The sequence below is a fragment of the Cricetulus griseus genome, chromosome 3, assembly GCF_003668045.3.
Source record: "Cricetulus griseus strain 17A/GY chromosome 3, alternate assembly CriGri-PICRH-1.0, whole genome shotgun sequence".
Taxonomy (NCBI): domain Eukaryota; kingdom Metazoa; phylum Chordata; class Mammalia; order Rodentia; family Cricetidae; genus Cricetulus; species Cricetulus griseus.
Genome location: NC_048596.1, coordinates 233,109,860 through 233,244,821, shown reverse-complemented (window position 1 = coordinate 233,244,821; position 134,962 = coordinate 233,109,860). Strand labels below are relative to the sequence as shown.

The following is a 134,962-nucleotide window of genomic DNA, read 5'->3' as shown; positions in this document are numbered from 1 at the left end:
GGGGAAAATGTACAGCATGCTACTTTATTGAGAGTGGTGCCCTTTTACTAAATAGAGGGCCCCTTCCTGGCCATATTTAGTGTATAAAGTAGATTCAATTCTAACTTATCAGTATCAGTTTGTTAAATATTAAAATATAAAATTCCACAACTTGATTCTGGTTGCAAAATGCTTGTAATTTAATGTCCTTGTACTTCAGTTGGAGTGGGACTGATGAGCTGGGGAGGAGGGTGGCTGCTCTGATAGGTTTGCCTACTATCATCCTTCTCAGTCTCCCAGACCCTAAGTTGGAATCCCTGAATTTCACCTGGGTGGCTCACCGGGAAACATGTACTTGGCATCTGCTCTCTGCTGGACCAAGAGCTGGTTTTTGTGTTGAAGAGGACCACACTGAAGCCTCGGTGTAACAGGCCTGCAAAGTGTGTGTATGAGTCAGGGCCACACTGAAGTCAACACGGAGTCTGCATAAGCATTCCCTTCTCTTGTTTTTCATTCTCGTCCAGCTCAGGATGGTGGCACAAAGAGTAGCTGGTGCTCCTTGCTAAGATAGAATCTACACCAGTTGCTTAGCATTCGTGATATTTAGTATTCATTTACCCATGTAATACTGCAATTTTCCTCCCCTTGGGAACATAAAAACCAGAGAGCCAAGAAGTAAATAAAGTAAGCCATACTAGCTAACACAATTCTAAGTCTTAGACTCTGTGTGATTCTGAACCTATGATCTTGAAACAGTTGTAGTTATCTTTGGCACCCTGTGCAGGAGTATGGATGACCCAGTGGCAAAGAGTGACTGCTTATGCCCTGGAAGTTGTGACACATGAGACACTGAGAGTGCTAACAATGAAGTGCCTAACTGACCACCTTTTCCTGGAGACTAGGTATCACTATATAGACCTGACAGGCCACTACTGGCTATGCAGAACAGGATGGCTGTAGGGGACACCGTAACCATGCCTGCTAGGGGCTGGCTACAGGTGTGCCTGACCACATAATGTGGGAAATTACCAATACGAAGTCAGGTAAAAATATAAGGGAATTTATTAGGGAAAGGCCTTACTTACAGAGCGACCTAGCCAGCCAGCAGGGAAGGAGTAAGTATAGCAAGCTGAAGATGAAACGGAAGAAGGGAAGCCCATGTGTGCGCCCCTCACTCTTAAACCTTCCCTACATCACCCTGACTACACCCTGGCAGGCGTGGTTACAGTGTCCTCTACAATTCCCCTTTTAGTCTAAAAGAGGATTAAAACTTAACAGTGTAAAGTATCCAAAATTAACAATCATAAAGGTCCCCTACAGTTGGCCTTGAAATCACTGAGATACCCTTACCCCAGCCTCTATACTGGAATTAAAGGTGTGTACAACCACACCCAGCTTGGCTGCAATTCCTGACTGCCAGCCTATTTGAAGGCAGCAATCACAGTCTGTATTACCCAACCCACTGAGCTAAGTGTTCTCAAGGCAGCAGTGGCGGCACACTTTGGACACTTGCCTCCGCACACTGTGTGGTTCAGAGAGCATCTGAGTGTCTGATGGCACCAGGCCTGGATGCTCATGGCGTCCTCTTTCCAACTCACCCTTCTCAATGTTTTCCATCAGGTAGCAGTTCTTGGTTTCAGCTCCAATGAGATGATCCTGATTGCCAATGACAACGCACATTGCCTCCAGACGTTTTATCTGGAGTTCATCAAGGTGAGTTTGGCTTGCTGGAACATATCTGTGAACACAAATGTACTCTGTCAGTAACAGAAGTTGCACAGAAATTGAAGTGTAGTGCCTTCTGAGATTCTGATGTGACTCCTCACACTGCAGAGGGTGTGGAGAACTCTCTGGAAAAGATGTTTAACACATCTCCCTCTAGTCCTGAGCTAAAGGATATCCCATCCCCCATAAAGGGTCAAATTAGAACCTGTCCAAATAAAGATATACCCCCTCCTCCCCACTTCAACCTGCTGCTGGATTGAGCTGGGATGTGGCAGATGGTGGAAGTCTCACCAAGTGAGTGTTTGCACAACACACCACTTTGAAAGTCTAAGTGGTCCACCTTCTTTCTCTGGAAAGTAGAAGGGTCTCTACTGTTCTAGAGCCAAACAAGCAAAATTGCAGTTAATATTATGAACTGAAGTTGTTGCAAAAAATAGCCACTTCTATTTTAAGAAAAGTTTAAAATGGACTGACCCACTTTTTTTTATTCTTTAATTACTACTCATATTTACATATCCATCCCCCCCATTCCCTCACCCTCCCATCCTCCCAAGTTCTCCACCAACCCCCCCAACCCATCCCCCAACTCATCCCTAGGGATAGTGAAGCCCTCCACCAGGGACCTTCAAAGTCTGTCATATCATTTGGGGGAGGGCCTATCCCCTCCTTGCTGTATCTGGGCTTCAATTGTATCCCTCCATAGGGAATGGGCTCTCAAAGTCCATTTGTGCTCTAGGGATAAACACTGGCTCCACCGTTAGAGGTCCCATAGACTGTCTTGGCCTCCTAGCTGGCATCCACATTCAGAGGGCTTCGTTCGGTCCAATGCTGTTTCCTCAGCTTTATGACTAGGGTCTCTATGCTCTCACAACTGACCCACTTTTTGTTGTTTCTATTTATTCTTGTCTATGTACAAATCTCAGCTCCTGGAAGTGTTCACCCTGCAACATAAAATAAGGGGCCAGCCACCTGTTGACTGATTCTAGAATTGTGAGTAGTAGCCAACTAAGACCCTTAAAACAAAACAGCCACCATCAACCACAAATTCGTTAAAATTGTTTGTGACTCTGCCTTAACAAGTTCTTTGACACTAATCTAATGACACCACTCCCACCATCCAAAAAAAACTCATCTCCTAATTTGGTGACACAGGGTCACAGTAATTCATTTCTCACAAATTTAACTCCACTTTCCCTTCAAAACATACACAGAACTCAAGTCCTACCCTGATCATTTCCTGTCCACCTTGGACAAAATCAGCAACCCAGAGCTGCCAGGCCCCCTGCAATCCTACCCACCTCGCCCATACCCTGTGCAATAGTCCATTCAGATGACCCAGGATTCCAACTTTTTCTACCTACCTCATGCTGCACTTTCTTAAGATAGTCATTCTTTGTCTTTCTAACTGTAGAGACAGCAATGGCCACTGAGGCATAAGTCAGGTTTTTCAGGTTAGAGTCCTTGGCTCCTGGCACATTGTGCCCTTCAGCTCCCAGGAGACTGATGCACTCCCTCGGGCAGTGAAGTGTTTGGGCCACTTGTGTTTCTGTGTATGTTCCCTTAGAAGTCCCGGAAGCTTGACAGGACAGTTGGTTTTAGGCATTAATCTTGTATTCCTTGCATAGCTTGCAAAAGTCATTGTATCCTGGCAACTACAATGGCATTAATCCTGGCAATAGCCCCTATATTCTGTTTCTGATAAGGGTATGACAAGTCTGATTGCTCTCAAGAAAATTGTCACCACCTCGGTTTTGCAATGGCCCCTCCAACCAGCCTGGCTCAATTCCTTAACTGGCCATATCAGGTAACCTTGGCCCAGTAAGCAAGCATGGGACAGGCCACAGTTCAGGTTGTTGTGGATTGTGAATCCTCACCTTCATTATTCATGATTCATGCTAGAAACTATTTTGTTTGGGCTGGGCATGTAGTTCAGTTGGTTAAGTGATGTCTAGCATGAATGAAGCCCTGAGTTTGGTGCTCAGGACTGTGTAAGACCAGGTATGGTGGTGAACTCTCACAGTCTTAGCACTTGAGAGGTAGGTACAGAGGGATTAGAAATTCAAGGTTATCCTCTGCTACATGGTGAGTTTGGTGCTAGCCTGGGCTATAAGAGACCTTCTGTATAACTAGCTAAATAAATAAAGGGGGAAAATTGATCCCTTGTACTTGTTTCATGTTTGGATAGCTGCAGAGTCCCCTAATGGGTGAGAGGTACTTGAATATGTATGTAACAGGGCCACCCAGACTTAAATTCATTTTTCTTTTCTTTTTTTTTTTTCTTGAGACAGGGTTTCTCTGTGTAGCTTTGGAGCCTATCCTGGCACTCGCTCTGGAGATCAGGCTGGCCTCAAACTCACAGAGATCCGCCTGCCTCTGCCTCCCAAGTGCTTGGATTAAAGGTGTGTGCCACCACTTCCCAGTGCACACAAGAGATTTTAAAAATCAATTATCAGATGCTACAAATAATTACCTCCAACAAGGAGGCTGCCTATCAAATGTTTTCTGACTTAGTTTTGCCCCTAACTCTCATGTACTGAAATTACAGGTGTATTCCAACTTGTCTGGTTTATGCAGGGATGAAGATAAAACCCAGGGATTCATGCATGTCAGGCAAGAACCCTAACAACTGAGCTATATCCCCACCCATCCTTTATCTTTTGGGATGTCTGTTTATTTTTAAGATATCTATATCTATATATAATGTTTATGGATGTTTTGTCTACATGCATGTACATTGTGCAGTACCCACAGAGGTCAAAAGACAGCGTTGGATCCTCTGGAATTGGAGTTATAGACAGTTAGATTCACCATGTGGGTGCTGGAAAGTGGACCCAGGCCATTTGGAAAAACTGCCAGGTTCTTAGCTTCTAAGCCATCTCTTCAGGCCCCTCTCTGTTTATTTAATTTCAATTTTTGAGATAGTGTCTCACTCTACAGCCCACACTGGCCTCATGTGCACTATGTAGCCTGGGCTAACCTTGGATTTGTTTTTCTGAGTGCTAGGATTGGAGGCATGTGTCACCATTCTTGGTTTAAATTATTCTTTATGTTTTCTGTAATTTTATTTTGCCCACTGTATTCTGATGCAGCCCCTCTGTGTGAATGTTCAATTTGAATAAATTTACCTCTACCCCATTATCCCACCAAACATCTATTGTTCCACTAAACATCTACGCTATAATTTTAACAATTACATTTTCAGACCTAGCAGCTAATATCTAACGGAGTGTGATGCCATAGTCATCAAGTAAATAAAGGATGCCCCTTACTAGGTTTTATTTTGTTTCACTTTATTTCTTGTGACAAGACTGACCTCAGACTCATTATGTAGCTGAGGATGACCTTGCTTTTCCTGTCTCCACTATCCTTGTGTGACACCATGCACACTGTTCCCATTAGCATGGCCTGAAGATGGGCAATAATTTTTTTGTTTACCTAGTCCAAATATTTCGTGGAACATATTATATGGCCATGACTTGACCAGTTCTAGAAAAGGAATGATTTTTACCATTGTTGGTTTGAATGGGTCAGACTTAAACTTTAAACTTGTAAGTGGGTCATTGTCCCATTGTCTGCTATCAAAATGCAAATACTGCATGAACATTTATATGCCAAGGTTTTAAAATACTTTTTAATTTTTAAAATTTTATGGGTATAGGTGTTTTGCCTGGATGTGTATGTGTTCACCATGTGTATGCAGTGCCCTTGGAAGCCAGAGGAGGCTCTGGGACTAGATTTATAGAGGCTGTGATAAGTCTGTGTGGGTGCTGATAACTGAACCAGGGTGTCTGGAAGAGCAGCCAGTGCTTTTAAATGCTAAGCTCTCTCCAGCCCCACTTTTAAATTTTTCAAATGTTTTTATTAGCATATATTAACTAGGCTTAATTATGAATTTCATTTTTATATTTTCTATATATGTACATAATATATTTTGATCATATTCACCACCCCCCTTACTCTGTTGTCCACCTTCCCTTCCTGCTGGTCTCTTCCTCTACCAATTCTACTTTCCTGACTTTTTATCTTGTGACCTAATGGGTTTAAATTAGAGTGGCTTACAGGGGCATGGGCACTTTTCCATAGGAAAAAAAAATATCTCTCTCCCAGCAATCATTAACAGTCTATCAATCCTCGGGGGCTGGTGGGACTTCATGGCAGCATTTTGTAACACTCTTCACCTTTTTCTCTGGTTTTACATCCTTTCTGCTCCCTCCTCTATGATGTTTCCTAGCCTTGGAGAGGATGATGTAGATGTCTTATGTAGAGCAAAAATCAACAGCCACTGATTCGCATCACTTTGATCAATTGAGTCTCCGAAGTTACCCACTGAAAAAGAAGCCTCTTTTTAGATTAGAGCAGACATCAACAATAATCTCCCAATATAAACATAATTATGTAGAAAGCAATCTGATGTGCACATCATATCCATTTAGAAAAGCAACAGTAACAGCTTTCCTACTGGAGCATATGGTTTTTGATAGGTTTGCAATGCCAGGCACAGGTTCCATTGGCCACATTATTGTGAGAACAAGAAAGGCATGGTTTGAGTGTCAGCCAGCAATACACCATCCAAGGTCAGTGACCTTCAGTACCTGAAGATCAGTGAATAGCTATGGACTCAGTGGCAGCAAAGCAGATGGCAAAGATGGACATAGTGAAACTTGGATGTATGTGTGACCACCCCAATTGGATGAGTAGTTCATGAATAGTATAAGATCATCTCCCCAGTAGTACCAGGGAAACATACAGGGTGTGGGGCTCTTCAATGGGCTCAGAGAACTATGCAATCTCAATAGAAATTACCTAAGTCTTTGCCCGGTTCCATTCATAATTCACCTCATAGCAAATACTGCTTCAAGGATCCTCCTACAGATTCTGCTTGTTTGTTTCTGCAATAAATATTTACACCTTGGAGAATTCTTTCAATTTTCTTTAATTTCTCTTTTATCTTAGTGACGTCCTCTTTGTTTTCTTTTTTCTGTGTCAGTCTATATGTTTAATCATTAACATGGACAATGAACTCAAGAGCCACTGTTGCTATTTTTAACTTTTGGTGGCCATTGATTGTCTGGAACCTGAGGCCTTAAGTCACACACATCTAGGCTGGAAAATGTCCCAGCATTCTCAAAGGTCTGCATCAGTAAGAAATGAACCTCCAGGAATTGTTGCTGGGAGTTGCTCATAGGATTTTTGCCATAAGTCCCAGTCTGTGGATCTATAAAGTGAGAAGTTGATCTTATTAGCATTCTAGTTCCTATTCTAAACTGCATGGGATCAGACAATCTTTTTGGTTAAAATTTAGCATAAACTAGGTATGGTGGCACATCCTTTTAATGCCATCACTCAGGAGGCAGAGGAAGGCATATAGCTCAGTAAGTATGAGGCTAGCCTGGTCTATATAGTAAGTTTCAGGACAGCCAGGGCTATATAGGGAGGCCATGTCTATAAATAAACAAGCAAATAAATAAACAAATTAATGGAATAAATAAAATTTAGCATACACTATTAATATCAAGGGATATGTATTACTTATATTTCTCATTGCTATGATAAAACACTAGCCAGTCAAAACAACAACTTAGGAAGGAAGGGTTTTTTTTTTCCAGCTAACAGTTCCAGTGGATACTGCCCATCAGGGTGGAAAAGGCATGGAAACAAGAAATAAGACAGCTTGTCATGCCACTCTGCAGTCAGGAATCAGATGAAGGACTGAGCTAAGAAAAGTCAAAGTGACCAGATCCTCTAGATAAGTCCCACTTTGAGTCTGTCTCATAACTGAGGCCGAGTGTTTAAACATGTGAGCCTATGGGGGCATTGCACATTCAAACCACAGCAGGATAAATTTACATGCCTTTTATTTTCCAGCACTAGAGAGGAAAACATTTTCCATCCAGACATATTGCTCATCTTTCTTTATTTAAAATTACACATCAGGTGAAACAGATACAAATCCTTTATATGAAACATGTTTAAATATACCAACACTATGATGAACCTTGGCCCTGTTTTTGTAGTAGACCAGGTAAGCAGTTATAAATACAGTAGCTGGGAAGCAATTGTCTTGGCAGGCACTAAATGAGTCTATCCTGTAGACCAGAATAGAAAACGTTTGTTGAGCATACTACAAGAGGATTGGCAGTAACTGGAGTAACACCCCAATGAAGGGTTATGAGCTGCAATACTCTCCAAGTGAGAGACGTGCTTTTACAGTTAGAGCCTATTTCTTTTTTGGTTTTTTGAGACAGGGTTTCTCTGTGTAGCTTCGGAGCCTATCATGGCAGTCGCTCTGGAAACCAGGCTGGCCTCGAACTCACAGAGATCTGCCTGCCTCTGGCTCCCGAGTGCTGGGATTAAAGGCGTGCACCACCAACGCCCGGCCGAGCCTATTTCTTTGTGTGTAGTTTTCTGCATGCAAAATGTACCATGTGAAGAAGTGTACAGTTCAGACTGGCCAGTGTACAGGTATGGGAGGTTAGCAATAGAGTAGGCCAAAAGCAAAAGCTTTCTTCTTTCATGTCTTTATGTATAAGCTTCCAGCAGAAGGTATGGTCCAGATTCTATCTGGATTAAAGGTTGTGTCTTCCCAGCTATTCTAAATTTATAATGTGGTTTTGGTTGTATGAGGGATAGTTATATCGTGTTTAGGCATTATTATCATCTGGTTATTGTTTTCCTTTAGAATTAATCACGACAAAAAGAGATATGATTATGTGTCATGTGGATTTGTGATGGCTGTTCTCGGTTGTCAACTTGACTACATCCAATCTAGATCTTTTCATCTGGGAAGACACACCTTTAATCCAGATAATTTGAGCTAGAAATGTACACCTTCAATACAGATCTTAGGGTGGGAAGACACACCTTTAATGCAGACATTTAATCCAGATATAATCTGGGCCACACCTTCTGCTGAAAGTCTATGTAAACACTTGGAAGAAGGAAGCTTTTGCTCTTCGCCTATTTGTTCTCTCTTTGTTAGCAAGTCCATTCCTTCACAAGGCTTATGTTAGAGAACAAGGGAACATCTCTGCATCCTGCATGCTCATACCAAGAACACTCTTTTAGTTATAGGCCTCTTGTTTTACAAGTTTCTCTTCATATCAACCACAGTGTCTGAGCTCTAGGGTTTTTTTAATGAGACAAATGACAAGGGTCTTAGGAGGAAGTTCTGATGAAGCTGCTTCCACTCGGGTCCCAAAACTTTGAGACACCTCTGGAAAGCATCTCAGTGTCAGTAAGCAACTACAGTCCTTTAAACCAGGAGAAGAAGCTTAAAGCCAAAGGGTTTGGTTATCCTCAGGGCTGAGATGGTAAGGACTGTAAAAACCAAATACAGTTACAGAATTTTAGGGCATAAGCCCCAAGGGTGGTGATGTAATTTCAGTTCAGTTTCTAGCTAGTAAATGCCTGTGTCCATAACGCAAAGAAGCAAAATTTCCTGGGTCTATACTATCATTGTTCTATTGCTCACTATTATTAAGTGGAAAATATCTTTAGTATGACTTGAATGTGACATGGCCTGCACTGAGAAGCCAGGGAACCTTTGGACGTGTGGCCTGGCTGAAGAAATGAAATCTTAGGAAACCTGGGAGATGTCAGTGCAGTAAAAGCAGTTGCCTCATGCCCTACTGCCAGTGCCACCAGCAATCCACCGACATACTGTGCCTGGTCCTCAGAAAGCCTGAGCCAAAATAACCTCTACCCTTCTTTTTTTTTTTTGAGATTTTAAAATATTTGATGTGCAATAGTGTTTCTGCCTTCATGTATGTCTGTGTGAGGGTGCCAGATCCTGTGGAACTAAGTTGTAAACTGCCATGTGAGTGCTGAGAATTGAATCCTGGTCCTATGGAAGAGCAGCCAGTGATCTTAACTGATGAGCCATCTCAATAGCCCCACCTATGACTCTCTTAAGTTGGCCCTTGGCATTGATTTGGGAGGAGCCATGAGCAAAGAACTCAAACACTATGATGGATTTTGGCTAGCTGTGACTGGTCCATGGCTCAGTGGCCTCATAAGGAGCCATTGTGAGGAATGAGTGTGGTTCACCCATATAAGGCACCAACTGGGCCTGGATCTTGTCCTTATGCTGCAGTGAAGCTGTTGTTTGACTACAGAGGATTTGATTCAAGACTTTCATTCTGAGAGCTTTATTTTTTATTCTGTCTTTGGAATTAAACATCTGTGATCACCACTGACCTGAACATAGTGAGTGTGCTTACCAGTGGGTTGGGTTTATGCTTAAATTTTCACTTACTGTTTGTTTTAGATTTAGTTTGTGCAAGAACTTCAGTTTATTTTATGATCAACAATTTTCTGTTATCTATCCATTTATCTTTGACATTTTATACAGTTAAGGTTTATTTCTTTACCTTAACTTTTATTAGTATATACTAGCTGTAAAAGATAAGGAATTTGGTCTTTGCTAGCCATCCGCCATGGCGGGTAGGTGAAAGACCCGAGCTAACATGGGGTTAGCTCCTTAAATTACAATAAAGCCTCATAAAAAAAAAAGATCAGGAATTTGATTTTGCTATGTGCTTGGAGTATACCCACCTGCTTTGTTACTTCCCTCAGCCTTTCCCTGTGGTTATAAATTCCCCTACCATATTAAGAGTCTTCCCCTGCCACCATGCCACTCATGAGACAAAACATGTTCCAGGGAATCTTGAGAGACAGCAATTTCCTCACAACATCACAAGGTCATAGACAGGCTATTATCCTTTGATGCCCATAAATATGAGTATAAGGAACAGGAATTGCATATCATAAGTGTGGAGATGAAGAGGTCTGCAGTAGTTAGAGTCATTAGAGAATTTGAGGGTCTAAGTGAAAAGGTCCTTGAAAAGGCCTGCCTGTATGTTCACTATCTAGTCTGTAATTATGTCTCTAACCGAGGCTATCCCAAAGCTGACTGAGCCCATTCTTGTTGTTACTGCTGCTGTTATTAAAATCCAAATGTCCTCCTCAGGGTTTCACATCATCTCAAGTCTCTGAATTTTTGGTCTCTAGCAGGGGGTGCTGTTCAGGAGGTTGTAAAACATTGGGAGAGATGTTGGACCCCAGCCCCCATGGGGTCTCTGTGAGTTGATAACCACAGATGCATCCTGTTTTCTAGTCCTGGATTACAGCTTAAAGGTGTGTACCACCATTGCCTAGCTCTATGGCTGCTAGGATTAAAGGTGTGTGTCACCACTGCCTGATCTCAGCATTCACATGGCAGTTTACAACTCAGTTCCACAGGATCTGGCACCCTCACACAGACATACATGAAGGCAGAAACACTATTGCACATCAAATTTTTTGTTTTTATTGCATTAGATCTGTAGATTAATTTTAGAAATATAGCCATTTTTACAGCATTAATTCTGCCGATTCAGGAGCATGGAGGGTCTTTCCATTGTCCAATATTTTTTATTTTCTTTTATAAGATAAAATATGAAGCTGGGTGTGGTGGTGCATGTAATCCCAGCACTTGGAAGGTGGATTCTGCGTTCGATACTAGACTGGTCTATAGAGCAAGTCTCAGGGCAGCTAGCTACACAAGAGAAACTCTGTCTAGGTAACAGTGTGTGTGTGTGTGTGTGTGTGCGCACGCGCGCGCGCGTGTGTATGACAGAGAGAGAGAGAGAGAGAGAGAGGGAGAGAGAGAGAGAGAGAGAGAGATTAGGCTGTTCTGATCAAGGTGTTATCTCCATGATCCGTGAATGAATTCTGGTTTTACAAGATAATCCAAACAGTTCCTCTTGCTTGACAGAGAAACTGATTTTTGGGAGATAATTGCTCCTGCCCAAAATGCAGCCTTTACTTCCACTAAGTGATTTCTGTCATGTAGGCTCTGCTGTTATAAGGAGTGCAGGCAGAAACTCCAAAGCCTGTCCTGCTTTGAATGCCTCATAAGCCCAAATGAAAAGGGACTGCTTTTTAATATAAGCAATTTCAAAATGAGAATTATAATGACTTAAATCTTTAATAGTTAAACTTGTTAAGAAAACATAAGACTATATGTTTTACTTGTTCTCTATTTAAGGTATAATATACATGTTTTCTTTGTTCCAGGTACATCTTCCTAGGCTTTTATTTAGAATGTATTTTGTTTTTTTTTTTTTAAAAAGTGGTGGTTCTTGGATAGGTAGGATCAACATAGTAAAAATGACAATCTTGCCAAAAGCAATCTACAGATTCAGTGCAATCTCCATCAAAATCCCAACACAATTCTTCACAGACCTTGAAAGAACAATTCTCAGCTTCATATGGAAAAACAAAAGACCCAGGATAGCCAAAACAACCCTGTGCAATATAAGAACTTCCAGAGGCATCACCATCCCTGATTTCAAGCTCTATTACAAAGCTATAGTCCTGAAAACAGCTTGGTATTGGCACAAAAATAGACAGGTAGACCAATGGGATAGACTTGAAAGCCATGATATTAACCCACACACCTACAAACACCTGATTTTTGACAAACAATCCAAATTTATACACTGGAACAAAGAGAACATCTTCAACAAATGGTGCTGGCATAACTGGATGCGGACATGTAGAAGACTACAGATAGACACAAGCCTATCACCATGCACAAAACATAACTCAAAATAGATCAAAGACCTCAACATAAACCCAGCCACACTAACCCTATTAGAAGAGAAAGTGGGAAATACCCTTGAATTAATTGATACAGGAGACTGCTTCCTGAACATTATACCAGTAGCATAGACACTGAGATCAACAATTGATAAATGGGACCTCCTGAAACTGAGAAGCTTCTGTAAGGCAAAGGACACAGTCAACGAGACAAAATGGCAGCCCACAGACTGGGAAAAGATATTCATCAACCCCACATCTGACAAAGGGTTGATCTCCAAAATATACAAAGAACTCAAGAAGCTAGTCTCCAAAACACCAAACAATCCAATTAAAAAGCGCGGTATAAAACTAAATAGACAATTCTCAATAGAGGAATCTAAAATGGCTGAAAGACACATAAGAAAGTGTTCAACATCCTTAGCCATCAGAGAAACGCAAATCAAAACAATTATGAGGCCAGGCATTGGTGGCGCACACCTTTAATCCCAGTACTCGGGAGGCAGAGGCAGGCGGATCTCTGTGAGTTTGAGGTCAGCCTGGTCTTCAGAGTGAGTGCCAGGATAAGCTCCAAAGCTACACAGAGAAACCCTGTCTCAAAAAATCAACCAACCAAACAAAAAAACCAACTCTGAGATACCATCTTACTCCTGTCAGAATGGCCAAAATCAAAAACACCAATGACAGTTTATGCTGTAGAGGATGTGGAGAAAGGGGAACACTTCCCCACTGCTGGTGGGAGTGCCAACTTGTACAGTCACTTTGGAAATCAGTTTGGCAACCCCTCAAGAAAATGGGAATCAGTCTACCACAAGATCCAGCAATTCCACTCTTAGGCATATATCCCAAAAGAAGCACATTCATACAAGGACATCTATTCAAAGATGTTCATAGTAGCACTATTTGTAATAGCCAGAAACTGGAAGCAGCCTAGATACCCCTTAACTGAAGAATGGATAGAGAAAATGTGGTACATTTACACAATGGATTACAACTCAGTGGAAAAAAAACAATGGAATCTTGAAATTTGCAGGAAAATGGATGGAACTAGAAGAAACCATTTTAAGCGAGGTAACCCAATCACAAAAAGACAAACATGGTATGTACTCACTCATATGTGGATTTTAGACATAGAATAAAGGATTACCAGCCTACAATCCACACTGCCAGAGAAGCTAGTAAGCAAGGAGGACCCTAAGAGAGACATACATGGCCCCCTGGAGAAAGCGAAAGGGTCAAGATCCCCTGAGCAAATTGAGAGCACGGGAAGAGGGGGGAGAGAGCTAGGAGAATGAGAAGGGGAGACGAGGAGGGATGCAGAGGACATGAGGGAGCAGAAAGGTTGAGTCAGGGGAAGAATAGAAGATAACAAGAAAGGAGATACCATAATAGAGGGAGACATTTTAGGTTTACAGAGAAATCAGGCACTAGGGAGATGTCTGGAGATCTACAAGTATGACACCAGCTAACAATCTAAGCAACAGAGGAGAGGCTACCTTAAATGCCCTCCCCTGATAATGAGATTGATGATTGACTTATATGCCACCCGATAGTCCTCATCCAGCAGCTGGTGGAAGTAGAAGCCGACACCCACAACTTATCAATGAACTGAACTAGAATCCAGATGCAGAGAAGGATAAGTGAAGAGCAAAGGGGACCAGACCAGGCTGGTGAAACCCACAGAAACAGATGACCTGAACATCAGGGAGCTCTTGCTCCCCAGACTGATAGCTGGGATACCAGCATGGGACTGATCCAGACCCCAGGAACATGATTTCATTGAGGAACCTCTGAAATCTTCAGGACCTCCTGTAGTAAGTAGTACAGTAGTTATCTCTAGCACAGGTATGGACTTTGGGAGCCCATTCCACATAGAGGAATACTCTCTGAGCCAAGACACACGGAGGTGGGCCTAGGCCCTATCGCAAAGGATATGATAAACTCTCCTAAGGAAGGCCTCACCATCCAGAGGGAGCAGAAAGAATATGTGATAGGTAGGGTTTTAGTTGGGGAGGGGGTGTGTTAGGGGAGGACAGGACGGAGAAGGGAACTGGGATTGTCATCTAAAACAATCTTATTTCTAATTCAAATTTAAAAAAAAAAGTGGTGCACACCTTTGATCCCAGTACCTGGGAGGCAGAGGCAGGTGGATCTCTTGTGAGTTCGAGGTCTACAAAGCAAATTCCAGGACAGCCATGGCTGTCACACAGAGAAACCCTGCCTTGAAAAACCAAAAAAGAAAAGTGTTTTACATGTTTGTAAACTAATAATAAGTATGATGATTATAAGGCACACTGGGACCATCAAATGAAAAAAAGAGATAAAGGTTATAGATATGAGATATACTTTTGGCAAAAAAGGTTAAAAAAAAACAAGAAAGTGCTTTGGATGATAAAGGATTTGGTGTGGTAAGTTAGAGATTGTTCCAAAATAGAAATGGGTGACAACAGCATGAGAAGATTAAAGTATGTTGTAGAAGGAATGTTGAGAATTGAACTCAAAGAAAGTGGACATGGTTATGACTAAGTTGACTGTGATATCAATGTTATTAGAAATGTAAAAGTCGACAGTTGGTGGTGCACTCCTTTAATCCCAGCACTCGGAGCCAAAGGGAGGCGGATCTCTGTGAGTTCGAGGCCAGCCTGGTCTCCAGAGTGAGTGCCAGGATAGGCTCCAAAGCTACACAGAGAAACCCTGTCTCGAAAAACCAAAAAAAAAAAAAAAAAAAAAGGAAAAAAGAAAAAGAATAAAAAAAGAAATGAAGAAATGTAAAGGTCAAAATTCAATACCCTGAGATAAAACTGGCCCCTGATTTCCAGTTGACAGCAATAGGTTTTTCTTAATCATTGATCCATTCTTAATAATCTGTCTTAAAAAAGGAATTTGTTTCATTGTTTTGCTAAATAAAACATTGAAAATCTGTGATCAGTTTTACTTTATATATTTTATACAGCTTCCCACTGAGCAAAACATTCACTTGCTGCATAACCACTGCCTTAACAATAGAAAAAAAATTTCTTCAAAAAGAATTGGACCGCTATCTGGAAGTGTCGGATCTGCCGGGCCTAGAGAGGAGTGGCAGGAGCAACCTGGTGATTACCCATATTTCTGTTCCTGTGTGCAGTAGAGTTTTGATTCACCATGGATAATCTGTCATCAGAAGAAATTCAGCTAAAGGCTCACCAGGTTACTGATGAGTCTTTGGAAAGTACAAGGAGAATCCTGGATTTAACCATTGAGTCTCAGGATTCGGGAATCAAGACCACTATGCTGGATGAACAAGGGGAACAAATAAATTGCATAGAAGAAGGCATGAACCAAATAAATAAAGACATGAGAGAGGCAGACAAGACTTTAACAGAGCTCAACAAGTGCTGTGGCCTTTGTGTCTGCCCTTGTAATAGGGCGAAGAACTTTGAGTCAGGAAAGAGCTATAAGGCAACATGGTGGAGACAACTCACCTAGCAATGTAGTATCTAAGCAACCAGGCTGGGTAACAAATGGACAGCCTCAGCAAACCACAGGAGCAGCCAGCGGTGGATACATCAAACATAACCAACGATGCCAGAGAAGATGAGATGGAGGAGAACCTGACTCAAGTGGGCAGTATCCTAGGCAATCTAAAGAACATGGCTCTGGACATGGGCAATGAAATCAATGCTCAGAACCAGCAAATACAGAGGATCACAGAAAAGGCTGACACCAACAAGGATCGGATTGACATTGCCAATACAAGAGCAAAGAAACTCATTGACAGCTAAAGCCACTGCTGTACAGTTGCTCAGTTCTCTAGCTCCTAAGTCATTGCCTGTTCAGAGTTTGAAAGTGTGTGAAAGAAGGGCCAGAGGAGGAATGCCTCCCTGCTTCTTATTTTCTATCCTTTGGGGTAGGTTCCTGCTCAGACTTCTTTACAGCCTCTCTCTCAGTTCACACTCTTACTTAGGCTGCTTTCCGTACATCACACATAGTTTGTCATCCTCTTCACTTAGCTTCTTTTGCGTTCAAGATTTGGAAGCATTGCCAAAGAGCCATGAAGAAGGTTCTAGTAGTTTTTGTTGTTGGTTGGTTTGGTTTGGTTTTGGTTTTGTGGTAAAGAGCAGAGGAAGGATCAAGAAGTGAAGTTGTTAACTCATTAAAGAAACTATAGGTCAACAAAACAAAACAAAACAGACTAATGCCTAAGATGGGATTATTTTTACTCATGCATTTTGTTTTACATCACTATTTTGCAGCTTCTGCTCCAAAGGAAAATACAGTGGGTTTTCTTAAAGTGAGCCTCACTTCTGAATTCATAGTGATTTGTGTATGTACATAGGTTCTGGGATCCCGTTTCATATTGCACATGCAGGAACACAGTATAAATGAGTGCCTTTTTTCCTCGTATTATGAGTCATATCATATCATGGTATCATTGTAGGCCTATTTACCTTGTGAAGTTGTCATTAGTTAAAATGTACATATATATGTGAAATATGAGACTTCCTCACTAAAGCAGGGATTCAAAATTTTGGGGAAAGTTTAACAGTGTGTCATGTGAATTCAGATTTACCTCAAATACTAAGAATTACCTTTAGATATGAAAAAGAAAACTTGTTTTGAACTCAGGTAGAAAAATAGATTGTTTTGAGTTTTGTAGTTTTAGACATTTAAAAAGTTATGATTTGTTACTAAAGTTGTTTGGAAAATTATGCCTTTGAATTAATTATTGATGACTGCACTGCCACTCTCTGCCATGCATGCAAGTCAAGTTTATGTAGACTCTGAAGTTCCAGGAAAGCTGGGTAGGTATTTGTCACCTTTGTGTAAAATTAGCATCTGTGCACTTCAGAGCTACCAAAGTAGATTGGTTTGACCAATAACTATTGCTTGATTCTTACAATTAAATTTTGTAACTAATGGTATTGTTCTTTCAAATAGGTAACATGTTTTCTGACTTATTTGTGGGGGCAATCATTTTATCAGCTTTTGGTAACAAATTGAATAAAGCAAATGTCCATAGTCAAGCACTCAAAAAAAAAAAAAAAAAAAAAGAATTGGACCTAGCTGAGAATGGTGATACATGCCTTTAATCCTAGAATTTAGAAGGCGGAGGCAGACAGATCTCTGAGTTCCAGGTTTACTTCCTGGTTTTCACAGTGAGACCTTGTCTCAACAAACAAACAAACAAACAAAGAATTATTCCTACTTGGAGCAACTACACAGTAATTTTACAATTCATTTTAATGAACAAATGTTTAATTCTATCTATAAAATTTAGCCTTTTATATAAATAACAATAATAATTTGTTAAAATTGTCTAAAGCTTTGGATTTCTTCTCAAGTCTATCATTTTTGGAAAGCATCCATTGTATCCTTAGAAATAAGTACTTGGTGTTCTATAAACTAATTAAGGCAAATTCACAGGAGTGTTCTTTATTAAAGAGAGACATATGCTATATTAGAGACTTCTAAATATGATAACTGAAAATTAAGAATTGGTTACAGGGTCTTTCCTCAGATAAGAAGAAACCATATGATATGATTTCATCAACTGAAAGAAAAAACACCACACCAAAGATTCCATTCTTAGGGCTGGAGAGATGGCTTGGCAGTCAGGAGTAATTGCTAGTGTCACAGAGAACCTCAGGTTCAGTCCTGGAACCCTTGTCAGGTAGCTCCCAACCCCCTGTAACTACAGTTCCTTTACTGGCCTCAGCGGGCTGCACACATGTGGTGTACAGACACGCATGCAGGCACAGACACACATACTATAAATAGTTTAAAAAGATTCAATTCTAACTGGAGGAAAAGACAATCTAGATAATTCCAGCCAGTCCCTGTATTGCAAAACTTCAGATGTATGTTTAGATTCACATTTCTCACATCAAACATCAGCTTTGAAAACAGAACACATCAATACAGACTTAAAAAATGTTCAATGACCTCTCCAACTACACTGACAATTGAGTATCCTGAGCAGCTGAACCTTTCTCTCATATATGTTTCTTAAGTCCTTTTGTAGTTTGATATTTTGATTATTTAGAATGCTTAGAATTTCACTTGGTACATCCCCTAGTGACAGTGCTAATCTCAGTTTTAACGATGTTACAAATGAGGATGACACTATGTCCCTTCAGTAATTATCTTTTTGTTACCACTGTTTGCTAACCTGGAACCCCTACCTTATTTGAACTCAGTTTTCCAGCTATAGAGGCAAAAGGCAGGACTAAATCCAGGTGAATGAGAGAGAAGTCAGATGGCAGGTCCAGGAGAACCAACTGGAGGATGGGCAGAGGACATGTAAGAAGGCAGTGTCAACAGCAGGGAACAAGCTAAGCTGAAGCCCTCAGGCCAGTTGGGAATTGTAGCTCAGTCTTTGATGTACACACTGGGTGGTCAGGTGTCAGGTCAGTAGGGCTATTTTATCACTCTTACAGTGCTAAGCGCCCCCTCTTTCTATGAGAGTTACACCCTTTCCTTGACCTGGTGTGTCCAATAACTTCTTGGATCTGGTTTCCCTGATATTATTTTAATATACCCATGTTCCTCTGCAGTCTCAACCCCCCCATATATTTATTAGGTACCTTTTCTATTTCTAGGAATAGGTCATTGCAGCATGTCTGTGCTGAGCAAGTGGCTCCATCACTTACCCACCCAAGTGAAGTCATCTCCCATCCTCAAAACAGAATCAAAGGTGCTGCTTATAAAATCTCTGTCTGGAGGCAGTGTCTGAAAAACCATTGTTTTGCACAATATGGAGTAGTTTTTAGAGTAAGAATAACCCGGTCTCAACAGTAAGGAACTCGGTGAAGAATAGAGTGTCATAATTGGACGACATGGGCCTGGGAGTAGAACATAGTTGGCAAAGTGCTTGACATGCTTGTGTGAAGCTCTGGGACTGATCTCCATCCAGCACGGCAAAACCAACCCACCACATCTGGTGATCACTTCTTACCTTTATAAAGTCAACCAATCAGTATCTGGATCTTTTGTTTTGTCTCATTACTCTGGTTACCCAGCCTGAGATGAATACTGCATGGATTTGATTAATGGAGACTTGAAGTACTCCATAAATGCCTGGCCAGCTAAGTCTCATTTCTTTTACTTTCCTCTAACCCATTAGCTGTACATCTGTGCTATCTTTTTCTAAGTAAGTATCAGGGTAATTCCTCCAAGCTACAAATACAAAAAGCACACTACACATTTGACTGCAGTTACTTTAGATTAACGAAAAATTTTTTTCCAGACAGGGTTTCTCTGTGTAGCTTTGTAGACCAGGCTGGCCTTGAACTCACAGAGATCCTCCTGCCTCTGCTTCCCAAGTGCTGTGATTAAAAGCGTGCACCTCCACTGCTTGGCTAAGGAAACATTTTATTGGAGAAAAATAATTTACTCTTTTGCACCTTTATGTCTAGGCATGTTTTATTTCTGTTTGTTCTGATCTGAAGATTGAAAGGAGTGTAAAGATTGGTGAGGGAGCCTGGAATTATGGATGACATAATACAGTGCTTAGTTAATGCTGTCAGCCACAGACTGTATTATTCTTAGGGCCATGCCATACCCAGTCCTGGAACTCATTCCTATTTCAGGTATCCTCCAGGTGCTGTGCCTACAGAATCTCTAATCACAGATATTTATGCCATGTGGATATTCAAGTGGAAATTTCATGGCACCTGCAGGTCCTAAGGTTGATGAAAAAGTAGAATCAGCAGTGAGCAGGATGGCTCTGTGTGTAAAGATAACCTGGGTTTGATTCCCAGTATCTGCAGGGTAGAAGAAGACAACCAACTCCTGCAGGTTCTCTGATCTCCAAATCCATATAATACATGTGCAACACACAGACACACACACACAGACACAGACACAGACACACACACACACACACACACACACACACACACACACACACACACGTATAAATAAATGTATATATTTTTTAAGGTAGAATGAAAATACCATAGCCGACTAACACCCAATTTCACCTTATAATAGAAAGAATGAATGGTTGTCTGTTTAGGAGAAAAAAATGTTGGATAGCAGAAAAGAAAATGTAAAGCTCCTCTGAAAAAGGTAATCTGTCCCCTGCTATGGATATGTATGTGTAGAATGGGAGATGGAAGAGAAGTCATTGGAGTTTGCACATGTGTGCTTGTGTTCAGAAATGTGTGGCTCACGCGGACTTTTCCAAAATGTGATATTTAATGAAGTGACGCCAAAATAACTGGCATTCTTGGTACTGGAGGGCTCTGGCAGCCCAACAAGTCTGGGAGCCAGTACATACACTACTTGAAGCCTACTCATGTGGCTCCAGTGTGGCATCTTCGAGACAAAGAAGTCCTACAGTAAATGTTTTATGTTAGAACTTGTGGCTTTCCAAGCTTCCCAGACTCAACCACAGGTTCCACTACTTCCTCAGCTGTCCATTTTTTGACCACTCCAATGCTGATAAATGAAGGCATGGCCTCAAAATTGACCTGAGCCTTACTCCCTGGCTCTGACCCAGTTTTCCCTACTTCATCCATGCCATTCCAACAAGCCACTCACTGCTTTGTGTTCTCACTGCTTTACCATGCACCATGATCGACTGTGACCCTCTGGAATCATGAACCAAAAAAGTTTTCCTCCCATAAGTGTTTCAGTGTTTGAGGACAATGATATAGAAGATACTTAGTGTATCTGCAGGGTGAACCAATGGTCTGTGCCTGCAGAGGGGCAGACTTAAAAATATATACCATGACAGCCAAGCATGGTAGGTTGAAAGATTAAGAGGTTGAGGAAGGAGGATTTTGAGTTCTGGGCCAACCTGGGCTACACGGTGAGACCCTATTTCAAACAAGCCAACAAATCAGCTAAACAAAACCAAACCAAAACCAAATTGCTAATTTAACAAGATTTGAAGTATCCATTTTTTTTTTAAAGAATGGTGCTCTCTCTTCACAAGTAAAACAAAACAAAAACAAAACCCCAAACCTAGCTAGCTAGAAATTGGAGTTTGAAGTGTTCTTTTGAGTAAATCAAAATACAGTTTGTGAAATAAACTACTTTAAGAATTTTATTTGTTTAAATGATTGCTCACTCATTTACCCAACTGAGTGTGACTCTCTGTATTCTGTACAACTACTGGGCATAACAGTGAAGACAGGGACAGGTTATCCAATTGCTGCAAGCCAGAGCAGGATAAGTAAGTATAATCCAAGTATTCTAGTCTTGCCAGTTTTGGTGCTTAACAGATTCTGCTGGATTTAGTGTCCTTGCGGTTTTCTCTACACAAAGCCTCAGGCCATTGAGAAGACTGGCACCCCATACAATGACTGCCTCCGGTGGTTTTACAGCTTTAGTTTCTACGGTGATGACATCAATTCCATATGTGTGTGGGACTGTCTCTCCTTTAGTCCCCTTATTTCTAAAATAAACTTTTAAAAAATAGAAATTATATTTGGGGGAAAACAATATGCTTCTTCCCTGCACCAAGGTACATAAAAAAATAAAGCAACTGGGAAAAAGAGAAGATGCAGGAAGGGGGTGTAGCTGTTTGGGAGTGTTTGCCTCGAACACATAGAGCCTTGGGTTCAGTCTCCAGCCAGCAGCACAGAGTGGTTGTTTAGCGGTGTAAGCCTATAATCCAAGGATCAATGGATGTGGAGGTAGGAGGATCATAAATTCAAAGCCATCCTTAGTGCACAATATATTTGAAGCCAGCCTGGGATATATGATTCTGTGTCAAAAAAAGAAAAAAAAAAGACTGAGAGTTAAAGATAACAATTACGGATTTCTGGAAGCCAAGAGTGCAGCGGAGTCATGGGTGTGCCTCTGAGCTCAGCTACTGACTGGGACATATTCACAGCCAAAGGCTTGATTTACTGCTTCTTAGACTCTGTGTATCTTATCAAGCTCTACAAACTGGTTCACTTCATCCAAGTGAGGCCACCACCCATTCAGGAACCTCTCCACAATGATTCTCAGCCAGGGGGTGACTTTTACTTCGCCCCGGGCCCCTTTTTCTAGGAGTTCTTCCAGTTCCTCCTGGTTCAGGTAGCTGAAGCTGCTGATTTCACTGGGATCTGTGCTGATAGTGACATCCTTCCTGATAAGCAGAAGGTAACAGACTTCATGCTCTCCCCAGACTTCATCTGATTTTGCCTTATAATGATATCTTGTCATAAACACGATGTCTTCTAGAGAAACCTGTGACAACAAAATTGGTGTAAAATGCAAAAAACGCGGAGAAATGATGCAAATATATGTGTTTCCCTTGAAGATGAACAACTTTGTTTAGTAATTGGTAATTAAATTGATCTGTTTGTTATTATTATCATAGATTTATTATATAAAATGATGGGTTTATTATGCTGTTCTCATGCATGTATATAATGGACTTTACTTACACACACCCTCTAACCTCTTTTGCCTCTCTTTCCACTTCTTCTTGTCATTCTTCTCTCCTAATCACTGTCCTGTTTTCATCAAAAACACACATGCTCATGTGAGCACACAAATCTAGTCTCTGCATATGAGAGAAAATGTGATAATAGTCTTTCTTTCGTTTGTTTTATTTTTGTATTTATTTTTTCCATTCCAATTCCAGTTCCCCCTCCCTTCTGTCCTTCCCCACCCGCACCTCCATCTGCTCCTCGGAGAGAGTAAGGCCTTCCCTAGGAAGTCTATGTCTGCCCCATTATCTCGTTGAGGCAGGACCAAACTCCAACTATGTGTTTTTCTTTTCTTTTTTTTTTAAAAGATTTTATTTATTATGTATACAACATTCTGCTTCCATGTCTATTTGCACACCAGAAGAGGGCTCCAGATCTCATAGTGGATAGTTGTGAGCCACCATGTGGTTGCTGGGAATTGAACTCAGAACCTCTGGAAGAGCAGTCAGTGCTCTTAACCTCTGAGCCATCTCTACAGTCCGTGTTTTTCTTTTTAAGAGTTGATTTACACAGTAAGTCGCATGCTTGCCATGTCATTTTTCTCTTGGCAAATATCATGGCATTGTGCATATAAGAACTATAGTAGGTCTGCTACCACCCATTGCTAATATCAAGAATCACTTTAACATATGAACTTGTATGTATTTTCAACATTGAATTTCTTTATTTTTAAATCCACCTAGAATCTTTTCTATATAGTATGAGAATTTGATTTTTCTTTTCTCCCCCGCCCCAGCTTTTTTTTGGGGGGGGGTTGGTTTGGTTTTTCAAGACAGGGTTTCTCTGTGTAGCTTTGGAGCCTGTCCCAGAACTCACTTTGTAAACCAGGTTGGCTTCAAATTCACAGAGATCTGCCTGCCTCTGCCTGCTAAGTGCTGGGATTAAAGGCACGAGCCACCACTTTCCAGTAAGAATTTGATTTTTCTAATAAATTTGAAGCTTCTTGTTTGTAATAGTCTACTGTTCCAGTCAGAAAGGGAGGCTTAAAGATTTCCTGATAAAAACTTAAGAGAAAAATTTCCTTAAACTGTTCAACATGAGCAAAGGACTTAACGACCCTGTGGGTTTCTTTCTGGTTTGGGTTTACTCTGCCACAAGCATTTTGGTTTCTTGAACTGTTCTCAAGGAGTTTGACCATTAATTTCTGCTACATATCTAATCCTGGCTCTGCTATTTCCATGAGACCAGCTTCTATCAACTTAACTCTTTTTACTGAATTGGGTACTTATGAAACCAAAACAGGAACTAGAACAATACACCTTGCAAGTTAATGGGAGACCAAAACGGGAAAAAACATACCTTGCAGAGTAAGAGTTCTGTCTGCAGTTAAGACAGTTAAGAATAAGTTCCTGCTTGTATGTTTGCTTGACCCATCTGCACCTCACATATGGGTGGGAGGTGCATAGGCCTGAAAAATGTCACCTGATTGGACCAGATGGGATACAGTGTCCATGAAGGTTTTACTTTTTTAAGCCTCTGCAAAAATGTATCTCATGGCCATTTCCTGGGAACCCGGGCCAGTATTTAATTAAAGCTTGCTCCAAATTTGGCTCAAAATTGTGGCAGTGGCCATCTTTTTAACCAGTGGGATTAACATGCGGAGTTATGTTATTCCAATTAGTCTCACCCTTGCTGCAGTCTTTCCAGTGCCTGTGATACATAAGTAATAGTTCTTCAGGTTTCAGAATGCTCTTGTGCATATGCCAAACAGATTTTCCAAAATGAAGCAAACAAAACAACAGAAACTTACTTTGTTTCTGTGTAAACTCTTTCTCCAAGTGGTTCAGGACATATCACATATAGAACATAACAGAATTGGTAGGTACACTTTGCTCTCCTGATATAGTGCAACAAAACAATGACTTTGACCAGTTGGGAGCTTATTCCATGTCTCATCAAAACCGACTACTTTTGGTTTCAAAGCTATTGTGCAAGTTTAATGTTGACACCTTACCATCTTTGTAGGTTCAAGGTCAAGGGATAAAGACCTTCACCTAGTCATAGTCTAGAGGTGTGAGTAGCTTGGAAAACAAGAGTGAGTATTTCCAAAAGAAATCTTAATTTTAGCTTTTTGAGGAACCTTTATGCCAATTTCCATGGTAGTTACACTAGTTTACACTCCCACTAGCAGAATATGAGGTTGGTTTCTTCACCAAATCTTTGACATCATTTGTTGTGGTTTGATTTCTTTTCATGAGTCATTTTGACTGGGATAAGATCTAATCTCATTGTAGTCTTGAGTTGTATTTCCCCAATAGCAAAGTTTGTTAAATATTTTTTACATACTTATTGGGCATTTGTACTTGTGTTAAGTTTATTCAATGCATTTATTCTATTTTTGCCATTTTAATTTAGATGACTAAATTTTTTGTGTACTTAAATTTGAAGTTGGTTCCTTTGACCCCTTATGTTTTTGTTGTTGTTGTTTGGTTTTTTGAGACAGGGTTTCTCTGTGGCTTTGGAGGTTGTCCTGGAACTAGCTCTTGTAGACCAGGCTGGTCTCAAGCTCACAGAGATCCACCTGCCTCTGCCTCCCAAGTGCTGGGATTAAAGGCGTGTGCCACCACCATCTGTGTCCTGTTTTAAGGAAGTAACTCCTCCACTCCCTATATCAGGGAACCTCATGGAAACTTAATAGCTTTCTGTGGAAAATATCTATCTACTCTCAAGCCCCTACTCTAATGGATAAACAAAGGGATGTGCACAGCTGATCCTAGACATTCTTTTTAGTGCCTATTTGCAAGTTCCTCCTCAGAGTTTTCAAAAAAGCCGATTCTCAATAGACTTTGTTACCCAGAACAACTGAATTCACAAAGGCCCCATTCTCTCTTTGTCATAGCACCTGGGTGAGGTCAAGGGCACAGATTCATCACCCTCAGGTAGTGTCCAGCCTTTGCCCCTTGCTCCCTTGGATTTCTGCTGACACAGTTACTGGGCAGACATTGGTACCTGGTCCTGGGGGATGCCCAGCTCAGCCTGCAGACGTCTCAGGGCTGCCCTCCTCACTCCCAAGGCATCTTTCTCTTCCAGTTCCTCAGGATTACTTAGTGGATGACTGGAACAGGAGTCAGTAAAGTGCCCTGGAGAGAACACACATGAGAAACAATTCTCTTATTTATTCCTGGAGATAGATGAAACAGAACTTCAGTCTTCACTGGGATAGATCAATAAGGCATCACAGATGAAAAAAGCAGACAGAGCCTGAGTCTCCCAGGGCTGTGAGGTACACTCCTAAGAATCAGCAGCTCTGACTGTTCCCCTGCCCCTCCTGTGAACGCTTGCTCACACACTTGTTGCACTATCTGAATGAGTCTCAGGGCAGGAAACAGTTCTCATGCAGGTTTGTGCAATGGCCTAGGAATGCCACCAGGAAGAGCTAAGTGCTATGTACAGCCTGGATTGGTTTAGAGTGGTGCTGAGGAAGCAGAGGGTTCACTTGAGAGTGTTGAGCTATTAGCTGGAGAGAGCTCAGTGGTGAAGAGCACTTACCGCTCTTACAGAGGACCTGAGTTCAGTTCCCAGCACCTACATCAGGCAGTTCACAAATGTCTGTAACTCCAGCTCCAGGGGAACTGTATGATGGCTAACTCATGGATTATGTGGAAGTTAGAAATGGTAGGTCTGTGAAAAGATGTCCCTCATGCCTTTAATCTCAGCCCTCAGGAGGCAGAGGCAGGCACATCTCTATGAGTTCAAGGCCAGCCTGGTCTACAAAGCAAGTTCCAGACATCCAGGCCTGTTACACAGAGAAACATTATCTGGAAAAAAACAAAAACAAAACAAAACAAACAATAAAGGCCCCAGCTCAGTTTATGCTATAACCTCCTGGCCTCAGGAGCTCTAAGCCATTAGATATCCTAAATTATGTTTTAAGTTTAAATTACTGTGCTTAAGAGAACTATAAAACAAAAATGCCTCTAACCTATAAGCCCCATGTGCCCAAGTACAGATTAACTTCCTGGAATGCTGGGGCTGTTGTTCATGTGAGATAACAAGTCACAGGTTGCTCCAACTGCACAGGGTGTACACTTGATCACACATAGGTGGGAGCTATGTAGGCAGGAAGTTCATCAGGATATGTGCCTGATTGGATGAAAGTGAAAAGTACATAGCCTTGTGGGTTTTGCCTTATAAGCTCCTGACTAAAAGTCCATTCAGTACCATACTCTGGGGATTCTGGCTATGGACCTGGCCAGTGTCCATGATCCTGGCCATTATTTAATAAAGCTTGCTTCAAATTTGGCTCAAAAATTGTGGCAGTGGTCTAATTTTTGCCTGGTGGGATTAAATCTGACACCCTCTTCTGGCTTCCAAGAAGCATCTCTATATCACACACACACACACACACACACACACACACACACACACACACACACCTAAATAAAAATACATGAATTTATTTTTTCTAAAATGAGAGTGTTGAGCTAAAGACACAAAATACCAAAATTATAATGTAGGAAATCCCACCCTGATGCTAAATTTATTCTCAAAACAGAGAGGATCTGAGCAGCAGCAAGTTTGGGAGGGCTTCTCCGAACTTCACTTGTCTGACTATAGATAGATCATCCAAAATGAAAACAATGGCCAAGGGCCCTCCTGTGATAACGTCACAGAAGAGGCTGGGGGGACCTCTGCACCCAGAGAGCTTTTGTCACCTGTACTCTTCTGATAGCTCCTCCTTGAGACCTTGCATACTTGAAAATCTTTTTTATCTGCATTACATGACAAGCTCTGTTCACCACCACAGCTTCCTCCTTCGTGTTCTTACGGCAACTCACTCCCAGAAGTCCTAACCCCATTCCTTTTTGTAACACAAGATTCTCTGTGGACTTCAATCACCTGGCTCTCTTCCAGACTTATATCTTGTGGGATTCCCACTTCTGCATGCAATGAAGAAAATTTTCCCACTTTTCACTGTCAGTCTTTTTCATTCACTCAAATCATCATAGAGTGGAGGGAAGTCTTTTGGTGTTTTGATGCAGGGTCTCATGTATCCCAGCCTGGTTTTGAATTTGCCATGCAGTTGGGAATGACCTTGAGCTCCTGATCTTTTGCCTCCACCTCCCAAGTACACCTGGGGAATACAGATGTTTGCCACCATCCATTGCTTTTGCTATAGAATAGATCGTTTTCTTTTCACTGTGTGTGTGTGTGTGTGTGTGTGTGTGTGTGTGTGTGTGTGTGTGTGTGTGTGTGTGAATGCGCACTTCTGTTTACATATTCATGTATGTATACAGGTGCACATAGCGGCCAGAAGATAGATAATCAGATAACAGCTTCAGGAATACCATCTACTTCCAAGGACTTTCCTAGGCCTAGGGCTCACCAATTAGTCTAGACTGGTCAACAAGCACATGCCACCATGCCCAGCATTTTTCATGGGTATCAAACTCAGGTCCTCATTCTTGGAAGACTCATGCTTTATCATCCAAGCAGTCCCTCCAGCCCCCACTCCACCAAGTTTTCATAATGGGTGGTGCTAATTCCTTTACTCAGGTAATTGCAACTTTTTGGTGAGGGCTCTTACTAAATATCTCCTATTCCTTCCTTGCTTTTCAGACACTGAGTTTTTATTGGGGTTACTTGGCTGAAATCTTACTAAAGCAAAAATACCCTTGTAAATACAGAAGCTAAAACACTCGCTCTGTTACCTGAAGAAACTGCAGAAGTCATGGCCCTCAATATGAGATCTGTTCTATTCACACACTGTGGACATCAATACATAGTTATATTTCTAACCTAGAAGTTCCTGAATCTGAAGTTTTAGTTCAACATCATAAAGGAGTCAAAGAACTTAACTTACCTAGCAAATGCAGAAATGGATTAGAAAATGATCAGGATGTAGTCACTGAAAGAAGAGCTAACGAAGGAAAGGATCGTGCATGGCTGCTGTACTCTACATTGAGGTGTTTTGGTTTTGTTTTTTTATCAGTAGGACAAGGCATGGTTTCTAAAATCTGAGGACAGCTCATGCTAATACACATTAAATGACCATAGTTTATATGTATGCTATTTTCTCTTGAAAAGGATTGTCCTTACCTTCGACATTTCTAAGACAACATTCAGTGTTAAGACTTGGATTTCCAGGTATTGAGTTTTATCTTTATCTCCTAATCTTTATGCTAAATATCATTTATCACAGCCCTTCAGATTCTTAGGTCAGTGAACTCTTCTGCATTTAAACAGCTCTGCTGCTGGACCTGGTGTGTGTGGGGGGGAGAGCATTCATTTATTCAGGAAGTTGAGATGGAAGGATTACAAATCCAAGGGCAATTACCTGCCTCAAAATAAAAGTAAAAGCAAAGGGCCCAGAGTATAGCCAAATGGTAGAGTGCTTGCCACCCCCTACCCCGCTCCTCTGTTTAACCCCTAGTGCTAAATAAGTAAATAGGTTTTCATTTGATACAAAACAACAGATAAATGGGGAGTGGGATGGAACAAAATAGAATTTCTTATGGATCCCTAATTTAAAAAGCAGAGCAAACAAAACATTCTACCCTGACACCTTGGAGCAACACTAGGCTGATAAGCACGTGACAATTTCCTTCAGAAAGCTGTCATCTACAGCTAAGTAATTCCTGCTGCAGATTTCTCCAGGTCATGTTGCATGGACCTGTTCTCTTAGAGTCATGATGAACTCACCAGGGAAAGTAAGCTTCGTGTCTGCTCGGCGCTGAATCAGAACCTTCTTCTCTGAGTTGAACAAAACAACACTGAAGGCTCGGTGGAGCAGCCCTGCAAATGCAAAGGTCTGAGTGTGAGCACACAGGACTGACAACCACAGGACGGTTGCCCACACTCTGTTTTCAATCTCTGTGTCTCAAAAGAAAAATAGATGGTTATAGCAGTTGAATGCTTCATAGGACCATGGCTACCAAAACTGATATTTTATAGCCTGTAGCTAATTAAAACATATTTGACAAATTAAAACTCGAAACAAATATTTTAAACTTGTGAGGGAAAATCAGATCTAGATGGCAGCAAGACAAAATCAGGACAAAAAGATTTTATTCAGGGCTATTGTAATAGGGAGAAAAGAGACCTCAGTATGGATTTGAGGTCAACTCTGAGTATAAAATAGACAAGTGGGCATTTATAGCCTAGTGACACAATAGGGAGGGGTAGGTGGGTGGAGATGGTTAGTGGGAGAGTTGGATGAGATTGTCAGGTTGAGTTGGCCTTGGTGAGGTGATGCATGCCATTGATTAGAGCACTCTGGAGGCAGAGGTAGGGCAGATCTTTGAGTTTGAGGTCAGCCTGTTTTTTTCTAGAAAGTTTCAGACCAGCCAGGATCACACAATGAAACTGACTCAACAGACAGACAGACAGACAGACAGACAGACAGACAGAGCAAAACATCTGGATAATCCAACACCTCCCAAGGGATGATAGGGCTTTAGGGATCTGATTGGACATCAGGATGGGGACTCCTTTTGAACCTAGCAGGATTCTTGTTCCATGGGATTTCAGAAGGAAGTGTACAGCTGCCTATAAGGTTCAGGACTCTGATGGTGGTTGGTTAAACAGATAATCCTTTATCCAAGTGAGTTTCTCAGAGTCTGCTTCTGAAGTTGACAACCAAGAGGACTGTGTAGTCTTCCTATGGGAAAATCCACATTTTCCTCTCCTGCTTCTTCGTCAAATAAGAGGGAAGGAAGGAGAGAGAGGGAGAGAGAGAGAGAGAGAGAGAGAGAGAGAGAGAGAGAGAGAGAGAGAGAGAGAGAATACTGCATAGTAGACAAAGCAAAATTATGGCGCTACCTTTCTCAATGTTTTCATTGCGATGACAATTCCTCTTGGTGTCTGCACCAATGACCTTGTCATTTTCATCAACAAGAATCAGCATTTGATCTAAACGCTGGAGCTGGTGTTCATCAACCCAGTCAACAGTGATGTCAGACATGTCTGTTAGCTGTGATCTGACCTGAAAAGGATATATACAGTTTCATCTTTGTGTGAAGAATATTATCATCTACTTTTTTGCTATTTGTTGCCGAACACCTCTAAGGTCATCACATGCCTTCATCTTTCAGTGACAAAAATACTATATATTAATGTAGCACCTTTGCTACAAAAGGGGCATGATATGTTTCCAATTGTATCTTTTTGGACAGGAGATCTTGATGACTTTCCAAGTGAGAACATATTCCTCCTGCTCTCTAGAGTCTTTTCAAAGAAGATTTAAAAGTAAACCCCCACAAAAGGAATCAGTGCTGAGGAAAAGTGCAGGCAATGCTGTTTGTGGTGTATTTTTAAACAAATGCAGGAAGGTTGGAACAGACATAGAAACATTCTGTAGCCTTTCTAGAAAGTCGTGTTCACCCATAGAAAGGCTGCTGTATCCTCCTTAGTGTCAAATGGATTATCTAACATTTGTTTTCACCAAATCTTTCCTCTTGTTTGTAAATGTGCAAAACAATTTTGCTATTTAGCCCAGGTTGAGCTCAGTTAAACTCACTATCCTTCAGCAAAAGCATTGTAAGTACTGGTATGACTGGCATGAGTCTCTATGCCTGGCCTTCACCCTCTTTAGAGAAATGTGGAGAGGGAGGTAAATAGGTCAATTCCTATGTATGAAAATGTCACAGTGAGACCCATTATCATACACAGCATTGTTATTTATATATTATTTATATACTATATATATTTATATGCATATATAATATATACAACATTAATATATGTTAATAAGAAAGTGAACAGTGAAATATAGGACATTTTATTCACTGCTGCCTCTTATCTTCATTTACTTGTTATTTCAGTGCGTTGCTTGTTGTCTCACTCCTTACTGTCTCGGCAAAGAAGCTGCTTAACTGGATTTCTGAATATGGGATAGGGCAAAAATCCAGGGGAAAAATTTAGCAAATAGGGATATGACTTGATCAGTGAAAGAGTTCCTGGAGAGGAAGAACACACACTAATCACTCCTGGATATTGGAAAACGTGTAGCTGATGCCCAGGCTGAACTATGAACCATACACACCTTTAAGTGTTCAAGAACAACACTTAGTATATTTGCAGTTCCTAGTGTTTTTAATAAGAAACCACACTGCAAACTGTCTCTGTCTTTTCATCATGCCCTGCTTGTTCAAGCTATCTATTTTCTTTTCAAGCTTATTAACTCCTAAAAGAATGTTCTAGGTATTACTCATTTTCACACCTAGGCAGATTACACCATGCTGCCATGGTACATGACAAACCATTTTCTAGTACTAGATGACTTGCTTTGTAAATTAGCTGATAACAGATATTATTTTAACACAAATATCTTTTTAACACAAATTCACACCTTTAAAAGGGGTTGACACTTTAGGCTTAATATTTTTCGTGTAGGATTAGGTAGCATCTCAAATAGATAGGGAAAGATTAATTGAGACTTGATGAGGTAACAGACACACTTTTTGAAAGTAATAAAGTTATATTCTTGACTCCAATGTTCTATTAATATATCCTTATGAATTTAAAGTTAAATTATAAAAATGAATGCATAAAAGAACTAGAAAGTACATGCATGAGCAGGGTATCCAATAATCTGTTGGGAAAAGACATTTTAGATACAACAATAATAGCAGAAGTTTCAAGACACAACTAAATGGTTAACATATAAGTTTAAACCATCTTTCTGCAAGTCAGGAAAACCATGAACAAAGAAAAAGAGAAAACCAAGCCGGTGTTGGTGGTGCATGCCTTTAATCCCAGCACTTGGGAGGCAGAGGCAGGTGGATCTCTTTGAGTTTGAGACCAGCCTGGTCTACAGAGCAAGTGCCAGGATAGGCTCCAAAGCTACACAGAGAAACCCTGTCTCTAAAAGCCATATATATATATATATATATATATATATATATATATATATATATTTCAGTTATCTAATATCAAGTTATCAAAAATTCTTATTTTAGAATAAAAATGTATAAATACAGTAGAAAATCATAGAAGAGCATAAATATATAATTTAAATGCAAAGGAACCTGCTGTATGAAGATCTCTGCAATTGGAGGGCCGGAGACCAAAGTCTCAGTATAGTGAAGACACAGTTTCTTCCTTCTGCCCTTTTATTCTACTCAAGCTTTCTAAAGATTAGGTGATGTCCAGCCCATTGGCATGGCATCCTCTGCTATTTAATCTATAAATTCAGTGCTAATCTCTTCTGGAAACTCCCTCACAAACTGCAGTAATTACTTTTCCTGTTTCTTTAAGAAAATACCTGGCAAAAGCAAATTAAGGAAAGAATGTTTATTTTAGCTCACAGTTTGAGAAGGCAGTCTATGATAGCAAGAAAGACTTTAACTGTGTGCATGGTAGAGTAAGGCAGCTTCTCACATCACTGCCAGATAACAGAGATACAAAGACCAATGCTAATATTCAGCTCTTGTTCTCCCCACACCCCTCTGGCACTCCAGCCCAGGAGCTGTCCACAGGTGTGTCTCATAGATAATTATGAATTTATTCAAGTTGACAAGAAGATTAACCATTATCCAGACACACAAAGAAATAATATTTGATTTGCATCTGAACATAGTGCTATATGTTCCCACATAAAGTTTACCCTCACTTAAAAGTAACTTACTCAGCTGGGCAGTGGTTGTGTATAAGCAGCACTTGGAGGGCAGAAGCAGTGACCTCTGAGAGTTCAAGTCCAGCCTGGTCTACAGAGAGAGTTCTAAGAACAGCTGGGGCTACACAAAGAAATCCTGTCTTGAAAAACAACAAGAGTAACATGCTCGTAATTCCTCTAGCTGATGAATGGGCTTTATCATTCCAACAATTTCTAGAAGATTGTCTACCTTAAAGTAAAAAATAGAGCAAAAACGAGGAAAGCTGAACGGAAGTTAGAAATGTTCCTAGATAAAACTCAACATCCTACAAAAAGAAGTCTTTCAAAAAGGTCATGAAGTATCTGTGTTTGGGGTCATGTAATAGACTCAAACAGTGACAAAAATTGAAACTATAGATATTTCCATATTATCTGTAAACATTAAACATTAATAACATGTGTCTGTACTTCAAAACAGTAAGAAAACTATACCATGAGATAAATTAGTAAGTGATGACAGAAAGATTCATGATATAGCATGTGTAATTCATTCAGCAGCATTCTCATCACCGAAAAGCCTGGTTTTCTGTGACTCCAATACTCTAGAAGATGAAGCAGGAAGATCTGAAGTTCAAGACCAACCTAGCCTACATAGTGAGGCCTGACAAAAACAAGACAAAACAGGGTGCTGTAGAGATAGATGCATTTGTTGCTTTTGCAGAGGACCCAGGTTCAGTTCCTAGCACCCCCGTGGCTTCTCACAACTATCTGTAAGTCCAGTTCAGGATATCTGATGCTCTCTATTGGCCTCCGTGGGCATTGTATGCATATGGTGCACATTCATACATGTAGGCACTCACATAGAACAAAAACAAACTAATCTTTTTTAAAAGGAAAAACAAAGAATCTAATATCCATAAATGGTACATTGTTAAATTTATTGGCAGTATATATTGCCCTACATTTATTATTATTATTATTATTATTATTATTATTATTATTATTATTTATGGTTTTTCAAGACAGGGTTTCTCTGTGGCTTTGGAGGCTGTCCTGGAACTAGCTCTTGTAGACCAAGCTGGTCTCGAACTCACAGAGATCTGCCTGCTTCTGCTCCCCCCTCCCCGAGTGCTGGTACTAAAGGTGTGCCCCACCAATGCCCTGCCCTTTCCCTACATTTTAAAAATGAAAAGATAAGAAACATTTGAAATGTTGCATAGCGGCTGGAGAGATTGCTCAGCAGTTAAGATAGCTTATTGCTTTTGCAGAAGACCCAGGTTCAGGTCCCAGTACCACATGGTGGCTCACAACCTGTAGTACCATCTCTGCCAAATTAAGCACAGAAAGCATTAGAAGCAAATGCAATCAGTATTGTATATCCTTTTATGATGTGTTCTTGGGTAGAGTAGGGGGAAAGTGGTCATTGGATTTCTTGAGGAATCAGGATCTGATACATAGAACACAAAAACATATTATGAAAGAGAAAGAATAAAAGGAAAGAAGAAAGAAGATACAGAAAGATATAGAAGGAAGAAGAAAAAGAGAGAGATTGAGACTGAATAACTCAAAGAACTTTCTTAAAAGAGATTGCACAACTAACATTTTTGCTGACAGGGAACCCAGGTCCTTGATAGGGCTCTACTACTGGGTGAGATCCCCAGTGACACAGCTTTCAGCGTGGCAGTCAATAACCATGGCGTACCCACTGAGGCTGCAGGTAGGGTGTTAGGGAATATGAAAAGATTACTGGGAAAAGATGATTATATGGAGACAAATGAGAAGAAGCAGAAAGGGCATGAGCTATCAATGGGATTTAGAGAAAGATATGGATACAAAATCTGAAAATCAAGTAATTAGAGATAGAATGATAGTTCAGCAGTTAGAGCACTGGCTGCTCTTTTGAAGACCTGGGTTTGATTCCAAGCCCCCATACTGTGGCTACAACTATTTGTAACTCTATTTCCAGGGAGTATGATGCCCTTTTCTGGCCTCCACAGGCATGTGGTACATAGATATACATGTAGCGAAAACATATAAAATGACAGATATAAAATGACAGTAAAACTTGAAAGCAAGTAATAAGAAATGTAAATGGACCAGATAAAGAAATGTATATATGAAGGACACACACACACACACACACACACACACACACACACACACACACACACACCAAAAACAAACATTCGAACTTGTTGTCTTAGGGTTTCTATTGCTGTAATGAAACACCGTGATCAAAAAGCAAGTTGGAGAGAAAAGGGTTTATTTGACTTATACTTCTATATTGCTTTTCATCATCAAAAGAAGTCAGTACAGGAACTCAAACAGGGCAGAAACCAGGAGGCAGGAGCTGATGCAGAGGCAATGGAGGGGCATTGCCTGGCTTGCTCCCTATGGCTTTCTCAGCCTGCTTTTTTATAGAACCCAGGACCACCAGCCCAGAGGCATCACCACACACAATGGGCCGGGCCCTCCCCCATCAATCACTAATTAAGAAAATACCTTATAGTCAGATCTTATGGAGGCATTTTTTTTTCAATTACATTCCCCTCCTTTCAGATAACTCTAGTTAGTGTGTCAAGTTGACATAAGACTAGCCAGCACAGTACCTTTGAAAAACAGTAGCCCAGGCTGGACTTGCTAGGTGTGGTGGTACACACTTTTAATCCTAGCACCCAAGAGGCAGAGGCAGATAGAGCTCTGTGAATTCAAGGTCAGCCTGGTCTACATAGTGAGTTCCAGGACTGCCAGGGCTACATTGAAAGACCCTGTCTCAAAAGAAAAAAAATCATTGAATTCAGATGGACAAGGAGCTGGGCAGGTGGTTCAGTGGGGGGAAGACCCACTTTCTTCCAGAGCAGTGCTTCTCAACCTTCCTAATGTGACCCTTTAATACAGTTCCCCATTTTGTGGTGACCCCCAAACATAAAATTATTTTCATCGCTACTTCATAACTGTAATTTTGCTACTGTTATGAATCAAATCCTGCATAACTGATATATAGGACATCTGTTATGTGACTTCTGTGAAAGAGTAATTCAAACCCAAAGGGGTCTCGATCCACAGGTTGAGAACCACTGCTCTAGTGTGTGAGGATCTGAGTTTGAATCCTTAGAGATATGTGAAAGCTGAACCTAGAAGCTATGTCTATAATCCCAGTGTTGCAATGGTGATATGGGAGGTCGAGACCAGAGAATCATTGGAAACTCAAGGTCAGGGAGCCTGGTGTGTATACACGGCAGCAAAGAGATTTGGCAAAGTGGAAATCGAGGATCAACAGTTGAAGATATCTTCTGAACATGATACATACATGCATACACACACATACACCCCCCCCCACACACACAGAGACAGAGACAGAGACACACACACACACACACACACACACACACACAGAGAGAGAGAGAGAGAGAGAGAGAGAGAGAGAGAGAGCTAAAATATTAGAACAATGCTTTTAGAAGAATGACTTCCCTTGGAAAGGGTCTCAATCTGTTGTTCAGGTATCAGTATGAGTTCTGCATCAGTGGGCAAAGAACAAACAGTGCTGGGTGTTGAGGTTTTTTGTATCTGTTTTTTAAGTTTAGATTTTTCCTTTCAAAATCATGAATTGGTGTTTGATTTTGTCAAGGGCTTTCCTACATGTATACATGAAATAGCCTTTTCCTCTTTATTCTACTAGTGTCCTATATTATATTAATCTTTCAGATGTTCAATGATTCTTGCTTCTTCAAATCAATCATACTTAGTTATGGTGCTTATCTTTGTTATGTGTTCCTGAATTCTGTTTTTTTTAAGACTTTAGCATCTATATCCACTACAAACACAACTTTCTTGTGATAATTTTAACTAGTTTTAATTTCATAGTAATATTGTGCTCATATATGAATTTAAAAGTATTCTATTGCGTGAGAATCAGGATTCACTAGACTCAGTACAGGTTAAGTCAAGTTTATTCAGGGAGAATGCACTTACACAAGAGGCAGGTGATGGCCACAGGTTCTAGCTCCAAGGATCCACCCAGGCCGTTCTGTGACCTGACCAGAAGCAAGGGTTGGGGACCCCAGATCTAGTTCTCCTCGTTCGAGTCCTCACTTGTGACTACGCCCAAACAGGCATGGACAGTGCGAAAGGTGTGGGCAGGGTGGATATGTCATTACAATCCCCCCTTAGTCTAAAGAAAAAGATTTAGACTTGACACAAATCTATAGACAAAGATAGCAAATATCAAGTATGCTCTAGGAGAAGGAAAAGGAAGAATAACACCCTTAAGACCTATCGCCAGTGAAGCAACTAGAGCAAATGGCAAGAACAACATATTCAGCCCTAGGGCAAAGGCATAGCAGGATTACTGTAGAGTTATCCTAAGCTGGAAAGTTTAAGTTTTGTATCTAATATTTCTATCTAGAAAGAGAGAACAATAATTGTGACAGTCTAATCTTCAACCCCATCAAGACCTGAGAAGGAAGATAGCAATACGAGGGTAGGCAGGAAGTGCAGGCGAGCAACTTCCAAAGGTGCAATGAAACAGCAGGCTACCTGGACAGTCACCCAAAGTCTCAAAGCAGTGTAGGGGCAACCAGCTTTGGCTAAGGCCTAGAGTATCTGACTGACCAACACAGAAGCAGGGAGGTAGAAAGGTTGTCTTACTCTGACTTGGCAAGGTTCAGCAGTCTTCTACAGGTGTGGGCAGGGTGGATATCTCACTACAGTATTCTTTCTTTCTCTACTTCTTGGAAGACCCTATGAAGGGTTAGTATTATTTTCTATTACTTATCTATGCCATGATGCTGTGCTGGAGATGAAACCCAGGGCTTTACACTTGCTGAGCAGTGCTCCATCTGTGACCTACACATCTACCTTTTTTTCTTTTCAAGTGTCTGGCAGAACTCACTAGTAAGGCCATCCCGGTTGTATCCTTTGTTGTAGGAAGATTTCAAAAGCTCACCCCTTAAAGAGTTAAACAGAGATGGGATCACACAATCCCTTATAGATACAGGGTTGGAGTCACATCACTCCAGAGTTTAATAATTTATGTTCTCTATCTCTATTTGTATCACTCAATTCATGATTTATTAATTTCATTGTTATTTTTAAGGATATTATTTTATCAATGTGAGGGCAATACAGATTTTTTTCTTATGTCTTCCATTTGGCATTTTTAAAGCTAATATGTTACTTTAGAGCAGTTTCATTTATAGAAAAATGAGAAGAAAGCACATTTGCATGTATTCTTCATACCGCTCCCTTCCCCTGTTATCAAAGCCTTGCTCTAGTAAGGCACATTTATTACCATCAGTGTACCTGCAGAGGCCTCTTACTGACCTATAAGATCAACAGTTTGCAACAAGGTTAATTCTTGGTATACACTCAGCAATTAGACAGATTTATAATGACACATAATGCCCATTGTCATAGGAGTTTCACTGCTGTCAGAGATGAACCTGATTAATGAATCAGAGTTTCACTGAGTAGCCAGAGGATTACAGCATCAAAGTCATCCTCTATGCTCTGACACCTTCCCTTATTTCTACTTCTGTCACGTCTGATCTTTTAACCGTTTTCGTTTAAAAAATTAGATTTACCCGAAGTCACACAGAGAAACGGTCTCAAGAAAAAAAAATGGAACAGACTTAGTAGACTTCCTAGGAGAGGCCTTACCCTCTCTGAGGAGCAATGGGAGGTGGGGAGGGGAGTGGGGGAAGCAGGAGAAGAAGAGGGGGAACTGGTATTGGAATGTAAAAAATAAATTAATAAAAATTAAAATACTTTTGAATAAAAAAAACCAAAAAATCGGTTTACTTTATTTTGTGTGTATGGGTGTCTTTCCTGAATTTTGTATGTATAGCACATGCATGCTTAGTGCCCCAAAGGCCAGGAGAAGATGCCAGATCCCTGAAACTATAGATGGCTGTGAGCTGCCACATGAGCGCTGGGAACCAGGTCTTCTGGAAGAGCAGCAAAGTGCTCTTAACTGCTGAGCCTTCTCTCCAGCTCCTTAGCATTCTGTTTAATATTTTAAATTTATTATTTGAGTATCTCATACATGCATACAATGTATTTCTATCATGCTCACCCCATTCCCCCCAGTTCCTTGTGGATTCCTCCCTGCAAGTTCCCCTCCAAACTTCATGTCCTTTCTTGTTTAGTATAGTTCCCTGAGCCACCCCTCCTTTCCAAGAATGTCATGTAGCTGGGATCATATGCTTTGCATCTCTTCTGGATTGACTTCTTTTCACTTGAAGCTAAATCTTGTGGTTTGATGATTTCTTTCTTGTGGACATTGACTAGTATTCCATTGACTGCATATAACACAATGGGTTTATTCATTAACCTCCTGGAGGACTCACTCATTGCTTCCAGGTTTTGGCAATTATGAATGGAACTGCTTGTAAATATCCATGTACAGGCTTTGTGTGGATGTTTTCAACTCATCAGCATAGACACCTAAGCTCACAGTGGCTGGAAGGTTTGGTGAGAATATGATTAGTTTTGGAGCTGCACAAACAATAAGACTAGAGTCCAGATTCTTCTGACTGTTGAAGGCTAGTGTTTTTCTAAGAATTCTTTTGGATAGTAGCAAAGAAGTTGGCAATTAATGACACTCAAAGGAACTGAAAATAGCCCAGAGTACTTCAGCTCTAGTCTATTAATTTTAACTCTTTACAATCATGAGGTTCAGTCATTTGGCCTCTAGAATCCTTAACAAATATGAGGTTTCTTTCTGTGTGTTTGTGGGGTAGTGTCCCAAAGGCAAAGGAATCCATTCAGGTCATTTGAAGGCAAATGTGTCAATATTTGGTTAGATCAGCTCCTCCTAGCTCCATGGAGATGGGAAGATGCTCAAAAGGCCCATGGCAACACCACAGGATGAGGAGACAAGCCTGGTCATGGAGAGCATCTGTGGATGATAGCAATCTAAGCAAAGCAGTGCTTTCCCACCCTTCCTCTGTATTCAATATTGTTTCTTTGAGGAAGCAAGTGATAGAATCTGTTCACACTGTATTGGACCTTGCAAACATTTTATTATTCCTTTCTTTGCTGATCCCTGGTACTAGTTTCAGATGGACAGTAGTGAGTCTTCAGAGATCCTGTCCTTCCTTTGTCTTTTATTGCATGGGTAATCCTGCAGCCTCTATGTGTCTTATAGGTTTTGAAAAACATTGGGGGGGGCCTAGAATTTTAAAATGGAATCCTGCCTACATGAAAAAGGGCATACATATCCGCATACCAAAAGGGTATTAAATACAAATCTCAGTGCAAAGGATGGGATGCGTCCCTGTGAATTATTGGCTGGGAAGATCCAGAGGCCCCTAAAATGACAAAGAGGATCACTAACACATTTGATTGCCTGCCAAAACTGGATGATTCAAGTCTTTTGCTTAAGACACTGAATGCTGTCTGTGGTTGTGATGCATGAGGACATCAACCTGGGACTGAGTTGGAAGCCCCCTTCCTGAAGGCTGCTTTTCATAATACTGGAAGGTGCTATGCAAGATGCTGAGGCTGTCTTACTGACAACTGTTCTGTGGAGGTGTGAACCTTATCAGCATGTCAGATAAGATGTGTCTGCTGGTGCAAAGGTGGCATGGGTATATGGTTATGGGTACAACCAACAGACTCATGGCTGGATTTAAGAACTACTCCACAAAAGGAATTCGTATCTGGAATTATAATCCAGGAAAAACCTGTCTTTTAAATTTTATTTATTTATTTATTTTTATTGAACTAAACATTTTTCCTACTCCTCTTCCCTCCTCCCTCCTTTCCTTCCACTCTCACCCCTGCCCTCCCACGCTCCCCATTTACTCAGGAGATCTTGTCTTTTTCCCTTTCCTAGGCGGATACATGTATGTCTCTCTTAGGGTCTTCTTCGTTACCAAGGTTCTCGGGGTTGTGGCCTGTAGACTGGTGTCCTTTGCTTTATGCCTAATATCCACTTATGAGTGAGTAAATATTATATTTGTCTTTCTGGGTCTGGGTTACCTCGCTCAGGATAGCTTTTTCTAGTTCTGTCCATTTGCTTGCAAATTTCATGATGTCTTTTTTTTTTTTAACCTCTGAGTAGTACTCCATTGTGTAAATGTACCACATTTTCCTTATCCATTCTTCAGTTGAGGGGCATCTAGGTTGTTTTCAGGTTCTGGCTATTATGAATAATACTGCTGTGAACATAGCTGAACAAATTCAGGACAAAACTTGTGATCAGGGAAGTCATAGGTCCCAGTGTGGAAGCAACTGCTACGGATTGGTTGTGTAGATATCATGTAGCTGTCAAATTGCCCTCTCAATAAACATTTGTGTTTATGCCTATAGAGTACTACTGCTGTCTGCATTAGCTGTGGAAGAAGACTTTGGCTGGTGGTTGCTGATAGATTCATCAGTGGGTAAAATTTCAAGAACAAGTTACTGTTGTGGTGACATCACTGTCCTATATTCAAAGAGGGATCATGAATACACTACCTCTTCCAAGATTCAAGGAACACTGCTGAAGAAAGGATAGAAAGGATATAAGAGGTGAAGAACAGTAGCCATGGCAACTAATCACTAATGGAGCAGAACAATAAATGGCCAGATCCATGGTGATGGTAATGGGGTTAATGATACTACTTAGTAGATGGGGGAGGATCTTCACCTGGGATTCAAGTCGTTACTCCTTTCTGTCTTTGCAACTTCCACCAGCTTCAAATAATCTTGGAAGATGCTAGAGCATTTGGAAGTGGAGGGTTAATTGAAGAACTCAATGATGCAGCTTCCATGAGGTTGCCGTCCATGATGGATGGGACTATGTATTGACTCAGCTGTTTTGAAGGCACCCAAATTCCTGTAAGGTACCCCTGCCCGTACTCTTAATCACCAATTTAGATTCTGGTGGAATCATACTTTGGTCTGTCATTGGTGTCCTAGCTGAGGTAAATAGGCATTTTGTTTATATCTTGCCTGAAAAAATTCAATAGTTATATTTTATAATAAATTAGGATGAAAAAGTGAGAAACAAACTGTGTATAATAATCAATTTGTTGCCCCCTAAACAGCTACTTTCTTGTCCCAGGACACAGTCAGCTGTCTAGAGTGAATATTCCAATTTAGTCTTCCATCTTTTTTTTCTTTTCCTTCTCTCCACTCCCTTTTTGAGAGAGAGTCTCTCTATGTAGCTTTAGCTGGCTTAGAACTCAATATATAAACCAGGCTGGCCTTGAGCTCATAAAGATCTGCCTGCCTTTGCCGTCTGATTGCTGGGACCAATGGTCTGTACCATCATGTCCAGTTTTAGCCTTCCAGTCTTGGTATTCCACATCTGCAGTTAGAAGATACTCATATTCTGCTAAGATTCAAACCGGATATCCTGCCTCGAAGCTATCCCCCCTTCTCTTTGTACATGTTCCTGTGGATGTGTGCACATGTGCATGTGTGTGGAGGCTAGATGTTGACATTGTTGTCTTCAACTGTTCACTTCTCTGCCTTATGTATTGGGACCAAATCTGTCACTGATCCTGAAGCTCATTGACTTGGATAGGCAGGCCAGCCAGTGAGTTCCAGGATGCCCTCTGGTACCCTACTCACCTCCCAGCACTATCACTAGGGTTACAGATGCTTGTTGCTGCACTTGGCTTTTTAGCTGGGTACTGTGGCCCCATGTCCTCATGCTTGCAGCACAGACAGTTTGCTGACTGAGCCATCTCCTCAGCCCCTAAACTGTCACTTTCCTAAATCCACATTCTCAGCTCCCCAGCTCAGGAGAAAGTCAATCTAGTGTGAATTGTTGAGAATGTCCCTGTGGATTCAAGATAGTTCTTTGTTCCTATGACTGTCTATAAAAATTCCAGGTCAAGTTTTTCTTGAAACTACTTTTTCTTTAAATTTATCCCCCTGAGATACAACTTACCCTAATCTTTCCTTCCAGGCGATTCTACTCTCATCAGTGACTGAAGGGTAACTTTCTACTAAGTAGCTATAATTGGAACACTTTATCCCTATAAAAATCAAGATAAAGATTATTATTGAGTATGTAAAGTTGCACAAATGTGGGAAGAGGAACTAAAAGAACTAGTACTGATGTAATCACACTCAACAATGCACACAGGATTTACTTGCAGTGGCATTAGCATTTCAGTAAATTAAACAAAGGAAAAAAGAAATGTAGTCATTAGGGAGCTCAGCGACTTTCAGATGGGATTAAGGAAGGCTTTGCTATATAGTACATTAAGTACTTGTTGAATGATGGAATGGTGACTTCACAAGGTAGGCTAGTTCTCTTGGGGTGCTGAAGGAGCTGTTTTTAACCTGTGTCACTTAATAACTTAATCATGTTTTACGTCAATTTGACACTAGCTAGAGTCATCAGAGTGAGGGAACCTCAATTGAGATAATACCTCCATAAGATCTGACTGTAGGTAAGCCTGTAGGGCACTTTCTTAGTTAGTGATTGATGGGACAAGGCCCAGCCCATTATGGGTGGTGCCATCCCTGGGCTGGTTGTGAGTTCTATAGGAAAGCAGGCTTGAGCAAGCCATGAGAAGAAAGCCAGTGAGCTGCACTCCTCCATGGCTTCTATATCAGCTCCTGCCTTTTGGTCCTGGCCCTGCTTGAGTTCATGACCTGACTTCCTTTGATGATGAACTATGATGTGGAAGAAAGAGCCAAATAAACCCTTTCCTCCTCAAGTTTCTTTGGTCATGGTGTTTCATTACAGCAAAATAACCCTAACCATGTCTAACACTTATAATGTGTTTGTCACATGGGTTATTGGATATAAAATTTCTAAGAGGGTTTCAGTTGTACTCAATGGTGATACGGTTCCCATTAGTACGATACCAGCCTTTGGGTCAATGGGAAATGTTCCCTCCACACTCAATGTTTCTCATCCTTCTGCTGGGCAAATAGTAGCAGCATTCATCCTTCAACTTTGCAGCTGAGCTTTATATTTCCTAAGATGTGAATTCCACACTGGGTTCCATTTTGCCTTGGATACTCCAGTATCTGAATTTTCGAAGTTGAAGTCTAATGTACATCCTGAGCCTGTCACCAGGGCCACAGCAGTGTTGATGGGGTCAGTCTCAGACTTTCTTCAGTTTGTTTCCTTTCAACACTTCTCTGTTTGTGTCATTCCAGTCCTCTGTTCTGGAAGCTGTCTGGTATGTAACCGTCCTCAGACTCAGGCACAACCCAAAAGTTGAAGCTCTAAGCAGGCATGTCCCTCTTGTGGCCCCTGGGCCACATGCATCCCAGGATTGCTATGAATGCAGCCAACAAAAAATCCTAAACTTAGTTAAAACTTGGAGATCTTTTTGCAGATTTATTCCTGCTTTTATGTAGTTTGACTATCAGTTTCCAGCGTGAACTTTGTAGATATCAAAATGTTGTAAAGGCTGAAAGGCTGCCAAAGAGTGGCAAAAAGTAAATAAAAGCCTGATGGTGGAGGCACACCCCTTTAATCCCAGCACTCGGGAGGCAGAGGCAGGAGGATCTCTGTGAGTTCGAGACCAGCCTGGTCTACAGAGTGAGAAACCCTGTCTCAAAAAACTGTAAAAAAATAAAATAAAATAAAAATAAAGAAAAGAAAAAGGAAGCAAATAAGAGACAAAGTTTACCTGGGTGTGGTGGTCCACATTTGTCATCTTAGCATGGGGGAGGTAGGCAAGAAGATCACAACAAATTCAAGAGACTAGTGAAAATGGAACAGTCTTTTAAATCTACAATTCTACAGGAAGGGAGGCAGCAGAGAGAAAAGACCAAATAAGTGGTGTGATGATGGGTACAAGACAGTGGTTTATAAAGTTCCCTATCTCAAGAAAGTCTTGTCATTTTCCCCCATAGGCCAGAAATTGCTTCTTTCCCAGATTTCACATTTTATTAGTTTAGACACAAAGGCTTACCTAATAAATAATTTGAACCTTGGGATTGTCCCCTTTTCTGATTTTCAGCTAAATCACACAGCAGACACCTTGGAAACTTCCAAGTCTCAGAGTTTTGAGAGAAGCAGGCACCATTCTCAGCTGGAGGACAGAGGGGCCTAGGGCCTCCTGCTTAGCCATAACTCTGATGAACTCTAAGCACACCTCATACTGAAAATGAATCACCACAGCCTGTTTCTTACAATTCCCAGATATCCTGGGATCAGCCTGGGATACTTGAGACTCTGTCTAAAACCAAGCAACACACACACACACACACACACACACACACACGTAAAACTCAACATGTCCTATTCATCTTAGGAGGCTGAATAAACATATAAACAATTCAATTGATTTTAGTGCATGTATGTATTCATCTCTATATATTTATAGAGTTGTTCCTATTTTGTTTTACCTTAATTATCAATAGCTAGATTAGTAAATAGCTGGATATCAGTATAACTGGCCAAACTCCCATGTCAAAATAGTTTCTCAGAATCAGAGAAGCAAACTTGGTGAGATTCTTTTTCTGTAAAAGCACTTGCCACCAAGCCTGATGACCTGAGTTGGTCCTTAGAACATGAATGACAGTAGAAAGCACAGCCCCAAAAGTTGTCCTCTACTTCCACATGAGTGGTATAACAAGCACATACATATATACACAAACTAAATAAATGTAAAAGAATGGATCCACAGCTCACAGTTGGTCAAGGCCAAAGGTTAGGATTTGAAGTAGATTCCAGAGACTTGCTGGCTTACACTTAACTGCCCCAAACCCTAGGTATTCTAAATTTCATTGGAGTTCCTCCATAGAATATTTCCAAAGACATGTGCATTCCTTAGGATGTTCTTATGCCAAGATCATGTTGTAAATTCCATAAACTCTGAGGATACCAGTTGTTGGCCAAGAGCATAAAAAAAATCCCAAGATTTAAAATAAAATTAGCTTTCAGGCTTGATGAGATAGGCCTGTAAATTATCCTTGTCTCAATTCTGAAGGTAACTATCAGCTTTGCACAATATTGTCAGGAACAACAAAGTGTTTGGTCAGAGCGGCTTTATCACAACCACAGAAACCAAATTAGAACTCTTGGCATATCATTACCTGAAGTGAAGCAAACAGTCTGTATGCTTATAGATGCTGTATACAAGAGGTGTGGCCTCAAGACACCTTTAAGTATTCACTAAAATTTTCATTCATTTATTTATTCATTTGATCAACAGTCACACTGAGTTCTATTTTATGGTGACAGAGCCACTCACATGGCTTTGATAATTTCAATTTGTCAGTCCAGATGGATTGCTCATGATGACATTGAGGTTAAGAATTAAGTCAAATTCAACCAGGTGAAGACTAAGAGAATGAATATTCCGCATGTGTGAAGATGAATATTCTAGATGCAAATGCTTAACCCTGGAAACCAAGAAGTAGAGTCCCTCCAGTCAGTGCTATACCTGTTACCTTAAGTGGACACCTCTCTCTGCTACAGACTGTGTGTACTCCTTTGTTTTTCATAAACAGAATACACCAGGGGCTATGTGTATACATCATACATTACCTGGACAAATGAACGGTATCTTGTGAGGGTGGGATGTAGTGTTTTACATGAGAGAGAGATGTGTGCAGGCTTGCACCCTGATCAGTTGTTAGGCAAGACTCATTGGCTGTAGAGACTGATACCTACAGTTGCTGTCTCTTTTCCAATTTAGTGAAGTGTTGCTCTACCAACTGACCAAATCTCATTCATACTACTCAGAAATCTACTGCTGGAGATTGGCTACCATTGCCCAACTTGGCACTGATTCTACGGTCTTCCTTTTATTGAGTCATCACATACATCTTAAACTTCAAATTATTCTGACATATACAGTCACCTATTCTGGCCTCCATCTTCAGTTGGCTGTGCCTGTTATTGAACTTCATGTCATTGGAATCAGGTAACAATATACACTTTTGTGTCTGGCTTCTACTCTAGCGTGGTCTGTCACATTGTTGTGTGTACCACATTTGTTCTTTTCATTGCTTGACAGAATACATCAAATGGAACATCAATAAGGACTCATTGTAGCAGTTCAGCTGGGATGTTCTAGGCTGGTAGGAGGCTCCATGAAAGAAGGGGGATGGGACCTGGGAGATGGTTCAGTTGGTAAAGTGTCTGTTATGTAAGCACGAGGGCCTGACTTTGGATACTCAGCACCCAGGTAAAATCCAGGAATGGTGGTGCATGTCTGTAACCCTAGCACTAGGGGTGTGGGTGTGGAGACAAGCAGAGCTCACTGGCCATCCAGTCTAGCCAATTGGTAAGCTCTGGATTCAGTGAGAAACTTTGTTTCAAAAGTGGCTTGTGATAGATTAAAGAGATCCAATAACCACCTCTGACTTCTGCATACAGGTAGGTGTGCACACACACAAACACACACACACACACAGAGAGAGAGAGAGAGAGAGAGAGAGAGAGAGAGAGAGAGAGAGAGAGAGAGAGAGAGAGAGGGAGGAGGGGGGAGGGGACTCACAATATACCTACTTAAAGGTAGTGTGTTTGTTGGTTATGATGGCACACACCTTTAATCCCAGACTTTGGGAGGCAGAGGAAGAGGACCTGCCAGCCTGGTCTACACAGCAAGTTCTAGAACAACCAGGACTACATTGAAAAAGGACTGTAGTGATAATCAGGCCCTGAGCTGCTGCTGCTGAGGGCGATGTCTTGCCACTGTTGAAAACCATGCAGATATCTAGGGGTCTGGGCTGCTGCCAGTGGCCATGTTGGTGTCTGAGTCATTCAGCTGCTGGGCCATGCAGATCTGGGTAGCGTGTGCTACCATATGGGTCCATGGCCTTACTGCAGCCAGGGTCTGGGTTGATGTTACTACCAGGGACCATGTGAACTACTCATGTTGAAATCTAAGGGCCTTGCTGAGCCAGCCCCACCTTTTGCCGATTCTGGGAGAGCTGACCCCAGTGATATGGGCACAGGAGGTGGCTTTACTTCTCATTTTGAAGGGGGCAGTCTCAGGGGAGGCCCAAACTGACAACTCAGTAACCTCCCAGGCCCATATCCAGGGCTTTGAGTTGGCATACCCTAACATCTACCCCATTTATGACTTGCTGGAGTGTGTGAAGGGACCATAGCCACATGATCTCCCTGACTTGGAACAACAGCAAGATATCTGAGTTTTGGTGAGGGGCCAGTAACTGATGGTGTGCTAGAAGCCAGGGACCTTGAACCAGACCAACAACTCATTACAGTGAACATTTGCAAATAAAAGATGTTTGGACAAAAGGGTATACTGTGTGACATCCCATAGCTCCCAGTGCCATTAAAACAAATCAAGAGGTGATAAAGCAGGAAAAACAAAGGAACATAGTGTTTTTTTGTTTGCTTTCTTTTATTAATGTATTTATTATTTTATTTTATTTTGGGGGGGAGTGTTGGGGGCCATACAAGGAGAACAGTAAGCAGCTTTGGAACTCATGGAACATGGCTGGGTGGACATCAAAATCACACCTGACTACATGTCCTGAGGATTTAATGCTGTTACTGAGCATAGCTCTGCTTATTGCTCTCACAGTCACCATGTCCCTCATAATCTATCGGTTGCATGAAAACTCTAAGGGGTTTCTAGCCCTCCCCTGGGCAGTTACTGGTACTTAATAATAATAATAACAATGACTGAATTTTTCCAAGCATTGCTGCTGGAGCAGATTAATGATTCAACCACCACCCTTAGAAATAATTTAGACATGTTAGTAAAGTTAGGTTAAGATGATTTTGCTAATGGTTGAGATAGAAAATCTTGGGGAGCAATTTAAAGCTTAGAAAGACACATTTTTAATAGTTGAGTGAGGAACCTTTTGAGGTCAGGGAGCAAAAACAATGATAGCCTGGCTATTGTACTTTTCTTGCTAGAATAGGTTGATGATCAAAGGCAATGATTAATTTCTTGTACCCATTTTTGCCCTGAGCTTCCTGATAGGATTTAATAAAAACAAAACAAAACAAAACTGTTGAGTGGGAATGCACTGAGGACTTAAAGTAGAAATGACCCATTGTTTTTCATATATAAAAGTTTAGATTTGTGATTAGGATTTTTTAATAAGATTACCTTTTGAGATTAAATAATAAAATAATTGATCCTTTGTAACCGAAAAATACAGCCTGACAGTAAAAGAACTGGCTGAGAAAAGTATCTTGCTTACTTACACTTTAATGTTAATCTGTAACAAACTGCTTGAACATGAATGAATGTGGATTCTTGAGGATAATTTTTCACTTGTAATACATAAAATGTTTAATCATGTAAGGGAAATGAGAAACATACTGTTTTTTACTTCTATTTGTTGTAATCATTCACTTGAAAAACAGAGTGTAACCACCTTGTAATTTTTATATTGCTTGAAAGATTTTGCTGGGATATAAGCTGTACGTGGGGGGGGCGACAAAAACACACAGAAGGGATACATAAAGAGATAAGAGAAGAAATAAAGAAGATACAAAGGCCCTGACATGTTAAAGACGTGTGTGTATGTATTTTTCCCTTTTCCACCAGCCCCAAAGAATTTTTATACCCTCAGATAAAAAAGTCAATTGAGTTATTAGTCTGCTGTCTCCCATTCAGTGCCTGAGCTTCCCAGGAATGGTCCCTTCAACAGCAGTGGGGACAATGCAAGGGTAAAAGGCGGATATGAAGGGATGGGAATTAGGGTGCATGATGTGAAATTCACAAAGAATCAATTTTAAAAAATCATGGTTAAAAAAAAAGAAAAAAGGGCTAATGTAAGAACCTAGGAGAGATCTAGTTTCTCAGCAAGGATGACTATGTCACTGATTTCATGGCTCAAGAACACTGGCAGTGGGTTTACATAATAAAGGCCAGTCTGAATCACAGCCAAAATTAAGAAATGGAAATTAAGACAATTTTCTGGGTTTGTCTCTTATCAGGCAGGACTTGAGTACAAATGTTTCCCATGATGCAACACATACTAGTCAGGGTGGTATTACTTTATATCCTGTCATTACGTGGTAAGGTTGACCTTTTAAATTTGGATTTTGTTTTGCTTTGTTTTTGAGACAGGGTCTCACTTTGTAGCCTTGGCTGGCCTGGAATTCATGGAGTCTGCCTCTGCCACCTGGGTGTTGGGATTAATGGTATTAATCACCATGCCTGTTTCTCTGCTTTATTTTTTGAGGCAGGATTTCTCACTGAACCTGGAGCTCACTGACTTTTGTTAGGATGGCTGGCCAATCAGCTCCAGAAATTCAACTTTGCTTGCCCTCAGTCAACATTGGGTTAAAGATATATGCTCCAGTACTCAGAAATTACATGGGTGCCTGGGATCCAAACTTAAGACCTCATGATTATCAGCAAGCATTTGACTGAATGAATAATTTCTTCAGCCCCTCCACAGTCCATTTCTTTATAACACTGGGTAATATATTTATCTGAATGTTCCAGTTTGTCCATTCATCCAATTTTATGAACATAACAGAATTTTGTTCTAATATTCACATTTGGGAATCTAGAATAAGTAGACAATAAATCTAACATAAATAATGTGACGTTAAGCCAGGTGGTGGCACATACCTTTTATCCCAGCACTCTAGAGGCAGAGGCAGGTGAAATCTCTGAGTTTGAGCTTAGCCTGGTTTACAGAGCAAGGTCTAGAACAGGCTCCAAAGCTACAGAGAAACCCTGACTTGAATGTCTGCCCCCCCACCCCAAAAGGATGCGAAGATGAGGAAGATGGCTCAGTGGGCATAAACTCTTGGTGTGAAAGCAAGAGGACCATGGTTCAAACCTTTTGCACCCATGTAAAAGTTAGGCATGACTCACTTGTCCCTAATCCCCAGCATTCAGGGACAAGAATAGGCGGATTACATTGGGAGATGGTGGCGCTTGCTTTTAATTCCAGCACTTGGGAAGCAGGGGCAGGTGGATCGCTCTGTGAGTTCAAGGCCGGGCTGGTCTACAGAGTGAGTTCCAGGACAGTGAAACCCTGTCTTGGGAAAAAAAAAGACAAAAAACAAAAAAAGAAAAAGGTATCCATGGCTTTTTCAAACATCCTAAAATATTGCCAGGTTATGGTAGCATTCAACTTTAATCCCAGCATTAGGGAGGCAGAGGCAGGCAGATCTCTGTGAGATCAAGGCCAATCTGGTCTACTGAATAAGTTCCAGAACAGCTTCTAAACCTACAGAGAAACCCTGTCTCAAAAAACAAAACATCAAAAAAGAATAGGTGGATGGAGGGAGCTCATAGCTAGCCAGTCTACCTTCAGGTTCAGTGAGATAACCTGCCTTAAAAAAGGGAGGTGAAGACAAATTGAGAAATCCCCCCAACACATGTGCATACATACCACACACGTGACTATGAAAACTGTAAGGCAGAAAGCTGCTTGTCAGCATATACAAGTATAATATGCTCAAATTCACTCTGTAAAACATACATCCTTAAGGTTAAAACAAAACAAAAATCTTAAAAAATACAAATAGCTTATCTTTGTAAGGAATTCAGGATACTCCATCCCATAAGGGCTCTATTCCTTGCCCCTGGTAAGGGTCCAACAGATGGGACTGATCCAACTGAGTGAATCCCATAGTACCAGTATCTCCAAAGGAATAAAGACGAACTTTCACTAAGACTCATTCTAGGCATGTCCTGATGTGTCTCTTCCATTCAGAAAGCCACTGTTCCCTTTCCCATCCAGTAGGGTCACAATAAACAACTAAAAACCTTAACTATCCTTAAAAACTAACACAGCTAAGTTATAGTCCTAATGATCAGAGGTTGCTATATTTTGGGAGAGGGATATAATTCCTTACTTTGAAAGATGTTGGTGCCAAGGAGTTTATTGGGTCCATTCTAGCAATACAGTAATATTTAACACATGCTTGCCCTTATAGAGTCCCAGGTTGTAGTCTAAGACCACCGTTCAGAGTGATAGCCACTAGCTATATAAAGCTACTGAGAAACTAATTATATGTAGTCAGGCCCTAATTTATAGGAAATAACACTAGAACTATTTTAGTACATTTAAGGCATACAACATTTATCATGCTTAAGATAAAATACACAGACTAACCTATTATATCCAGATATTAACAAACCAGACAGTATTAAAATAGTTTATTTTTAATTTTCAATAAATACTTGCTACATAGTTGTATCTTCGAAGATAAATAAATAAACTTTTGAGTTATCAAGAAATTAACAAAATTTACAAAATTTTTATAAGAAAAAATTATTCATTACACAGCATTTAAGTCTAAAGCTGTCTTAAGATCTCAAATTTGACACACCTGTAGCAAGTTTTAAAAAGTTCATCAATCAAGACACAATCTCAATATATGCCTAATCTATAACATCAAAATCTCCTTATAATATATGCCTATTCATCACACTCATCCTAAACTTTCTCACTGCTATTCCCTTGTGTTTCCACCTCTAAAGTAAGCCCTGACTACAGAACAGTGAGTGGTTCTCAACTAGAGGTATCTCTGCCCCTATTGGACACTTGGTATCATGCATTAAAATTCTGGTTGTTGCTGGGTATGGTAGTCCGTTCCTTTAATCCTAGCACTTGGAAGACAGAAGCAGGTAGATCCTGAGTTCCAGGGCTAGACTAGTCTACAGAGTGAGTTCAAGAAGAGCCAGGGCTACACAGAGAAACCCTGCCTCAAAACCCAACCCACCCCCCATTTTTTGGTGGTGGTTGTCTTAGCAAAGGGGCGCTAAATGATACTGAGTGTACAGGGTGCAGAGATTCTACTTAAACATCCAACCCAGGTCAGACCCTACAAGATTATCCAGGCCCAGGACTGGTAGTGCTAAAAGTTTTCCCAACTCTTGTAACTTCCCAACTCACTCTCACCTTATGACTAACATCTCTTCCACTATAATTATGAACAGATTTTGCTAAGTGGTAAATAACTATTTAAAAGAGTTAACCAGTTACCATTACCACTAAAAGTAACAGTTAAGTAGTAAAACAATCTTAGAATGGTTAAAGCACAAAATCAACGAAAAATGACAAAAATTAGCATATAGAACTGCCCTTTCAAATCTGTGGGCCAAGCACCCAAAGGTTCAAACCAACTGCATATTAATATTTGATCTGTACTGAATATGAACTTTTACTTACCACAAAGCACAGTATAATAATCATTTATGTTAGCATTTACACTGTGTTCAGTGCTACAAGCAATCCAGCATGAAAGATGTGCATAGGTCAAATACAATCTTGTACAAGACTTGAGCATCCAGAGTTCTGGTTATGAAGTGGGTCCTGAAGCATAAGGGATGATTAGATACCACGTACTCTCCCTTGGACCTACCTGTTAACTGTTATTGCTATAATTATTTTAAGGACTAGGGAATCAACAACCCATGACCTCATGCCTACAAGGCAATCATGGTACCACTGAGCGTATCCCCAGCCTTGACCATTTAATCTATTACTGCTGTTTTGAAGCAGCTAAGCAGTCTCTTTTACTCATTTTTCTGGCGTATATAAAATTTAATGGTATAAAGAACACTTGGCAAATAGCAAAGTATTCTGAAGATGTTTGTCAAAATGTAAAAAAATGAAGAGCCCTACTCACTTCTTCAATCTTGTCACAGTCATGTATTTGGACAGGTTAAATTAAGTTTTATTTGTGGTATAATTTTGCAATAACCTCTTCATAAATGTCTTTTACAAATATCAGTGCATATATACTATAAAACTTTTAAGTTTTTCTCAAACGAATTCTGGTTGTAAAATACCTATGTATCATACAAGGGAGCACAGTTCAAAAGAAAACAACAAAACATTCTAACTAGGTAGAAAAATCTTCAATTCATACACACATTCACATCACATTCTGTGTATTTTCTCGTGGTCAACAAACTGACTCAAATGGTTTAAGTTATCCCACCATTTAAAGAGAAAAGTGTCTACAATAATTTTAAACCACGGAGTTAATTTAACTTCACCACTGGCTGCTTTCTTCACAAGTTCTTTGAGTTCTTCCTTTGATACATAGCAATAGCTTTTAATCTCATTGGGATCCGGATTCAAGGTTACGTTCTTCTTCAGAAACAAAATATAATCAATTTCATGTTCACCCCAGATACCATCAGATTGGGCCTTGTAGTAAATTCGTGTTAGATAATGCATTTCATTTGGATCAACCTACAACATAGAAAGAAAGCTCAATTAATAATACTACCAAAGAGGTCAGGCATAGTGGTGCATGCCTTTAGTCCCAGTACTCAGGAGGCAGAGGTAGGTGGTTCTCTGAGGTCAGTCTGATCTACACAGCAAGTGTCAAGCTAGCCAGGGATATACAGTGAGACACTGTTTCAAAAAAATGAAAGAAAAGAAAAACTGACTAATGACAAAAGATAATCTTAAATCAACCCATTTCAAGAGTATCTTGTTTTCTTTTTCTTAAATAATTTATTTAATTTTATGTGCATTGGTGTGAGGGTGTCAGTTTTCCTGGAACTGAGTTACAGACAGATGTAAGCTGCTATGTGTGCTGGGAATTGAAACTGGGTCCTCTGGAAGAGCTGCCATTCAAGATATTGTTAGAGGGCTAGAAAGATGGTTCAGCCGTTAAAAGCACTGACTGCTCTTCCAGAGGACCCATGTTTAATGCTCAACACCAACATGGCAGTTTATAACCCTCTGTAACTCCAGTTCCAGGAGATCAGCTGCCCCTTCTGATCTCCCAGTGCACCAAAGCGGTGTACAGACATACACCCGGGCAAAAAACACTCATACACAAAAAATTAATTTAAAAAACAAGATATGTGGGGCTGGCCAGGCGTTGGTGCACGCCTTTAATCCCAGCACTCAGGAGGCAGAGGCAGGTGGATCTTTTCCAGTTCGAGGCCAGCCTGGTCTCCAGAGCGAGTGCCAGGATAGGCTCCAAAGCTACACAGAGAAACCCTGTCTCAAAAAACCAACAAAACAAAACAAAACAAAAAACAAAAAAAACAAAAACAAACAAACAAACAAACAAACAAACAAACAAACAACAACAACTACAAAAAAAAACATGTGGGGCTGGAGAGATGGCATAGTGGTTAAGAGCACTGACTGTTCTTCCAGAGGTCCTGAGTTCAATTCTCAGCAACCACACAACCACCTTGAATGAGATCTGGTGTCCTCTGCTGGCATGCAGGCAGAAGACTGTATAGACTGTATACATAATAAATAAAATCTAAAAAAAATCTCAGTCCTAGTTTTGGTCAATATTGATATAGCAGTCTATATGATGGCTATTATAATTGATCAAATCAGAGATGGATGCTACCTTGTGGGCATCCTTAGGAATATGAACCACAAATCTGAGTGAATTGAAATAACCTTTCCCTTCCTTGGAATTGTTCCCTTAAAAAAATATGTATTTATTTATCTTTGAGGCAAGGTCTCCCCAAGTAGCACTGGCTAGCTTGGAGCTCACTATGTGGATAAGTGTGGCCTGAAACTCAGAGAATCAGCTACCTCAGCCTGCTCAGTGAGGGCTTGCCAAGCATGGGTGAAGAGCTTCGTTCCATCCTCAGCACCACAAAAACTAGGCATGATGGTGCATACTTGTTTTCTCAGCATCAGGAAACTAAAGGCAGACGGATCATCAAGGTCATCTTCAGCTACACGAGATCCATTACATCTCAGAAAGAGGGAGGCTGGAGACATAGCTCAGCGGTAAGAGTACTGTTACATTCTTCCACAGGACTCAAGTTTGAGTCCTAGCACCAACATGGCAGCTAACAACCAGAACCAGCCTTAACTCTAGTTCCAAGGGACTCAACTCCCTCTTTTGGCCTCCTCCTGCACTGACACACATAGCACACAATCATACATGTAGGGAAAACACAGTCATAAAATAAAAATAGGTATTAATTTTTTTTAAAGGCTGGAGAGATGGTTCAGCAGTTAAGAGTACCACCTACTTTGCAGAAGACCCAGGGTCACTTCTAGTACACATATGGTGGCTCACAGCCATTTGCTACTCCAGTTCCTGGGGATCTAACAACCTCTTTCTGGTCTCTTTGGGAACCAGGCATAAATGTGGTGCACATAAATGTAGGCAAATCATAAAATAAAAAGTTTTTTTTTTTTTTAGGAGAAGAAACAAAAATTTGGCTGGGTTTGGAATGCATGGCAATAATCCCAGCATTTAGGAGGCAAAACAAGCATATTGTTTATTGGAAACCAGTATAAGCTATATATCAAGACAACGTCTCAAAAAAACCAAAACAAGGGGCTGGAGAGATGGCTCAGTGGTTAAGAGCCCTGGCTGCTTTTCCAGAGGTCCTGAGTTCAATTCCCAGCACTCACATGGTTGCTCACAACCATCTATAATGAGATCTGATGCCCTCTTCTGGCCTGTAGGCATAGAACTGTATACATAATAAATAAATAAATCTTAAAAAAAAAAATGTAGGTAATACCGGCCCCTGTGGTAACACTGGCAATGGACATCAACATAGATGTCAGTTGTGGCAGGACCATAGACCCAGACATGGCCAACAGCAGCAGCTTGAGCCCAGATGTTACAACATGGCCCTAGACCTCTCAGATCAGCATGGGGTCAGCAGCAGTAGGGTCCTGGACTCCAACATGGCTCCAGGTAGCAGCTCAGACCGGAGCAGTCACAAAACATTCGATGGTAACAAGAGCCATGGACCTCAATACATAACCTGACTGCAGTAGGGCCAGGGACCCACAAATTGCTCCCCCCACCCCCCAAAAAAAGTAGGTAGTATTCCTTATTGAAGGGCTAACTCTGTAAATCATGAAGTTATAAAGCACAGACCATGTACTATTGTAATCACAGCAATTGGGAGACCGAGGCAGGAGAATCAAGATTTTAAGGTCAGCTTGGGCTATATAGTGAAACTCTGTCTCAAAACAAAATTCTTGGGATGTACAAAACTCTGGGTTCCACTCAAAGCACTGCTTAAAATTTCCTTCTGGTTATTAGTCAATACCTTAGCATCTTGATTGAGATTTAGGTCGTAGGCTATCTAATAAGACTGATTACCTCTTCTAAGGGTATTCCCAATTCAGCTTTTAAGCGCCTCTGTGCAGCTCGTTTTACACCAATGGCATCATTTTCTTCAAGCTCTCCTGGATTACTTAATGGATGACTACAGCAACTATTGGTGAAACAACCTGGAAAATATTAATATGAACAAAAATGAACTTTTCTTCAAATCAGGTCTGAAAGATCTAAGAAAAGTTTTATAAGGAATCAGATAAACAGAGTTTTAAGTCAGTTATAATGGACTCTCAGTATTTTTTTCTAAAAGACAGTTACAGATGGTCTACAAAGAGAGTTCCAGGACAGCCAGGGCTGTTACAAAGAGAAATAGAACAAAACCAAACCAAGAAGATCAAAACAGAGATAACTCAGATATTAAGGTTATACTCATTGGATAAGCTTATTTAATGTAAAATATAAATGAAGCAATTTACCCAGCTATTCCTTTTGGACCTTGGCTCCAAGAAGTTCAATCAGATTTAATATAGTTCCCAGTAGAATCTATGTTGTGCATTAAGCATACTAACCTGGAAAGGTAATTTTAGCATCTGATCTCTGCTGTAACAGGAGCTTATTTTCAGTATTAAACAAGAAGACACTAAAAGCTCGATGTAATAATCCTAAAAGCAAAATAAGTATGATTGGTCAGAAAATGCCAGTTATTTGTCCAGATTTTCCCCTTGCAATTAAGAATATGACTAGCAACTTGCTGACAGTTCTGCTATTTTCTGGTCTTCTAACAGGAATTTCTGTATGGCTATTATGGAAAATAATTCCAGCAAAACCAACAAGACTCAGTCACCAAGGAAAAGAAATGGCAGTGTCGACAGCTTTGAGGCAGGCCAAATGTTCTTTTAGGAATAGTTAACCCAGGTCATTTAGTCTCCTGTTTTGGTGTGTGTGTGTGTGTGTGTGTGTGTGTGTGTGTGTGTGTGTGTGTGTGTGTGTGTGTGTGTGTGTGTGTGTGTGTGTGTGCAGGTTCATGTTTCCCTTCAATAACTACTTCTATCTATAATTTCCTGTTTTGTGTGTGTGTGTGTGTGTGTGTGTATGTATGTATGTGTGTGTGTGTGTGTGTGTGTGTGTGTGTGTGTATGTATGTATGTATGTATGTATGTATGTATGTATGTATGTGTGCAGGTTCATGTTTCCCTTCAATAACTATTTCTATCTATAGTTTTCAGAAAGACAGGCTTGAGTACTATGTTAATAGTCTGTTCCTTCTTTATGAGCCCAGAATAATTCTGAAGCAGCTTAGTAAAATACACAAAGTAGAAAGAAATATTACAGGAGCTCTTTTTGCCATTTCTCTGGGAAGGCAGGTCACTTCTCTCTCTCCATCTCTCTCCCTCTCCTCCCTTCCCCCAATAAACTATGCATATAATGAAAAAAAAAAAGAAATATTACAGAAGAGTAGCAAGGTAGATTTTACTACTACACTGTTTAACTGGAATGAAACGTAAAATACCATTAAGAAATGGATCTCTCAGCACTTAGGAGGCAGACTTCTGCAGAGTAGCCAGCCTGAGCTACAAAGTGAGACTCTCCCAATCCCCAAAAGTCATTCCTTTTATCCCATTATTTTTCACAGCTAAGTGGAAATGGCTAGACAAATCTCCTTTTATCAAAGAATATTTTAAAACAGTACCTTTGTCAATGTTTTCATTCAGGTGACAATTTTTCTTGGTGTCAGCCCCGATTTTATTGTCATTTTCATCAATAAGAATACACATCTCTGCCAGAAGTTGAACCTGTTGTTCATCGAGATGGCTGGTATTTATTTCAGGCATCGTGACAGGATGTCTGGTCTGACCTAGAACACTAACACTGAGAAAGGCCATCATATTAGAGTTTTCGAAATGGCATACAAATGTAGTAGAGAAGCACATCTAGACTTGAACTGAGGAACTAGTTCAGTGATTAAGCTTATAATTATGCCTACTGTTCCCATCTGCAGCCTCACCACTTCACTCCCTTTGGGCTTCTTCAAGGATGCCGCTGGCCACTCAACCCTAAACTTGACCATCATTTCTCCTGTACACAATCACAACTAGCATTTTATAACAGTTACTCTAAAAGGGCCACTCAATGTTCTATTCAAATTATTTTGCTGATACCTCTTGTAGCATTGGGAAGTCAACTCTTCTCCCTTTGTGTATTTTTCTTTATGCATCCTATTTCTCATTAACAGTCTCTGGATTCTTTATTATGTGTTGTCATGGTCATCCTCAGTATTTTTGCCATTCACTTCCTTAGCACAGTTGCTAAAGAATCCCACACACCAATGTTCATTGAAATCCATATGGTGGTGCATGCCTTTAATTACAGCATATAAAAAATGTTCCAGCAAGATTTTATCCAATCAACCTGGGCTCCTAGATAGAAAAGTTTCATGCAACTATTTTGTCAGTTCTTTTAATGAAGATGCAAAAACTTTATTCACTATATTCAAGTGGATGCCTTAGAGCAGTTGCTGGCATTTTTTTAAAGCAACGATTTAGTATAGTGCCAATTCTGCCTTTTAAATGCAAGAATTAGGCAATGCCTAAATTAAACAATGTGAAACTAGGTGCAGCTGTATTCCAATCAGTCTTTAATTTATGGACACTAAAATCTAAACTTCTCTTAATCACCATATCACAAAATGTTTTAGTTTTTCTCCAGAAAAAAAATATTTACAATCCCAACCTTAGTGGACACTTAATTTTCTGAACTCCAATCCCTTAAGTGTAAATTTAGACCACTTTCTGTAATGCTTACACCTTACACATCTTCCCAGCTTTTTTTTAAAAATAATTTTTCCACACAATTTATTTTGAAGATTCTATGTGCTCTGTTGTCAAATATACAGAATCCTGCAGTTGAAACATATCACTGAACGTCTACCTAATATAACTTTCTAAAACTGAGAACAGAATAAACTAATTAGGGGGAAGGGGAATATCGCTAATGACAACGAGGCTAAAATAGTGAATACCAAATAAACAGAAACAAGCTTAATGATTACATGAAAGGATAAGCACTACAAGTAAAAGTGGAGTATATTTCACAGGATATATTTACAACGTACATAGACTAATTTAAAATCCTAAGGTAGATTTCATTCTTGTGGAATTACTAAAGTTTTTAAAATAACATCTTTAACTCATAATGCCACGATATTAAGAATCAAGTTTATGATTACAGGATAAAATGGCATTTTTTTCCCCACCCATTTAAAGGTAAGGTGTGGAAAATACACATCATCTAACTCAAGAAAAAGATATAGAAACTTACAAGAGAGGCATCTCCCTTTCTTTATAAAACCCACGTGAAGCCGGGCGGTAGTGGTGGTGGAGCATGCCTTTAATCCCAGCACTTGGGAGGCAGAGGCAGGCGGATGTCTGTGAGTTCGAGGCCAGCCTGGTCTACAAGAGCGAATTCAAGGACTGGTACCAAAGTTACACAGGGAAACCCTGTCTCAAAAAAAAAAAAAAAAAAAGGAAAAAAAGAAAAAAAAGAAAAACACATGGACATTTCCCAGCTACAACACCGGCAAGTCCTCTCTTAAAGCAGCTTAGGAATCGACCTGTTTATTCTTTATTGATGGATGAAGACAAGTGAGGTGCTCCATACTGGAGCAAACACTACTCAAATCAGTTCTCTTTTTATAACTTAGCTCCCCAAGAGCTATGAACCGCAGCATTTCTCGGACTACTGGACCACTGCTCTGGGCGTTTCCACGGAAAACCCGGTGGATCCCATGCTCTGCCACTGGAATGAAGCCGACCACCCAACCCTTCCCTGGACCACTCCACTCGGCCCAAGGGAATCGATGCCTAGACTGAGGCAACAGTGCAAGGCGGCCCGAACCTCAAAGACCCTCCATGACGAGCCGAGCTACGAAGCCGCGTCACCTCATCCCCATCCTGCCACCCCGCGCGCCATCCCTCACCAAAACCGGTCTTACCAGAGATTCCAACAAGAACTCCTATGAAGTGCTGAGATGCGCCGTATTTCAACGCTCTTCGCACGAAGCCCCGCCTCCAGACCACGCCCCCTAAAGGCATGTCCAATCACTCGCGCCAGCGCTCCTCCGCGCCACATGCTCTCAGCCAATTGCCACTAGCGTAAGCCTGACGTCCTCGGCCGCGCCAGGCTGGCGCGCGGTGGTGCCACCTCCGTAGCACTTTGCTACGGAAAACGGTCTGGAGGCTTCGATAAGTGGCTGCGGATCTAGGCCGCGATCGAGGGTGTTGGCGACTCCCAGTGCACAGTTGGGACCTTCGGCACGCCTCGCTGCCTCGCGAAAGGAAAGCTTTGCTACCGGGAAGGTGTCTTGAGGATGGTGCCACCCAACCGATCGCCAGCCAATGGCACCTTCGACCATGTTCGGGCTCGCCAATCAGGGGCGGCAGGGCCAGGGCGGGGCCCACGACGCTGCTTGTATGTGTGTGTGTGCGTGATGATGTCAGACGCCTTGAGACGGGAGCCCTGGCGAGTGAAGTTTTTTTTTCACAGGAACGCCTTGGGGCACTGCCTGGTGTTCTGCCCTTTAAAATCAGTCCAAGAGGGCGGAATGAAACTCTAATTGGACTTGATAAAAATTAAGCAAAAACAAGGAATCATTGCTAATATGTTAGTTTGGAAGATATACCCTTGCTTTCCCGACATATTACTCCAGAAAGAAAATTCTGTACCTTTGTAAAGTAGCGATAATTTCCAAGGTGATTTGCAGCGCGGACTAAATTGTTCAGCAAAGTTAAATGAAAGTAGGGCAGGTTGGGGAAACCAGCGTTTGGGCTGCATTGATTTGATAATCATTAAACCATCGTGTGAAGCCATTCTTAATAATTTAAGTGAAGCAAGGTTATATGTTAGCAATGTTTCACTACAGGTGATATAAGGTTTGTGTAAATGTTTAAAAATTATGAGATGTGTTGTAATTGGGGAAAAGTTCATGTATTACACCAAATCATTTATTATTTTTTGTAGTGTATTCATTATGTGCTTGCATTTGCTCAGGTACATGATGTCTTCCTCTCTTGTTTTTCTTTTTTCTTTTTAGTTAACATATTAAATATTACAGGCTTATTTATTTTGTGTGTGAGCATACCACAATGCTCTGGACCTCTAAGAGTCATGAGTAACAAGCTCATGACTTCATGCTTGTGGCTGGTGCCTTTACCCACTGACCCATTTCAATAGCCCATCTTATTTTTTGAGAGAGGGTATCTCATTGAATTTGGAGCTTATTGATTTAGCTGAGATTGGCTAGCCAGCAAATCCTCATGCCTCTGTTCCCCAGTTTGGGATTATGGGTTCACGCTGACATGCCTGGCTTTATACATGGGTTCTGGGATTTGAACTCAGTTCTTTATGCTTTCACACTTTACCCAGCCCTCTTCACAGCTGGATGCTGTGGAATTCAATATTCTGAATCTGTTAGCTAAGCAGTGCAGTGTACTTGTTCTCAAACTTGTTGGTCTCTAGATACTCTGGACACAGAGCTGTATGTGACACATTAGTAGGCGAACAGAAGTATTTTTTAGTAGCTTTCCCAGGTGATCACAGTCATTTGTGCAATATATATGTGTACACACATATATATGCAGGTGTGAGTGTGTGTGGAGGTCAGAGATTAATGACAGGTTTTCCTCAAAAAAAAAAAAATGAGGCTCTGTGCTTATGACTTCATGCTTGTGGTTGGTGCCTTTACCCACTGAGCCATTTCAAGACACATTTTGAGATAGTGTCTTTCACTGAACCTGCAGCTGGATTACTGGTTAGATGTTATTGTTTTTGTTTAAAAAGAAGAAAAGGAGAAATGCTGAGATATGAGACATATTGACTATAAGTTTATTATAAGGCCCGGTAGAATGGGGAGACTAAGAAGAGGAACAGGGTAAATGGCTGACCGCCACGGCCGGTCGCCATAGAGAGACAGAGCGGGGAAACAGAGAGAGGGGAACAGAGAGAGGGACAGAGAAACAGAGAGTGTAAAGGGGCAGGGACTTATCTTTTAAAGGGGTCCTCTGCACCTGCGTGCAGACTTAGTTCCCATGGAACCTTGGGCTGACCAGGGCACTGCCTGTTCCACCAGGTGACAGGGGCAGGCCAGCATAATGCCTGAACCTTTCATTGGCTAGCTAGCAAGTTCCAGGGTTCTGCCAATCTTAGCCTCCCCAGTACTGGGGTTACAGGTACACTTCCAGGCCCAGTTTTTATGTGGGTTCTGGGGATCCAAACTGAGATCCTTATCCTTGCATGGCAAGCACTTGACCAACTAAGCCATATCCCCAGCCCTGGCTATTTTTTGATGAAACAAGCACAAGTGCTGGTTTTTTCTTTTTTGTAGTAGTTATTTCCAATTTTGAAATTTGGAGCTTTTTTTTTTTTTCTTTTTTCTTTTTTGAGGCAGGATCTCACTGCAGCTCTGGCTGTCCTGGAACTCTGTAGATCAGGCTGGTCTCAAATTCACAGAGTTCATCTTCCTAGTGCTGGGATTAAAGGCATGTACACTATACCTGGCTCAGGAATTTGAAATTTAAGAGAACACTTCATATTTTAGAATTCACTGATTTTAGTTTTAAACCTAAATACATATTTACTATGCATGATTTTGTAATATGCATTGGTCGTTTGAAGAATGATTTACTGAATTAAGCAAGTCTTCCTAATGTTGACACTTTTCATTGTTTACTATCAAACAATCACATTAACGTCAGCAATATTCTTGAGACACATTAGGCACCTTTCCCTGTGGGTCTAGGACAGGAGTGAAACCTTGTTAAAAGACTGCTAAATACTGTTAAGTCATTGATAATGGTGATAATAAGCATTTATTGTAACTATTCCTTTTTGTGTTATTTTCCTATTAGCTGAAATGGGAGGTGAGGGTTGATTGCCTAATTAACAGATACCCCCTCTCTGGTGCAGTCAGCCAAGCAGCCAGCCACTTTGAATACTACATAGACATCATGAGGAAGCTACATAACAATGCCAGCTGTGTACTGCTGAATTATTACTCCCGTAGCCTGACTCCTGTAGGTATTATTCCAGATACAACTGTTTGAAATGGTTTACAGCAGGCCTTTTTTTTCCCCCATCAGAAGCCTCTGTGAACTAGATGACCATGAAGCTTTCCCATGAAGACAGGTTTGGAGGCACACTAGACAAATGGGTTAGCCATGAAATGGCTCTTGCAGAGGACCTGGATTCAGTTCCCAGCACCCGCATGGCAGATTTGTAACTCCAGTTCTGGAGATTGGATACCTTCTGGCCTCTACTAACACCACGCACACATGTGATGCATATATATATATAAATGCAGACACTCATTTACATAAAAACTTAAAAAATAAAGAAAAAGTAGGAACATTGTCTCAAGTGACCTAACAGAAGAGCTGAGACTGGAGTTTTTGAAGACAAGGTCTTGCTATGTACCACAGGTTAAACTGAAAAGATACAAGTAATCCAGATTAGCCTTGTATTAATGGATTTTCCTCTTGGCAAAGACTGTTTGAGATATCATGTAGCCTCAGGCTGGCTTTGACTCGAGTATTTCTTCATTGCAGAGGAAAGTGTCTGAGATGTGATGTAGCCCTAGGCTGATCTTGAATTTCCAACCATTGTACCTGGGCTTCCTAAGTGCTATGATTTCAGGCATGCACCACCATTCCTGGCTTGAAATGTTTTAATGTACCATGTTTGTTTTTATTTGATCAAAATTACACTAGGAAAAAGGACAAGGGTTGTAAAGATAGAAGGGAAGTAAAACGTAGTAGCCCACAAACAGGTACGTTAGCTCTGTGTTACCTTTGAAGGTTGGAAGGAGATAGTTCTAGACTAATTTCAGGGGAACTCAGCAACAGTCTGTAATAAGTAATATTACTGGATTACTAGCCTTTGAGTTTCTCAGTGCTTCATGGTTACAGTCTCCTTCCTATGAATTCCTTGGCTTTTCAGATCCTTTCAACCTTATTTCTAATTGGTAGATGTCCTCTGTTTTAACTGAACTTTTTAGAGGACTAATTTGGAAAGCTCTGCACTCTTTTTGAATTGACCTTTGTTATGAATTGTTTGATTTAGATTTATATATCTGCTTTTGTATCAGAATCCCATTCTGGTTCAACCAGCAGTACCAAGAATGTGAGTACAAAGTTTAAAAGATAAGTAGCGATGAACACTATAGGAATTTAGAAATTAAACAATTGCTTTTGTTTCTAATTACATATGCTTGCATTGTACATATTGAACCTTTGGCACAATTTCAGAGGTTTTCATCAACTGTTCCACTATTTCATTATAAATAGTTTTTTTTTTGCTTTAGCTGTACCCATTTTGTTTTTTTAAGATTTATTTTACCTTTATGAGTGCTATATCTGCATATACACCTTTATGCCAGAAGAGGACATCAGATCCCCCTATAGATGGTTGTGAGCCACCATGTGGTTGCTGGGATTGGAACTCAGGTCCTCTGGAAGAGCAGCCAGTGCTCTTAACCACTGAGCCATCTCTCCAGCCCCTTATAAGCAGTTTTGTATATTTTATGTATTATGGGTGATGAGGCAAGAAACAAAGTGGTAGAATAATCCAACCAATGGATGGAGTTTTTAAAATATTAAGAAAGAAATATATGGAAATTCCTTTTCCTTATTGGTCATGGTTTGGATAGGAAATGACCCTCAAAGGTCATGTGTTGAGGGCCTGGTCCCCAATACAGCAATATAACAGGAATCAGAAGTTGAGCCTGGGGTCATATCATAAGCATTATGATCTTATTAGTGGATTAATCCCTTAGTGCACTGACAACTGAAGGAATTGTTAGGAGATAATGGAAATGTTTAGATCAGAGCCTAGTTGAAGGAACTAGGTCACTGGGAACAAATTCTTGAAGATTATTCATGGCTATATAGTGAAGCCACCCTGGTGCAAATGAGATCCTGCCCCCATCTTGTTCCTCTCTCCTCTCTCTCTCTCTCTCTCTCTCTCTCTCTCTCTCTCTCTCTCCCTCCCTCCCTCCTTCCCTCCCTCCCATCCTCCCCCTACCCCCCCCTCTCTCTGTTTTTCCATATAGGATTTCTCTGTGTAGTCCTAGCTCTCCTGGAACTTGCTCTGTAGACTGGGTTGGCCTTGAACTCTGAGATTCACCTCCCTCTGCCTCCCAAGTGCTTGGATTAAAGGTGTGTGTCACCACTGCCTGGTGAGACCATCTCAAACAAAAACAAAACCACGAACAAAATGAAAAGAGATATTGCAATTTGCACTGGGATAGTGAAAGATGTCTTCAGGGGATTTTAGGAATTGGTCAACTCTATCTATCATGGACTCATTTTGACTGTACCCTGAGATCACAGGTATAGGGCCACAAGGTATAGGGCCACCTGAAGAAATACTTTTCTGAGGTCCAGCTATCCAGAAACTGAGGGTAATGCTGCTGTGACCCAAAAGGGTCTGGATCTGGGCAAGTGAGCTTGGCATTTTTTTGTATGTTAGCTTTGCAGGCTCACAGGATGTAAGAGCAATGTGGCCATGGAGGATTCCACCCAAGATTTCAAAGGAAGGCCTCAGAGCACAGAGAGGAGATACAGGAAGCTGTGAATGTGAACCTCAAGCTGCAATGGGGACACTAGAGTGCTGGAGATGCTAGAAATGTGGAATATTTGCTAAAGAAAGTTACACTGACTGGAACAAGCCCAAGAAAGAGGCATGTAGACTACAAAAGGCTGCCCTAACCCTGCTGTGGACCCCAAATGGATATAACGCTACAAGCTTTAATGCTTTCTAAGATGAATTTTGGTCTTGCTTTGGTCCAATCCAAATGCATGATTCTCAATGTACAACAGAAAGTCTTCTCTGTATGTATAGGTCTCTGTATACAATTGAGAGTCATGCAGCTACATCTACATGGTTAGTATACAAAGAGATGAGACTTGGAAATTATACCCTGGAATCCTTCCCCTATTTGTCCCTGTGTAACAGGAATATTTATTGTGCCTTTGAATGTTGGAAGATGTAACTTGTTTTTATATGGGCTCATAGCTAAGCTTGTTTTGGGTTTCAGAAGAAACTTGAAGTTAAGTCTTTGAGGTGGCTAGGCTGTTAACAGCGAGAACTGCTCTTGAGGACCTAAGTTCGATTCCTAGAATCCATGTACAGACGCTTATAATGGCCTAGAACTCCAGGAGATCCACACGATCTTTGGGATTCCGTAGACACCTGCATTCACATGTCCAGACTCACACACACGCACGTGGACATAATTTAAAAAAATTAATAAATCTTGAACTTAAAGCATAGTTTGGAATTGTTACAGAGTTTGGGGACTCTTGGGAGTAGACTAAACACTTAGAATTATGAGGTGACCATGAGTCTTTGGGGGCCAAGGACAGAATGTATGGTTTGAATTCAAAATGCTCTCTACATGTTCACATTTTGAGTGCTTGTTCTCTAGACGGGGATGCTACTTTGGAAGAGTAATGAAAGTCTATAGGAGGGGCCTAAGGCTGGGGATAAGCCATTACAAATATATTATTCCTGGCCTCTTCTTGCCTTGTTTTCTGCTTCTTCTCTGACATTCAATGAAGAATTTCTTCTGCCAAATGTTCCTGCCACCACCATATCCTGCACAAGTGACTATAGAACAATTCCCCTGAAACCATGTGCTAGAAGAAATCATCCCTTTCTTTTTTATTGGGCATGTCCATCATAGCAACAGAAAACTAACACCACCACAATATTTGCATTTCAACACTGTACTTTGTGAAGATTCGGTTACTCAGGTGTTGCCATGAGATTGGGTGTGTGTGTGACATCTTTGTGTACAATGATATCTTTGTGTACAATCTTGAGATTCTGAATGCATAATAATGCAGTATACATGCATAGGCTTCTTTATGCACCTCAGATTCACACAGCTGTTTCTAAATGGCTAATATGCATGGAGAAGAGTTTCACTTCTGCCTCTTACTCTGTAACTTTAGGCTATTTTTTTTCTTTAAACTTTTAAAATTTTTATGTGTATGAATGTTTGGCCTGCATGTATGTATGTTTGTATGTATGTATGTATGTATGTATGTATGTATGCATGTGCATGCTTCATGCTGGAGGAGGTCAGAAGAAGGCATTGGATCCCCTGGAACTTGAATTATAGCCATAAGTGGGTGCTGGGAATTGAATCTGGGTCCTCTGCATTAGCACCCCACCCAGCCCCTATTTCTGTTTTGTTTTTTTTTTAGAACCCTAAATATATCAAAGATAAAATGTACCTTCATTAACTATCTAAAGTGCTATCCAAATGTGGCTGCTTTGTTGCAAAAAAGCCACGTCGTGGAATGTTCCTTGGGTATGGAATTGTAGTTACAGTGCTTTCTGCTGGCTACCATGAACAGAAGAATCTGATCCATTTATTGTTATTAAATAAAATTTTATTTAAACATCACAGCCTCCGAGTTTGACAATAATTTCCCTGAGAAGTCAAATCTCTTTCTCAGTTCACTTCCTAGAATGGTTTCTAGTGATAAGCTTTGATTATCATACTTAATTACACAAGCCCTCCCCTATTTTCTTGTACAGAATGCTTTGATTATTTGAGTCTTCAAATATGATAAATTTGTTTCTTCTCCAACAAACATATTGTATTACTGCTTTTTGAATCTTAACTTATAGTTTTATTTTACAGGAGGAGGAATAATGTTGACCCATATAGAAGGAAAATGCTTTTATGCTTTTACTTTAGGTGAGTTTTAAGCACCCTGTTAAAGTTGCTAGTAAAGACAAGGAGGCTGTTTATGTAATGGTTCCATTCTGTTATGTAGGTCTTCCCAACCTAGATTAAAAAAAAAAAAAAAAAAAGAAAAAAAGCAGAGCAGCTCAAGTCCCACCTTTTGCAGTGAACAGCTGATTCTGTTTTCTCTTCTTAGCCAATGGTGATCAGATATTTCAGAAGGAAACTGGGTGAGTCATCTTCTGCAGATAAGCTGAAATATTAATAGTTCTATCTCCACCAGGCTCTCCTGCAGCCAGAGAGCAGGACTCCCACAGAGTCCTGCAGGGAGAAGTGGTTCCCAGCAAGTCAGCCTGCAAAGCGGGTTGGATTTGAGAGATTCTGAAACCAATTTTAAGTTTAGAGTATACTTGACTTTGCATTTTAATAGATTATCTTCCTTTCCAGTTCTTGGGTTTGCTTTAGGACAGATGGACTTAAAACCTGCCTGACCGTGGACCCCTCACCGGAACACCTGCAGTGGTGAGTACCCACAGCCCCGGAGGCTGCGTGTGCTTTCCCCATGTTACCGACGCTCCGGGGTCACGGGGAGCCATTCCTGTAAGGATCGTGTGTATTGTGTTTGCAGGGTGCAGGATTTGGGGTCTAGCAGTGCCAGTGACTGGCATCTTGGGGAAGCTCCTGACAGGGGAAGTGCTGGGCCTGCTTACGCCACCAGGGGGCGGCATACTCGTTCTCCTGCAGTCACTCGCTGGGTCTCGGCTCCGCGCCCAGCTAGGCCATAGTGGAGGCCGCCAGGAACCCACGCCAAAGCCGCAAGCCGACACCGGAGACTGGCCGCGCGCAACGAGCCCTTGGGACCGTGCGAAGGAAACCAGGAAAGAACTTCCGCAGCCGTTAGCCGTGGGGCGGGGCTTCCGGTCTCTGGGTTGCGGCGTGCACCTGGGGGAGGGACTTCCGCAGTTACCGGAAGTGCGGGCGCGCCAGTTCGGGTCGCCGGGTCGTGTCAGTGCGGGAATCGGTCGAGTTTTCTACCCTGCTCTGGGTCGGTCCTGGGAGCTGCTTGAGGACCCACGAGTGAGTGCAGCCCGGGCTGGCTCCAGGAGGAAGTGAGTGTTGCTACTGTGACAGGTGACGCCATCTTCCCAGCTGTCTGCTTGGCGTCCTTCCCGGGTGCCCGGAGGAGGTGAGGTGCCGGGGTGGCGGTGGGGACGAGCCGGTCAAGGCTTAGAGGTGGACAAGGGATACGGTCCTAACCCTGCGCGCTCCCTCTGGCTTCCTCTGTCTCCAAGTGGTGTCTGCCTGGCTGCTTGTGCCCTGGGGGAAGCCCTTGGAACATTTTTCGAAGATGGTGACCTTCGATCCCTCAGAGACCGGGGTATGGCCTCTGGGAAGGAGGAAGGGTTGGGGGCGGAGAGTGACGGGTGAGCAGATGCTGAAGTGGTAAACCCCCGCCAGGCCTTTGTTTCCCTTTCTGAAGACTTCTCCTTTTCTTTACCCTGTACACTTCCACCTCCGAAGATAGACATCAGGCTCGTCTTACCAAAAAGTTGCATAGATATGCGATCTTAATTTATGAGTCGACATAACCGAACCGTTAATCAGGTTCTTAGAGCTTTTATCATCCAACTTGAACTCAACGACGTTCCTTGTGTAGGCAGACTAGGTCCGTTAGCTCTATCCTACTGAATGCAGATTGCTGGGCAGTTTCTTTGAAGTTCAGATGGGTTTCCTTTAAGTAGATTATTTTGGCCTAGAATTTTGCCTTAAAAGCATTGCTGAAACTGTTTACCTCAAAGTAATACAGCTTAAGATAATATGCTTCCAGGATACTTTTCCGGTTTCTAAGAAATGCTACCTTCCTTGATGTTTTGGTTACTTTGCTGATCAAATTGGAGTGCTTGTGAATTCCTTTTGACATCTTCTCTCCACACTTGAGTATGGTATACAAATATAGTCTGACCTAAGTGGGATAGAGCCCTTCCATTAGTGTTGCCCATAGGAGACAGTAGCACAGTGGTCACTGGCCACATATTGTAACAGTGTGACCTTAGTGTTTATGTCAGCCGCTTTTTTTTTTTTTTTTTTTCTGTTGGAAGGTTGTCTGTATCAAACTTTCTTTGCAAAAAAGTTCTGGACACAGGACCTTACTAAGTTTGTTTCCTTCCTGTTCTCTTACCCTGTTTTGATTTTTTATATAGGTATTAACTTACTTTGCTTTTGACTTTAGCTAAAATCCTTGGGATTGGGTATTTTTCCCATCAGCCCCCCCCCCAGATAATCTATATGTTTTTTTTTGAGACAGGGTTTCCCTGTGTAGCTTTGTAGACCAGGCTAGCCTCCAACTCAGAGAGATCTGCCTGCCTCTGCTTCCCAAGTGCTGGGATTCAAGGCGTGCACCACCACCACCCGGCAGAATTTTTTTTTTTTTATTTGTACTAAATTTCATTCTTGGTTTGAGTTTCTCTTTTTCAGTTATTAAGATAAAAAAAATCTTGGTGGTAGCTTATTTAACTAATGATTCCTGTCAGCTCAGTGACAGCCTTAGAATTGATTAAGTATGCATCCTGTGCCTTCATCTCATCAGTGACAGAACATTTTAAGCAACTTAATGCTGGAGACAGATTTCCAAGGTTATTTGTAGAGACCATTCTCTCCTGATACTGGTTAGACATTACATTGGTGTTTCCTCCCTCTAGGAATTAATCTAAAAGTATCATTACAATGAAATATTAATAGTATTAATTCATTGAACTTATGGATATTCAGTGACATTTTATACTGCCACCTGCAAATTGTATAACCATTCTTTTACATATAATTAACATTTTTTAAATTAAACCAACTATTTATTTTGAAAGACATATCTTTTTTCCTGAAAGAAAAATGAAATCCTTGCAAGGTATAAAATGGAGAGTAATGTTTTATATTATTTAAAGTAAAAGCATGAATGAAGAGTTTGTTATACTGCCTTTAAAAACCATTTCAGCAAGCTCTTGTTTTGGTTCTGTGTACTTAATAAAAATCTGATAATGTAGGTAGTAACAATTTAATACTGAACATACAAACTAAAAAGAACCTTTCGAAAAGATAGAAAGCGAAGTGTTCATTGATGTTGTTTAATGTTATACCATTTGCCAAGGCGGTGAATTCATTACATTAACACTGTGTACAGAGGTTTTATTCATTTGTCAAATGTGTTGCACTAAAGTTGGACATGTATAGTTCTGCCTTGCTTACAGATAGCAGAGAAGAGAATACACCTGTGACACCATGTAATAAGGACAAATGTGTGTCAGACCATAATCAGTTAAGAGCGAAGGAGGAAACTATTGTAGCTTTCCATTTAATGTGCTGATCTATTCTGTTGTATTGGGTAGATATGAGTGTTTTGAAAGAAAGTAATTATGTTTGGGGGCTTCAGATTTCTTTCTTTAAAAGAATGTATACATTGTAATTGTAGTACGTAGTAAAAGTAACTTTTTAAGATAATTTTTTTTGTGTGTGTGGTGCTGGTGATGAAACTAATGCTATTAACCATGCTTAGCAATCTCCTTCCCCTGAACTACATCCTGTCCCAGACCTTTTTCTATTGAGACAGAGTCCCTCTCTATGTAGCTCTAGCTGTCCTGGGGCTCTCTATGTAGACCAGAATGGCCTTGAACTCAGAGATGCACCCGCTTTTACCCAACTCCTTCTTCCCCGTAGTGCTGGCATTAAAGGCATTTGCCACACACCCAGGTAGACCTGCCTTATTTTCAGAGTTAAACAGTTTTCTTTCTCTTTTCAGTTATGTGATTACTGTTTTGGTTTGTAAAGTACTGTCAGAGTGCTTGTTGAATTTGAAAATTCTACCTCAAAGTCATTTTGTGTGAGAATCAGTGCCTCTGCATTTATTGATCCATTTAAGTCTCATCAGCAACCTTTGTAGCAGTTTTTCAACCTCAGACCTGTTACCATTCACTTGCCATTCTTTCTGTTTTCACTTGTCTAGTTTGGGTTCTGTGTGTGTATCATTTTAACATTTCTTTTACAAGTGTTTTCAACCTCATTGTCACTCTTGCCAGGATACCAGTCCCCCAAACCTGAATTTTTGTAGTAAATCAAACATTGAATTAATTGTATCTGCAAGAATGCATGGCATTTGAGTGCAGTGGCCACAGAAGCCAGAAGAGGGCGTCAGACCCTCTAAATTCAAGGAGTCTACAGTCTAGAGCTGGAGTTGTAGGGGGTGGTGAGTAGCCGGACTGTTCCTGCAGTGAACTTGGGTCCTCTGGAAGAGCAGCCCATGCTGCTTAACTTCTGAACCATTTTTTCTTTCTTTCTTTCTTTTTTTTTTTTCTGAGACAGGGTTTCACGTAACCCAGGGTGCCCTTGAACTCTAATTATTCAGCTAAGGCTGACTTTGAACTTTGGTCCCCCTGCCTCTACCTCTCTCATTACTTTTTTGTTAATACCAGTACATAGTTTGGAATGAAGATAGTGCCTGCAGCCTTTAGATGTGGTTTGAAGGGAAGGAAATGTTAAATAGGACCTATATTAGTTTCTTATCACTGAGGCCAAATTTTGAAGACAGAGCAACTGAAGCAGGGAAGGGCTTATTTTGGTTCACAGTTTAGAGGAATGCAGCCCATGAAGGCATGTTGTCAGGAGTGCTTCGGTCAAGGGCGCCAGTCAGGAAGCACAGAAAGAGCTGGTACTTTGCTAGCTTTGTCTTTCCCTTGTATTCAGTCCAGGCCCCTAGCCCATGAGGTGACGATGTACAGAGCTAAGATGTGTGTCCTCCTCCCTACTCTATAATACACTCAGATGTGTGCTCTGTAATGTCCCAAGTGTTTCTTAACTCAGGTAAACAGACACAGGACTGTAGAGTTCTGGGGGAAAAGATAGAGGATGTAATACACAGGCAAAAATAAAGATGAAAACAGTGTCACAAGACTTACAACAGACTACAGCTTCTGAGTGGGGCTGGTAGTACTCCTGGTGTAGGAGCTACAGTTCCAGAGACCAAGTTTAAAGTTGTGGGTGTGTAGACATGTCTGGTGGGTCCAGTTGTGGTTCTGGCATCCACAGTACCATTTTGTTTAACCTGAGGGCTAGCTTACATCAGTGTCTGTTAGAGGAAGGATGCTAGAAAATGTCATCTGAAAAAAAAGCACCTGACAAATTGCTGGATTCCAGCAGTGACTCATTTGACCAAGACAACTAAAACCATTGCCTGTGATGCCTAGAATGACAGCCAACAATGTATCCCAGTTACAGAAAATATGAGGCAGTAATTGGAAATAAACTGTGTAATACTGTGTCAAAAGGCTGCACACAGGCTAGGCGGTGGTGACACACCCCTTTAATTCCTGCACTGGGGAGGCAGGTGGATCTCAGTGAGTTCAAAGCCAGTCTGGTCTACAAGGCGAGTTCCAGGACAGTCAGGACTGTTAACACAGAGAAACCCTGTCTCCAAAAACCAAAAAAGAAAAAAAAAATGCTGCACACAGAATGCTAAAATGATATGATTTTGTTGTCTCCTTTAATTGGATAGATGAAGAATAAGGTTCTTGTAAGTACAAGTGAGTGTGAGCTTGCTAATTCTGACTGTGGACTTAGAGTTACTGCAGCAGCGGTTAAACTGAGTCAACCAGTTTTCTTGAAAAATAAGTGAAGAATTTTAGATGGATATTTGACTGCATGGTGGAAACTGCAATTTCATTTCTGTCTACTATTTTGTTAGCTAATTCTAAATCTTCACAAATAGGAGTTGTAGGTAAAAATCCTAAATCCAGGATTCTTGTAGAAGCAAAGGTTGGTTGACACATTGTTGTTCTAGTAGAGACACTAAATAATGTCATTAGTTTACCAAATCCAGGATGTCACATGCCTGCGTATTTGCTAATAATATACCAACATTATAGAGGCCCCTGGAATGATAAAGGAATCTTTCTCCTACCTTCCCACCACTCATGAGGTTGGAAGTCCAGAAATAAAAACACTGCTTTTGGGGAAAGAAGAGGAGAGGAGAGACTAATATATTATGAAAAATAATTTCCCACAGGGGAAAAAATGAAGGAATGCTGGACATTATACATAAAATGAAGTAAGACTGAAAGATGACGGAAGGTAAAGAAACTGGTTAGGTCCATTGAGATCTGAAAAGTGACATAGCATTTAGTTTTCTATTTCCATTGTATATTCCTAACTTGATGCCTTAGAAGTCTGCAACCAAGGAACAGCAAAGGACTCAGGCAAAACAAACAAACAAACAACAAACAAAACAAAACAACAACAGAGAAAAAAACAGAGAAAGAGAGAAAGAAACTAGACCTCTGTCTATAACAACTGGAAACAAAGCTTGGAATTGGAGAAGGCTGGGTGAAGATCTGGGTTTGTTTTTATGCTTATTCTTTTTTCCTACTTAGGTGACATCAGAAAAGACTTAGCACAGATTCAAGAAGAGGCAGACTGGAAAGATGGCTCAGCAGTTAAAAGTTCATGTAGCTCTTCCAGAGGACCGTGGTTTGAATTCTAGCAGCCGCATAGTGGCTCACAGCCATCTGAACTCCAGTTCCAGGGCATCTGATGCCCTTTTTTGGCATCTGATGCCCTTTTTTGGCCTCTGTGGGCACCAGACATGCATGTGACATACAGACATACATGCAGGCAAAACACCCATAAGCATGAAATCAAAAGTGGCTACCCCTTTGTAGTGGCAAACAAACCGTGGGGAACAATAATGAACACCCCTGATTCTTCAGCCATGATATTCTGAGTGGTGCCAGAGAGGAGGCTGAACTATTGTGCTAACCCTCAGTAGTAACTAAGAATCTTCCTCATGTGATGGCACATGAATCGGGAGCCTTAACTGAATCTCTCTGCCTTCCTTATTCACTTGGCAGTAGCTAAGCAATACTCCTGTTTGCCAAAGCAGTTTTAGGAAAGTCATGCTGTAACATATCCCAAGACTGATAGATCCAAATGGTCAAAGTTTCAATTAAAAATCAGTTGACATATGAAGAACTATGAAAATCTCAGTTCAAATGGTAGAGAGAAATTAAAAATAATCAGTGCTAGCACAGATATGACACTGATACTTCAATTAGTTGACAAAGATTTTAAATTCACCATCATAAAACTGTTTTAAGATTTAGAAATAAAATGCAACTACAGGCATCTGATTTTTGACAGGTGTCAAAAACATTTGTGCTGGGGAAACTGTGTATCCACATGTAGAAGATTGAAATTACAACCATTTACTCTGTTCATAATCAACTCAAAATGGGTCATAGATCTTCATGGAAAATGGGAAATTTGAAACTGCTAATGGGAAACACTTCAAGATACAGTCATAGTCAAGAGCTTTCTGATCAGGACTTGAATAACTTAGGAAACAATATCAAGAATTGATAGATGGGGTTGTAGCAATTAAAAAGCTGTTTCTAGTCAAAGAAACACTAGAGTGAAGAGACACTCTAGAACAGGATGATTTTTTTTTTTTTTTGCTACCTAATCATCTAACAAAGGATTAATATTTAGGATATAGAGAAATTAAAAAAAATACCAAAACAAATAATTCAGTCAATAAGCAGGAAAATGAATTGAACTTTTCAAATGAAGAAATACAAATGGCTAACGTTCAGCATCTTTATTTATTATCGAACCGCAAATCCAAATTGAGTTGAGTTTTTGTCTTACACAATCAGAATGCCCATGGTCTTAGCTAGCTTTCTGTTGCTGTGATAAACATCACAACCAAAAGCAAACCAGGGAAAAAAAGGGTGTATTTAATTTCTACAGCTTCTAGTCCAAAACCAGGGATTCAAGGTAAGAACCTAGAGGCAGGAGCTGAAGCAGAGATCACGGAGGAGTGCAGTTTACTGGCTTACTCCCCATGGGTTGCTTAGCCTGCTTTCTTTTCTTTTCTTTTCTTTTCTTTTTTTTTTTTTTTTTGGTTTTTCGAGACAGGTTTTCTCTGTGTAGCTTTGGAGCCTATCCTGGCAGGTGCTCTGGAGACCAGGCTGGCCTCGAACTACAGAGATCCGCCTGCCTCTGCCTCCCGAGTGCTAGGATTAAAGGCATGCGCCACCAACGCCCAGCTTAGCCTGCTTTCTTATATAAGCTAGGGTGGTATGTCTCATACTGGGTTAGGACCTCCTACATCAATCATTAGTCAATACAGTACTCCATAGACTTGCCTACAGGCCAATCAGTGCAGGCATTTTCTCAGTTTAGAGTTCTTCTTCACAGATATGTCTAGATTTGTGTCAAGTTGTGTCAGCCAGTACATTTATCATCAGGAGAAAACAAAACAAAACAAGATAAAGCTCAGATGTTGAGGATATAGGGAAAGGGGAATTCTGCATCCTTTTTTTTTTTTTTTTTTTTTTTTTTTAAGTGGGTTCAAGGGATCAAGTTGTCAGGCTTACACAGTGCTGTTCCCTGCTAACTCATTTCCCTGCCCTCAATGTAAAATTCTAAACGTGCTAGGTAATCTATAAGAAAGCAGAGAAAATAAGTGGATAGAGGGAGAATGAATGTCCATGGATGTCAGTATTGATCTGTACTTGAAAATAATCAGTATAATTAAACCCTGTTGAGTCAGCAAAGAAAATCTATGCCCCCGTATTAATTGATGCCAAAAAAGCATGACAGTTCAGGACAAGCTGGTAGAAAATACTTGAGAAAGAAGTGTTGTCAACTTGGTATTTAACTATAGAAAATCTGTAGCTGACTTTATTCTTGGTGGTGAAGGTATGGCTATGCTTGCCGTTGAAATTGGAAAAAAAGCAAGGATGTACTAAAATTTCTAGCCAAGTTAGTAAAGTATACGGCAATAAGTTTTTACCTTGAAATTGGAAAAAAAAGCAAGGATGTACTACAATTTCTTGCCAAAACAGTAAAAAGGAAGAAATTATCTTTGCTTTTTTCATGTGTAACAGTAGTTTACATTAAACAACAGCAACAAATCATAGCAAAATAATCTACATTTTTCCCTAAAATTTATAAAGAATGTGAGATACAAGCTCAATATACAGTAATTGTATTTTGTATATTATCAGTTAACATGAGAAACAAGGGGCTGGAGAGATGGCTCATAGGTTAAGACCACTGACTGCTCTTCCAGAGGTCCTGAGTTCAATTCCCAGCAACCACATGGTGGCTCACAACCATCTGTTATGAGATCTGGTGCCCTCTTCTGGTGTGCAGATATACATGGAAGCAGAATGTTGTATACATAATAAATAAATAAATAAAATCTTAAAAAAAATATGAGAAACAAAGAAAATAGTGTTTAAATGCTAAAAATATAAAAAGATATTTTAGTGAAATCAAGACATGCACATCTACTAGTAACTGGAAACTCATGAAAGAACAAATGTTTTCATAGGTTTGATGTCCCAAATTGGTAAACAGCTTTGACAAAGTTCTTTTTAAAGTCATAGCAAGAATTAAAAAGTTTTACGTGTATGGGTGGTTTGCTTTCTGGTATGTCTGTCTATGCATCATATGTGCCAGATGCCAAGTGGAGGCCAGAAACAGGTATCAGATCTCCTGAACTGGAGTTAAAGAAGGTTGTGAGCCACCATGTGGGTGTGGAGAATTGAACGCAGGTCCTCTGGAAGAGCAGCCAGTGCTCTTAACCATTAAATGAACTCTCAAGAATTTTCAAGATTAAAAAAAAAATTTTTTTTTTGAAAATTAGGTTAGATCAAGAAATTAGAATAGCTAAAGCAGTTTTGAGAAAGATTTAAACAACAGGAATCACTGTAACTGACTTCAGCACTTGAGTTTTAAACTGTATAGTGAGTACTAATCTTAGAGCTTGAATTGAGAGAAATCCTTGTTAGCTGGTTGTTTCAGTTTGCTGTATTAGAAACGAAGTACTTGTTTTCCCTGTTGTTATTTAGCTTATTGCAGGAGTGACCAGGACACTACCTTCTAGAAGTAATGCCCACAGAAAGCGGAAGTTGTTCGACTGCTCGCCAAGCAAAACAAAAGCGCAAATCTCATAGCCTTTCTATACGAAGAACTAACAGCTCAGAACAGGAGAGGACTGGACTACCGAGAGAAATGTTAGAAGGACAAGTAAGTCAACGTTGGTCATTGCGCATTTTAAAGGTGGTTGTCATGCTTGTAGTATAATTGAAATAGCTAATCCATGTGGGTTTCTAAAGCAGAAGAAAGGCTTCTACTACCAAACCTTTAAAGCACACAGTAAATTCAGCAGCATACACAGAGATAGAATTAGATTTCTTGGTTTATTATGATTATTACTTTGTTTTTTTGAGACAAGGTCTCTCTATGCAGTCCTGGCCATCCTGGAACTCATTATGTGGATCAGGCTGGTCTTGAATTCATGGAGATCCACCTGCCTCTGCCTCCCTAGTGCTGGAATTAAAGGCATGTGCCGCCACACCTGGCTAATGTTAATATATTTATAATAATAACAAAAAGACACAGGTTTGGCAATATGGACTAATTTTATTCTTTGTATAAGTTGTCTTTGTACAAGAAGTTTAGCCCTAGACTTCTAAGACAGCTTTTCTGTTTGTAATGGTCTCAAGCATAGGGGAGAATTAAAATTTGATGCTTTTTTGTTCTCTGATGTGACTTAAGTTACCTTTGTCTTTGTCTCTGCTATAATGAGTATACAGTTTTGATGAATGTACTAATACAGGACTGATAACTAAGTTTTGCTTGTATTTTTCTAGTGCCTTTGTAAATGTCAAATGTTAGGATTTTGAAGAGTATTATTGTGAAGTATAGATAAAGTATGTTTTATTAAAATAATTATATGCAGTATATGCCTATTACGTATGCAGTTATACTTTTTGATGTAGGATCTTTGATCACACTGTGAATCCCGAGATTGTCTTATGTATTGGAAAAACCTGTTTCTAGTTGTGATGTGGCTCAGCCCTAACACATACTTTTAACCCAAGAGTGTTCACCTAGAAACCCACAGAGTAGATAGTTGATACAGTGTAGATTCTGGGAAAACAATTGTTACAGTCTGTTTAGGAAATGATGATGAAAAGGTGGCCACTCTGTTCAGTGCAGGTTGGTTTTTACAGGCTTCTTTTTTTTTAATTTTAATTTTTTTCTTTCTTTTATTTGTTTTTTCTTTGCCACAGCATGTATTTTTCCTTTCTGTTGTTTTGAGAGAGGATCTTGCTATATATAGGCCACTCTGACCTTGGATTTGGGATCCTTCTGTCACAGCTCCTCAAGAACTGGGATTACACATGCTGCACCTTATCTAGCTTTTGCATAAATGCTTCTGATCTACAGTTGGTTGACTCTACAGGTGTAAAACTTGTGAATATAGAGGATCAACTCTGCCCTTGTCTACTTTCTATAGAAAATTACGTTTTAATCTAGTGATAGATATAAAAATAGCGTTGACAGTATTTACTTTGCTAGGTGGTTGTAACAAAGTGCCATAAACTATGTTACTTAGACAACATAAATTAATTTTTTCATAATTCTGGAGGATGAAAGCCAAGATCAAGGCATGGAAGGACCTCCTAAGTCCTTGTAGCTTGTAGGTGTAGCTTGCATCTTCATGGTCTTTCCTCTTTGTGTGTTTTCCTTAACTCTTGTGAGGTTACTACTCATAATTAGTTAGGATCACCATTATGACTGCATTTGACTGGTCATTTCAGTAAAGATTTTGACTCTTATAGTCACATTAGGGATATTCAGGTTTGAGACACAATTCATCCATTTAAGAGAGTAAAATTATAGCTGTGTGTCAGGATTTCTTTGATGATGGAAGTCTTATTGCCTTTGATAAAGATGCCACAAGTGTAATATGTAAGCAGTTAAACATGATTGGTATGATTTAGTACTTAAAATGTAGATTAAATAACATAATTACATTGACATTTAAATAGCCATCTGTAGCTGGTGGCTACTAATTGGACAGTGTAGGTAAACAATCTAAAATGGTACCTAAAGTTTTTTGATTTACATCCATTTCTAGCAGTGAAAATTCTACTTTGTTTGCTGGCATATTCTAAATTTGTTCTTAGTGTTGTCTTCCATTGTGATGTAGTATAAGATGGTAATTGTGTCTCACAGTAGGCATTTCAAAGGTCATTCATAGGTCCTTCACTTGAGCAACCTAGACCTGTACACCATCTACTGGCTCTCTGAGTTTCCCATCTTAGCTAGACAGTTTGTTTACTGAAGTTATTTGGAGTGGAATCGACCAGCATGATCTGTGATTGGCCTCTGCGAATAAAACAATAAGTGTTTGATACTGCAGCCAGCATGGTAGGTATAAAGTGAACTCCTGTGGGAAAACAGAGATGTGCTTACTGTCAGTAGTCTTGATTATAGGAGTAATCACTTTAGACACAGTGTTTAGCAGTGCTCTTTTGGTTATTAGGGAATAGTTTCAAAATGAAGGTGAAGGTTGATTGCCATGATATTATATTAGGTTAATGTTCTGTCTTAATTTGTAAGTGTAAAATTTTTTAGAGAGATGTTAAGATTACCAGTTCTGCCAGATTCAGTGTTTAAGGTAACGTGTATATTTAAAATAGTTTACAAAATTTAAGTGAGAACACGTGATTATTGAAAAACTCAAATTGTGGAAATGTTCACTGTTTTCTAAAATTTATAGTCCTAAGAAGTTAACCTGAGGTGGAATTTACTAAATATTGTGTATATGGATATTTTTTCTTTTTTTTAAATTTAAATTAGAAACAAGCTTCTTTTACATGTCAGTCTCAGTTCCCTCTCCCTCCCCTCCTCCCTTACCCCTCACCAACCCCCTATCCCATCCCCTTTCTGCTCCCCAGGGAGGGTGAGACTTTCCATGGGGTAATCTTCAGAGTCTGTCATATCATTTGGAGCAGGGCCTAGACCCTCCCCAGTGTGTCTAGGCTGAGAGAGTATCCCTCTACATAGAGAGGGCTCCCAAAGCCCATTTGTGTACTAGGAGTAAATACTGATCCACTACCAGTGATCCCATAGATTGTCCAGACCTCCAAACTGACCTCCTTGTTCAGGGGGTCTGGAACAGTCCTATGCTGATTTCCCAGCTATCAGTCTGGGGTCCATGAGCTCCCCCTTGTTCAGGTCAGCTGTTTCTGTGGGTTTCTCCAGCCTGGTCTTGATACCTTTGCTCATCACTCCTTCTCTGGGATTGAATTCCAGAGTTCAGCTCTGTGGGTGTCTGCTTCTGCTTTGTATGGATATTTTTAAATTTGCAACTTACCAGGTCTCAACAGTTGGTATTGTATATAAGCATGAAAAGTAACTTGAAGATTATACTGATATTTCTCAAATATTGGAACATTAATATAGACATGCTTGAGAATTTTATTTTTGAAAATACTTTTTGTGCTGGGGAATAGTGGGGCACAGATACTAATTATGTAGATAGTGTCTTAGTGGAGGTTAGAATAGGAAATAGACATATCAAATAGCCTTCTATTTATTAGTAGTGTTGAGGAAACTTAAATTTGTGAACTTTCTTTGGTGTCTTGGAAGCAATCATATGTTTAACTTGGGAATATGTTGCAGATGTTGCTTCCTGTTGTCTTCACTTTACCTTTTAGATAGAGACTGGAAGTAGGAGGAAAAATGTGTAAAGGTGTGAAGGATGTGCCCTACTTTATATGTTAACTAAACTGCTAGACATTTTGTTTTTGTAGGCAAGATTTCTTTTCCCCCTCTTCATAATAGTTTTAGTTACAGAGTTATAGGAAGTCTCTAGTTTGTTTTGGTTGAAGCACAATGGAGCTAATTAGGTGATGAGGCAGATCTTTCTTTTAGTGTATAGCCCATTAAAATAGTGCCTTTAAATTTTATTTATTTATTTATTTATTTATTTATTTATTTATTGGGATTTTTTTGAGGCAGGGTTTCTCTTGTGGCTTTCGAGGCTGTCCTGGAACTAGTTCTTTGTAGACCAGGCCTGTAGATCCGCCTGCCTCTGCCTCTTGAGTGCTGGAATTACCTGTGTGTGCCACCACCGCCCGGCTTATTTATTTATTTATTTATTTAATAGCATGTGGTAGAGCCTAAAGACTATTTGTAACATAGTTACACTTTTGGGAATGGTTTTGCTTCTCTATGAATTTGGAAATTTTTGAATAAAGTAAGCTTATGTTCCTCCTGTGTCAATGCAAAGCAGAGCTTTTCCTCCAAAAAGAAAATTTTACTCTAAGTCAAATATGTGTGACCAAGGCCCAGGAACATAGATGGTGTTCACCTGAATAATCCGTTCTAGTGTGGAAGAGGGTACAAGACCTCTTGAGTCATATAACAGAAGAATGACATACATCAGTGCACTGGCCAGATGTATTTTGGGGACATCTGTCTGGTAGGCAGACTACAGTGGGTGGGTTTCAGATGTTCTGACATTCTTAGCTGTAAGGTTGGTGGATGCTTGAGGTGTTCCAGTGCCTTCCAAAAGGTTTACCTAGCTATTAGGATGTTAGATCAGCTACAGAGGTTGATCATAAATGGCTGTTAAAGAGAACTGAAGGTAGTTTCAAATCATGTGGGTTCTCAGTCTAAAACGTTACATATCTACAATCATGATGTTCTGGTTTGTCAGTCAGTCTTTTACGATCTTTAGCACATATATGACTTCTTCAGAGAATTGTGTTCACACATGTAAAAGGAAAAGTTATTTTACAAAATGTTTGCTCTTAAATCTTGTATTCCTCTAGGAATACATTTTGATTATTATTTCCTTTGTAGAAACTTGAATCTTAAAAAAAAAAATTGTGTATTGGGCATTGAATCCAAGGTGCATGCTAAGTACATGCTCTCACTGAGCTACATACCTAGCTAAATTTTAAATTCTTTAAACCCTCATTTTCATAAGCAATAAAATATATGATGTTATAAAGAGTTTAAGGTAAATGATAATTCACTTAGAAAAAAATACATTGTTGCCTGGTATTAAAGTGATTATTTCATCCATTTTAAACAAAAATATTTGTCTTGTACAGGATTCCAAACTGCCTTCCTCAGTCCGAAGTACATTGCTGGAACTGTTTGGTCAGATAGAAAGAGAATTTGAAAATCTTTACATCGAAAACTTAGAATGTGAGTATCTCCTATCAGTGTATTTAAAACATGGTTACCTCTACATAGAATCTTTGAGAATAATGTTTGTGGGTTGAGATTCATCACTATTATTTTCTATTTTGTTGTTAAACATGCCGACTTAAACATATTAGTGGGGCTGGGGAGGTGGTTCAGCAGTTAAGACCCCTCGCTGCTCTTCCAGAAGTTCTGGGTTCAGTTCTGAGCACCTGCATGACTGTTCATAATAGTTCATAATTTCAGTGGCAGGAGATCTGATGCCCTCTTCTGTGGTATATGGACATACACATAAAAATGATTAACTTCAGTTCTTTGGGCCTAGCATGATTCTTGCCAGGATGGTGTCCTGGCAGAGTTATCTTCCTTTCTGGAGCCTGTAGGGACAAACATCTCCTGCTCGTTTGTATGGTGACAGAGTGCAGTCAATTGTGCTTTTAGGAAAGGCCCCTTCATCACTGTCTTTGGCTAATGTGCCTATCTCCTTTGGTGATGTGATAGTCTCTCTTGTTTCCTCTTTGACTTGCCTTTCTATTTGTTCCAGTGCTACGGATGTGTGACTTGATACTCCAGGGTGACCTCCTTACTTGCAGAACCCCTGAACTTGTAGAGTGACATGGTTAATAGGTTATAGGGCTGGGCCCTGAGAATCTTTGAGGAAGTCATCAGATTGACCAATCAAAATTATGGTTTTACATAAAATGAATGCATTTCATTTTTCTAATTTTTTTTTTTTTTTGGTTTTTCAAGACAGGATTTCTCTGTGTTACATCTCTGACTTTCCTGGAGCTCACTCTGTAGACCAGGCTGGCCTTGAACTCACAGAGATCCACCTGTCTCTGCCTACTGTGTGCTGGGATTAAAGATATGTGCCACCACCACCAGGTGCATTTCATTTTTCATATACTAAGTATACCATAAATTATATAAACTTTAGTATATCATCTGAAAATTTCCCAAACCACGCTATGTGTGTGTGTGTGTGTGTGTGTGTGTGTGTGTGTGTTTGTGTGTGTATGTGTGTGTGTATGAGCCAAAGGGAGATTATATATTACATATATATAAATATATATTACACACACACACACACACACACACACACACACACACACACCTACACAGAAAGATCCTGTCTCAAAAAAAACCAAAATAAATAAAAATTAGGTACTATGTATAGCATCTGATTTTAAGATTTTTTTTTTTTTTTTTTTTTAAGTATCAGAGTTTTAGCAACTGAAATATTTTGGATGTTTTCACTGTGATTTAAGACATTCACATCACAAAGTACCTCCTCCCCCAGTTAAAATAATAAAAATAAATCTTTAACAAAATTACTAATGTTGGAAGGTACTTTAACTCTGTGTTGCCTAGCACTCGGGTTTTGGTGGTTCCTTGTTACCCATATGATAAAGACCAAGTTTCTTTTCCTTTTTTTTTTTTTTTTTTTTTTTTTTTTGGTTTTTTGAGACAGGGTTTCTCTGTGTAGCTTTGGAGCCTATCTTGACACTGGCTGTGTAGACCAGGCTGGCCTCAAACTCACAGAGATCCGCCTGCCTCTGCCTCAGGAGTGCTGGGATTAAAGGCGTGTGCTACCAACACCAGCTCTTTTTTTTTAATTTTTTTTAAAGATTTATTTATTATTATGTATACAGTGTTTTGACATATGGGCATGCGAGAAGAGGGCATCAAATGTCATTATAAATGGTTGTGAGCCACCATGTGGTTGCTGGGGATTGAACCCAGGACCTCTGGAAGAGCAGTTAGTGTTCAACCTCTGAGCCATCTCTCCAGCTCCAATGAATGTTCCCTCCCTCCCTCCCTCCCTCCCTCCCTCCCCCTCCCCTCCTCCCTCCCCTCCCTCTCTTCTCTTTTTCTCTTTCTTCCTTCCTTCCTTCCTTCCTTCCTTCCTTCCTTCCTTCCTTCCTTTCTTTCTTTCTTTCTTTCTTTCTTTCTTTCTTTCTTTCTTTTTCTTTTTGAGACAGGGTTTCTTTAGCTTTGGTGCTTGTCCTGGAACTTGCTCTGTAGACCATGCTGGTCTCGTACTCACAAAGATCTGCCTGCCTCAGCCTCCCAAGCGCTGGGATTAAAATTGTGCCACCACCACCACCTGGCAAAGTCCCAGTTTCTTAGCCTGGGTGCTGTATGGAGACTTTTGTCCTCAGCCGGTTCATGCCCTAGAGTCCCAGGGAGCTTCTTGGTATTCTGGCAAGCATGTCTATCCTAGAGTTGGGTGGACCTGTGTTTACCCAGCTATGCCAGCTTAGTACTTAGTGCTTTTAGACCAGTTAACTTCCCTGGACAAGTCTCTTCTCAGTTTCCCAGTGTGGATGCCTGAGGCTGCTTGTTTCTCATAGCAAGGAGAATCATAGTTTTCTGTATCTTCAATTATTATGTTCGTTGTAATGGTCCATCTTTATGTTTCTCTTCCCATATTTATGTTTTTATGACACTCCCTGTCCTGCATTTCCTATTAATTTTTCATTCTGGAATTTTAAGATCTTTGTTATACATAATCCTCATGTGGAGATTCCCTAGTGTCATATACCAGTAGATACATATTGTTACTATACTATTTCCTCATTTGCAGTACCCTCAAGTAAACTATAATTATTTCACTGAATTTCAGACAGTATTAGAATGTTTTGAAGTGCATGAAACCAGCAAAAAAGAAGCTATGTTGAATAAGAATTTGGATATGCAGGTGTTCTGCTTGCGACCCTGAGAGTAACATCTTCACAGGGTCACAAGAGTGAGCTTTCATTTATTTATTTTTAAAGATTGGCTCTCATGCAGTCCAGACTGGCCTTGAACTTGAAATGTAGCTGAGAATGACCCTTCTGATTATCTTGTCTCTACCTTCTAAGTGCTGAGATTGGAGGCATCCACACACAGTATATATGGTGCATAGATGAAAACCCAGGCCCTCATGCATGCTGGGAGAGCACTCCACCCACTGAGCTTTATCCCCAGCACTGATGTTTTGTTCTTGGAATGATACCTGGAATGATGGCTTGAGTGTTTGGAAACTATCAATTACCACCTTGCTTTTTAGAATACTTTTCACATCTTTTTTTGACAGTCCTAACTCACAACATTCTTTTTTTTTTTTTTTTTTGCAGATTTTTTTTATTTGAATTAGAAACAAGATTGTTTTACATGACAGTCCCAGTTCCCTTCTCCCTCCCATCCTCCTCTACCACCTCCCCAAACGCACAACATTCTTAGGTAAATTTTAGAAGCAATGAGTATGTTTGAATGTAAGACCAATTTTTACAATTTTTTAAAAAAATGTTTTTAATTTCCAGTGCGCAGAGAAATTGATACTCTTAATGAACGCTTAGCTGGTGAAGGACAAGCGATCGATGGGGCAGAATTGAGTAAGGGCCAGCTCAAAACAAAAGGTAAAATAAATACTTGTAAAGTATTACACATAGATTACTTGTCAAGGGAACTGGGATTTAATGAAGGACATTGACTCATTTGCTTTCCACTATCAGCTAAACTTGGAATACATAATTCAGATATAGGTCAGATGAGAAAGAGCTTGGGTCCCTCTTCCAGTTCTGCTGTTGTTCCTGTGACATGGTGGGTACACAGATCTGAGTTTCCCTTTCTGCAACATAGCTCTACTTTGCAATGCTGTGGTTCTTGAGTTTGAGGGTATTTGACTGTCAATTCTCTGTCTCCACAGCCAGTCACAGTACCAGTCAGCTTTCTCAGAAGCTAAAGACCACCTATAAGGCTTCCACCAGCAAGGTATGCAAGGCACTGGCTCTGGAGCCAGTCATGTGGTGTTTACGGTGTGCAGATGTATACTTTAACTTGCATATTTTCCAGTTAGAAATGTGTAATAGAAAAATGTCTGGTTTCTAAAACAACCGTTGCTAAATGACTACAGTATGTAGATGCTTAAATACTAACTTCAGTGGGATCAATGTAGTGTGCATTAGTAATTTTTTGTCTTTAGAAGAACAATACATTTTGTATTGTTAATTGACTTGTTAAAAAGTATATGGATTCAGATAGATAATAGATAACTATATGGAGTGAAATTCTATATGGGCTAAAGTTACATTTTCACTATTATTTTTCAGTTTTCTAAGTATGAGAAGGAAGTGAGGGTATGCTTCTGAGGCATGTGAGGACAGTCAAGGATTTTTCAAAGAAAGTGCCTAGTACTGACTTGAAGTGGCAAGGATTTAATTGTTTTTAAAGTTATTATATAATAGTATTTTGAGCTAATATTATACATCTCTAATTTGTAATATTTTGATTATGTAAAAGATTAATTACATAACTTTGAATGTATACTCTTTGTGTTGAATGTGAGGGGAAAAATTGAAATTTGTACTATGATTACATAAGTATTACCAGCTTTTTATTTATCATTGTCTTGGGCTGGCAGTCATTTATTTGGCAGAAGTGATGAGGTTAACTGTAGTTAAGAGGGGAACTCTAGCCTTTCTGCCTTCTCTCCTTATTTAAAAATTCTTGGTAATAATTATTTAGAAGAGAGCATGAGTATTGTTGACATTTTCTAACTGTATTTTGATAACATCTGGAATGTAAATTGCTGTTTAATTGGAGTTTTGTTTGTTGTAATGTCTAGTTCACCCTAGTTTTGAAATTTGTAATTAACTTCAGTTTTTCTTCAAAATGAAGTATAATATTATGTTCTTCACTTCTTGTTACATTATCTTGAATTAAATAGGTTATTCTGATGCTTGCAATTTTGTGTATACAATGTGTGGTCTTAGGATCCAAAACTTTGTGGTTATTTCTGAAATAGAGGAAGATATGCTTATATAGCAGTCTTTTACCATGAGCAATAAGAACAAGGTTTGGACAAAGGTAAGGGCATGCACAGTAGTATTTTGCTTTAAAAATATATTAGAACTATTTAACAGCAGTTATTTTAGGATTAGAATATGCCAGAAGCATATTCCTAATGGACTTTACTGCAGTTTGTACGCTCTATGTACTCATCTTAAAAAATAATGAAACACAACACACCTGAAAATTGAAGAAATAATTTGGTAACGATATATTCTGATTTGTATCACAGCATGGATTCTTGGTATTAAAGCTAAGCACGAATGCAACAAGAACATGCTACAGTCTAGATTCATTACTTGCCCTCCTTGTGACTCAGAGCCATGAAAGGCAAGTAGCATGTTTGGTGAGACAGTGGGAGCACAGAAGTGTATGAAGTAAACCTGGAGAGGTTTTTCCCTTCCCTGGGCTGCTCATGACTGATTGCTAATGCTTATGGGCTGGGGTCGGGGGAAAACAGTCTACTCTGAAAACTACTTTAAAGAAACCAGTGGAGATGTTTGCAAATATTCTTTAGAAAGTATTTTTGTAGTGGGAAAGGGCCTTTCTGATTCATTGAAGTACTGATTCATTCAATTAGGATGATGGGAAAACATCACTCTATTGCTTTTTTCTGCTGTTGTTCTGTCCAAATGTTCCTTCTAAGTAATTCAGTTGTTTCATTGGGTCTCTTTGTAATCTTGACCAAGTCAGTTTTTTTTTTTTTTTATTTTAAATTGAGACAGGGTCTCTCTATGTTGTCCTGGCTGCCCTGGAACTCCTTGTGTGGATGAGGCTGGCCTAGAACTATCAGAGATTCTCCTGCCTCTGCCTTCTGAGTGTTGGGATTAAAGGCATGCTCTACCATGCCTGGCTTAAGTCAGTGTCTGTTTTGTTTTTTAAACGTAATGAGCATTATGGAAGTGGTATATGAGGTGGTATGCCACAGTATTCTTGAAAAGCATATTATCCTGTTTCTGAAGTATACAGTTGAATTTCCCATGGTAGTGCCTCTTCCATTCTACCCTGTGTATGGGGTAGGTAAGAAATATGGCAGTAATTTCTTATAACAGCTTTATTTATACTAGAAATGTTGAGAGATTTGGAAAATGAAATTTATCACAGCTTAGGAAGCTGGCGAGTTTTATGTGGTATGTAACTTCTCTGTCTCTAAAATGTACTATTTGGCATCTTAGTGGTATTTTCTGTAAGCACAAGTTTACATACAGTGTAGAGGGATACTTTTGTTGATTTTAGGAAGGAGACTAGCTTTTAGAAAGATAAGATGACAATAATGAGTTTGAGGTTTGAACAAGTCATTTTCTATTTTCTGTAAAATTTAAACCAAGTTAAATAGAATTGACTTATATTATTTGTAAAATTTCAGTCTCTTAACTAAGCATTTTGTTTTTGTCCTTACTATTGGGGAAAGCACATACCCAATTAATGTAACAGATTGTGTCTGCATGTGTTTATGTAAGAGTAAATTTATATACATGTCCTAGGCTTTGCAGAATCATTGTTAAAAGCAAGCTGTATGAATCCATTAATTTTTGTTTTTGTTTTTTTGCTTGATTTATAGATTAATTATTTTTTACATTTTTTTCTGATTTACTTAAAAGTTGATATGTTTTCATTTATATGAAGCAGCTTCATGACCAAAGTTTAAAGAAATCTTTGGATTTAGTTTCTTCCTCACTTTAAAGTCTTTATTATGAGGGAAATGACAATTGTTATATGTGTCATTATATGGATCAGTACCTTACTGAGTGTTCCTCATTGTCTGTATCATCTCATGTCTGTTTCCCATTAGAATATGAGCTTCTAAAAGGCCCTTGTATCTCTCAGTGCTGTCTCCATCCAGCATGGCACGTGGCTTCAAGCAAGTGCTCAATAAACAATTTTTAATAAACCTTCTCATCTGCTACATGTGTGGTCATTTGATTCCTCTTACAGCATGGGCTTTTTTTGTTTTGATATGTGGTTGGTATAAAAAGATCAAATTCATGAAAAAATGAAGTTATTCTGTGAACACAAGCTTTAGTGTTAGTAGTTCGGGGTATTTTTTTTTTTTTATTTTTCAGTTTTTTTTTTTGTTTTTTCAAGACAGGGTTTCTCTGTGTAGCTTTGGAGCCTATCCTGGCACTCGCTCTGGAGACCAGGCTGGCCTCGAACTCATAGAGATCCGCCTGCCTCTGGCTCCCTAGCGCTGGGATTAAAGGCGTGCTCTACCAACGCCCAGCTTCAGGGTATTTTTTTTCTCAAATTTTTCATGTCTGTTTCTCTAGTCTCTGTCTCTGTCTCTGTCTCTGTTTCTCTCTCTCTCTCTCTCTCTGTCTCTCTCTCTCTGTCTTTCTCTCGTCTCTCTCTGTGTGTATATGTGTGTTTTAAAGATGGAAAATTTTGTTTGGTGATTGAGATTTGGGGAAGAGTGACTTGCAAGGCCCACCTGTGCCTTTCTTCTGCAGTGAGATGTTACCTGTCTGACTCCTGTGCACTAATGGAGTGGGGAGAATTTTCTGAAGCCTCTGATAATGAGCTGAGTGAGAGCAGCTTTATTGCTTGAGGCATCTCAGTTCTGTTCATACTTGTATTATATTCCGTTAGTGTTTCCAGTATCCTGTTAAATTACTTACACATTTTCAAGACATCATTTTGCTGTTTTGCCTTTTTTAACTTAGAGAAATTTAATTCAGTGTTTAAAAGTGCTTTTTTTCTTCTCAATTTAGATTGTTTCCAGCTTTAAGACAACCACATCAAGGGCCATCTGCCAGCTTGTGAAGGAGTATATTGGCCACAGGGATGGCATCTGGGATGTCAGTGTTGCAAGGACACAGCCTGTGGTTCTTGGGACAGCGTCTGCTGGTGAGCCAGACACTGTTGAAGCTGGCTTATTGAGATGTGGCTTTGATTGATAACTTATAAAAGTGACTTATGGTTAGCAGTGGCAGAGCAGGTCCTGGAAACAAAAGTGTTCGAAGAGTTATTGAAACCAAAGCTTTTGGATCCAGGTGTGGTAGTATGTGCCAAAATCCCAGCACTTGAGGCGGAGGCAGGAGGATCAAGTTCCAGGCCAGCATAGGCTGTGATATAAAGCCCTGTCACACAGTCTCTCAAATAAAAATGAAGTGAAGAGAAAAGGAAAAGAAAAGGAAAAACATTTGCCTTGGCGTGGGAGCACCCATTTCTCCTGAGACGTGTAGTCTTCCTTTGTAGTAGTCCTTTGGGTGATGTCACAGTCAAGGCTGAACTTCTGTTTTTGAGGTAATAGATACTTGGCTTCAATTAAGTTATGTGAGAGTGATTGATTTGAATGTAGAAACAGTATAGGTGGGATAGTTTTATATATATATAAATGTTATATATAATATAAATGTTTTATATATATATATATATATATATATATATATATATATTATATAATTTTTTTTTCTTTTTTGATTGACTTTGTTCCTGTTCAGGCCAGATGTGCTTCTGATTTGAGGACAGGCTTGTCATTTTTCTTCCAGCAATGGAGGGAAAGGGTTATGCTAACAACTAAAAAATGCGTATTCTCTAGACTGTTGAGTTGTCCAGGATGCTGTTCTGAAGTGGTGAATAACTGATATGAAATCCTTAAGGTTAGGATAACTTTTAATAGATAAATGCCAGCCAACAGCAAGCCAGAGCACGTCAAAGCAGCAAGGCAAGAGAGCTCTCATATGCCTTGTGTGTTCCTTTAAAACCTCTCCCTCATCACCCTGACATCACCTTGATCACACCCTGATGGGTGTTGTCGTCAAACAGACCTGTAGCCACGCCATAGGAGGCGTTATGGTGTCTCCCTACTTGGTGATAATAGGCTTAAGGCCTTGGCAATGGGTTTCAGAAATAGGAACCTGGGGTCTGGAAGGGAAGGAAGAAGGGTCCTTAAGGCGAACTAGGATTGGTTGGTGGTGAGTAGCAACCACTGGAGTGGAAATATCACATACTTGGGGATCCACTGGATAAGGGAGGGTAGGGACAGGACAGTCTGAGATAGTGTCTCGAGCCTTTACCAGGTTTTGACCTGGGAGGAATGACAAACTCAGCGAACTGGTCTCCCTACACTGCTCTTTGGGGTCACAGGGTAGGTCTCACCACTAACATGATAATTTATGAAAGCTCAGATTAGTCTAACATCCTACCTCTTCAGATACAACTGAGTGGCTGTTGAAATGACTTTCTTAGCTGTGAGAAGTTACTTTCTCACCAGATTCTGAGTTTTTAAAAAAATTTTTTTTTTGGTATTTTGAGAAAGGGTTTTACTGTGTAGCCCTGGCTGTCCTGGAACTTGCTTTGTAGGCCAGGCTGGCCTTGAACTCACAAGAGATCTGCCCGCTTCTGCTGCCCAAATGCTGGGATTAAAGGAATGCACCATCACCACCTGGCCTGGATTCTGATTTTTAAAAGTAAAGAGACATGAGAAACCTAAATAGAGTGTTAAGAGTTTTTCTTTCCTGTTTGTAGTTGTGCTCGTTCTTAAACATCTTGGATGGTTTGAAAGTATTAGTTAAAAAGAAGAGGGGGTAACTTCTAATATTTCTGAAATTTCCTTTGGATAATTGACTACTATTCCTTCTTAGAAATGTCTTTAATTCTCCCTTAATGCTTGTGAGAGGAAAAGGTTCAAAGGAATAACCATTATTTCATATAATTTAACTGAATTTGGAGGCTAATTGAATTTGAGAATTACAAAATATTCTGGAAAGTTCTAATACTAGGATAAAATAATGGAACTCTGATATAAATGACTTCTGCATGCCAGTTTCACACATGATGGCCTTGGTATAATGGTCCACTAAGATGTCAGGTCCAGTTGTCCTTTTTCCTATTCTGTGGCTTCAGATAAGTCACAACATTTTTCTTAGGATAATTGAATTGTACAAAGCAGTAGAATCAAAGTTGCAAGAACTGTTTGGGGGACTGGAGCAATGACTCCATTAAAAACATTGGCTGTTCCTCCAGAGACCCAAAATTGAGTTTTGATTTTTCAACACCCACATGGTGGCTCACAACTGTCTTTTAACTCTAGTCCCAATGGATCTAGTACCCTCTTCTGTCCTACAAGGGTACTGCATACATAGACTTACATGTAGGCAAAAATGCCCATATACATAAAAGAAAACTAAATTAAAAATACCTATTAGGTTGATGTGGCTTACCAATTTTAGAATATTATTGTATTTTTAAAGAGATTATAAAATTAGTGATGGCTAAGTTATGACTTCTTCATCTTGTAGATCACACGGCTTTGTTGTGGAGCATAGAGACTGGCAAATGCCTTGTCAAATACGCTGGCCATGTGGGCTCAGGTAAGCATTTTTCTAAAAGAGCACAATAATCAGTAGCTGTGTTTTTCTGGTTCCTTTAAAAAATTTCTCATACTACCAACTATATTAGTAGAAAGTTTTATACTTGACATAAAATTTTAATAGTTTGGTGGTTAGGGGACAATGTAATGTAGTCAGACTAGATAAACTGTTCTTAACCTTGTATGAATAATAAAGGGAAAAATTTTAACGTCTAAGCAGTGCTACTAGTCCTCAGTGTATAACTTTATAATTATTATAAACCATGTGTTAGAGATTAATGTGTAATACTTCAGTCAGGCAAACTAAACGATGCTCCCATGACTGTGTGTTTGGGTTTGTATTTTATATATTTTATAGTCGCTTTTTTCTGCCTCTGCAGTTATACGTGGGTACTAACAATGTTTTGATTAAATTTTATTCTTGTACTTTTCTCCCAAACATTTGTAAACAACTTCCATTTAGAATGTCTTCATCCAGTCTCTATGAAAGGCTGCCCACCTTTTCATTCCCCTCCTCTTCTAGTTACCACTGTTCCCATAGCTCCCAAGGTAGTCTTGTTATTGGCACTTAAGTCCATGAGTGCATGCACCTCTGTGTGTGTGTGTGTGTGTGTGTGTGTGTGTGTGTGTGTGTGTGTGTGTGTGTATGTATGTATGTATGTATGTTTGTATGTATGTGTATGTGATTTTCTTCTCCACTGTGCCTGTGGCTGTCTTAAAAATTCATAGAAATCAGCAGGACAAAGGCTAGAACAGAATGTGAATTTAATGATGAGACAGTATCCTTGGGAAAGGGACTTGGGTTGCTTCCATTCTCTTACAGGAACTTTTTTTTTTTTTTTTAACTAAGTCCATCTGAAGAAAATGGGGTTTAAAGAGCCTCACTTTTGAAAGAGTCGTCGTTATCATCATCTTTCTTTTTTTCTTTTCCTTTTTTTTTTTTTTTTTTTTTTTGTATATAAGATCCCTACTCATTCCTGTCCTGAGTTTTTTTTTAGCCCCAGATTCATTCCTTTGGTATTTATATAGAGTGGAAGCCTCTTTTGTTTTGAGGGGTCAGCTTCAGATGGACTCTTGCGTTTCTGTTAAAACACAGTAATTCTCCCAGTGGAGAAAAGGTGACAGTTTAGTAGCCAAAGAGAGGGATACAGTGTGTCTATTGAGAATGTCTCCATTCACATTGGAGTTAGCTTAGGCTCACATTTATAGACTCAACATCTCCACAGGGGCTTTTTTCCCTAAAAAACAAACAGACAAAAACAAAACAAAAAAGCAAGGCAGGGACATGAAGGCTGGTTCTTCATAGGGTGACTTGAATTCAGCTCCCTGGTCAGACTGATGGTGGTTTTAATCCATTCTAAAACATGGGATTTCTTTAGGAAAGTCCTAGGTAGACGGACCTATAATCTTTTTAGTACCCAACTAGTTCCATTAAACTGGGCTCATGCTTGTTATCTTGCTGGCTATAGATAGTTCATCTGAATATAAGCAAGGAATTTCTTTATTAAGAAAATGAAAGCTTCCTAAGAAAACATTTGCTAGCCAGGCAGTGGTGGCACATGCCTTTAATCCCAGTACTTGGGAGGCAGAGGCAGGAGGATCTCTGTGACTTCGAGTCCAGTCTGAACTACAAAGCTACACAGAGAAACCCTGTCTCAACTTATTATTTTTTTTAAAGAAGAAAACATTTGTCAAAGGTTACCTTTGAGTATCCTAAATGTGGATAAGAAAATGGGAGAACAGTGACCTAATCTCCATTTTTGAGTCTGGTTGGAATTCATTTCTGGGATCTCATTTGTTATGGAATACATCAGGGTTTCTGTAAGCTGGGCAGGGGCAGGGCAAGGCCAGTGGGTGGTGTCTACATACTGCAGTTTGTTTTTGCTTCATGTCATAACCTCATTTTCTTTGTTTCTCTTGATTTATTTTAACTCTAAATTACTTGCCTGTTTATAAAAGTAGATTGTTAATATTCTTATATATTCTGTCATTTAGCATGTTGGTTCATACTTTAGTTTTTTAAAATTATACCTCAGTTCTAACTTACATATTAATTCATGGTTTAATTGAATCAAAGGATCTAATAAACTATCATAGTTTTTTAAAATTTATAGTTCACTTTGTAATACAATAACTAATAAATATTGATAACATGGTTTTGTTATCTTAAACCTGTTCTTGTAATATTTTTATTTTGCAGTAAATTCTATAAAATTTCATCCCTCAGAGCAGTTGGCTCTTACTGGTATGTTGATTTTTTTTCTTTCTTGAATGAAATAATTAATAATCTTAAAACAGCTATAAATTTTATATTTTCTTAGCACTATCAAGATTTATCCATAGCACTTATGAAAGTTAGACAATCTTTCATAGATATTTTATGAATTATTTTTCATTCCTTCCTAGGTAATTTACCTAAGCAGCAGTAACTTTTGTATATCACATCTTAAACTGGCTTTTAAAACCTAGTTTCATTTGCTGCTTTTGGAAGGTAGCCTTTTGTACTGAGGATTATTTCTACAAAATTGTCAGACAGTTGTGGAGTCATATGTTTTAGGGTACAGCTGATAATCTTGGGGAGTATGTGTTGGCTTTGATGGGCCAGAGGTTGCCATGCTTCTGAAAAAGACCAGTTAGTGGGTATATTTGTCTTGACAGACCATATGATATTTCTCCCTGCTCTGTCCTGCTTTTGTAGCATGAAAGTTTGTCTCTGTAGAAGGTGAAGAGACATGACTGTTCATTTACAAAAATGGGGAAATGACTGCCCTTTTCCCATGGACCAGATTCTGCTGAGCCCAGGGTAGAGTATATACGTTGAGATGACAAGGGTGCTCTGTGCAGGTGGAAGATTTAAGAAGGAGCCCAACATGAATACTTTTAGTGTGTGGTGTGCAGAGATTACTCTTATGATCACAGACTTTTCACAAGTGAGAGGGATATGGTGAGATGGCTACTTAAATCATTTCCCAGTCCTAGATGATTATAGCCAATATTTACCTTAATACATATCTGAGGAGTTAAAGCAGTGAAGACACTGAAGGTTTATTGTATGATTGGTAGAGAGGAAAGATATAGACTACTAGCAGTTGGATATGTCTAGATACAAACCAAAGGCTTAGAGAGGTGAAACCTAGTGATATCTAATAAAAAGGAGCTAATACCAGCTTTGAGAGAGATAAAGGAGAAAAGAAAATTAGACTGCAAATATGAAGTGTTGATTTGAAGAGAAACTGGCAGGTTAGGACAGTCAGTTGATTTTGGTCATAACAAATTCACTGTCAGCTCCTGGTAACTTCTTTAGGTAAGTTTTGCAGCAGTGAAGAGAAGATGGAAGGCAGAACACTTTGGCAAGTGCTGAGAATACCACTCTGGGGTGCCTGTGTGGCTGTTCTTTGTTTTCCATTCCTAATCAGTGCACTTGCTTACAGACTTCTGCTAGAAAGAAAAGGACTAGGAAAGCAACACAAATAAGTAATGTTAATAGTAGCATAATAAGTAATAATCAGGCATATTATGAAGTTCTATTAATAGTGAATAGATGGAAATATTCCCTTTCTTGAAACATCTCAGACTGTTATAGTCACAAGTGTAATGCAATAGAATATTTATTACATAGATTAAAAATAAAATCTCTTAACAATTTTTTTCTTAACCTTCAAAGGTTTTCTAAGATGAAAAGTAAAATACATTCTTTAGTAATTGTAATCCTAATTTTGTACCTGTGTTGTATTCTTAATAGCCTTGTACAGTCTGAAATCACTATGTAAATAAAACATATTCACTTTACTAAATGATCACTTAAGTTAGAAAAGCATGATTGATGTTTGGTCACAGTGTAAGAAAGATCACATTTTATGCATGTTTTGCCCAGTGGATAATCTTCCCCCATTTGTCTCTTCAGCTTCTGGAGATCAGACTGCTCATATTTGGAGATACGTGGTACAGCTTCCAACACCTCAGCCTGTTGCCGACACTAGTGTAAGCATGTTTAGTTACACTGACAGTTCACTGTTGGTCTGCTTCTGTAGTAGGACTGTGGATACTTGCAAATTTTCGAATAAGCTAATAGTATCTGGTATGGTTGGATATGGCTTAACTGACTTACATCTTAAATGCGTAGGTAGATGTGAACTGTGGATTTAATTAGCCACCTCAGCAGATGCCAGCAACAGAGGCAAGTGTTACACTGCTGTGGGTATAGGAACAGAACAAGGATGAGATGGAGGAAGACTATCAGGGCACTGGAGTTTGTTCTCTTAAGCACCAGAAAATGGAACTGCCTGACTATGAATATGTGTCTTCCTCTGGACAGGAGAACAAGGATCTGAAAGTGATTTGGAAATTGGTAAGGCTATTGCTCCTACCACAGGCCTGAGGTTGATTTTTCCTTGTTTTCAAATGGTGGGCTTCTTGGTTTTCATTCTCCCTGCCTCTGCTTCAGTTTCTTCTTTCCATCTCTTTTCTTTTTAATAGACGTGATTTCATTGTAACCCAACCCAAGCTGGCCTTGAATTTGCATTCTTCCTCAGCCTCCCTAGGGCTGAGATTATAAGGATGTACCAGTATGTATGGCCTCTCTTTGGTTTTGGCCAAGGGGATTGGGGGGCAGGGTGCCACAGCCCAGTGCCATAGCAGGGGTGGGGCTGTCCAGCTAATTGCCATGGTGAGGAAGTTACCTAGTGGTTCTAAAAGGTAAAGAATGGAGCCTAAGAGAATTATTGTTGCGACTTAAGATCTAGTAGAATTTGCTTTGCTAGAGTAGGGGTTTGTTTGAAACCTGTTTTTCTTCCCTCCTTTTCTTTTGCTTCCTTTTGGAATAGAATTGTTTGTGCTGTACTTCTGCAGTATTGTATTTTGGATAAATATAACTTGTTTGTTTTCTGTGGTCTATAGCTAGTTAAGAATTTTGTCTGGAAATAAATTGTACCTTGATTCTCATGCAGACCTCCCAACTTAGATGGTATTTTGTTAAGACTGTATTTTAGTGTTAATGTTGGAATGAGTTGATGTTTTGGGATAGAATAAATGTATTTTCCAGTGTAAGAAGGCTCTGTAATTTGGAGGCTCAGGGTTAGGATGTTATGGGTTGGATATTTATGTCACTCACAAATTTGTGTGCTAATGTGGCTTTAATTGGAGGTAATATCTTTAAGAAAGTAGTTCATGTTAAATGAGACCATAGGGTAGGGCCTATGGTTAATGTCCTTAAGACACCAGAGGGACCGCTTTCTCTTCTCACCGTTACGTGAAAGGCAGTGTTTGTCAGGCAGGAAAAGCCTTTCCACCAGAAAGTGGATGGGTTGGTACCTTTATCATGGACTTCTGCTCTCCAGAATTAACTTATGGCATTTCCCCTTCTAAAACATGGTTTCTGAGCCTTTTTTGAGCCTTTTTTGTGTGGTCTCTCCAGTGGAACACGTGTTTAAGAGTACACATGGCCCAAACTTTATATGTGGTCTTGTCATTCAGACCCTTTCCTCTGTGTTGCTTATCTGAAGAGGTGGCTCCATCCTACACGTAGGTGTTTATTTCTTATTGTGTTTTTTTTTTTTTTTTTTTGTTTTGTTTTGTTTTGTTCTTCATTGTGCTCACTGTTGTAGGTCAGGAGTCAAACCTACAACCTGTCATGAAGTTTGGAATTCTCTTTGACACACTGTTATGTCTCCCTGCTCTGTTCCTAGCTACTCCATGAAATCTTAAGGATTCAGTTGTTCAATCTTTTCTGTGTCCCTGGGAAACTGTTAAGTAGCATACAAGAGGGATATCCACCCAGTTTCCCCATGGTCCACCATTGGACATAATTACCTATGAAGTTCAAGACAGACCAGACAGTGTGTCAGTTTTCACAATTCATATTCTTTGCTGGAGCCATGTTCATCACCTAGTCCTTGTCCGTAGAGCCATTTAGAAATGTTCAACAGCACAGGTACAGGAGTGCTAGACTCCGTGGGAGCTGAGAAGCCTCATGACAAGGAGCCAGGGCCTTTTGAACAGTTTTATGAGTAACAGCAGAGACAGAGGCATCAGATACTGAGCTCAGAGCTACAGCAGTGCTGCGTATTCCCATCAGACATTTCCTGTGATTGTAGCAGCCCTTCCTGCCTTGGTATGTTTATCTGTCAGGAGTCATTTTTCTCTTGAATAGCATAGCCTGGGAATGAAGCTCTCATCTCATGCAGAAGTGAAAGGTTTTTGCTGACCTTTTACCTTTCCACAGAATTCCAGGCTCTCAATTTCTTTAACAAGTTGAATCTAATCCAGTGACTGCCCCCTATAGCTCCTTTTCCATAGTTCATCAAGAGTCATCTTTCCAGAATAATGGACATGCTGATAGCTCAGATAACTCCCCCTTTGCCTTTGAGAGGCAAAGTCCTTTCTTTGCAGGGCTTCACTTACCCTTCTCCTGATGTTTGCTTTTGAAACGGCCTCGCTGTTTAACTCTGGCTGGCCTTGAACTTATGGTAGCCCTGTTTCAGCCTCCACATGTAGGGATTATAGGCATGTGCTATTACATTCCTGGACTACAAACCTGTCTAGGCTTAGTTTTTATACTCCTGCACTCCAGTCCATAATGAAAATAACTATGCTTAGAGCTTTAAAGTAACTACATTCTTAACTTTCCCAGGCTGCACCTGTCTTCCTCAAGCTCACCTTCCTTCACTCACATATGGCTTCTTTGAAGAGTTATACTACCCCGTGTACTCTCATGCATTCTGAAGTCTTAGCAGATTTTCGCATAGTTTGATAATTCCTTGTTGTCATCATTAGAGTTCTGCTTCCTCTCTTCCTGGTGATGTTTCTGTAGTGCTTCTTTCTGTCCTTAGAATGGTTCTTACCATCCGCACACATTTGTCTCAGAGCCCATCCAGAACTACTACCTCACTGACTTTCCTTCCCACACCAACGTCTTCAGAAGTGTTGTGTGAATTCATTTTTTCCCTCTTGAGTCATACTCTGTGTCTAGCTTAGTCGCCCCAGAACTCTGCTGTTCCTCAGTTATTGCCTTTGTGGTTGCTCATCCAGCAGACTCTGAGGCTACTTTTTGTGATTCTAACAGATAGCCTTTCGTCCTGTTTTTTTCTTTCCTTAAATCTTGTTGGATGGCTCTCTAATACTCTACCTACTTGTTTAAGTTTGAGTCTGCGGTTCATCTGTTTTCTCCTATACTAACTAGTCCTAGTTGGTCTCACTCAACATCTATGGCTTCAGGGACCAGCTGTTACTGATTCTCAAAATTTGCATACTGACTTTCTTCTTAACTCCATCCAGACTTTGGTTTTCATCTATTTACTTGGTATCTCCATTGGGTGTCCTGTATTTGCCACCGAGTTCTGGACATTCCTTCTAACCTACTACTTATACCCAGTTGTTCATCTCAGTTTGTACTGTTGTTATTAAGTTAATAGTTTGAAACATATACCTTTAAATTGTCTTCAGATTGTGTGTGTGTGTGTGTGTGTGTGTGTGTGTGTGTGTGTGTGTGTGTGTGTGTGTGTGTGTGTTTGTAATCCATGTAGATGTCTGTTGACAAATTCTGAAACTTTCCTGAGAGGATCTATTAATCAGCCTTTCTTCTCACCTTCATTACTACTACTCGGCATCTAGATTTCTCTTTCTTGTAGTTATTTTTGCCCTGGTGCTTCCTGGGCTGGTGGCTTCAGCATCAAATTTGTGTTATCACAGTCTGTAGACTAGAAGGTTAAAAGCAAGGTAGCAGAAGGATTAGTTTATTCTAAGGCCTCTGCCCTTGACTAGCATAAAGTCACCTTTTCACTGTGCCCTCACATGATCTTTCCCTTGTATGTGTCCTTGTTGTAATTTTGTATGCAGTATGAAATCATGAGAGGCTAGGTCCTACACCCAGCCTGATGGTAATGTAATGGTCTTTAAAGGGCCTTTTCCCAACTAGGTTCACATTTGGAGGTCTTGGGGTTAGGGCTTCAGCATATGAGTTTGTGGGTGATACAGTCAGGTGCATTTCATCCTCCTTTCATTTTCCTGTGTTTAGCAGTTAATCTAGGTCATATCATGTCTCTGCTTTTAAGTGATGATTTTCCATTACATGCAGAATAGAACAGAGTCCTTTCCGTGGCCTACCAGGTTTTCCATATCACCCACTACATTGTCTGCCACCTCTGTCTCTGTGTCCCTCCACACACTAGCAAGCCCAATTGTGAAGCAGAAAAAGGATTCTATACTTGTTCCTTCTGCCTGGCACACTGTTTTCTTCAGTATCGGCATACCCTTCTTTTGTTCTCCATAATTGGACTCAGTTGTTGTTAGTCTTTCTTTAGTAATTCTGAGTAAGCCAGCAGCCCTTCAGCTGTCTCTCTTCTCCCCCTTTCTTATTTTCTTCACAGCACATGTATATGCCATGCATTCCATACTGTGTGAATGCAGATGACACAGATGACATACTACCTTGTGTATTTTGTTCATGTGTCATGTTCTCATCCTAGTATACATCCTAGAATGTATTACATGACATTCTACACTAGTCCATATGTGAGTTTTGTGAGTGTGTGTAACCTTTCATGTAGTCTTGCCAGTTGTGTTTATGCTGGCATTCTTATCATTTAGAGTAAGAATCATCTTTTGTATGACAGATGTCCTCTGTCTCCTCCTCTGCTCTATAAATAATACTGTCTTTATCAATATTTATTGACTGAATAAACATTTTCTTGAAGAGCTGGTGTATAGACTGACTGACACAGTTTTACATTATCTTGCTTTTAATAAAAGATTTCATTGATACAAGAAAATAAGTGATCTCTTATTGTTAGAGGAATTTTAAGTTATTAAAATTTAGAAGTTTTTAAAGTATTTTAAAACAGGCTCTTAAGAATTAAAATGCTTTTTGTATTGTGACATATTATTGACTTTTATGTATTTAATTTCATATCATTTCTAGTAAGTGGTAAAAATGGAAATGTTGAAAATTGCTTTGCCATTTTATTAATTAGTGAAAATGAATTTCAGTTCTTTTGATGTCTTAGTGGCTTTAATATTTTCCAGGATATTTGGTCTTCCTTCTATGGCCAGGCCTTAACATTGAGAAAGCATTCCTTGAGCACCGGTTATATGCCAGAATCTGTAATTGCATTGGCCCTAATATTACTGAATCTAGAAAGATAAGTGGTGTAGCTGTATTAGAAAAAACTCACGATTCCTATAAAGTCTTTCTTTTCTGATTTTTATCCTTAGCAACAAATTTCTGGTGAAGATGAAATAGAGTGCTCTGATAAAGATGAGCCTGACATTGATGGAGACGTGTCCAGTGACTGCCCTACTGTCCGAGTCCCGCTGACATCTCTCAAAAGCCATCAGGGTGTGGTTATTGCTGCCGACTGGCTGGTTGGTGGGAAGCAGGTGGTGACAGCCTCCTGGGACAGAACTGCCAACCTGTATGATGTGGAGACATCTGAACTTGTTCATTCTCTGACAGGTATCTTGCTGTGAACATCTGAAATTCGTCTTAGCTGGGCTGTTTTTATGTCTGAACTTACAAGTTACTTCCAGGCCAGGATTCGGTTTAGTGTTATTGGCTATTTGGCTGTTGTTTTTTGGAGATCCTTTCTGATTAATAGAACTCTCTATAGCTAAATTTATTTTATTTTCAGGAGATTAACTGTAGCATGTAGTATTTCAATATTTAAAATATAGTTGCTGTATTGGTTTTCTGTTTCTCTTTGACAATTTCTTTTTTCTTTTTAAAAACACACTTAAATAGCAGGAATCTATTACCTTGATTGATTTTCTTGTCAGGTGTTCTATGTCCAACATAGCTGCTCCTCAGCTGTGAGGGTCTGCTTGGTTGAAGTGAAGGTGTGTCTTGGGAAGGACTTATAGTCTTCTTCTTTGCTCATTGGTTGCTGGAAAAATCCATCCAGTTTCTTGTAGCTATGTGACTGGGGCTGCACTTTCTTACTAATGGTCAGTTAGGGTCTGTCGTGAGCATCCAGGGCTCCCACCAAAGGCCTCTTCCCACATAGCAGGTTGCTGACTCCTGGCCAGCAGGAGCATGCCTCTGTTGCCCTGGATTCTCTAGCTTCTGGGAGGACCTCAGCCCTTTGAATGGTTCTAGCTGTTTAAACCAGGTCACTAAGCACAGCCTTTCTTGATTAACACAAAGGTGAATGATTTAGGGACCTTAATTACATATGTGGAATTCTCTTTGGTCTGTTGTATACTCCATTTATAGAAAGATATATTTACAGGTTCTGCCCAAATGCAAGACAGGATGTTGTACTAAGAGCCCACAAACTATACCATTAGAAGTTATTCTTGTTGGATTCAGCCTCTTAAAATGTTTTGTCAGACCTTGTAATTGTTAGGACCAGAGATCGAGTTATGATGTATATAGCTCCCTACTCTTTTAAATGAGGATTGATGACTTTAGGCGTCTGAGGGGTCCAGCCTTCCATACCACTAAGTAATTCTGTAAGGTTTACTTTTCCATCAGCTATTAATGGTGTCTGTAAAGATGATGGATATTTTTGATTCTTGTGTTTTTTAAAAAGCTTCACTCTAATTGTGTGTCTGCAGGTGGATGACCTTGTATTTTTTGTTGTATTTGGTTGTAGGGCATGACCAGGAGTTAACACACTGTTGCACTCACCCCACCCAGCGGCTCGTGGTGACCTCTTCCCGTGACACAACTTTCCGTCTTTGGGATTTCAGGGACCCTTCCATCCACTCCGTGAATGTTTTCCAAGGACACACGGAGTGAGTTGCAGTTGTTTAGAGATCTTAACTATCTATGAAAAAGGTTTTGTAGGTTACCATTGAAACTTAAGTCTAATCTTAATTTCTACTGTTTAAAACTTAGCTCCTTTTCATAACGATGGCTCTTTCTCTAAACATTTTGGTATGTCTTTCAAAAGATTAAGAAGGCTCTGATGGTCTCATAAGAAATTGAATGGGATAGAATCTGGCGGAGGCTGGGAGTGGGTAGCTTAGTAAAGGAAGAATTAAGAAGCAGCCAGGCACGAGTAGTGGGAGCATAATCCTATTATCCATCAAGAGGCCTAATCTAAGCTGTCTGCAGCTACTCACAAATTATTGTAATATGTCTTTTTAAAATTAATTGATTAGCAAATTAGATTGATTTAGATTAGCAAACAAAGTATTGGGTTTAATAATAACATTGTTATACCCATATGCCATTATACTTTGTTCTCAATTGTTCCTCTCTCCTTATCTGGTTCCTTTCTCCCAGTTTGCCCTCTTTCTTAGTGTTTCTATTGCTTGAAGACACATCATGACCATGGCAGTTCTTATAAAGTAAAACATTTAATTGGGGCTGACTTACAGTTCAGAGGTTTAGTCCATTACCATCATGGTGGGAAGCAAGGTGGCATGTAGATAGACATAGTGCTGGAGAAGGAGCTGAGAGTTCTACATCTGCACTTGAAGGCAGCAGGATAGACCTATTACACTGGGTGTGGCTTGAGCATATTTGAGACCTCAAAGCCCACCTCCACATTGACACACTCCTCCAACAAGGCCTCACCTACTCCAACAAGACCACACCTCCTAATAGTGCCACTCCCTAAAGGCCAAGAATTCAAACACATGCATCTATAGGAGCCACACCTATTCAAACATCACACCCTCCTTATGCTTTCCTTTTACACATATTTCACTAATCTCTCTATTTTCCACTTCCTTTATGATCTACTTCCCAGCCCTCTCATGGCTCCTATCTAGTTTTGTGACTTCCTAACATATAAATACACACTGTGCTGTATCTTTTAAAGTTTTTGTTATTATGTGTATTTGCAGGGCATACTGTGGGAGGGTTTTATCTGCCTGTGTATGTACACGTACAGATCATCAGTCTAATATGTAACCCTCTCTACTGAATTTCTGTCAGACAACTTCAACATTAGACTGTTTTAACAGAGCTCATCCACAAACTTACTTTTTTAGTCTTTTCAGTAAACAAGGAGATTGTCTATCTGGCTCCTCATGACATAAATTAAGGTAGTATCTGTCATGTTTCTTCCTGGAAAGTTATGTTTTTGCGATATGTGGCTATCTTATTCCCCAGTGGCCTTTCATCATTGATGATCCCTGCCAACTTAGGCAGTACAAGAATGTTGCAAAAGATTCAGGTTTCTAATTCTGCTTTTTCTCTTCACCCTTACTAGCTAGCCCTTTTGAGAATAAACACAGATTTCTGATTATGCTTGTCATTTTGATAGTCATTGTCCTTTATTGTCATTCTAATTTTGGCTCTTGGTGCCACTGTAGGCCATTGAACCTTCCAGTTGTCCCCTGGTCTCTAGACATTGCTATTCTTTTTCTATAATAGGATGATGCCCTAGGTTGGAAAATAGCATTGGCATCTCCCCCAATTGATTCTGCTAACTTGTACTGGAGCAAGCAAAATCTATCAGGTTTGAGTTGGGCCAAGAAGAAAGCTTTTTTTCCCAGAGGGCAAGCAGCTGTACTTGTGAGAACAGATGAGATCATAAGGAAACCAGTCAGCTTGTCCTTATCATGTTTTCAAGGACAGAAGGAAATTTGTGGGTGAAGACTGAAGCATTGGGTCCAAAAAAAGGTACACATGACCAGGGTTTTCTAAGTCTTTGGTGTGCCTGGCCAGGTGTAGTCATAATTCACAGGTTGGACTTGAAGTTCCCAGCTTGGGCAGGCATCATCTCCATTCCAGAGAGTGTGAGCCATGAGCAAGCCAGGAGGCTGCCTGGCTTCAGTGGAGTTTAACTCTAAGGGAGTAATCAAGTGTAGCCCCTCTTGGTGTCCCTAGCTTGCCTTGTGTCGGCATTTAAAAGCTTTTAAAATTGGTACTCTGGTTATTTGAAAATTTTTTATTTATGTTTCATGCTTTGAGAGGAGAATGTATTTGTATTATTAGTAGCTGATGGAGGTGCATGTTAATGGCTTTTAAGGATATTTTAATGGTAGGTTGTTGCTAATTTGTATTCCTTTAGCTAAAAAGTGAATATGATGTTTGAAATATATAATTATTGATACTTTTTTTGCAGCTGGTTATTACATGAAACAACAGTTGTTTTAGAAATGTTTTAGGAACATGATTCATTTTGACCCCCCACCCCCAATATACCTCTTTTTGAGGCAAGCTGTGGTTCTCCTGGAATTCACTGTGTAGACTAGGCTAACCTTAAACTTACAGAGATCCACCTGCTCCTGCCTCTGCTTCCCAAGTGCTGAGGTCAATGGCACGTGCTACCACATCTGGCCTAAGGAGCCCTTATTGTTAAATATAGACTGAAGAATATTTAAAAGGTTGGTTGATTTCTCCCTCCAACTCCTCCCTCCCTCATTTTGAGACAGGGTCTCTCTACATAGCTCTGACTGTCCTGGAACTCACTGTGTAGACCAGACTGGATTCAAATTCAAAGATCTACCAGCTTTTGCTGAATGCTTTTGTTTTTTTAAAATAGGGACCAAGATACAAATACATCTAATTCACATGAGCCCTCTCTCTCACCCAGCTTTTCTAAGATGCAAGATAGTTGTTAGATTCCCTTTAGCCATAGGATAAGTGAAAGTTTTAATGAGAGTAAAATATATGAATCAGGCTTATTCTTGCCCAGATTATTTATGTTTTCTTTTTTCTTAATTGATTAGTCATGAACTAGCATGTTGCATTAATGTATATATCTAAAAAGCATTGAAATGTTTTTTTTCCTTTGATACTAATTTCCTTGCTCTGCCAAAAAGGATAAATTTTAATTTTTTAAGGTCTTTCTAAATTGGCAGGAATCTGCTGGATTCTTCGGCTTCTAAATTTTATGTAGTTGGCTCAGTAGTCAGGAGCATTGCTTTATAGAGGACCCAGGTTTGATTTCTAACACCCACATAGTAGCTCACAACAGTCTGTAACTCTAGTTCTGGGGGATCCAAAGCCCTATTCTGGCCTCCTCAAGTACCAGGCACACAAGTGATAAACAGACACATGTGCAAGAAAAACACCCGTATACATAAAATTAAATTAAAGTTAAAGAAAAGGGTTTTTTTTGTTTTTGTGTGTTTTTTTTTTTTTTTTTTGAGTGACAAGTTTTATTAGAAAGGGGAGGGAGGGGGAAGGAAAGAGAAAAGAGGTAAAGAGACATAGAGGGAGGACAGAAGAAAAGAGGGAGACAGGAACAGAAAGAGGGGAGAGCAGAGAGAGAGAAGAGAAGGAATTCTTAGAAGCAAAACAAAACAAAAGCATGGATGAGCTTAAAAAGTGCCGTCTGGCCTTTCTTATGTAGGTTTAAGACTTGGTCAGCAGATGGAGCTGTAGATAACTTTATTGAACACAAAATATTTTTAGTAATTATCAGCAGTAAGCCTTTAGAATCACCTCACATTTAGAAAAACAGGAAATGAGACATTTCATATGGTTTTGCCTGAGGAATCTTCATTGTGACTGTTGCCTTTTACCTTTGTCATGGATTCTGAGAACTTGAGCCCATATATGACAAAATAGCAGCTAGTAAATGCATATCGATGTACATCTGTGCTTCATAAAGGGCATGCTTTTATTAATAGCAAACTTGATTTAATTTCTCATTAAGAGCAGAAGAATAGTCAGTGTTTGCAGTGTGTGTTCTCTTTAATCTTTATTTTGCTGTTCTGAATGTGACTTAAGAAATTAAGCCCTATCTCTCCTCTTTATCATTCTGGCTGGTTCAGAGTTCTGCAGGCTCTGTAGGCTCTTCTGCAATGGACTGTAACGTCCTGGATGTTCTGTTTTATCACCTGAAAGTCTGATGCCTCGGTAAGGGGCTTTTAGAAGCTCATGGAGACTACAGCACTATCTAGCAAAGATGGTTTTCTGGAGTCTTCAAAGTTCTTTTCCTGAATGCAACACAAAAGTCAGATTCTCAGCTTTTATGTTTACTCTTCTTACTGGTGTATCTCTAAAAAATTGAATATGAGAAGATCCAGTGAAATCTTTTCTTAGAGAAAGACAGTATTTCTACAGAAGCCTTCCTTGCATATTTCATATAAACATGATATATGACTATCTTGAAAATTGTATTTTAGTACACTTAATCCTAGTACTCAGGAGGTAGAGGCAGGTGGATTTTTGTGAGTTTGAGGCCAGCCAGGTCTACAAAGCTAGTTTGAGGGCAGCCAGGGCTACACTGAGAAACACTGTCTCAAAAAACCAAAGGGAGGAAAAAAGTAAGTTGTATTTTAGTTTATGAGAACTCAGTATAAATACCTCCTCCAACCCCTGACTACCCACCCCTCAAGACAGAGTTTCTCTTTGTAGTTTTGGCTGTACTGGAACGCTGTAGACTAGGCTGGTCTCGAACTCATAGAAATCTGCTTGCTTCTGCCTCCCTGAGTGCTGGGATTAAAGGCGAGAGCCACCACACCTGGTTCTACATGAATTCTTTAGTTTAAGAACCAATGTCTTTAGTATGAGCAGTTGACAATTTCTGGTTAATCTGAATTTCTGTATCTTGGATTTTCTTAAGGCAAGGTATAGTTATATAAGCATCAAGATTATTAGCTCAGTTTCTTGATTCATTTTCTCAAGGAGTTGAGAGATATCCCCTCCCCCTTTTCATTTTCTCCTTTTGTTATCCTGGTACTTTTATGTGGCTTTGGTGTCTTTTTGAAAAACTAGGGTTTGAGATACAATGCTTCACTGTAAGATTAAAAACAAACAAACAAACAAAAAACAAAAAAAACTATAGCCAAATGGTTCCTTGAAATTTGTACTGTCATTATGTTTGCTGGGCTCCTTGATGTCAGCTGTGCTTAAGGCTTTTACTTTTATCCCACATTTTTAGAAAGGACTAATAAGCCTTTTTTGTTTTTGATGTGTTTCATTGATTTTCGCCCTGTATTAGGACATCTCTTCATTATAATAGGAATTCTACCACATTAGTATTTATTGAATGTAATAGTGTATCTGTTCTTGGATCAGTCTTTAGTAGCTCTGTGTATACCAGTTTGTCTGAAGAATAATTTTAGGAACTTTGTATAGTATTATTTTACTAGTAGCAAGAATGCAAACTTGTGTGCCTTGGTCTTGGACAAATAGATGGTTACTTTGAAAATCTTGACATAGGAATTTCTGCTGGAGGCTGAAATGATTGTTTCCTATGAATTTCCATCTTAATTATTAACAGCTGGCACTAAAATTCAGTGCTTTTCTTCTGAATTGGCTAACTTCTGTACAATAATGTGGTTTTTACCTGGTAGTGTAATTTAGTAAGCCCAAGCATCCACTTTCCAAGCCAGTGTTACCCCTCTTCATCTAGCGCTTTCCTGTTGAGCTGGACTTCACACAGTTCTCAAACTGTATGTGCAAGGAACTCTTACTATTATGAAAGTTGTTAGGTTAAATCCACTTACTGCTCTTTGAAAGGAACATGTGAGATAGATAGATTGATGCCTATTTGCTTGCTTATAAATAACCAAAGGCTCCCAGCTCTGCTCCTCTGAGATTAATTCCTCTTGGTACCATTGCCTTGTCTACAAACTTGACATTTTTTTCCTTTCCTTTCTACTATCCCCTTTTCCTCAGGTTCTGACCTCCTCCCCCTTTGTTTTGTTTCAATTATTATGGAAAGGAACTGACAGTTGAGGCAGTCACTAGTCATTAAACTTCCTCCATGGGTGGCCAATGACTAGTTTATATACCCACTGACAGTATTTATTTACAAGTGTGAATAAACTTTGGCATTAAAAACAGTCTGAAATTGGCTCAGCATGGATGAATATTTGAGAACGGAAGGTTTTTGTTTCTTTTTGGCTTTATGTAACTTTATGTGAGATTTGGTAATTTCTTCTAAGGAAACTGAAATGCATCTAATAAAACAAAAAATCATCTTAAAATTGTAATATTATTTTGAAGTTATGACATTTTCATATGTCTTTATTGCCAAGTATCTGGTGGGAAGTAGTTACCACTAAAGTAGTAAATTCTAGATAGACTTGCCAAGGTAGAAGTAGCTTTGTATTATTTTAAGTTTTATTTATGCCTTAAAAGAGAAATATTTGGAAAATGACATTTTACCTGGACGACAATCAATTTTAATTAGAACCACATTTTGTTCTTTGTCAAAGTCATCGTGTGGGAATCACTTTCATATAGGCTAGGGAGAAGTGGGTGGCTTTCGGCTGTCAAGCTGCATTGTGATGGAGATTTTGGAGAACCTTACTTGTTTTTTATTTTAATTTATTTGTTTAAATTCATTTTATTTTGTGTTTTCAAGATAAGGTTTCATGGAGCCTCTCTGTCCCTTAATAACTACACTTAAATCTTCTTTATTTTTAGCTTAGGCTAGTATTGAGCTTGATGTCTGGCTGAGAATAAGTCCAAATTTCTAGTTCGCTTTTTTGACCCTCAGATGCTGGGATTACAGGCGAGCACCTATAGCCAATTTGTACTTAGTTTTAAAATCTGCCTTACTACTGGTGACTGATTTTACACTTCCTATGTGAGGAAGAAGTAACCTGGAATCAAAGATACCAGTGAATAATGCCTTCTAGGGACAGGAGTATAGCTCTAGAAGTATGTTCACCAGTAGTTATGACCATTTGAGAAAGAAATCAATCTCTAAGATTACAGTGACCACACCTGAGTTTTCTTTAGGGGTTTGGCCCTTGAGAGGCTACTCATGTGCCAGTACATGACCCTACACCCATGCACAGACTGGTAGCATTGAGTAGGTTAAAATCAACACATGAAATTAGGAGGAAATAGTGATGGGGGTTAGGAGAGGAATTGGAAGAGAGTGAGTGGGGAGTAGACTTGATTAAAAAACATTCTGTGTATGTATGAATTCTGTGTATGTATTTCAGTGAAAATAAATAAATGAATAAATTAAGGCTGAAAATAGCTACAGCTAGTGGTATGGTATGAACTCCTATTTTAGGTTTTTCTTGATTTAAAAAAAAAAGATTCACCTTAGGGGCTGGCCTAAATCAGAAGTTTCTGTTTTCTCCTTGTAAGTACTAGGCTCATAGGTGTGTTTGCCACTATGCCCAGCTTTATGTGTTGCTGAGGATGGAACCTAAGGCCTTGCTTATACTATTAGCAAGCACTAGCAATTGAACTACATTCTCAGTCCATTTTCTCAATTTAATTATTAACTTAATTATGTCCCACAAGCTCACAGGAAAACATAGTGGTCAGTTAGCAGAGGTAGCATGTAGCTGTGAATGGGTGGGGTGTGTGTGTGTGTGTGTGTGTGTGTGTGTGTGTGTGTGTGTGTGTGTGTGTGTGTGTGTGTGTTTAAATGTATTAACTATGAATAAATGACTGTGAGCACAGAAATGACCAATATATTAGACACATAGCTGCTGTATACCATGTGGTATACACTGGGTGCACAACTGTCTTGGAATATGGTGGATACCATTCTGGTATCTTGGGCTTAATGGGCAGGTCAGCTTGTCTGGGCAAGCAACTGTAAGAGCTCCTCACTGGGGCTCACTCTGTAGATAGTATGGTACTATGTCAATACAAGTGATGCATTTTAAAGTTGCTTTCTATTCAGAATATAGTTTTCAAAAGCAGGAGATTTATTTAAATATTTTGTTCCTTTTAAAGCCCTCATGCTGTAATCCTAGTTACTTGGGAAACTATAGTGGTAGGATGATGAGTTTGAGGCCAGCCTTGGTGCATTGAGATCCTGTCTCCATCCAACACAAGAAATGGGCTATTCAGAAACTGATAAAGACAAATATCTAAAGGAAATGAGTGCTTTTAAGTGGATGAATTGATAGCTTTATTTTACCACAGACTGTAAATGTTCTGACTCACTGAGACAGACAGGAGATATGTCCAATTATAGGTAGAATTGTTTGTTTTTTGAGACAGAGATTGTAACAGTCCTGGCTGTCCTGGAACTTGCTTTGTAGACCAGACTGGCCTTGAACTCACAGAGATCCACCTGCTTATGCCTCCTGAGTGCTGGGATTAAAGGCTTGTGCCACCATGCCTGGTAGAAACCACTTTGTGTTATGTAAAGCCTGCTGAGTAGGGGTGAGAGGAACTGCCAAGAGCTTCAGCCTCTGGAGGAAAAGATAGTACTGATAATGGCATTAAAGCATGTTTTGTTCCTGGCACAGCCAATACCGGTGGACAACCTGTCCATACTTAGCTCAGGTGAGACAATCACCTGATCAGACTTGCAGGTGCTGCCACTTAGATTTCAGTCATCTACTGCCTGGATTCTGTGCTTTGCACAGGAACCATAGGGTTCTGACACTCAGTTGTAGATCAGAAGACACGTCATTTAACTGCCATCTTTGGGGAGCCAGCTGTTCCTCAGAAGTGATTTCTCCAGTAATCTCTTAAGAATGAAAAATTTGAAAATAACTTTCACTCTTTTAAGTTATATTTGTGTAAAGGAAGAGAAATACGGAATTCTGTATTATATTGTTCCTACACTGAATGGGCCAGAGCAGTTTGATTTTGTATGTCTGCTTTGTCTTCTGAAGTCAGTTGTCGTTTTTTTTTTTTTTTTTTTTTTTTTTTTTTTTTTTTGTGTGTGTGTGTGTGTGTGTGTGTGTGTGTGTGTGTGTGTGTCTATGGTGGTTTAAATAAGAATGGCCTCCATAGGCTCATATATTTGAACCCTTAGTCATTAGGGAGTGGCACTACTAGAGAAGGATTAGGAGGTGTGTCCTTGGTGGAGTAGATATGGCTTTGTTGGAGGAATAGTGTTACTTGGGGTGGTCTTTGAGCCTTCAAAAGCTCAAGCCAGGCCCAGTGCTTCTCCCTGCTCCCTGTGGATCTGTATGTAGAACTCTTAGCTCCTTCTCTAGCACCATGCCTGTCTGCATGCTGCCATGTTTCCTGCCATGCTGATAATGGACTAAACCTCTGAACTGTAAGCCAGCCCCAATTAAATGCTTTCTTTTATAAGAGTTGTCATGACCATGGTGTCCCTTTACAGCAGTGGAACAGTGACTAAGACAGTTTAATCTTTCAGCCCTCATTTCCTCCATTTATTGCTCCTTATATGTATTTTAGGAACAATAAATATATGTGAGTGTATGTATATGTATATCTACTAGGGGGAAAATGATGGTATCAAAGGTCAAACCCTGTCCCTCACATATTAGGTAAGCATTCTGCCATGGAGCTGTGTCCCTAGCTGCTCCTAAGGTGGCATTTCAACATATGTTAACTCTGAGTAATAGCTTAAGGCACATTCCCATATAAAGCAAGAACTTGAGTGTATGGGGTTAGGAATTCCCTTCTGTATTCTGAAGGACTGTATTATAAAATAAGAGAGGAGCATGCATTTTTTAATTATGTGTATTTAGGTCCTTGCATATGCAGGTAGTTGTAAGGAATGGCTTATTCTCTTCACAGCCTTTGTCTTCTGGGAAGAGAGGACTAGAACATGAAACAGAAACCAGGAGCTTAGCTGAGTACTGCTGTTTAGTCTAGAGAGCACCAAGTGGAGTACTGCTGCTTAGTCTAGAGAGCACCAAGTGGAGTACTGCTGCGTAGTCTAGAGAGCACAGAGGTGAGTGCTGCTGTTTAGTCTAGAGAGCACCAAGTGGTGCTCTTCAGTCTAGCACTGTGGTTTGGCATTTCTACAGTGATTCTGCTTTCCTTTGTAAAATGACCCAGATGATAGCTTTCTTTATGCATAATTAATAGCTCCAGAGGATTGTCACTGTGCCTGCAGTGTTGAGACTCTAAAGTGAAACCTTGTTTGTAGCCATTCAGAGTAAGTAAGTAGAAATGGTTCAGAAAAATGGCTTAATAATAAGAGTGTCATTTGCTAATTTTAAAGGGAAGCTGCCATGTCTTGGAGGTTGTTACTCAGTGTGGTAGCTTTTCAAGTAACATTTGCTGTGGAGAAGGTTTTTTAGAAAGTGAGGTACTATATTTGTCTCAGGATACATCTTTTCCAAGAAGGAGCTGATTCGAAACATGTCACGTGTTACACAACTGAGAAATTTCACAAGAAGAAACATCTATCCTTGATGAATATTGTAGGTATGAATTTCCATTTTAAAAGAATGAGACAAAATTAATTACTTTAGAAGTGTGAAATGGACAGTTCCTGGCAATGGGGTGCAGCAGTGAGTAGGCCAGCTGCCACCATGGCTGTTGGGTGCTAGCAGTAGCAGTAGGACTGCATCCTAGTGGTCTCACACAGCTTATCTGGTGGCAGTGATTCTACCTGTTCATTTTTGGGGGGCAGGCACAGGTTTCAGGGAGGCTGTGTAAAGAGGGTGTGGAGAGAAATCTGAAGGGTTTGTTTTCAGATGGAGTATGTGAGGATGCTGTAGAGCTGAGCACTTGGTGGGAAAGCAGGGGACGCATCACTATGGCCATGTTCTCTGTCCGGCAGAGGCAGACGATGTTTTGGATTCTGGTGGGTGAATGAATGATCTCTGTGGCTTTTTGCTGTTTCATGGAAATTGGGTGTGGAAGTCTCTTCAAGTAAAAGGTGAAAGGAAGAATCAGGCATCTGAGGCTGGGTAGCATGGCACAACTGCAAGTATAGGCATGTACAGGTAGGTCCAGGGGCGTGAGGCCCATTGCATCAATGTTGGAGAGGCAAGTGTGGGGTGTATAGACTTGCTGGATTAGGTTGTGGTTTCTCAGGTGAACACAAATGAAGCCAAACAGGCTACAGGGTATTGAGGAATTTTGCAAGTTATGAAGATTATAGATCCATAACTGACTTTTTATCTACCAGAATGTGGACTGGACTATTGAACTTTTTAGTAAGAAACCAGTGGTACCATGACTGCCATTCCCTACCAGTCAGTGCTGGTGGGCACTTTGCAGGCTTGTATAATGCAAAGGATGGCAGTGGGTAGGATTGCCATCTTTAAGGAGTCAATTGGCTTCAATGTGTTAGTGTTATCTGAGCCTTAGCTTAAAAGGAGTATATCTTGGACCCAGTTTGATGAATACAAGTAGGGGCAGTGAAAGTTTCTGCCAGTAGTCTGATATATGGTCATACTAGGACTATTTACCCACTGTGACGTCTTCAGGATTTTAAAGGATGGAGGGTTTCTGATGTGTGTATAATTGATGTGTCTCAAGTGTCAGTGCTCTAATGACCAGAAGTAGACAATGTGTTAGGTGAAAGTAGTGAGCTGTTTTCTTGATGGGCTCTCTTTAAAGACATGCTGTTTGTTAGAGAGTTGTGGTAATAATCCATTCTGAGCATTTTGTTGACTTGTCCCTTTGAAACAGGGTCTCATTTGTAGCTTAGGCCGAACGTAGCTCATTGTATAGCACAGGCTAGCCTCAAATTTTTGGCAACTCTACTGCCTCCTCTATTTTGTATACTGGAATTATGGTATGAACTGTCATGCCTGGTTTCATTCTGAACTTTAAAAGTGTTATTTTGTTGTCCCCTGGAGAAGGGGAAAGGGTCACGATCCCCTGAGCAAATTGAGAGTATGGGAAGAGGGGGGAGGGAGCTACAAGAATGAGAAGGATGCAGAGGTCACGAGGGAGCAGAAAGGTTTAGTCAGGTGTAGATTAGAAGAAAGAATATGTGATAGGTAGGGTTTTAGTTGGGGGTTTGTAGGGGAGGACGGGAGGGAGAAGGGAACTGGGATTGACATGTAAAACAATTTTATTTCTAATTCAAATAAAAAAATGATAAGAAAAGAAAAGAAAAACCAAGATAAGTAATTAATAAATAAATAAAAGGCAAAGGACTAAAACTAAATAAAAATTAAAATAAAAAAATCCTTAAAAAAAAAGTGTTACTTTGTTTTCAGTCTGCCTTTCTTGCCTAAGCATAGAACCCATGGGTGCTGTGCTTTCCTGACACCCGTCTTCTTATTCCCCTAGCCTTGTAAGAGTAGCTTGCTTTAAAAGGTATTCCTTACCACAGTTTCTTGGTAGCATCTATCTCTGTCTGTGGGCAGTAGGAGTGTCTGTCCTACACATACATAGTGTGCATATTTATGGATGTACATGACCACCTCTGAGAGGCATTCTCGTGGTGTCAGGAGCTCGTTTCTACTGGGGTCTCAAGATGTATAGGTGCTGTCAGCATACACAGTCCAGTGTTGGATAGGTAGAAGTGGCTCTGTTCCTAAGTTGGGGGTCATTTTTGGTCAGCTTCCTTGTTTTTAGGAATGAAGACCTTTCTCAGGCCATTGAGGAGTCACTACTGACCCAGGACTGGGCACAAGAACCCACCTGGCACACTTTGCTCTGTTTGGTGCCACTTAGTGACTCATCTTTTGGTTTAACAGGAGTGATTTTTCTGACAACTTGAGATTTTTGCTAATCTGTTAATATTTAAGAGTGAAAAACCACTGGGCGGTGGTGGCTTATGCCTTTAATCCCAGCACTCGGGAGGCAGAGGCAGAGGGGCAGAGGGGCAGAGAGGGGCAGAGAGGGGCGCAGAGAGAGGTGCAGAGAGAGAGAGAGGTGCAGAGAGAGAGAGGGGCAGAGAGAGAGAGGGGCAGAGAGAGAGAGGGGCAGAGAGAGAGAGAGAGAGAGAGGCAGAGAGAGAGAGAGGAGAGAGAGAGGAGAGGCAGAGAGGCAGAGGCAGAGGCAGAGGCAAAGTTCTCTGAATTTGAGGCCAGCCTGGATTATAGAGTGACTTCCAGGATATCCAAGGTTGTCACACAGAGAAACCCTGTCTGAAAAACCTTAGAGTACATTGAAAAACCTTATAGTGTATTGCAATGGCTTTACTTTCTCTAATCATTCTAATGAATAAATCTTGTCTGAATTGATACTACATCTTGTGTGTATTGTGTGAATGTGTGTATACGTATGGGGTGCATGGGCACTTGGACATGTATTTGGTGGTCAACTTGTGAAAGTCAGTTCTCTCCTCTCACCATATGCATTTGGGGAATCAAATTCAGGCTGTCTGTCTTGACTGCAAGAACCTTCACTCTCTGAGCCATGTTGTTATAAAATGTAATTTATAATGTTTCAGAAACACAGAACCTTAAATTCTTAGATACAAAAATGAATACATAAAGTCTTCTATTTAAATGTTGTTCACTGTTAATTATTGACAGAGTCTTTGGGTCAAGAAAAGAAATGGAAAGTTAAATAGTCAAAAAACAAGGGAGGTTACTTTTCACCAAGTTTAAACAATACATTTGTTGCCACTTCTTTAAAATTATTGGTATAATTAAAATATTCTAAAATTACAATGTTTCTAAGTCAGATAAAAACAGATTTCAAGAAAGTAGATGAGCCTCCACTATTAATATTGTAAGATTGACATTAGTGTATGATTTTTTTTTTTTTTTTTGAGGGGGTGGGTTTCTCTGTGTAGCACTGGCTGTCCTGGAACTCACTCTGTAGACCAGGCTGGCCTTGAACTCAGAGATCCAGCTGCCTCTATCTCCCAAGTGCTGGGATTAAATGTGTGTGCCACCACCTCCTAGTGTGTTGTATGAAACTTACTATTTTAACTTTTTAGTAACAATTTTAAATTTGTATTTTTAACTGAGTTTTATCTTTGAACTTGTAAAGGGTTCTTGCTGATGTAGTTAAACAGTCTTAAGAATTTAGCCCTGTTGTGTAGGGGGAAATGCTGACCATGCCTGTTTAGGAGCTGGCACAGGTGATGCTGTCCACTTGGGCATGGTCAGAGTGACGTAGCAAGGCTTTAAATATTAGAGATGCACGCCCTCTTTTTCCCTCTCCGTCCTGGCTGAATGAACGAGCAGGCATCTGGTATAAACCTGGTCTCTGGCTCCGTTGGGTGAGTACTTTCTTAATAAACTACTTGCCGTCAATCTAGTTCTGACTCCATTGTGTTTCACTTTACTGTTGAGCATGGTGATGCACACCTATAATCCCAGCAGAGGCAGGTGGTTCCTTTTGTATTAAAGGCCTCAGCCCAGGCTGCAGTGAGATCTATAGCCCTGTCCTAAACACACTGCTCTAGAGTGCTCAGAATTTCCTGCAGGCCAGTGGGCCAGTCATCCCGTGACTGTCTCAGATGGTTGCAGCTTCACACTGGCTGCTGGCTGTGCAGCTTTAGCTCTCAAATACGTTCTGCACCTCAGACTGAATGGTCTTTCATTAAGATGGATAAATGTTGCTCGATATCTTGTCTAGAATAGAGGTCTTGCAGGCAGTGGTTTTCCCTCTTCTCTGCGCCATGTTTCCTCACACAGAGTGAGACCCGGCACACAGAAGGTGTTTAGTAGACTTTCTAGAAATTTAGATTGCAGACTTCTGTTAACTGAGTGAGAATATTAGGGTAGTGTTACATGCTAGCAGAAATAATTGTGTGTGTCACGCGGCCCCCCCCCCCCCCCCCCCGTTGAATTACTGAAAAAGAATGTGGTACAAGTTCAGCTTCTCCTTTGATGCTTTTTTTTTTTTTTTTTGATGTTGTTTTTATGTTATTTTCTAAGTTTGGGGAATTAGCCATCAAGAAGTACTCAGAAAAATGTTTCATTCAGTTACGTTTTTTTCTGTTGGTTATTTAGGCATCCGATCTCTTTAAATACAGGCTATGTAAGTTCTGAAAAACACAGATAATAGGAAAAGCAAAAAGTATTTCTTCTGAAGGTCCTGGCATGTCTACATAATTAGTCTGCGAGGGTATGGGCAGATGTTACCTGTCAGGAGGTCGGTTGTGTACAGATAGTTTGGAAAGTAGTCTTCAGGAAAGAAGCTGCTGGTCCAGACTTTGGGTACAGGGTGTGCAGTTGCCCTTTTCCCCACTTCTGCAGCATTGTGCACTGTTCTGGGTTCTGGTTGGCTGGTTGGGACATACATTAGTTGTCAGTTTCAGACTGCTCAATTTGAAAGTTGGATCTATTGTTCAATGTAGGTGAAGTATATGCACTTGGCTATTAATGCTGTACTACATGAACAGTTGACAGGTCAGAGCAATAGTGTCCCAATGGTACCTTCACCTACATTCTTGGGAAGAATTCTTAAAAAAACATGTTTTTATACATGTGAGCATTTTGCCTCCATGTGTATATGTGCACCATAGGCATGCCTGGTGTTCTCAAAGGTCAGAAGAGGGTGTAGGATCCCCTGGAACTGGAGTTACAGATGATTGTGAGCTACCATGTGGGTTCTGGGAATCAAACTTGGGTCCTCTCCAAGAGTAACAAGTTCTCTTAACTGCCAAGTCGTATCTACAGCTCCATATAAATTTTTAAAAACAAAAAAAACTACTTAATTTTTTGAGATTAATATTATTACATCATTTCCCTTTCTCTTTTGTCCCTCCATACCCTCCCATGTACCCTTCCTTGGTCTCTTTTAAATTCATGCCCCCCCTTTTTTAAATTGTTGTTGTATGTATATATGTTAATCCACAAAACAACTCCCAAAATTTTTAAGAGCCAGAGGATCAGGAAGTTTTCTGTGAGATTGTGTCTTCTAGTAATTAATGTCAGAAGCTACACCCATAAGTCTCACCAACCTGATCGTCTAAGCATGAGCTGAACACCAACAGTAGGGATCCTGATGTGGACAGGAGAAAGACCACATCCTTTTGAGAGATGGATTATGTATACTGGAACACAGAAGCCTGTGTTCTAATAAGGGATGTCCTGTACACTTGTGTTTCTGCTCAGGGAATGCTTACTCTGTAAACACCAGATCTACTGCTCTACAGATACAAAATTGTTCTTTTGTAGGAACTTAAAATTTAAAACTAAGGAATGGCAATCCAGTAGTCAATTTTTGACATGATGCCAGAAAAGCACACTACATTAGCATTTCATGGTCCAGCATTTTCCACATCATACTTTTTTTTTTCTTAGCTGTGAAATTTCGGCAGATTGTTATGCAAAACAGTTTTGTGTCTCTGTGTGACTGAGAAGACAGCTGTTAGTCCTAATGAGGAGTGCTAGCATTACAGTACTTCAGTTGATTGAGACCCACGGAGGGAGCAGAATGTTCCAGATCAGGCAGTGGTGTATGGTGAGAAGGTACCATACTGTCAGCTGGAAGTACATGCTCGGCTGCTTTCCACGACAAGATAAATGAGTTTTGCTGGAGTTTGGCAGAGTCGGAAGCTTTTCCAGTGAGTGGTTGTAGCTCACTAGCCTCCCTGTGGGACCCACAGTCCAAGGGTGCCTTTAAAACTACTGCGTCTTTTACCAGGTTTTTCTTTTGATGTCCTACCCATCAGGACTGTGATTTATTAAGAACCTAATGTCTTCTAGCATTTCATTAACATAAGGTCAGATAATCTTTTGTTGAGGCTTTTTTCTCTACATTAATTATCAAGGTGCTAGCTGAAATGTAACTTGGCCAAAGCTTCCTAGAACACAGTGCAAACAGAAGTTAAGGGACATCTTTACCTCATGGTTTTCGAATCTCTGGCAGTAGAAGAAGCTCTTTAAATGTTCCTGTAACCTTTGCTACACCTCATTTATAGTCAGACCTATGCTGTTATTTATTTAAATAAAGAATACATGAGGTTGGAGAGATGTCTCAGCTGTTTAGAGCACTGTCTGCTCTTCTAGAGGACCTGGGTTCAATCAATTCCCAGAACCTGTATGGTAACTTACAACTGTCTATAACTCCAGTTCCAGGCATCTGACACCTTCACACAGACATACATGTAGGCAAAACACCAATGCATATAAAATAAAAATCATTAAAAACTACAGATAGGTCAGTCATAATTTTAAAGTTTGCCTGTATATCCATTTCTCTCTGTATCATACATTGCTGTGTGCTATGTATTTTTTATGTTTTGTCCAGATGTAGTGCAGTAATTTCTACTCCAGGTGGTGGTGTCTTCCTGGAGACAATATTGGTTGTCATATGTAGAGAGGAGGTACCCACTGGTATCAGTTAAGCTGAGACAGGGAGGCTGCTACACCACACAGTGCCCAGGATACCTCCACCATCAGAGAACAATCCTACTAAGTGCCAGTTGCAGTTCCAGTTGAGTAATTGGGATGGGCAAATTTGTGTTGCAGATGCCTGTACCGTGGCAAAGACTTTCTTCCAGAAGGCAAGATGTATTATGTGAAAATAGTGTTATCCTGTATTAGTCCCGATGTGTTCTGGAGCTTCAGTGTTGGGCCATAGATTATTGTCAGGTGGTGTTGAAAACCCTTTGGTTGTTAGTAGCTACACTGGTGTTGTAGTTTAAAGTCCTTGATTAATGTAGGTAGTAGAACTTAGTTTAATTAGAACTTAGCCGTGTCTTTTGGATAATAGAGTTTTTCTAAATTGGACCTGGTGATTAATAGCTTCTCATCAAGAGTCTGAATAGAGCATGGAGTCACATCTTAGTACAGACTTGGGATAGGAGCAAGTGTCATTAGAATTGGAATTTGGAAGTTGCAAGCAGTTGGTCTGTACATTTAAGATGTAGAAACCAAACTTTTGTTCATGCAAATAAGAAGACAGCATATCTGAGTTTACCTGATTTTCATCTTGTATGGCAACTTCAGCACCTTGTGAGCGGTGAGTCTTCACATGGAATGGATGGCCCTGGGTTTTGTAGTGGTGGGAGACAGTTGTAGAGGTGAGGATAAAATCTTGAGAGGCCTCTGCATTGGCATCTTTGGGTCTTCTAGGCCTGGAATTCTTGAGACGTAGGCTTGGATCACATTTTCTTACAGAACTTGCCAGTGAAGAGAGGTGATTGAGTTGAGAGTTTTCTGCTTCCAGTGCCATTTTATCATTTCAGTCCTGTCTCTCAACAAGTGATTGATGGCTTTGGTTTGAAAGGAAGGGTTGCATTACAAGTTAACCTAATATGCCATGGTCACTTCTAAATGGGACAACTTTCCCTATGACTAGTGGTGTTGTGTGTATGCACTTTGAGGCTATAGGTCACCATCTAGTATCTTCCTCACTCATTTGTTCTTTACCTTAGTTTTTGAGACCAATTATCTTTTTAAAAAAAATTTAAATTAGGGGGGCTGGAGAGATGGCTCAGAGGTTAAGAGCACCAACTGCTCTTCCAGAGGTCCTGAGTTCAATTCCCAGCAACCACATAGTGGCTCACAACCATCCATTATGAGATCTGGTGCCCTCTTCTGGTGTGCAGATAGTCACAGAAGCAGAATGTTGTATACATAATAAATAAATAAAATCTTTTTAAAAAAAAGAAAAAAATTAAATTAGAAACAAGCTTGTTTTACATGTCAATTCCAGTTCCCTCTCCTTCCCCTCCTCCCCTATCACCCACCAAACCCTTCTTCCATCCCCTTTCTGCTCCCCAGAGAGGGTGAGGCCTTCCATGGGGATCTTCAGAGTTTGTCATATCACTTGGAGCAGGGCCTATACCCTCCCACGTGTGTCTAGGATGAGAGAGTATCCCTCACTGTGGAGTGGGCTCCCAAAGTCTATTTGTATACTAGGGATAAACACTGATCCACTACTAGAGGCCATATAGATTGCCCAGGCCTCCTAACTGACACCCACGTTGAGGGGGTCTGGGTCGGTCCTATGCTGGTTTCCCAGCCATCAGTCTGGGGTCCATGAGCTCCCTCTTGTTCAGGTCAACTGTTTCTGTGGGTTTCTCCAGCCTGAAGACCAATTATCTTACTGAGCCTGGAGTTCACAGATTTCAGAAGACTGGCTGGCTAACAAGTTCCAGGGATCCTCCAGTTTCTATCTCCTCAGCTCTAGGATTGCAGATGTCTGCTGCCACGCCTCATTTATCTATCTATCTATCTATCTATCTATCTATCTATCTATCTATCTATCTATCTATCTATCTATTCATTCATTTCCATATGGAATCTGGGGATTGAACTTGGGACCTAATGCTTGTGTGACAGACACTTTAGTGACAGACCTATCTCACAGGTATATCTTACTTGGAAAAAAATTTGAACTTCTTTACCACTGTGAATTGCCCAGTGTTTTCTCTAACTCGATGTTTTGGTTGAATTGGAAATTACAGTTGGAATGGCTTTTCATTTAATTCATCCCACCAGACCTAAATCTATAGAAATTTTGGCAGTCTGTTTAACTCATAGTTTTCTAGTAACTTCTTTGCTGTGCTGTCTGAGGGTGATAGGACAAAGACTGCATTTTCCTGACCAGTTGGGATATAAAACAAGAGTCCCTCCTTATTTAACATATTTACATTTATAAGGTGAGTTTAATAAACAGGCACAGGTTGCAGAGTAGAAGATGCTGTAAACTTGCACATCTTCAACCTCCTTGCTCTCTGTCACCCCTCTGGAAGCAAGATTTTTGTATAGCATGCACTGTGGGGGATGGTTGGTAATTCTACCCTCTAACTGCTAATGTGTCTGACTTTACCTGTAGCACTGTGACCTCTGCTGTGTTCACTGTGGGAGACAACGTTGTTTCAGGCAGTGACGACCGTACAGTAAAAGTCTGGGATTTAAAAAATATGAGATCTCCAATTGCGACAATCCGTACAGACTCTGCTATTAATAGGTAAGGATTGCTTGTAATTTATTGCCTTGTTTAATGATACAGCCCTTGGGAAGGGGGTTTAGACTCCTAGGAAAATATTTTATTGATTCTCAAGTGAATTCAGTATCTGTAAGTACTTCACCTTACTCATAGAAGAGTAAGATTGGGCCTTTGGTAGCCAGATGCTGTAGAGCTTTGTTTACTTACTGAGAGGCTCTGTTTGCTCTTGGGCAGTGTGTGTCTGTGTGTGGAGTCCATGTGTGATCTGGCAGCTAGGTCCCTTGTCAAGTGTTGTAGGCAGACTACCGGTGTAGCTTGCTAATTTAGTGTGCCTTGAAATGTGAAAATGTGGTCTTTACTACTGCATTATCTGTAAATTCCAAATACTACACTGTCCAAATTTTAAATTTGTTTTTATAAAATTTTTTTGTAGGATCAATGTATGTGTTGGCCAAAAAATCATAGCCCTCCCGCATGACAACCGGCAAGTTCGATTGTTTGATATGTCAGGAGTTCGACTAGCACGGCTTCCCCGGAGCAGCCGGCAGGTATTGGTTACAGTGTGTTCATCATGAACAGCAAAGGAGAATTTGCAGTTCCTTTTTTATATCAGTGTTGCCTCTGAGAAATACAAACAGGCCATTAAAACTAGAGACTTCCACATTTAGAAGAGAGAAGAATTTTAACTTTTGTGTGTATTTTATAAGATGATGAGCAAGTCATAGATTGGTGGCAACTCCTGGAGATGAGATACCTTTCTCTACCTCCAACCAAAAAAAATCTTTCTATGGTTGGGTATCACAGGAAAAAGTTCTTTTTTTTTTTTTTTTTTTTTTTAAATTAGGGAATTTCTCCTTGCTACCGTTAGATGTGATATATAGGAGTTTGATGGGTGCTTCTGTGTGGTTTATTCAGATCACCCCAGAATTCCTGCATTCATGGGACCAGCTCAGCCAAGCAGAATCAGAATGTGTTCAGGGAACAACTAGCACCGTGCTTAGATGATTTTGATGCTCTGTGAAGTTGTGGCTGGTGCCTCAGCATGTATTACATGGGTTGATAAGTAGTGGAGGCAGAGGTCGTAATGAACACTCCTTTCTTTAGGCTGTGTGTTTAACTGAGATCCCAAAACACAGTGTTAGTTAGGGTTACTATTGCTGTGATGAAAGACCATGACCAAAGCAATTGGAGAGGAAAGGGTTTATTTGGCTTATGCTTCCACATCACTGATCATCATTGAAGGAAGTCAGAATAGGAACTCAAAAAAGGTCAGGAACCTGGAGGCAGGAGCTGATACAGAGGCCATGGAGGAGTGCTGCTTACTGGTTTGTTCCTTATTAGTTGCTTAGCCTGCTTGCTTATAGAACCTAGGACCACCTGCCCAGGGATGACACCACCCACAATGGGCTGGCTGAGCCATCCCACAATCAATAATTAAGAAAATTCCTTACAGCTGGATCTTATGGTGACATTTTTCTCAACTGAAGTATCCTCCTTTCTGATGAGTTTGACTTGTGTCAAGTTGACATAAAACTAATTCTGCTTCCCCCCCCCCCTTCGGATCATCCCTGAATGCCACTGTGATGTCTGATAAGTCAGCCAATACATTCTGTTAATGGATCCATTCCCTAGTCCCTTCAGGTTACTTGCCTACACCTTTGAGCATTGCTTGTGCCTTTTACAAAATCCACCTGTTGCAGCCTTCTGGCTGCTTTTCCTTTGATTCCTTCCTGTTGATCAGAATCTCACTTCATTGTGGAATGCTTCAGAGTACAGTTCATAAGCCACAAGCCAGTGTGTGTCAGTTGTGTACTGCAAACACTGAAGACTAAGGATGTGTTTGGAGATGCAGTGTGAAGTAGGAATTAGGTACCAATATGGCACCCTTTTCTCCTTTTAAGTGGCACACAATTTCTCAAGCATGGCAGTGCTTCCAGCAGTGGTGTTTCAGCCATTCTTTGTTGTCACTCACAAAAGCATGCTGATCAGGATAATTATCTCTTTTGTTTTTGAGTGTACATTGTAGGGACTTCCTCATAAAATCAGAGTAAAATCATTTCACAACCCTATGAGGCTGTGAATTGCCTGCCCACCAGAGTTTTACTCATGCCTTCAACATGGCAGACTGCTCATGTGTGTCCTAAATTGCTATTAACACATAAAGCGTTTGTGAAGAGACTGATGACAGTGTGCATTACTTTACTATTCTTATGATTTTTCCCTCAAGAAAGTAAGGAGTTATAAGTAAAACTTTGTGGTCCTAATTCCATGTAGAAAATTCCATGTAGAATTATCTGTAAAATATTCAATTTTGTTATAATTGTAGAATTTTTGTGCCTGGGTTTATTCTTTCATATAGCAATATGTGAAATAGGTTTATTTTAAGATTAACAAATAACATTTAAAACTTCTTTTTAGACTTGTAATGCTTCTTCAAATAAATACGTAGTTTTAGTATCATAGCATGACAGCTAGACATGACTCGATCACTGTTGTAGATGCTTTCAGCTGACTAGTTTTAAAAACAGAAAACCAAAACAGAGCATGTATGGCTGGTTCTCAACCTTCCTAGTGCTGTGACCCTTTAATACAGTTCCTCATGTAGTGATCCCCAACCATAATATTATTTTCGTTGCTACTTCATAACTGACATTTTGCTGCTGTTGTTTTGAGGCCAGCCTGGTCTATAGAGTGAGTTCCAGGACAGCCAGGGTTATACAGATAAACCCTGTCTCAAAAAAAACCAAAGGAGGAAAATAAACCATAATGTAAATATCTGTTTTCTGATGGTCTTTGGTGGTTGTGACCCAGGGGTTGAGAACTGTTGATGTGTGGGAAGCTTGTTTTCTTTACTGATTGGTTTTGAACCCAGAGTTACCACTCTGTTACATAAGCACTCTGATTGATCTGCACTCCCAGCCCTTTAAATCTTATTTTTAGAGAATGTCTTACTAAGTTGCCCAGGCTGGCCTCAACTTGGGTCCTCCTGCTTGAGCCCCCTAGAGTAGCTAGTTTACAGGTGTGTGTGCCACCATGCCCAATAAAAAGGACAAGCGATTTTAAATTATTTTACTTTTTGGGATAGTGTAGGTAGCATCCCCAAGTGTTTCGGGGAAGTGTGCTATCAGCACTGTCGGGAAGAGCTGTAGGGTCAGAAGGCCCTGAGGTCCAGTGATTAAATAAGTAGGATCCTGTGTGGCCAGAGTCCTAGGGCTTTTAATGAAAGAATGCCTGTTGTGACTATTCACAGTAGTGTTGAGTAGCTCCACTCTGTGTGTGTTAGTGGATGATCCCCTTTTCTGGGTGCTTGATGATTCTGTGCCTGCATAATGTGTGGAAATTGCCCTTCCATCTTCAGTGAGTGTTTATTTGTCAGACAGATGTGACTTTCAAGTTTCTCCCTGGGTGTCCAGTACCTGATTTCTGAATGCTTCGAGAATACCCTGCATTTATCTTTTAAGTAGTTCCTATCTAAAGACATGGATTTACTGCCAACTAATGGATGTAGATGGGTTTTCCTTTAAAAACAAAAAAACAAACAAAAAACCTCTTAGCAAAGAACCAACAAGAGATTCTTACATTGTTAAGACACTTTCATAACTTGTCACACTGGTTTTCTTTTATAGTTTGCACCCTGATTGAGTCCCCCATATGTATAAACAGTATTTTTATTGAATGCTTCACAGAACATCTTGTTCGAACTCTTGCTGAATATTTCTTTTACTTGATAAATAACTGTCAGTTTTACTCAGTCCTTGTGTTTTATTGTATAACAACAACAACAACAACAACATATTAGAGCTATTACATTAATTTATGGGTAACTCCTGCAGTGTAGTGTGCAGACATTCTAAGTGTTGGGCTCAAATATTTGTACATACACAGTGTATAAGTTGTAAACTATTTTGTTAATAATTTTCTACAACATTTTGATATTTAATTTGAATTCCAGAAAATACTAGAATTAACTGAAGAGGCTGTTTCTTATTTTTGTTTCATTTATATGTTTTTCTATTATCTGAACTATTTATTTACCAGATGATATTTGAGGTCTTTGAATTTGGTTTAGTGTGTCTGAAAACGCTTTCTAGCTTCGTTTCTCTGTGGCTTTGGAGGCTGTCCTGGAACTAGCTCTTGTAGACCAGGCTGGTCTCGAACTCACAGAGATCCGCCTGCCTCTGCCTCCCAATTGCTGAGATTAAAGGTGTGCGCTACCAATGCCCAGCTCATTTAAAACTTTCTAAATGAACATTTGTGTGTGTGTGTGTGTGTGTGTGTGTGTGTGTGTGTGTGTGTGTGTGTGTGTGACTATAATCTTATCATTTTTTTGAAGAAAGACTAATCATGGTTTCTGGTATGTGCTCGTTCACTTCCTGTTCCAGTGGCACCTATTTCACCCTTGCTCTACTAGCTTGCTACTGTCTAGCCTGTTGTCGTGCATGCTAGTATTCGCCTCACTTGAGCTACTCCTATGTTGAGTTTTCATTTTTACTTTATTCATTTGAGTAATGTAGTTAGCATGGTGAAAATGTTACATTTTGTTTCAGGAATAATGCATTAATTCTCTTGTGTGTGTTTATTCTAGGGTCACAGACGAATGGTGTGCTGCTCAGCGTGGAGTGAAGATCACCCCATATGCAATCTGTTCACATGTGGGTTTGATAGGCAAGCTATTGGTTGGAACATCAATATTCCTGCATTGTTACAAGAAAAATAAGTCACTGGTGTTCCTTAGTTTGAAGTTTGCCATGGACCTTTGATTCATGCAGGCTCTTCTGCATATTAGTCAGCCATTATAGTGAGAGTTTGGCCCTGGGAAGGGTGCCTTGTATATGTTCTTTTCACATCGTGCCCAGCTTGCATGAAATGTACAGAGAGATGTGTGATTCTGTTTTTTTATTTTTGTCTTGTGTATATTGGCATCCTTTGGTCAGTAGAAGTGAAACTCACTCCCATGTAGCATACAAAATGCTTTTGAGTTGTTGACGTTGACAGATGAGCAGTAGGGCATTACATTACATTATATGAATTAAATGTGAACTGTGTACCTGTTGTGAGGCATAAATGGTCTGTTACATTGTCTGGAGTAACTATACATATCTACCTTGTCCTGGGAAGACTGCAGAGCTCATTTGCGTTGGCTGTCGAGAGGCGGGACTGATAGACTTGATACTTGGTTTGTGTGAAGTTTTAGCATGTGCTGTTGTGTAATTCCATTTCAATTCTTAACTTCTGTTCCAGTTCTGTAAAAGTAACCTGGATTTACAGCATTTGTGCAGAGTTTCTTTTGAGAAGAAAATGTTTTTGTTCTTTTATACAAAAGGATTTAGTCTCCTGAGGTCTCATACTAGCAAATTTTAAAATATGATGATTCTGATCACTGATTGTAGACATTAAACAAAATTCAAAGCACTTTAAAGCTGTGGTTATCAACAGGTTTGAGAAATTTCACATGACTTACCCATTGAATGTGACTTGACCTTTATACGAAGGCCCTGCTACCTGAAGACAGAATCTTATTTATTTTCTACACATTTGATTTGCATATTTCTAAATGGGTTCATTTCCTTGTTGGTATTTGAGAGTCAAGAATGCAAATAAATGAGCACTACCTCAAAATAAATATTGGGAAAACTTTGGAGTATCACTGTTGCCTAGGTAAAGCACTCAGATTTAAAGCTGGAATATTGAATTCAAGGTAGAAGGCAAGAAAGACAATCATACCGAACATGTCCTGAAGGTGAAAGGCTCTCTAGTTAGGCTGGGAAGTGATAGACACGGCAGACAGTTCATAGGCAACAAAAGCATTTGTCTAGAACAGCTTGGATACCTCTCAGTGCCAATCCTACTACTGCACATGTGAGCCTTTCGTTCTTGCCTTCTAGAAATCACTGTTCATCTGATATTTGTAAGTTTGTGTTTCTTACAGAGTTACAGTTTTGATAAAGAGACATCTCAGTTACTGCCCCTTGTATTTGAGTCCCTTCCATACCGCCCTTTGGAGACTGACCACTTGGGGAGAAGAGAAAAGGTAGTGTGCTGTTAGGGTTACCCCACCTCTTACTCTCCCTCACTTCCCTATTTTCTCTGTGGGTGGCACAGGAAGGCACCTGACCTAGTAAGTGGTAGGAAGTTTGATGTAAAATGTGTATTGTTGTGCGTAGAATATTTGGGTGTCTTTGGTGGCACTTTCCAGGAGTGAGAACTTGATTATTGGCACCTTTGATTTGGGCACCAAAGGAACTGATATCAGGAACATCGATTCATTTAGAATGATTCTTTGAATAATTTTGTTTTTTCAACTTAAAATGTGTTTTTAAAGTCTGACCCTTTCTGATTGCAAGTCTCACCATGGAGTATTTGAGAACTGAGTTAGGTTGGTCACTGTAATTGATTACATTTTTAAGACCTAGCTCTGGCTGTTGTGAATGTATTTTTCTTGATGGTGGAGTACTGTTGGATGATGTTCCCAGTGGCCTGCTTTACCTTAAAGCCACACAGGATTTCCCCATCCCCTTCATTCCACTATTTTCACAGAGTTGTTAATGATGGTGACAAGCCATGTCCTTATGTTCCTTGTATCTTAATCTGAAAGTCTAGGTATAGTTAAGAACATTGAAAAAAAAAACATATGCAAATACAAACAGCAAAATCAAACATAAGATCCAGGTCTCTGCACAGTTTTGGAGCTTTAAAAAAATTGTATTGGTGAACATTTAATTCTATGCAGACTAGTGACCTTCACTGCCAATAGCTGCTTATTTTCTTTGGCTAACTGGAGGGACCAGCCTCTGACCCAGAAATGAGGCTCTCCACTCATTTCCAGAAGACCCTAACGGTGCTCGACCAGAGTGCTCAGGAGTGACTTACTGTTGACTGCTGTGTCATCTGTTCACATCCCATTGCTGCTGAGGTCAGTGTTATCTTCAAGAATTTATGACTGGCACAGGCTTGTTCTCCTGAGTGTGTGCAGGCTGTGTGCACGTGGCTAAGGATAAGTCATGCTATCAGCCACGTGTGATCTCATTAGGAATAGTGTTTGGAAAAAGGAACACTATTACGTGCTAGAGTGTCCAGAATTTCATTTAATAATGGAGGGAAAATGTGTGGTTATTAAATGTGCATTGAAGCAAAATTTCCCAAGAGATTTCTTGTTGGACAGACTACCCCCCACCCCCAATCTTAACTGCTGCATCCGTTTCTGTAGAGTCAAAAATGCTCTGTACATATTTGGGAATCTGAAGACTATGTAAATCATTTGTTACTTAAATCTGTGAAAAAAGTTTTGTTTTGTTTTTTGAGGGAAAAGTGCATTTATAAGTGTTCTGTGGAATCAGTTATCTTTACTGTATTGATGTAATTGTAAATGTTCAGTGTCTTCATTGAAATATGAAGTTTATTAAAACATTTGTGTTCTGTAATTACTATTATAAAGATTTATGTTACTGGGAGTATTTTGTTTTTATTCCTCATGTGTTACTTTGTAAAGCATTGTTGACAGTTATAGAAACATCAGTTGTCCAGAAATTGAGCAAACTGCTTATAATGCCTGTTTGAATTTTTTTTTTTAATCCTAGAGTTAAAACCCAGTTATATTCTCTATCCATTTCTTTTGTAAATAAAGACTAGCATTGGTAAGATTTTATCAAGTTCTGCCAAAACATTCCTTCCACACTACCCATAAATCTTGTTTTCCTCTAATAACTTAAGATTTAAAAAAATTATTTCAAAACTGGAAACACTTCAATTATGCACAAAAAACATAGGCCATGCTATGGAAAGAAGCTGAAAATGAAGTTATGAGTTTCAAGATTTAAATTCAACTTCATTAAAACAGCTTTTGTTCAGAATCTTTGGTGTGTGTGAAAAATAACAGTATTTTGGGGACTTGTGGTTGTAGATAGAGAGTTATTCAGTAGCTCTTGTTGGGTCATTTAGCCAAGGAGCCTTTGTTAAGGTGACATTTAGTAATGTTGTAGAACATTTCTTGTTGGTAGGATGCTGCATGCAAAAGTGGTGAGAAAGAGCTTGGCATGATGTGGGCACCGACCACAGTGTGGCAGCATACAGAGTGAAAGTGGGTGGCCTGGGTTGATACTGGGTGTTAATTCATTTGCAGGCCTTGGTAAGAAGTGTGGATTTCACTTCCTATCTGTTGTTTCCTCATGGAGATGTAGTAAGAATAGACAGACTGTGGAGGTGTCCTGGTGAGAGGAGCTGCTGACAGGCCTTGTTGGCAGCAGGGTGCAGGGTGGCAATAGTATGCATTTGAGGTCTATTTTGGGGGCTAGCACAGGTAGTTCTTGCAGGAAGGAAGCATTATTTATGCCACAATCCAAATGTATCTTTAAAGAATTGCCTATTCTAGCTTTATGTGTGCATTTGTCAGGGTCTCCAAGATGTTTAAGGGACTGTTGTGAAGGATTTTCCCTTAAAAAAAAGAATTAATCAGGAAATTCAATCATGTGAGATATTAATTTAGTATTGCCAAATGTGTTTGTTCTCTATACTGACAGGTACTCTGTCACCACCACTTAGCACTGCCACTCACAGTGTTGCCACTATGCCCATCCCTCAGCCACAGGGACACATAGGAGCAGTCCCATTTCTGTGGCCAGTCAGCATTCTCCGTTGAAATTTTGGGCTGAGAATTGGTTGAGCCAGTTTCTCTCTTAAGTAAACTGTAAAGCTCCAGAAATTATTAGTGGCCCTGCTTTTAATCCGAGTGAAAAGTAACAGGGAATGTTTCAAAGTTCTAAGAAAAAAATTATTAGACGTGCATATTCAGCAAAAAACTACATTTGAAAAATGGATGGGAAATAAGTTAGGGGTGAAATGCTTTTAAAATGAGTGAAAAGGCACCAGCAGATACTCATGTATAATTAATGTTACTGATTTATTAAATTTCTTTAATAGGGGCATTGAGTTACTGATAGTATATTTTTAAGTTTTCAAATAGAATCACTTAAAACACACACACACACACACACACAAAAGAACACATTGTGCACTCCATTGTAGCTCAGCAGTTAGGAGTGCTTGCTGTTCTTTCAGAAGACTGGTTTGGTTCCCGGTACTCACAGTGAGCAGCTTACAGTCACCTGTAACCCAGCCCAAGGAATCCAGTGCCTCTTTTGGACTCCTTGGGCACCCAGACACATACAAAAATAACACATTAGAATAATAAAAAGTGGTTACTGGTGGCATTGGGAAATATAGGAATGAAGATACAAGAGAACTATCATACTGGGAAAAACATCAAAGATTTTGTTTTCCATTTTGACAAGAGGGATTCCTGGAATTATCAGGGTGGTTTTTTTTTTTTTTTTTTTTTTTTTTTTGTGTGTGTGTGTGTGTGTGTGTACACGTACGTACACAGCAGAAGTTGCTCTCCAGTGTTCTTTGGGAGCTGTCTACCTTGTGTTTTGAGAGCAGGTCTCTTCACTGAAGCTTGCTGGCTAACCAATGAACTCCAGTGATTTGCTGTCTTTGCCTCCCCAGCATACAGATTACAAGTATGTGCCATTATCCCTTTTTTTTTTTTTTTTTCCCTGTGGGTTCTAGGGATTAGACTGAGGTCCTCATCTTGCAAGGCAAGCAGTATACTGACAGAGCTATCTCCTCAGACCAGTTTTTATACATCTTTATATACCCAGTGGTGGTTCTGTCCCTGGAGAACCCTGACATAGTGACCTATTTAATGAATGATTATGGTGCTGCTAGTTACCATGTGGACTGAGATGATGAATATGACTCCTTCACACCTAATAAGTGAATTCATCAGTAACTGCTTAAGGAAGTGTTAAAGGAAAGACTGTGTGTGTGTGCTTAGATGACTGGACTTATCAAAAACAGTATAACAAAAATGCATTAACCATGTTAGAAGGGATTAACAACTTCATATCGAAAGGTTTTCTGCTTATTTTTAATTAGATATAATAATGAGTTGCATCCGTTGTAAGACATCCTAAAAGCAAAGTGTAGTTATGTAGTTGCAACATATGTAATTCACAGAAGAGTTTTTTGTAGGATACTAAACCGATGTTGATAGGAAAACTGGAAATCAGGCAGCAGGTAAGAATGGGAATGTCAGAGAACAAATAAGATAGGAAGAGCAGGAGTGAGACCAATTGTTAGATTGAAGGATCTGCCAAGGATATAGGCTACTAAAACTTTTACATATTGTTTCCTGGGATATAAAATACTACAGTGACTTTGGAAAATAGTATCTTACAATGTTTATCTCCATAATCCTGCAGTTACAAGGTAAAAATTTCAATGGTGGGCAGGCATATAAGTGATGATAGGTCTACACAGTGAGGTATTACTGTCAGTTAAACCCTAGGAACCACATATGGTTACATTGCCATTATTGGTCTTAGGAACCTTATGTGAATGAAAACATAACCCATTGAATATACAATATGAAACCATTTTTTAAGGCACAAACCAAGTAAAACTAAATCCTATCTACCTACCTATCTAGTCTATCACAATTATATATCTTTGTTATCACTTAGGAACAAAAATGCAAACTTTAGTCTCAAGTTTTCTGTGCTGGTGTAGTTGGGATAGGAAGGCAGAGGACCA

General features: G+C 40.0%; 3 protein-coding genes and 1 pseudogene across 6 annotated transcripts; 2 read left to right on the top strand and 2 right to left on the bottom strand.

Annotated features, from left to right (window-relative positions):
• Nucleotides 1–15,359: 15,359 nt before the first annotated feature.
• Nucleotides 15,360–16,440, top strand: LOC100752969 (annotated as a pseudogene).
• Nucleotides 16,441–21,869: 5,429 nt separating this feature from the next.
• On the bottom strand, nucleotides 21,870–30,597 carry Idi2 (isopentenyl-diphosphate delta isomerase 2). The gene is made up of 4 exons (XM_027405496.2): nucleotides 30,456–30,597; nucleotides 29,337–29,429; nucleotides 25,644–25,774; nucleotides 21,870–22,449 (listed from the first exon to the last, which is right to left on the bottom strand). Exons 1-4 carry the CDS (start codon nucleotides 30,595–30,597, stop codon nucleotides 22,132–22,134), a joined length of 684 nt encoding a protein of 227 aa, XP_027261297.1. The 3' UTR covers nucleotides 21,870–22,131.
• A 21,635-nt stretch (nucleotides 30,598–52,232) lies between these two features.
• Idi1 (isopentenyl-diphosphate delta isomerase 1) lies at nucleotides 52,233–61,430 on the bottom strand. 2 transcript variants are annotated; one of them, XM_027405074.2, is made up of 5 exons: nucleotides 61,107–61,430; nucleotides 58,806–58,984; nucleotides 57,685–57,777; nucleotides 57,158–57,288; nucleotides 52,233–54,294 (listed from the first exon to the last, which is right to left on the bottom strand). In XM_027405074.2, exons 1-5 carry the CDS (start codon nucleotides 61,241–61,243, stop codon nucleotides 53,977–53,979), a joined length of 858 nt encoding a protein of 285 aa, XP_027260875.1. In that variant the 5' UTR covers nucleotides 61,244–61,430; the 3' UTR covers nucleotides 52,233–53,976. The 2 variants fall into 2 exon arrangements, with proteins under 2 accessions (XP_027260875.1, XP_027260876.1); XM_027405075.2 differs by lacking the exon at nucleotides 61,107–61,430 and adding an exon at nucleotides 60,434–60,513.
• A 7,711-nt stretch (nucleotides 61,431–69,141) lies between these two features.
• Wdr37 (WD repeat domain 37) lies at nucleotides 69,142–132,016 on the top strand. Of its 3 annotated transcripts, none has more exons than XM_027405078.2 (14): nucleotides 69,142–69,386; nucleotides 78,764–78,941; nucleotides 83,831–83,927; nucleotides 87,230–87,325; nucleotides 87,616–87,680; nucleotides 91,466–91,601; nucleotides 93,998–94,069; nucleotides 96,269–96,313; nucleotides 97,973–98,049; nucleotides 103,276–103,516; nucleotides 104,655–104,796; nucleotides 124,259–124,393; nucleotides 124,806–124,920; nucleotides 128,958–132,016. In XM_027405078.2, exons 2-14 carry the CDS (start codon nucleotides 78,804–78,806, stop codon nucleotides 129,087–129,089), a joined length of 1,491 nt encoding a protein of 496 aa, XP_027260879.1. In that variant the 5' UTR covers nucleotides 69,142–69,386; nucleotides 78,764–78,803; the 3' UTR covers nucleotides 129,090–132,016. The 3 variants fall into 3 exon arrangements, with proteins under 3 accessions (XP_027260879.1, XP_027260877.1, XP_027260878.1); XM_027405076.2 differs by lacking the exon at nucleotides 69,142–69,386 and adding an exon at nucleotides 69,812–70,050; XM_027405077.2 differs by lacking the exon at nucleotides 69,142–69,386 and adding an exon at nucleotides 69,813–69,973.
• Nucleotides 132,017–134,962: the final 2,946 nt, after the last annotated feature.

Excerpts from the sequence above, each read along its gene's own strand:
- Idi1 (XM_027405074.2), bottom strand. The coding sequence starts at position 61,243 with ATGTGGCGCGGAGGAGCGCTGGCGCGAGTGATTGGACATGCCTTTAGG. Across the intron at positions 57,778-58,805 it reads GAATGAAAACATTGACAAAG|GATTATTACATCGAGCTTTT; the intron begins GTACTGTTTTAA and ends TTTTGCTTTTAG. Across the intron at positions 57,289-57,684 it reads TGCTAAAATTACCTTTCCAG|GTTGTTTCACCAATAGTTGC; the intron begins GTTAGTATGCTT and ends AATATTTTCCAG.
- Idi2 (XM_027405496.2), bottom strand. The coding sequence starts at position 30,597 with ATGTCTGACATCACTGTTGACTGGGTTGATGAACACCAGCTCCAGCGT. Across the intron at positions 29,430-30,455 it reads CAATGAAAACATTGAGAAAG|GGCTGCTCCACCGAGCCTTC; the intron begins GTAGCGCCATAA and ends TTGCATTTGCAG. Across the intron at positions 22,450-25,643 it reads TGGGCATCCCCCAGGACCAG|GTTTCTCTAGAAGACATCGT; the intron begins GTACCAATGTCT and ends TTGTTGTCACAG.
- Wdr37 (XM_027405078.2), top strand. The coding sequence starts at position 78,804 with ATGCCCACAGAAAGCGGAAGTTGTTCGACTGCTCGCCAAGCAAAACAA. Across the intron at positions 87,681-91,465 it reads ATAAGGCTTCCACCAGCAAG|ATTGTTTCCAGCTTTAAGAC; the intron begins GTATGCAAGGCA and ends TTCTCAATTTAG. Across the intron at positions 98,050-103,275 it reads AGCCTGTTGCCGACACTAGT|CAACAAATTTCTGGTGAAGA; the intron begins GTAAGCATGTTT and ends TTTTATCCTTAG.